Raw genomic sequence first — 142,705 nt, 5'->3', positions numbered from 1 at the left:
AAGCATTTTGTCAATTTCTCAAAAAGTTAAACATACACCTCCCACATGAACCAGTCATTCCTTTTCCAGGTAGTTATCCAAGAGAGACAACAACATAAGTCCACACAGTCCTATACACTAATATTTATAGCACCTTTATGCATAATAGTTAAAAACTGGAAACAACCCCAATGTCCATCATCAGGTGAAGGAATGGTTAAAGAAAATGGTACATCCATACAGTGGAATACTACTCAACAATAAAAAGAAAGAAATTACTGATACAGTGAACAGCATGGATGAATCTCAAAATAAGCCATATTAAAAAAAGTATATATTAGGGGTTCCTGTCGTGGTGCAGTGGTTAACAAATCCGACTAGGAACCATAAGTTTGCTGGTTCAATCCCTGGCCTTTCTCAGTGGGTTAAGGATCTGGCGTTGCCCTGAGCTGTGGTGTAGGTTGCAGATGTGGCTCGGATCTCACGTTGCTGTGGCTGTGGCGTAGGCCGGTGGTTACAGCTCCAATTCAACCCCTAGCCTGGGAACCTCCATATGATGCGGGAGCGGCCCTAGAAAAGGCAAAAAGACAAAAAAAAAAAAAGTATATATATACACCATATGTTCAATTTATATAAAATTCTAGGCAATGCAAACTATAGTGAAAGAAAGCAGATCAGTGGCCAACTGGGGTTGGGAGATTGGGCAGAGAGGCTTCAATTTCAAAGGAGCGTAAGGAGGAGTTCCCGTCATGGCGAAGTGGTTAATGAATCCAACTAGGAACCATGAGGTTGTGGGTTCAATCCCTGGCCTCGCTCAGTGGGTCAAGGATCCGGTGTTGCTGTGAGCTGTGGTGTAGGCCACAGACGCCGCTTGGATCCCGAGTTGCTGTGGCTGTGGACCTCTAGCCTGGGAACCTCCATGTGCCGTGGGTGTGGCCCTAAAAAGACAAAAGCAAAAAAAGAAAAAGAAAAAAACAACGGAGCATGAGGAAACTTTTTAGAACAATAGGTATATTCTTTATTGTACCAATGGTTTCATGGATATGTACATATGTCAGAACTTATAGAATGTATGCTTTATATGTATAGTTAATTATATGTTAACTATATTTCAATAAGTTGTTCAAAAATTGCAACCTCATTCAATTTTTTAAACTCACTCTGGCTGCTGTAAGAAGAGACTGGGGTGGGTGGTGAGAGTAGAAGCTGAGGTTTGTTGGGAGGCTGCTTCAGTCATCTGGGCGAGAGATGCTGGTGGCCACGGTGACAGTGAAATGAAGAGGTGTGGACCGAGTGGAGAAATACTTTGAGACCTAGATAAGACCTACTCGCAGCCTTATTCAGTGCGAGGGAAATGGAGAAATCTAGGCAGGCTACTACAGTTCCAGCTTGAGTGCTGAGTGGCTGGGGATACCCGGCCAGGAAGACTTGGGGATGGAGGTGAGAATGGAACCAGAGGTCTCTTTTCATCTGCCTGTGAAGATGGCTGGGCTTCATGAGAAGAGATAAAATTTGGAGAAAAGGCAAATAAAATTTGGAGAAAAGGCCTTTTAAAGCCATGGGAATGGATGAGATCTCATAGGGAGAGAGAATAGACAAAGCAGTCTGAAAACTGAACCTTGGGCATTCCAACACTTGGAGGTTCCCTGAAGGAGCCAGCAAAATGCATCAAGAAGGAACAACTAGAGAATCACCCAACTATATTAATTTACTATGGCTGCTGTAACAAATTACCACAAACTGGTGGCTTAAATCAATCAAAACTTTATCTTCTCAGTTCTGGAGGCCAGAAGTTCAAAATCAGATCCCTGGGCTGAAATTAAGGCATCGGTAGGGCCGTACTCCTTGTGGAGGCTCCAGGGGACACTCCTTTCTGTGACTTCTAATTCTGGCAGCTGTTGACATTCCTTGACTTGTACCTCATCACTCCCATCACTGTCTCTGTGGTCACATTACTTCCTCCTCTTCTGTTCTTATTAAATCTCCCTGTGCCTCGCTTTTCTAAGAACATTTGTCAGAGGACTTAGGGGCCATCGAGAAAGTCAAGGATGACCTCTTCATCTCTAGATCCTTAATTATATTCATATAGACCTCCCCCCACCCACCCCCAAATAAGATGACATTCTCAGGTTCTGGGGGTGAGCATGTGGATAAATCTTTGGATTTATACCAACTGACGGACAGACTAAAGGAGTGACTAAGTAATGCAAGATGGCAGGACTTCCTGTGCCTGGGAAGAGAGACCAAGGAGGTCAAGTATAGGGTGCAGAAGTCTAGGCTGAACATCCATGACTTAGGCTGCTGCTGGCTTGAGCATATGTGTGGGAGAGTCTCCTAGAGAAGGGAAGTACTTCAGACAAGAGTCTCCCAGCTCTTCCAGACCTGACTCAGCATCTGGCAGGGGCCATCCATACAGTAGCCAGAGTGACCTTTAGATTAGAGATGTGATATGTGGAGAGGTCTGGTTGAAGGACTATTGCTTGTGGTTTAGCTCTGTGTAAGTTTTGGTTGACAGCTCTCAGTTTCTCCTTTCCAAGAGGCCCTGCAGATCCTGGAAGCCCCAGTTCAGAAACTTAAAGGTCTGTACTCCTCATACTCACCCAAAAGGAGACTGGTGGAAACTCTCTGCTCAGGGTGGAGAACTTACAGGGCTATCAAAGTTAGCTCTGGCAGGAAGCCAACTTTGGGGGTTCTTAATCTTGGGCCCAGGCATGGTTTCAGGGGGGCAGAAACATACATTTCCTTTGTGTGTATTTTCCTGGGGAGAGGGTCTCTAGGCCCTAGTTTTTATCGAATTTTAAAAAGGCCTGTGTCCCTAAAGTGTTAAGAATTACTGATTTAGCACAATAGTCTCAATTTCTAGGTTGAGAAACTGAGAACACTTCCTTTTCTGGTAATAAGATGGGTGCAGTACCCTAAGTAAGCTTCCTTCTGAAAGCAATTCTGGATAAAAGAAAAAAAAAAAAACCAACTTTTTAAATGCACTGAGGAGCTGGCAAGACAGTGAGAAATATTCAAGCTAAACACCGCAAGAATCCAGAGAGGTAAGTTGAGCTGTTTTATTCGTTTGCTTATGTTGTGGTTATATAATATGTGGTCCATCTCTATCTATAGATATAATATATATTTCATATGTATTTAATGAGCTGTACCCTCTTAAAATTTTAGGTGTAAAGTACAGTATTGTTAACTGTAAGCACAGCGTTGTAAAGCAGATGCCTAGCACTTTTCCATCTTGCACTCCTGAAGTTTTATCATTTTTCTGTTTTAACTCAATAAATTTGAACTTTTAGGGGTGGGGTGATTTGAGAGACACCAGTGGTATGCTAGTAACTGGATCGCCAATGAAACAAAGCACCCTATTTTTAGGATTTGCTGATTTCCATGGTAAAAACACTCCCACCATGGCCAGTTTCAAGCTATCAATGGTACCAAGAACTGGCATGCAAAATGCCTATTGAGTTCTTCTGAGCTGGTAGGAGCCAGTTCTAGCTCACTTCAGAAACTTAAGGCCTCTCTAAAGTGGGACGTCTAATAAGACCTTCCCCACATAAGATTGGGACTTTAGTGAATGAATGAACCAGATAGAGGTACCACCACCTCCCAAGAGACAGAAAAGAGAAATGCCCACCTTAATTTCCCTTCTCAGGAGAAAATGAGATAGCCTTTGCCAATTCAAACCTATAAGCCATACCATGTTGTTTGAAGCCCAGATTCACACTTCTTAGGTGGTCTGAAAAATTTAGCCCAGCATTTAATTTAAAGTGGGCCCAGGAGTTCCCGTTGTGGCGCAGTGGTTAACGAATCCGACTAGGAACCATGAGGTTGCGGGTTCGGTCCCTGCCCTTGCTCAGTGGGTTAACGATCCGGCGTTGCCGTGAGCTGTGGTGTAGGTTGCAGACGCGGCTCGGATCCCGTGTTGCTGTGGCTCTGGCGTAGGCCGGTGGCTACAGCTCCGATTGGACCCCTAGCCTGGGAACCTCCATATGCCGTGGGAGCGGCCCAAGAAATAGCAACAACAGCAACAAAAGACAAAAAAAAAAAAAAAAAAAAAAAAGAGACATAAAGTGGGCCCAGGCTGGTAACACCATGAGCATCTGGCAACTCAAATGCAAACCCTCCTGAAAACCACCTTCACCCCAGACCTCAAGGACTTCTGCAGAGAAAGCTCCAAAGAAATAAATAGCTCCTAGATGAAAATCACAAAACACTCAAGGAAAAAAACAGTGGAAACAAATCTGCATAGACTTCAGATATTGGAATTATCAGACAGCTATGTTTAAAATGCCAAAAGAGTAGAAGAGAAACTTCAAAATTTGAGAGGGAATAAGATACTCTAAAGAAGGGCAAGGTAGGACTTCCCGTCATGGTGCAGTGGAAACGAATCCAACTAGGAACCATGGGGTTTCAGGTTTGATCTCTGGCCTCAGTCAGTGGGTTGGGGATCTGGCGTTGCCATGAGCTGCAGTGTAGGTCGCAGACACAGCTTGGATCCTCTGTGGCTGTGGCTGTGGCTGTGGCCAGAAGCTGTAGCTCTGATTGGACCCCTAGCCTGGGAACCTCCATATGCCACAGGTATGGCTCTAAAAAGCAAAAAAAAAAAAAAAAAAGCAATAGAATGGCCCTCTAGAAATTTAACTTATAACTAAATCTACAAATTTAATGGTTGGGTTTAATAGATGAGACACAATTGACTATATCAGACATAATAAAATGAAACCTTGAAGTCAGACCTGAATAAATTCTCTAAAATGCAACACAGAAATAAAAAGATGGACAATATGAAAGAGTAGTTAAAAGATATGAGGATAGAGTGAAATAGTCTAAAATACATTTAATTAGAAGTTCTGGAAGGAGAAGAGAGGTTATGGGCCAGTAATTTTTGAATAGTTGGTAGCTGAGATTCATCCAGAAATCTGTCAATCCATATATTCAAGAATCTTGGGGACTTCCTACTATGGTGCAGCAGGTTAAGGATCCAGCTTTGTCTCTGCAGTGTCTCAGGTCGCTGCTGAGGTGCAGGTTTGATCCCAGCTGGTGCAGAGGGTTAAAGATCTGACATTGCCAGAGCTGTGGCATAGGTCGCAGCTGCTGTTGGGGTTTGATCCCTGGCCTGGGACCTTGCATATGCTGCAGGTGTGCCCCCCCAAAATCTTGCTAATCCCTAAAAGAATAAATAAAAAGAAATCCACAAGTAAACACATCATAGTGAAAAATGCAGATTACTAAAGACAGAGAAAGTCTTAAGGACAGATTGTTTCCAAAGTAATGTTGTTAGACTGGAATAGCTGATTTCTTAATATCTGGAAGATAGTAGAATTATATTTTCACTCTGCTGAGAGAAAATGCTTGTCAACCAAGAATTCTAAAACCAGTGAAAAGATAATTTAAGAATAAGGAAAAAATAATAACACAGTGAGATGAAGGAAAACTGTATTTTGCCACTAGCAAGCAGAAAGAAAGTGATTCCAAAAGGGAGGAATGAGAAACAAGAAGGAATGCGGAACAAAGAAACTGGCACCTCTATGAGTAAAAACAAATTTTGTATAAACAGTTCTAACAGTGTCTTTGTAAGCTTAAAAAAAAGATAAAATTCAAATACATAAGAGCAGTAATATATAAGCTAAAATAAGAGTGATTAGATTTAGTTCTAAGGTCCTTGCTTTATAAAGAAAACATTAAAGATATTAACTTCAGACTTAGAAAAATATGCATATTAAAATTTCTAGTATAATTACTAAAAATAGCAAAAAGGAGTTACTTTGCAAACTAGGAAAGGAAAAAATGGAATAAGAAAAAAATAATCAGGAAAGCAAGAAAGGGAGTTCCCATTGTGGCTCAGTGAGTTACAAACCTAACTAGTATCCATGAGGTCGCGGGTTTGATCCCTGGCCTCGCTCAGTTGGTTAAGGATCCAGCATTGCTATGAGCTATGGTGTAGGTTGCAGACTTGGCTTGGATCCCACATTGCTGTGGCTGTGGTATAAGCCAGCAGCTATAGCTCTGATGCTCTGATTTGACCCCTAGCCTGGGAACTTCCATATGCCTCTGGTGCAGCCCTAAAAAGACCAAAAAAAAAAAAAAAAAAAAAAAAAAACCCAAAAAAAACCCAAAAAACAAAAACCATCCAATGCCCCTCTCAATTCTGGCTCTTGTTTCTTTCTGGCCTGAGTATTCCGTACTTCATTGCCAGCAAGTGTGCACTTTCACACAAAATTTCACTCTTGCCTGGCTTTTTCCCCTCCCCCTATTATCCTGCTTCCTTTTCTCCTTCAATGGTTTCTCTTGGGAACATTTCTTTACTAAATCACTTGCGTATGAATCTTCATCTCAGGATTTGCTTCTGGGAGAACCATACCTACTGCATGGATTCCTTTGAGAATCTGATAAAAGTCATGGACCTTGTCCCCAGAAAAATACACATACGCACATTGAAAATGTTATATACCTTTTTGCTTCCCCAAAGCCTCCGTGGACCCAAGATTAAGAACTCTGGACAAAAAAGATCTTGGGGTCCCTCCATAGCTCACTGTGTCACGTTCTCTGCTCTGGGTAGGTTTGAGGAGCTTAGCTTTGAGTTTCTGATTTTGGGCTTTCAGGCGTGTGGGATCCAACATCCCTTTAGTGAATTTCTTTTCAATAAAAATCTCAGTTAAAAGTTCCTGTTGCTCTCCTCAAAGAATCTTTTTTTTTTCTCTTTTTTTGCTATTTCTTGGGCTGCTCCCGCGGCATGTGGAGTTTCCCAGGCTAGGGGTCTAATCGGAGCTGTAGCCACCAGCCTACACCAGAGCCACAGCAACGCGGGATCCGAGCCGCGTCTGCAACCTACACCACAGCTCACGGCAGTGCCGGATCATTAACCCACTGAGCAAGGGCAGGGATCGAACCCGCAACCTCATGGTTCCTAGTCGGATTCGTTAACCACTGCGCCACGACGGGAACTCCTCAAAGAATCTTGATAGAGACACTGCCACATGCTGTATCTTCCAGCACCTCCTGACTCCTAATCGTGCCCTCCAACTAAGCTGGTTTTGCTAATGCTGTCTTCTTTGCCCAGACTGTCCTTCCTCTTCCTTTTTGTCCAGTTGCCATTCATTTTTATACTCTACTCTGATGAAACCTCCACCAGGAAGTCTTCCTTGATAGTCACCCTCAGGAGGATGCCCCAGAGGGACCACAAGAGAGGTGGCCCACACTAACCCATACAGTGATCTCACATTGTTCCATGGGGATCTGTTTATGGGTCCATCTCCCTCTCTATGCGGTAAGTTCCTCAAAGGTAGAGGCTATGCTTCATTCTTTTCTGTACCCTCAGTGCTTATCTCAGGGTCTAGTATATAGTAGAAGCTGAAAATAGTTGTAGGATGAATGACTGAATATAGGTAGTTTGCGGTGGAGACAGGGTTTAATCCAGTTTTTCTGGCCTCAAAACCTGTGCATTTTCCGCCTTAGGTACCAGGGGGTGGGGGCAGATGTGTGGGACTGAAGATTTTTCCAGCTCAGTAATCCTCTGGTCCCTCTGGCCTTGCTGAGGCTGTAGATGTTTCTCTGGAGGCCACAGCCCAGCCCAAGTATCCTAGAGCCTCCTTGTGCCCAGAGTCCTAGTTGGAAAACAAACCTGGGCAAGGCAGCACTCCCTGAGGGGGTGGTCGTGGTCTCTGTTCTTCCTGGACTCCCTTTGTTGGGGAAAAGTGACCTCGGCTCCGGTTGTCAGTGTCAGAAAGTGGGACACACAAACATGGGGAGATCTCGACAAGGCTCTTTACTTCTGCAGAAGGGCGCAAGTGCTCAAAAAGCACTCGAGAAGAAAGACCCCCCTGTTTATCCCTAACGCGGGTGGTATATCTGTCCCATTCCCATTAGTCAGGTCAGGGTGCACATTCTTCTTGGTTGGCTAATTTGAAACAAATTGTTCCTGGGAGGAGAGGGAAAGGGGGGCTTTAGGAGGAGGGTGTCTCAGACAAAGCAGGAACAAAATGGAGTCACCAGGACTTCCTCTGATAGAAAAGACACAGGTTAATTCTCACACCCTCTAGCAGCCAAGCTGTCTCCTCCTCCTTCCTGACTCTCCCACACCACGCTCCCCCTACCGCCCTCCTTCCCTCTCCTCCCCGCCCTCTGGGCAGGAGCCTGGGTCCCAGGTTGTAGCTGTGAATAAAGCCCAGAACAGAGTCTCCAGCCACCACAGCTGCCTGAGACCGAGCAGCCTCTTCTTCCCCGAGGAGGCTCCGGCCCCCCATCCTCCGCCCTGTTTGCTGCCCTGTGGAAAACCAGGGGTTGGGGAGACTGAGGGCTCTAGCCTCACCGGGAAACTGGAGTTTGGGTGAAGCCCTGGCAGGGGCTGTGCAGCCCCTGGAGAGAACCTGTTCTGCCTTTGTCCAGGGCTGGACTCATGGGGATCTGGCTGGGGAGGTGAACCCCTTCACTGTGAGAAGCTGTTGTTCTCCACTCCCCCAACCCCTACCCCCAGGCTCTTGGCTCTCCACCTGTTTTCTTCCTCGGGGCTGTGGAACCTTCTGCAGATCCTCTCTCCTCAGGATGAGGAAAGCAGATGTCATTCTCCCCACCGGGCCCCCAAACATCCTCCCCCCTCTCTCCACAGAGCATCTGGCTCTCTCGCTTCATTCTCCAGTGACTGCTGCCCTTCCCTGCAGTGAGGGTGAAGGGAGCGGGGTGACCTGGACCTGCAGCCCCACTCTCCAAGTTCAGGCCTGCATCTGGGGAGGGGAGGCTGAGTCCTTCTGAGGAGGACCTGCCCACCCAGCAGAGGGGTCACCAAAACAGGTTTGCCCGGTCCTGGCCTGTGTCTGGGACTAGCTAGGGACTCAGAGGCATCTGTCTGCAGCAGTGCCGGCTTGGAAAGTCACAGGGTGCACCTGCAGGATGCGTCACCAGCCTTTCCACCCTGACAGTGGATCTCATGCCTCCCTGGGGCATATTTTTGGGAAAATAGGGGGTCAGGGGCCCTTGCTCATCAGAACAGCAGCTGACACCTGTCAAGAGTCCTCTTAGAAAGGACCTTCCCGTCAGAGCCCAGTTCTCAGCTGTGAGTGAGAAGAACCACCTGAGAGCTTTAAAAACTATCACTGTCCCAGCGGCACCCGCTCCAGTTAAATCAGTATCACCGAGGGCAGGCACCGCTGGGCATCTTTTTTTTTTTTTTTTTTTTTTTTTTTTGTCTTTTTTGTTGTTGTTGTTGTTGTTATTGTTGCTATTTCTTGGGCCGCTCCCGCGGCATATGGAGGTTCCCAGGCTAGGGGTTGAATCGGAGCTGTAGCCACCGGCCTACGCCAGAGCCACAGCAACGCGGGATCCGAGCCGTGTCTGCAACCTACGCCACAGCTCACGGCAACGCCGGATCGTTAACCCACTGAGCAAGGGCAGGGATCGAACCCGCAACCTCATGGTTCCTAGTCGGATTCGTTAACCACTGCGCCACGACGGGAACTCCTGGGCATCTTTTAAAGCTCCTGGATGATCCAAATGTGCAGCACTCCCAAGGACCCTTAAAGACCCTTACAGTGTGGTCATCCCCACTGTACAGGTAGGGACATTGGACTCGGAGAAGCAAAGCCACCTGACTGGGTCAGAGGGGAGGTGTGAGGCGTGGGACTGGAGTTGTGGCCGCCTGCTGGTCATGGATCCAGGCTTCGAGTGGGACTTCCAGTGGGATCATGGGGCCTCAGGCTGGCCCAGGAACCCGTCCCCTCTGGCTGGGAAGACATTTCTGCACTTCTTTCCCCAACGTGCTGGGCTGGGTGCCTTCAAGCCCCAGAATGCGGTGGGTCACCTCCACTCAGCCCCGTCCCTCTCACTGGAAAGGCGTGCCCTTTGGTGAGGGGGAGGATGCATTTTTGAGGTGAAATATTGTATAACAGCCAGGAACGGAAAATATTAAAAGCCCATGGGCGCCAGCAAGGTTCGCGCCTGGGCCAGAAAGTTCAGAAAAAAGGAGGAAGTCTCCCCGCGGTGCAGGCCCTGGGGTGGGGCGGGATCAGCCGGGCCGCCCACACCCTGTGTCCCAGGCTGCCTCCATCTTCAGGGTTAGAGCAAGCCTTTGCCTGGCCCAAAGGAAAGTCCTGGGGTGGTGGCTCCATGGGCAAAGTCCTGTAGGTATATTAGGTTGGGTCTACCCTGACTGCAGAGGGGGTGGTGGGAGTAGGGGAGTGGATGGTAAAATGTCTTACGGGGAGCATGTGTGGCCAGACCAGCCCAGTCCGCACAGGCACTGAAGGTTCCAGGGGCTGGAATACTGAGGCAGTGAGACGTGGTCCCTATCCTCTAGGGTTTCACCATAGAGATGGGGCAGGCAAGAAATGAGACAGTCTCAGTAGAATGTGATAAACATTCTGCTGGAGAGGGGCACAGGGCTTGTAGAAGACAGGAGAGGGGCAGTTAGTTCAGTCCTGGGCTATGAGGAAGCATTCCTGCAGGAGATAGTAGCTGGCTGAATCTTGCCACAAAGAGATTCTAAGAAGGCCTATAAAGCTGGAGTGTGGGTATGTACCCTTAGGAGCCTAGCTGTGTGTGTGTGGAAAAGAAACACAGAGACATCAACCAAGGACTCATTCTCCCCATGGGGGCCCCTGCCATCTCCCCCTTTCCCTCTGCCCAGCTGGTACACACTAAGATACGGACACACAATTACATAAAAACACACAAACAAGGTGGTGGAGAATGTACCAGCATTCTTCTTGGTGAGAGAGCTGGAGAGCTGTTCCTCTAAGACACAGGCTTTGTTTTTGTTTTTTTGCTTTTTTTTTTTTTGGTCTTTTTAGGGCCGCACTTGAGGCACATAGAGGTTCCCAGGCTAGGGGTCTAATGGGAGCTACAGCTGCCAGCCACAGCCACAGCCACAGCAAAGCCAGATCCCGAACTGCATCTGCAACCTACACCACAGCTCACGGCAACACCAGATCCTTAACCCACTGAGCGAGGCCAGGGATTGAACTCACAACCTCATGGTTCCTAGTCGGACTCATTAACAACTGAGCCAGGATGGGAACTCCCTGAGAGACAGGCTTTAATAAGACCTGGAGGTCAAAGATGGAGATCTGTAGGGACAGGGTGTCAGAGGCTGAGAGAGCTGCTCTGATGAGGACAGGAAGAAGACTCTGGAGGGTAGTGTAAGAGTGGTAGAAAAGAAAGAGGAGGGAGCTCTGGAGCCCATCTAATCTTCTCATTTTACTGTGAAGGAAACTGAGGTCCAGAGAGGGAAAGTGAAATGGCTAAGATGACATTTGGGGAGCAGAGCTGAGTATGAGTACACACGAGTCATGACATGCCTAGTTGGGCTTGCACGTCCCCGCACAGCCACTCAAAGTGCACACTCACAGGGTACACAACCTGCGAGGCCATCATTCACACTTGAAGCTGTTCAGATCCCTAAATAAGGTGGAGGAGCTGAGTCAGCCTGTCCACGTCCCTCTCCTGTTCCAGCTCTCATGGATCATGAGCGCCATAGTGGGAAGTAGAGCATTTGGAAACCTGGGGTCAGGCTGCCCAGGGGTCTGCTCTGAGCATCCCCTGGAGGCTCCCTCAAGCAGGGCGGGACGTTTACCCCTAGAACTGACTCAGAGCTGCCCAGGTGTCAGGGGTCAGGGCTGGACCTGCATCCGCAAGGGAGGCTGTCTCAGCGTCTCAGGGCAGAGCCAGAAGCCTCCCCAGAGTCGGAATTGGGTCTGCAATCCCCCAATGTCACATCTCAGTGAGATGCCAGGGAGCCTGTTGGAGGCAGAAGCGGAGCCTAAAGGTGGAACAGGAGACTTGGGCTCCACCCTGGCTCTGCTTCTACCTTCATGGACAGCCTTGGAAGTCCTTTCCCCTCTCAGGGATCAATGAATTTATGACATTGAGCCAGGTGCTGAGGACACGGGCCTTTCCCTTTAAGACTCACAGTCAAATGAGAGAAGATAGCATCTCCAGGTGGAGCCAAGAGCTCTTTCACTCAGGGTGTGCTAAGTGGGAAATAGGCTGGGGCTGGGCCAGCTCAGAGGGTGGGGAGAGCTGTGGGCTGGAGTGCCCAGGGCGTGTTTGCCTATTTCAGGTTGAATCCCCATATTGCATTTGTAACCCTAATGGCACCACCACACCCAAGCTCTCCTAGCTGTAACTGCACCCCCCGAGACACCCTGCTTGGGGAAGCACTGTTGCCCTTGGGTTTGGCTGGGAGTGGCCACTGATCAATTCAGTCTGAGTATCTGACCTAAACCTAGCCCATCCACCCACTGGCAGGTGACTGATGAAGCGAGCTTCTTGGGAAAGGCTCTACCCAATAGAGGTGGGGCAGCAACTAGCTGAGCCAATCGGAATGGCTCCTGGTGGAATTTGAACTAAGAAAACACAGGAGATGGACCCCAGAGGAGCACGAGGCAAGAGGGACTGCCACTTAGAGCAAAGTAGATACATCACAGGAGAAACACCAGGCAGCCTGTGTGAGAGGGGCCTGCCTCAGTCCAGCTCTGACTTCAGCTATCTTTGCAACAAGCCTTCTTTTCTCTTCTTCTCAGAATGGCTTGACCGCATCATCATTCTTGTTCCCTAACGTGCATAACCAGCTAAGGAGCCCTCTCATCTCTCTGGTGTGTCAGAGAGCAACCAGCTCTCTCCTCCATCCTCGATGAGAGGCCACTGTGAGAAAACAGAAAGATCAGAGGACTGGAAACAGGAGACCCAGCCTGGGTTTGAGCTGACTCGAGGTCCCAAGCTTCTTCAAGAGTCCTATCTTGACAGAAGTCTGATACACCTTGCACAGTGTGCTGTCTCCTGCACTGGTTATGGTCAGCCTCAAGTGGAAATCCATAGCAACTCCAACAGAGGAAAGAGGCCAGAAAGGTAAAGGCAGCTGCTGCCTTCTGGTCTTTGACAGAGGCTGATGAATTGGGTGAAGATGATTCAAAACCTCTCTGTTCAAGGGGCTTCCAGGGAGACCTGAGAGTCATCGGAAAGGACGGGCAGTTCTTGGACCCAGAAATGTGCTTGACAGTCTTAGCAGTCTCCTGGGGGCAGTTCTCAGCAGACTCGAGTCTGAGTCCTGGGGAGACCAGAGGGGCTGTAAGTAAAAGCTAAAACTCTGTTCCCCTGAAAAGTCCATATTTTATTTGGGCATAAGCAATCCTGTCTTGGGATCAGGCAAGAGGGGCATTTGTTCCTGCAATGCTACTGACCTTCATGCATGGAATAAGCTCTAGGTACTACCATCAGTACTTTGAAGAGTGTTTAAAAAAAGGAGCAGATGAGGGATTGGTTAATGGAGAAAAGAGTCTTTTCAACAAACAGTGCAGAAACAATTGGACATCTCCATGCCAAAAAAAAATGAACCTTGACTCATACTTTGCACCATGTGCAAAAACTAGTTAAAAATGAATTATAGACCTAAAGGTAAAACCTAAAACTAAAAAAAAAAAAAAAAAATCAAAACCCTAGAGAAAATATAGGAGAAAATCTTTGCGACCATGGATTAGGCACAAATTTTTAGATCCAACACCAAAAGCAGAAGTACATAAAATAAAAAATCGATAAATTGGACTTCAAAATTAAGAACCTCTGCTCTTCAAGGGTCATTGTCAAGAAGATAAAAAGGACTTCCCGTCGTGGCTCAGTGGTTAACGAATCTGACTAGGAACCATGAGGTTCTGGATTCAATCCCTGGCCTTGTTCATGGCATTGCCATGAGCTATGATGTAGGTCGAAGACGCAGCTCGGATCTGACATTGCTGTGGCTGTGGCGAAGGCTGGCAGCTACAGCTCTGATCAGACCCCTAGCCTGGGAACCTCCATATGCCACGGGTGTGGCCCTAGAAAATACAAAAAAAAAAAAAAAAAAAAGATAAAAAGATGAGCTACAGACTGGGAAAAAATATTTTCAAAACTCATATCTGATAAAGGACTTTTATGTAGGAAATATAAACTAAACTCAAAGTTCAATAATGAGAAAACAACCTAATTACATACAAAATGGGCAAAATACTTGAACGGACATTTCACCGAAGAGGGTATAGAAATGGCAAATGAAAATATGAAAAGCTGCTCAACATCATTGGTTACCAGGGAGATACAAATTAAAACGACACACTACACAACCATTGGAAAGACTTAAAAACAAACATGCAACTTTAATAGTTATCAAGTGTTGATAAAAATGCTGAGCAGCTGGAATGCTCATATTGCTGGTTGGAATGTAAGTGGAACAATGACTCTGGAAAACAACTTGGCAGTTTTTTGTTGTTGTTGTTTTTACTTTTAGGGCTGCACCCATGGCATATGGAGGTTCCCAGGCAAGGGTTTGAATTGGAGCTTTAGCTGCCGGCTTACATCACAACCACAGCAACACGGGATCCGAGACTTGCCTGCGACCTACACCACTGCTCACGGCAACACCGGATCTTTAACCCACGGAGCGAGACCAGAGATCGAACCCGCAACCTCATGGTTCCTGGTCAGATTCTTTTCCACTGCTCCACGACAGGAACGCCAGCTTGGCAGTTTCTTATAAAGTTGAGCACACACTAAAGGCATAACCCAGCAATTGCACTCGTAGATCTTTACCCCAACAACATGAACAACATGTTTACACAAAAGTTTGTGCACAGATATTCATAACTAAAATGTAATTGATAAAAACTGGGGACAACCCACATGCCCTTCAACTGGTGAACAGATAGCTATGTCATAGATTTCTACTCAGCGGTGAAAAGGAACTATTGTCACATGCAACGACATGGGTGATTATACTAAGTGAACGAAGGCAGTATTATAAGACTTAAAAGCTCATACTAAAGGATTCCATTTACAGAACATTCTTGAAAAGGCAAAATGATGGGGACAACAGATTGGTATGGTCAGCTGCTGGGAATGAAGAGAGGGGCTGACGGCAAAGGGAACTTCTGAGGTGATGGAAATATTTTTTATCTTGATGGTGACAGTGCTTACACGATTGTTTGCATTTTTCAAAAAAACAGAATTGTCCACTCCAAAGGGTGAATTTTACAGAATGAAAATTCTACTTCAATTTTAAAAAATGGGAGGTGGGATTCAAGTTTCTTCTTCCTTTTGGTTGCCTTCCCTGTCACTGGCCAACATTCTGTCCTCAAAGCTCTCGTTCTCCTGGGGGGAAATGCTCTAATTCAGCCACCCTGAACACTGCTTTGCTTCTGAGAACAAAAAGCCAACCCACCAAGAATGGTATCGGCGGGCCCATGTCTGTTCTCTCCCTCTGTCCGGCTATGTGCGCTCACCATGGCTTTTCTCACCTCTGTTTCCCCTTTGCTGTCTGCTCACCCTGGCCATCTGGAGTCTCAAATCTTTATGACCCAGGTGTTATGTGGGCGAAAGATTCTGCTTGGAAAGAGGGAGGCTCCTTACACTCAACTTTCCACAGCTCTGGCCCATTAAACAGCTGCGTGTCCTGGGGACATACCGCCACGGAGAGGACAACTCCATGACATCTGCCTCACCTCACCCTGAACAAGGCCGTCCCCATCACTGCCGCAGGCTTTCTGGGTCAGAGCTGAAGCTAGACCACACCCAGAGCTACCCAGGGCCTCTCGGGAGAGTCATGAAAAGAGGCCTTGGGTCCCAGGAAGCAAGCAGCAGAGTCTGGTAAATGCTGTCAGGAAAGCCTGATGAACAGCCTGGGCGAGCACATCACACTGAGTGTGACTAGTTGAGGAGGGAAGTGGGAACACTCTTTGAGTGTGATGGCTCCATGGTAAGTGTCCACCCCCTAATCCTTTTTTTTTGGTCATTTTGCCTTTATAGGGCTGCTTCCCACGGCATATGGAGGTTACCAGGCCAAGGGTCCAATGGGAGCTGCAGCCAACGGCCTGCACCAGAGCCACAGCAACTTGGGATCCAAGCGGCGTCTGCGACCCACACCACAGCTCATGGCAACGCCAGGTCCCCAACCCACTGAGCAAGGCCAGGGATCGAACCCTCAACCTCATGGTTCCTTAGTTGGACTCGTTAACCACTTTGCCACAACGGGAAACTCCCATCCACCCCCTAATCCTATACAGAATCATGAATGTGGGTGTCCCTGAGAAACACAGGGAGTGCCCCGGGGACACTAGGCTGTCCACATAGAGAGTATGAACTTACTGTTTTGTGCCATGAACTCTACAATGTCACAAGGTGGGAGCAAACTCTAGAAGCGTGGTGAAGACACTGTGGTGACCTTGAGCACACCCTGACAGCTTGGTGAACACCATGGAGACATAGCAGGAATCCCACCGTCGGTGAAAACACAGGACTTCTGTGGGTGTGAGCACATCATGGAAACACTAGAGACACCGTGTGTGAGCTCAAGGCTGTGACCATGGTGAACACACCATAGGGACAGTGAGGTGAGCCTTTTTTTTAAGCTTGAAGAGTATTCTGTGATGCCACAGTGAGCATATTACACAAGGTGGAGGGCTCTGCTGGACATGTTTTGGGGTATCTGCCAGACCATGGCCCATTCTCAGGTAGTCTGCTCCCACCTATAACCTGTGCAGAGTAAGCACACCCTAATAAGATCAGGTGCTGACCTGCAGGTGGCAATATGTGCAGCAACCAGTGTGGCATGTATAATTCTGAAGGTTTCTATCTTCCATTCTCTGTTTTCTTTTCTTTGTTTTTTGGGCTATGTCCACGGCATCCAGAAATTCCTGGGCAAGGGATCAGACTCACACCACAGCAGCAACCCAAGCCACGGCAGAGACAACTCCTTCCATTTTCTAAGCTGGAGTTGTTATTATAGTTGTTCAGTTTTGCTCAACTCTTCTGGGATGTATTGATGTGTTTACAAGATAAGGGGGAGTCATACATGGGTGGGTTTACAACATAATAAAGGGAAGGCAAATGCAGAGGTTGACAGCTATGAAACTGGTGACTCTGGGTTAAGAATCTGACTGCAGCAGCTCAGGTTGCTGTGGAGGTGCGGGTTCAATCCTTGGCTCCCTGCGGTAAGTTAAAGGATCCAGTGTTGCTGTAGCTGTGGATAAGGTCACAGCTGCAGCTCCGAATCAGTCTCTGGCCCAGTAACTTCTATATGCCATGGATGTGGCCATTAAAAAAAAAAATGCAATTACCTTTTAAAGTGGTCTCTCTCTCTCTCTCTCTTTTTTTTTTTTTTTGTTTCTTTTTTAGCCACACCCAGGGCATATGGCAGTTCTTGGGTCAGGGATCAAACCTGAGTTGCAGATGTGACCTACGCTATAGCTGCAGCAACACCAGATCCTTAACCCTCTGTGCTGCAGCAGAGACTTCTTAAAGTGGTCTCTTGATATCAAGATTCATCTACTGCTATCAAGGTTAGTAGTTAGACATTTTGGGTTGATTCCTAGGAAAGGGGTGCTTGTGTTTGTGGTTGTATTTTTGTAGGCACATATCCTTTTTTACTTCCAAGTATCCATTCTTCCTACTTATGGTGACAGCACCACAGTTTTCCTTTGGGAAAAATAAGTCCATGTGATTCCAGTAGGATGATCTACCCCTAGCTCCAGAAGTGGGCTAATTAGAGCTTTCCATCCCTGTGGTTATAGGGACTAGGTCAGGGATGGGCCAATGAGAGCCTTTCCCAGGACTTTTGCTGGGGAAAGACCTGCTTTTTCCACTGGAGATTTGAGATGTGCTAGAAGGGAGCCTGGATCTTCCGGAAGATACTACATGGGAACAGCGTCTATTCTAGTAACCGTTGTTTTGTAACTCCCCCAAATCTTAGTGGATTAAATTATCACATTTTATCATATCCCCTGAATTCTGTAGGTCAGGATTTCATGTAGGGAAATTCTGCTTTTTATGACTTGGATTGAGCCCATGGATATGCTTTGTAAATTACAGAGTGCCTTCCACGTGGGACTGAATGTTATCATCTGAGACCTGAGGAGGACTAGTCGAGGTGGGCCTGGGTGGTCAGAGAGGGAAGGAGTGAGGAGACTGAGATGGGGCATCGAAAAATGGAGGACATTCCCACAGGGCGGGGAGGAAGGGCTGTATTTCAGGATAGGACAACAAGAAATGTAACTGTGAAGGCATTGAGTTGGAACCCTGGCTGCTGTATCTAGGACGGGGGAGGGGAGGGGGAGAACAGCAGAGTCAGAGAGTGGGCTCTCCCACCCCCTAGACTCTGGGTCCCTAAGGTCCCATACATTCTGGGTCAGAAGCCCCTGAGGGTCACTCCGAGCTGCAGTCAAGTCCTCCAGTCCCAGGGGTCTTTAGAGGCTTGTCAGGCCTGCAAAACCCCCTCAGGCCACAGGGAGGCGATGATGGGCGCATGGGAGAAGTGGTCAGAGAGTGTTAGAGCACCTTTTTCTGGAGCCACCAGCATCCTGTCAGACCCCTCCCAGTGTTCCCAAGCTCCTTTCCCCTCAGCAGGGTGGGGACCCCTGGCCATAGGCTTGGGTCACAGATGGCCTAGCGGAACTGGGCTCCAAGCCCCTCAATCCCCTGGACGGGGTAGGGAGTGATTGATGTGTTCTCAGGGTGTTCCAGGCAGGGGCTTGGAGCTGCTGCAGACTAGCCTGGCCTGCAGAAGCCCCAGATGGCCATTCATGGCTGGGGCTGACCCAGCTAGGCCAGGTCCTGGACAGTCCAGATCTGTGGCCACTTCCCAAGTCCTGAGTGAATATCCTAAGGTCCTGGCTGAGGAAAGCAGCGGCCTCTGCCTCAAAGGAGTTCTGGGAGCGGGGTTGGGGGAGGAGTGGGCTCAGATTCCACCTTCGCAGGGCTAGGAGTGCGCCAGCCCTGCCAAGCTCACAGCTCAGTCCCACCTGCGGGCCGGAAAGCATTCTTTGATGGGAGGAGGCTGGATTAGATGAGCTAGAGGGGCACAAATGGCAACCCAGGGATTCTGGCTCACAGTCCTTCAGCCCTCTGCCAGCTGTGACAATATCCTGTGGCCACTTGAGGCTGGGTAAGTGGGGGCCTCAGTGTGCGTTCTGGGCTGAGCAAGGAGACCAAGGCAGGAATTGTGGCCTAAAGGGCTCTGCTTTGCCAAGCTTTCACCCCATAGGCTTCTCTGCCTCCCATTACAGAAAGGGAGGAGAGGAGTGCAGTTAGGAGGCTGGGGAGACCTCGTCCAAGACTCTGGGTTTCCATAGAGTGGGGACCTTGGGAAACAGCTAATTACCCTCACCTTGACCTGTGGTTTACCTCCCTCCACCTTCCTCTCCTGTACCTTGCTCTCCTTAATCCATCTCAGTGGTCAGGCAGCTTCCCAGGACTCTCTCCTAACCTCCAGCAAGCCTCCTTGGACCTGTACTTCCTTCCTTTCTCTCCTCTCTCCAGTGTTTGCTGTCAGCATCTTATCAAGCCTTGCAGGAGCTGATGGGGTCCTCAGAGTTCATTCAGTCCAAACTCCTGTTGCACATGTGGGGACACTGAGGTCCAGGGTCACTTGGGTCATTACTTGTCTAAGATCACACCTCAGAATCAGGAACAGAGCCAGGACTAGGCTTTTGACTCCCAAGTTCCTATCATCCTCTCGTCCTTTGATCACACTGTTATGGCTCAGCCTCTGTCTGTCTGTCTGTCCACGGACCAGAGAGTTCTTAACGGGCTTCACTCAGTTCAGACTTTGACTTCAAACCCTATGGCTGAAGCTATTCATGGCTTGGCTCTCACAGTAACTGACCAGACTGGGTCTAGCTACATGATCTATGGGCCAAAGGCTGAGGCTCGAGAGGGAGACCAGAGTGCAGGAGAGAAAGCAAACCAGCTCTGTGTCCCAGTTCTGCTTAGGGGCTGTCACTGCTCAACGTCCTTCTTCCATCCATCCTCTCCTCCAACAGCTCCTGTACAGAGTGATGATCCCTAAACCCTTGCTTACACACACACACACTCTCACACAGAGAGAAAGTCACAGACACATAATCACCAAGAAAAGCATAGCACACACAAGCATACACGCACACACACAGAGCTCTCTGGATGAGGACCTGCGCTGCTGCACTGTGGGATCATTTCCATGCGATTGAGATGCATGGAAACATCTTCCCCTCATGGCCTCCCAGTGCCCAGCCTAGAGCCTGCCCCAAAAAGGAGCACAATGAGGGTGTGTGGAACGAGTGAGCTGACACTGGTGTGGAGGTCCACACAGGCCAGGCCAGATGAGCCCGGGACATAAGGCAGGCCTTGGCAGCCTCTGCTGTCATCCGTGGTTCACCCCCTCCTCATCTTCTGCCTCCAACTGAGACTCTGTCATTGTGTGGTCCATTAACGAGCTGCATCAAAATCACCTGGGAGCTTGTTACAAATGCAAAGTCTTGGGCCTCACCTCAGACCTACTAAGCTAGAAAATCTGGGTGTGTTTTAATAAGCCCTCCAGAGGATTCTAATGCATGCTAAAATTATAGAACCACTGCCTGTGATGACAGGCAAACTCATGTTGTGGAGGAGGTGGGTGAAGTCTGGAAACAGGCAGCTGCTTACGCCCCCTATGGGTAAGGCTGCTTGCTGTTCATTGCTGGTAGGCGCCCACATTGCAAGTCAGACACATACTCTCTCTCTCTCTCTCTCTCTCTCTCTCTCTCTCACACACACACACACACACACACACACAGACAGGCATATGAACCTTTGGTGGGATCGCAGAGCATCCAGATGCAGGGGCTCCTCTGGGGTCCAGCAGGTACAGGCAGGCACCCACATGGAAGAAGGAAAGAGTAGGGACGAACTATTCTCGTCCTGTGACCTCCTGACCCCCAATCCTCTGTCCCTTCTCCCTTCTGAGGTTCCCTAAGTGCTCCCTCAGACTCCAAAGAGGCTGTGACGTTGCCCAGCTCAGTCTAGGCACCCCCAGGCTGAGAGGCCAGTGACCTGTGTGCCTAAGAGAGTTTGGAGTATGTGCTAAGGCCAGCAAAGTTGTTTCTCCGCATGGGCAGGCCAGGGCCAGGGGAATGTGGGGGATCAGCAAGCAAAGCTTAGGCAAGAGCATACCACCCCCTGAGCCATGAAATGCTACCCAGATGTAGAATTCCCCTTGGCCCCTTTCCAAGGCCGCTCAGTGCCCACCCTGTCTCCCCACCCGTCCCCCTGCGCTGGCCTCTGGAGCCCCAGGCGCCTGCCCACCTGGCCCATCCCCAGGCCCTGCGGCATCTCCCCCTGAGGATCTGGATGTGAAATCCTGGCCTCTGGAAGCTGCAGGGGATGTGAGGGGAGGGGGAGGCTGAGCTTCCTCAGGCTCAGATCTGGTTTCGCTGCCGCTTCCCGTGGCGCACTGCCACAGGCTGAGCCACCAGCTGTGCTATATAAGGCCCAGCGGCTGGACCTGCTGCAGAGAGGAAGACTTGGACCCCCAGCTGAGGAGGCCTGCTCAGGACACGGTGAGCCCCTCTCCTATTCTCCTCAGCTCAACCCTGCATCCCGCTGCCCGGCTCAGCTCTTCTGCCTTCCTGTGACCACCCCTCATCTCCCTCAGAGAGGGCTCCCCTTTCCATTTCAGAGTTCTCTCTGTTCCCACATTGACCCAGAGTCTTCTCCCTCCCCCACCTGAGGCCAGGGGCTCTCAGATGGTCCCAGGCATGGTCTCCGTACCTCCAGGCGTTCTGCTTTTTTCCTGCGGGCCGCCACGCTCCTTTGTCCCAGAGTCCTGAAGCCCATGGGGTGGGGAGCCTCACCAGCAGAACTTATGCTGAGGAAACTTCCGTGGGCTGCCAGATGGGAAATGGATTTTCCACAAGGTGCCTCAGGCCACCTTCGCCTTCCAGACAGTCTCGGAGTGGTCCCAGACTGAGTGCTGTGCAGGTCCGCTGAGTGCTTAGCTCTCTGCTCAGAGCCCGGGAGCTTGGAGTAAGACAACGCAAGAACTGGAGATTGCGGGGAACACCTGGGCTGAAAACCAGGTGGTGGTGGAGTTAGTGGGCTTAGAGCTAGATGGTCTGCCGTGTGGGATCAGTTTGTTCTTCTTCTGGGACAGCCAAGTGCTTTTGAATCCTTTTTTTTCCAGAAAGGAAGAATCTGTCTTTCCCCACCACACCCTGGGCTTTGGAGGTTGAAGGGAACCACTTTTGAATCTCCAGGAACTGATCAGATTCTGGCTCAGTCAGAGCCCTGGGGAGAAAGATTGAGCAGGAGCCTGGGCCACTCCCCATGGGTCCTTGCCCTATTGCCAGGCCTGCTCTCCTCTCCCTGCTCCTGCAGCCCCTAACCCACACTTGGTGGTTACTGGGGGGCCCTGCCCTCTCCCAGTAGGTCCCCTCTACTCTTCCTCAGCAGGCTGCTGGCTGTGTAATGCCTAGTCAGGCCCTAAACAAATATAGGCCAGTGATGTGTTCCAGCTGCAGCCTGTGCACATCTGGGAATGTATTCATGGATGTGGTGTGTCGAAGCATCTGCACCTTCCAGCTTGCCTGCCTTGTGAGGGGCCTCTATGGTCAGGGCAGGGGCTGCACAGCCTTCATAAGTAGCTGTGTTGTGTAAGAGCATGAGCCTCTCTAAAGGGTAGGCAAAACATCCCCCCAAGCCCGGGTCTTGGAAGTGATTAATGAGTCACCCAGAGGCTGCTGAGGGTGAGCCCAGGCCCCTTCTCTCTGGCAAGAAACCTCCCCACCCCTACCCTCCTTGTACTGCATCTCAGACCTGACTTTTTTTTTTTTTTTTTTTCTTTTTAGGGCCGCACCTGCAGCATATGGAAGTTCCCAGGCTAGGGTTCGAATCTGAGCTGTAGTCACTGGCCTATTCCACAGCCACAGCAACACCATATCCGAGCTGCATCTGTGACCTACACCACAGCTCACAACAAGGCTAGATCCTTAACCCACTGAGCAAGCAAGGCCAGGGATCAAACCTGCCTCCTCGTGGGTTTGTTTCTGTTGAGCCACAATGGGAACTCCCTGGGACCTGGCTTTGAGTGCAAATATTTGGGTGGATTTGAAGGGGATGGAGAGGTTCCTCACCCACCTCAGCCAGTAGATGCAAAGAACTAGTGAAACTTCCTCAGATTCTGACTCTGCATCTCCCAAGCAGCCCAGATTTGCAACTTGGGCAAGGAGTCACAAGACTTCATTCTGTCTACCCTTCACCCTTGATATGTTAAAAAATAGTTCTGCTTAATCCCTAAGAAGTGACTCAGAAACATGGAACCTGACAAACTTTGTATCTTTACAGGTCATTGATCTGAGAAAAGTCTCAGGGGACCAAGTTCCAGGGATAATCCATCTTTGTGAAGGAACCCTCATTCATCTCCTGCCATGTTCTCCACGGGACCTGAGGGAAAGATGGTGGGGACCAAGGCCTGGGTGTTCTTCTTCCTGGTCCTGGAGGTCACATCTGTGTTGGGTACAGGCTAAGTATCTCTGTCTCTCTCATCTCCCATTTGCAATAGTGAAGTCACATCTGTTCTGAGACCCAACTCTGTGTCTGCCTTAAGCCACAGAGGTGGCACTAAGACCTGAGGCTGGTTTATCTATTTATTCATAATTTATACCCTTCTCTTTTTTCCCTAAGGGATTTGAGATAGTTTTGAATATTATAACTCACAGGGAGTTCCCTGGTGGTCTAGTGGTTATGACTTGGTGCTTTTACTGCTGCAGCTCCGGTTCAGTCCCTGGTCTGGGAACTGAGATCCCACATCAAGCCACTACATCCCCATCCCAAAACAAAACAAACTCACAGAACAGAATCTTTTAAATGAGGAGAAGGATAAGCTATCACTTGAAAGGAGAAAAAAAGATGAGAGGGTTACCACTGCCCTGAGTGCTAAATTTAGCTCTGAGCTTCCTGAAAGCCAAAGCAGAAGGGAATCACAAGGGGTTACTGAGTTCCCACAGGCAGATTGGGGATTTTCTGGTTTTAGTTTGATGAAAATTCATTTAGACCCAATATCCAAACTTCACAGAACCCCTTTTGGTTCTCTGACCCCATTCTCTGGTGACACTGAGTTCTCGAGGGAACAGGTGGAGAGAATTTGGCTGGTGAGCTCCTTGAAGCATCTAAGCATACTCTCTCCCATCTTTCCTTCCTTTCCTGATTTCTAGCCACCTACTCAGATAAAAAAAAAAAAAATAGAAAAAGAGAGAGATCCTGTTGTAAAGCTGCAAGCACTGCAGGCTGTCAGCATTTTGCCAAACCCTGTATGTGCCCACTTCCTGCCTTGCTTTTTCTTTCTTTCTTTCTTTTTTTTTTTTTTTTTGTCATCTTTTTACCTTTTCTAGGGCTGCACCTGCAGCATATGGAGGTTCCCAGGCTAGGGGTTGTATCAGAGCTGTAGCCGCCAACCTAAGCCACAGCAACGCGGGATCTGAGCTGCGTCTGCGACCTACACCACAGCTCCGCCAGATCTTTAACCCACTGAGCAAGGCCAGGGATCGAACCTGCAACCTCATGGTTCCTAGTCAGATTCGTTAACCACTGCGCCACGATTGGAACTCCCTGGCTTGCTTTCTCTACCCTGACAGCTGCTGCTGGTGAGGATGATAAACATTCAACCATCTGAGGGGAAATCAGAAGAGTTTGATTAAAAGAGCTCCTATCACCCCAATTAAGCAGCATAGAGAATTCTGATTTGACTTTCTCACTTGAGAGTTAATTGCCTTCCAAAGCTTTGCAGCCCTATGTTGTCTTTTATCCTTCCCACTTTGGAGCCCCCAACCAAGCCTCAGCTGGGACGGAGCTGGAGGCTTATCGCCTGTAGCCTGAGTGCCCTGTACCCTTCCTCAGACAGATTCTGCCAGCCTGGGGTCAGAAAATTGAGGTTGACTCCTCCAATTAGACCATATGAATTCTTTAGGGGAGAGTGGATTCCCAAAGCCAGACTTTGCCAGAAGAAGGAAAATGGACATCTCTTGTCCAGGAATTGAGTTAAAAGGAGTTACTAACACTTAGCAAGCATTGTGTGCTAGGCATTGTCTTAAGTAGATTTTACAAATGAGCTTATTTAATCCCTATAAACCTCTGGGATAGGAACTATTTATTATGCTCACTTTATGATGAGGGGTCAGACGCCTTAAGTTTCTGGCCCAAGGTCACACTGTCAGGAAGTGGCAGAGTGTCTGGTCCTCACAGTCTCAAGCTCTGTATACTTCACAGATATTGTGTGGTAACCTCATGGAATTCTCATGCCAACTGGACCACCACTCAGGCGGTGGCAACTAACATCTCTATTTCCAGATGAGGAAAGTTAGTTTTCATTCTGCCGAGAAGGACAGGCTCAGAACCTAAAGTAGGAGCCCCAGCTCACTAGCTGCTTGACAGTATCCGATGGTCCATTTCTAGGACAAGAGCAAAAAGAGAAACACCATTTGTTGAGCAGGCACTGCATGCCATGTCCCTTTACCTTCACCATCACCCTGAATATGCACCAGGACCCTGTGATGTGGCAGTTGCTGATGCAACTCTATTTTATGGGAAAACAGATTTAGAGGAATAAAGCTTTTGTGAAGTCACATAGCCAGTAAGTGGCAGAGTAAGGATTTGAACCTTGCCCAGTGCTTATGCTCTATCCCCTATATCACACTGCTTCCCTACATCTTGAGAGGCTGGTAACAAGACCCTGCTGGGCCCTTGCAACTAACAGTCTCCTCCTGGTCCTCAGGGAGGCAGATGATGCTCACCCAGTCTGTGAGAAGAGTTCAGCCTGGGAAGAGGACCTTCAGCATCTTTGCCACGCCTGCTGACCCCCTGGACAGTGAGTTGTGGCTGGAGCAGGGAGGGGCCGGGGGAGGGGTGACCTTGACTGAGCTTGCTCAGAGATTCTCTGCAGCCAGGGAACACTGTCAGGGTTCCATAGAAACTCACTTTAAAAAGCACTGGACCTACATCTCTGTCCAGGCAGAGGGACCGAGTACATAGGAGAGCTCAGAATCATGAGGCTGCCCGACATATTCCAGGAATGCTGTAGGGCTTGCTGGGGCCAGAGCACAGGCAGGGAGAGAAGGGGAAGATAAGAATGGAGCGATACTTGGGGCCAGCACACCAGCACCTGAGTGCCCCGCTAAGAGAAGTAAAGCCGAGAGTGATGGGAACCAAGCCACGTGGATAAAGCTCACCCTGACCAGAGTGTTGAAGCTGGAGGTAGAGACAGAAGGCAGGAAGATGTGACATGGTGCAGCTAGGCTGCCGAGAGCTTTAACAGAGCCTTTGGCAGTGGGTTTGCAGAAGGGTAAGAGACCACAGAGGTGCTGTAGGGCCTGAGACCACTGAGGGGTGTGTGAGGGGTTAGGAGGGTATGGCTGCGAGGGGTTGAGCTCACCAGGGGCACCAGGGCCTGGCTTCTCTCCTACCTGGCTCTATCTCTCAGGTCCTGGGGAGTGGACAACATGGTTCAACATCGACCATCCAGGTGGGCAGGGTGACTATGAGCGGCTGGATGCCATTCGCTTCTACTACGGGGACCGGGTGTGTGCTCGGCCCCTGCGGCTGCAGGCTCGGACCACCAGCTGGATACCTGCAGGCAGCAATGGCCAAGTGGTCCATGGCAGCCCCCTTGAGGGCTTCTGGTGCCTCAACAGGGAGCAGCGGCCTGGCCAGAACTGCTCCAATTACACCGTGCGCTTCCTCTGCCCTCCAGGTGAGCCTGAGCAGCCCCACTCCCTGCCTCCCCCCAGCCTCTGCTCAGGGAGAGGCCAGGGTCTGCCTCTGGCCACAGAACTCTGGATATCACACACACATGCGTGCTTGACTCCATAACTACCCTCAGTGTCATGAGAACCATAATCTTCCCGACAGTGTTGTGTGCTGGTGGGTGATTTCCTTTCTATCCACCTTACTGAGTGCATGTGACCCCGTGCGCTGGGGCTGGGCTGCTTGGTCTGAATCCCGGGCCTGCCATCTCTGCCATGTGCCTTAGGCAACTTTTCTGAAGCTCTCTGAGCCTCTGGTTTCTCACATGTAGAGCAGGGTAATATTAGTAAATCTTCATAGGGGCTTTTATGAGGATTAAATGAGATAAAGAACCTTTAGGGCTTAATGCAGGTGGCCGTTCTCTAGGTGTTAGTTTCTATTTTAGTTCTTCTGTGCTGGACACTGTTAGTTATCTGAATCACTCAAACTTTATAACTGGCCTGTGAGGACTCTCCATTTTTTTTTTTTTTTTTTGTCTTTTTGCCTTTTCTTGAGCCGCTCCTGTGGCATATGGAGGTTCCCAGGCTAGGGGTCTAATCAGAGCTGTAGCCACTGGCCTACACCATGACCACAGCAATGTGGGATCTGAGCGGCGTCTGCGACCTACACCACAGCTCACGGCAACGCTGAATCCTTAACCCACTGAGCAAGGCCAGGGATTGAACCTGCAACCTCATGGTTCCTGGTCGGATTCATTAACCACTGTGCCATGATGGTAACTCCAGGACTCTCCATTTTGAACAGCTTATTCCACGTTCAGAGAGGTTAGGTAACTTCTCGAGATGATACAGCTGCTAAGTGGAAGGCTGGGATTTGTTTTTTGTTTTTGGGTTTTTTTTTTGTGCTATTTCTTGGGCTGCTCCTGTGGCATATGGAGATTTCCCAGGCTAGGGGTCTAATCAGAGCCGTAGCCACCAGCCTACACCAGAGCCACAGCAACGCGGGATCCGAGCCGCATCTGCGACCTACACCACAGCTCACGGCAACGCCGGATTGTTAACCCACTGAGCAAGGGCAGGGACCGAACCTGCAACCTCATGGTTTCTAGTCGGATTCATTAACCACTGCGCCACAACGGGAACTCCGAAGGCTGGGATTTAAACCCATGCCTGTGTTTGCAGAGTCCAAGTGTCTGTGCTCTTTCTGTCCTCTCTCCCACACCGGATAATTCAGTCAGCTGCAGTTCTGGCTGCTTCTCAGGTGCACATGTTCCCCTTCCGCAATTCCCCCAGTGCACACAGCCCAACCCTGCAGACCCAGGCGGCAGTGGTGGTTGTCTGGAATGGCAGCTCGGGCTGGGCAAGGTCTCCTGGGTAAGGTACCAAGGCCCTTGTTCTTGGACATAGGCCTCAGACCAGAGGTGAGGAGAGTGGGTAGAAGGGGGCTTGATGTCATTGATGCCCCTGGCCCTGACTTCCCAGGGTGCCTTTCTGCAGGAGCACAGGGCTATTTCCACACTGGTGGAGGAAACGGTGCTGTCCCCACACATCCTAGGGCAGCACATCTAAGTCCCAGTGCTTGGCCAGCAAGTTCCTCTCAGAGCCACCCCAGCCCATTCGACGTCTTAGTAGAAATTAGAGACCTCACTTCCTCAAGACTCTTGACCTCCAACTGTTGGAAAAATCATTGCAGGAAATATAAATATCAATGACATCTATGATGTAAATGGAGGCCTTGTTCCCTGAAGAAAAGCAGCCTCAGGGTCAGATTTCCTGACAGTCCTCTGGGGAGGGAAATCAGACTCTCTGCCAACTCTGCTTTGCAGGATCCCTGCGCAGAGATACGGAGCGCAGCCTCTGGAGCCCATGGTCTCCCTGGAGCAAGTGTTCTGCTGCTTGTGGTCACACTGGGGTCCAGACCCGAACACGCACCTGCTTGGCGGAGACAGTGTCGTTGTGCAATGAGGCCACTGAAGAGGGTCGGCTCTGCATGGAGCAGGCCTGTTCAGGTACTCCCCGTGGTACTGGGCAGGGCAGAGGGCTGAGGTTGGAGCAGCTTAGAATATGTTACAGGGTCAGACTGAGACAGATTCATTCATGCATCAAGTGTTAACTAAGCATCTATTATGTGCACTGATCAGGGACGTGGAGGATAATATAGGTGCACAGAGCATAGTCAATGATCATACCTTGGGAGAATCAAGGAGGGCTTCCTAGAGGAAGTGTTCTGAGTCTTAAAGGATGAATAGGAATTAGTCGTATAGGCTGATGAGGGAGGGTAACAAAGCCTAAGGAGGAGAGGGAAGGATATGTGAGTCCACTGGCTGGGGCGTGGCTAAAGGAGGGCCAGAATCCATATAATCCCTCCTGATGTGGCCCCTTCTTCCAAAGCCTGTGACCTGACCTGCCCCATGGGCCAGGTGAATGCTGACTGCGACGCCTGCATGTGCCAGGACTTCGTGCTGCATGGGGCTGTCTCCCTCCCTGGGGGTGCCCCAGCCTCAGGGGCTACTGTCTACTTGCTGACCAAGACACCTAAGCTACTGACCCAGACAGACCGCAGCGGGAGGTTCCGAGTCCCTGGCTTGTGCCCTGATGGCAAAAGCATCCTGAAGATCACAAAGAGCAAGTTTGTCCCCATCAAGCTCACAATGCCTAAGACTAGACTGAAGACAGCCACCATCAAGGCGGAGTTTGTGAGGGCAGGTACTTAAGTTCTCTGGGCTAGGGCTGGGGAGGAAGGCTGGGCTTTTAAATAAAAGGACTATTTGTACTAAGAGCTAGCTTCCCAGCTTGCCCAGAGTAAAACTCAAAAACCCACAAGTCCAACCCATTCTGTCTCTTTTCTCCTCTCCCATTATCATTCCCCTCCACCCACACTGAGTCACTTTACTCCAGCCACAATGGACTCCTATTTGTTCCTCCAATGCACAGGCACAGTCCTGCCTCAGGGCCTTTGCACTTGCTATATGCTCTGCTTGAAGTGTTCTTCCCCCAGATATTGGTATGGCTTGCTCCCTCCAATGTATGAGTTCTTACATTATCTAAAATAGTTAATTACAATACAGTGTAAGGTTTGGATTTCATAGAGAGAGAGGCTGAAGGAATTCAGAAACAGTATAGAATGGCCAGAAAATTCTGCTGGAGTCAGAAGAGCAGGAATATTGCATTCTTCAAAATAGCCAGCTCTGCTGCTACTGTGTCTATGGCAGTGCTTAGGAATCTTGGCTGGTACAAGGTCCCCTTGGGTCTCCAGTGCCTCTTCCAGATGCTGCTTCAGAGGCCATGGGAGCAGGGCCCAGTTTGAGTGGATGGAGGGGTATAGACTCAACCTTATTAGGAACATTAGAGAAGGGCTGGGTGTGTATGTGTGTGAAATCGTACAATTTTAACACATATCGAGATACTTGAAGGGAGCAAGGTCTGGAGAACCTGTCGCAAGGGAAAGCCCCAAAAGCCCTTTCTCATCTTGTGTCTCAGAGATTCCATACATTGTGATGAACCCCGAGACAAAAGCACGGAGAGCTGGGCAGAGCGTGTCCCTGTGCTGTAAGGCCACAGGGAAACCCAAACCAGAGAAGTATTTCTGGTGAGTATTCTGCCAGCTACCTGGCCGATTCTCCTCTTGAAGACCAGAGCTTTCTTGCATTGGGTCTGGACTTATTGATCATAACAGTAACCAATAGAATGAAGTTACAGTTAAAGCCTGGTGCAGAGCCAGGAAACAGGCACTCAGCAGGGTTGAGGCCACCCAGACCACCAGCAAGCCCTATTGTTGTCTACTGCTGGGGTCCCCACAGTGCAACTCTGGTCTTGGGGTCCTTTTTTTTCTTTTTTGTCTTTTTAGGGCACACTCGTGGCATATGGAGGGTCCCAGACTAGGAGTCAAATTGGAGCTGTAGCCACCAGCCTGCACTACAGCCATAGCAACATAGGATCCAAGCCACATCTGTGACCTACACCACAGCTCATGGCAAGGCCAGGGATCGAACCTGCGTCCTCATGGATGCTAGTCAGATTCATTTCTGCTGAGCCATGACGGGAACTCCTTGGGGTCCTTTTTTATCCTTGGGACGTAGAACCAGATTCCCCAGCCCTAAGTTCCCAGACAAAGGCCACAAGTTCAGAGTCCTCAGTTGCTGTCCTTTACCCTTCACACACATTTTTGTATGGAGTCATCTGGGTATCACCACTCCCATTTCATAGAACAGGGAGCTGAAGCTCAGAGGTGAGATGATTTGTCCAAGGGTCTGTCGCCAGGTAGTGGTGGGGCTGAGACTCAGAATCAAGTCCTCTGACTCCCAGGCTAGTCAGTGCTCTTGGATGAGCTGAGTCAGTGATGGTGTTAGCATCTGCAGGGACCCATCCACCATCTGCCTTGCTCCTGGCACTGTCCCCAAGGATACCAGCCCTCCCACACCCCCCTCAGGCTATCCCTGTCCAACCCTTACAGGTACCACAACAACACACTGTTGGAACCCTCCCTCTACAAGCACGAGAGCAAGCTGGTGCTGAGGAACCTGCAGCAGGACCAGGCTGGGGAGTACTTCTGTAAAGCCCAGAGTGACGCCGGGGCTGTGAAGTCCCTTGTGGCCCGGCTCACTGTCATAGGTAAGTCTGTCAGGGCCCCTGGGAAGCCCTGCCATAGCACTGGGGAGCACCCCAGTGGGCATGATTGGGCAGTAAAAACTTGGGCTTTTCTGGGCTGTGAACAGTGCTGTGCTTTCTGGGACACAAAGATGGCACAGACCTAAAATCTACCCTCACAGAGCTTCCACTCCTGGAGGGGTAAAGAAATAAGAAACAAATCAATAATGATAGAAAAATGCAATTAAAACAGGAGATGGGGGGGGTTGCAGATTCCATAGATAAGGGACAGAGACCTTCCAGGTGGGAGTAACCATGGTTGTTTGCTTGAGGCTTTAATAGTGCTTTTAGGAGTTCCCGTCATGGCTCAGCAGAAACAAATATGACTAGTATCCATGAGGTCACAGGTTCAATCCCTGGCCTCACTCAGTGAGTTAAGGATCTGGTGTTGCCATGAGCTGTGGGGTAGGTTGCCGACGCGGATCGGATCTCGAGTTCCCGTGGCTGTGGTATAGGCCGGCAGCTATGGCTCTGATTCAACCCCTAATCTGGGAACTTCCATATGCCAAGGGTGCAGCCCTAAAAAGCCAAAAAAAAAAAAAAAAAAAAAAAAAAGTGCTTCTGTTTAAGCATTTGGCTGCCCATTGGGCTCACTTGTTGCGATTTTAAAAATATTGATGCCTGGGAGTTCTCACTGTGGGTCAGTGGGTTAAGAACCCCACATGGTGTCCCTGAGGATGCAGGTTCGATCCCTGGCCTTACTTAATGGGTTGGAGGATCCAGTGTTGCTGCAAGCTGCAGTGTAGGTAATGGATGCAGCTCGAATCAGGCGTTGCTGTGGCTGTGGTGTGGGCTCCAACTGCAGTTCTGATTTGACCCCTAGCCTGGGAACTTTCATGTGCTGCATGTGCGGCCCTAAAAAGAAAAAAATATATTGATCCTTGAGTCATACCTCTAGTGAGTCTGATTTCATTGGTTTGGGATGTAGCCTGGGCATGCACAGGTTAAAACTCCCCTGGGTGATTCTCATTTGCAGCCAACATTGTGAGCCCTTGGTCTTAAAGTGTGGCCAGGGGAGTTCCTGTCATGGCGCAGTGGTTAACGAATCCAACTAGGAACCATGAGGTTGAGGGTTCGATCCCTGCCCTTGCTCAGTGGGTTAACGATCCGGCTTTGCTGTGAGCTGTGGTATAGGTTGCAGACGCGGCTGGGATCCAGCGTTGCTGTGGCTCTGGCGTAGACTGGCGGCTATAGCTCCCATTCGACCCCTAGCCTGGGAACCTCTGTATGCCATGGGAGTGGCCCAAGAAATAGCAAAAAAAAGACAAAAAAAAAAAAAAAAAAAGTGTGGCCAGGGACTGTGTGTATGGAGCGGGTAGGAGTGGGGGGTGGAGCATTCCAGATTGAGGGGCCAGTGTGAGCAAAGATACGGAAGTGGAAACTGAGGGGGTTTTACAGGACAGGGTGACTTGATTATAGCTGGCTTCTAGAAGTGAGCTAGAGGAGAGCGTAGAGTCCAAAACCAATTAGGAACCTGTACTTGGAAAGAGAGGGAGAAGCAGGCTATCTTAGTAATTGGCCTAAACGAAACCAGACAAAAGGCAGAGGGAGAGAAACTTTGTTGGAAGGATTCTGTAATGTTTCGCAGACTCCAAGAAAGTTGAGCAACCCACCTCAGGACAGATAGGACACAGGGCACTGGGATCTTGGCAGAGGAGATGTAGACCCCGTCAGCAGTGGTTCCCAGCTCATGGTACCAATGTTCTCTGCTTCTCATTGTCATCCTTAAAACTTTAAATTTTTAATATTTTAAATTAAAAATATTTTTACTATTTTGAAGTTAAATGTCTAGATAATAACCACATATAATTTCCAAGTATATAAGCACATGGCCCCAATAATGCAAAAGAGAAATACAAAAAAAATTTTTTAATACAAAATAGTATGTATTTCGATGTGTGAATGCTTTGGCATGATGACATAAGAATGCCAGCCAAGAGGTCAGACACTTGCACTTGAATCCAGTCACCATGAATATGACAGCCACAAATACCAATGGATACAGAGGTATCATTTCACATTCCTTGGGCAATTGTAGGTATGTGATTTTTCTGAGACAAGAAGTATTCTTGGAATTTTTACAAACTAAACAAAATACAATCTCAGCTCTATTTATACAGTAGTTGCATTCTTGAAAAATTCAATGTATGGTAAAGTCATATAAAAACCACCAGGCTCTTATCATCTTAAACAGGTTTTCCACCCACATGAATGTCTGTAGAATATGTGAAGTCAAGCAGGATGCAGAAAAGTTTCTTATATGGAACAGTGCCAGGCACTGCAGGAAACAGAGCTGCAATGCCCCCCACCTATGATAAGCCAGTAGCATTCCCAATTTTTGTGGTAATTCAAAATACCCTCATGAATTTTTAAGACCTCTCCAATGAGGACCATTACTCGTGGTCTTAGCAACCAACTCTGTTTCCCCATGTATAAAATGGGATTAGTAATGGCTGTTCTCTCTCTCGGAAGAGTTCTGTGATAATTGGGATCAGGAATACGCAAGTACTTTGAAAACCCTAAAGCCAGGTGGTAAGGTGAGGTCGAGGTGCCTTTGTGTAGGACAGGAACTTGCATTTTAATACACACACTATTTCCCTCCATAGCCCCTGATGAGGCTCCTTGCAACCCAACGCCTGAGAGCTACCTTATCCGGCTGCCGCATGACTGCTTCCAGAATGCCACCAACTCCTTCTACTATGATGTGGGCCGGTGCCCTGTCAAGACCTGTGCAGGGCAGCAGGATAATGGCATCAGGTGCCGGGATGCCGTGGAAAACTGCTGTGGGATCTCCAAAACAGAGGAGAGGGAGATCCAGTGCAGTGGCTACACGCTGCCCACGAAGGTGGCCACGGAGTGCAGCTGCCAGCGGTGTACAGATACCCGGAGTATCGTGCGGGGCCGTGTCAGCGCCGCTGACAATGGGGAACCCATGCGCTTTGGCCACGTGTATCTGGGGAACAATCGTGTGAGCATGACTGGCTACAAAGGCACGTTCACCCTCCACGTGCCCCAGGACACGGAGAGGCTGGTGCTTACATTTGTGGACAGGCTGCAGAAGTTTGTCAACACCACCAAAGTGCTGCCCTTTAACAAGAAGGGAAGTGCAGTGTTCCATGAGATCAAGATGCTTCGGCGGAAAGAACCCATCATCTTGGAGGCCATGGAGACCAACATTATCCCCTTGGGGGATATGGATGGTGAAGACCCCATGGGGGAGCTGGAGATCCCGTCCAAGAGTTTCTACAGGCAGAATGGGGAGCCCTACACAGGAAAAGTAAAGGCCAGTGTGACCTTCCTCGATCCCCGGAATATTTCCACAGCCACTGCGGCCCAGAGTGACCTGAATTTCATCAATGATGAGGGAGACACCTTCCCCCTTCGGACATATGGCATGTTCTCTGTGGATTTCACAGATGAGGCTGCCTCAGAGTCCCTCAATGTTGGCAAGGTGAAGGTCCACCTCGACTCGACCCAGGTCAAGATGCCAGAGCACGTGCCCATGATGAAACTCTGGTCACTCAACCCAGACACAGGGCTGTGGGAGGAGGAAGGCGACTTCCGATTTGAGAGCCAAAGGCGGAAGAGAAGAGAGGACAGGACTTTCCTGGTGGGCAACATGGAGATCCGAGAGAGGAGGCTCTTTAACCTAGATGTCCCTGAAAGCAGGAGGTGCTTCATCAAGGTGAGGGCCTATCGGAGCGAGAGGTTCTTGCCCAGTGAGCAGATCCAGGGGGTCGTGGTCTCTGTGATCAACCTGGAGCCCAGGGCTGGCTTTTCCTCCAACCCCAGGGCCTGGGGCCGCTTTGACAGTGTCCTCACCGGCCCCAATGGGGCCTGTCTGCCTGCCTTCTGTGATGACCAGTCCCCGGATGCTTACTCCGCCTACGTTCTGGCCAGCCTGGCTGGGGAAGAACTGGAAGCCGTGGAGTCTTCTCCTAAATTCAACCCAAATGCAATTGGCGTCCCTCAGCCCTACCTCAACAAGCTCAAGTACCGTCGGACAGACCATGAGGACCCACGGGTCAAGAAGACGGCTTTCCAGATCAGCATGGCCAAGCCAAGGCCCAACTCAGCTGAAGAGAGCAATGGGCCCATCTATGCCTTTGAGAACCTCCAGGCCTGTGAGGAGGCACCACCCAGTGCAGCCCACTTCCGGTTCTACCAGATCGAGGGGGATCGGTATGACTACAACACGGTCCCTTTCAACGAGGATGACCCCATGAGCTGGACTGAAGACTACCTGGCATGGTGGCCCAAGCCAATGGAGTTCAGGGCATGCTACATCAAGGTGAAGATCGTGGGGCCACTGGAGGTGAATGTGCGATCCCGCAACATGGGGGGCACCCACCGGCAGACAGTGGGGAAACTGTATGGAATCCGGGATGTGAAGAGCACACGGGACAGGGATCAGCCCAATGTCTCATCTGCCTGTTTGGAGTTCAAGTGCAGTGGGATGCTGTATGACCAGGACCGTGTGGACCGTACACTGGTAAAGGTCATTCCCCAGGGCAGCTGCCATCGAGCCAGCGTAAACTCCATGCTGCACGAGTACCTGGTCAACCACCTACCACTAGCTGTCAATAACGACACCAGTGAGTACACCATGCTGGCACCCCTGGACCCCCTGGGCCATAACTATGGCATCTACACTGTAACTGACCAGGACCCTCGCACAGCCAAGGAGATTGCACTGGGCCGATGCTTTGATGGCAGCTCGGATGGCTCCTCCAGAGTCATGAAGAGCAATGTGGGAGTGGCCCTCACCTTTAACTGCGTAGAGAGGCAGGTGGGCCGTCAGAGTGCCTTCCAGTACCTCCAAAGCACCTCGGCCCGGCCCTCCCCGGCAAGCACTGTCAGGGGAAGAGCGCCCTCCAGGAGGCAGCGGGCAAGCAGTGGTAGCCAGCGCCAGCGCAGGGGGGTGGCCTCTCTGAGGTTTCCTGGGGTTGCTCAGCAGCCTCTGAGCAACTAAGGCTTACGGTACTTCTCTCCTTCCCCCACCTCCCGTGACAGCCATTGTGAGACTGACGCCCAAACTGTCACTTGGTTAATTTAAGCCCATCTGTTCTGGTGTAACTTGCTTGTTTGTTTCTTCATGCCTTAACTTACTGTCTTTGTCCCGTGATACTGATTGGCACGTAGCTCACAAAATGTCAAAATAAAGCCCCTTTGTCCTCTTTACAAGAAACACAAGAAATTGGCCATGGGCAAACTCTGGCTTGGAGTGTTCTTCATTTAGTGCCGTCCAAGGAAATGTCCTTCCTTTTCTTTTTTTGCATGGTTTTGTCCACCTCTACAATAATAATCTGATGTTGAAGATCAAATAACCAATATAAAGCGTATTTCTTGACCTTGCTCCATAGGTTGTAAGCAAAGCCTCCATCACAGTTCATACAAATAAAAGGTGGTAAAATAAAGGAATAAACTCTAATATTTCTACTTGAAATGTAAATAACATTTTCTTTGCTCAGTCTGGAGCTCTAGTGCACATTCAGTGTTACACTGCTGAATATAGGGTACTTGACCAAGTTTGGAAAAAACACCTCCTGGTATCCACAACCGGACTGGGTTGCTACTTATATTAGCCTTTTTCCTTTTATATTTGCTTTTGTTCTTGCTAGAAGCCTAGTGTGGCCCAGAACAAATGTCAATAAATGCACATTTTATACCTGATTTTGAGGCCGCTGACCTGTCTTTCAACCATTAGAATGAGCCATCTACTCAGAAAGACAGAGGGGTCTCAGGAAAGTGGTCACAAGGTGGTGTGAGGCACAGAGCCACCTAACTCCCAAGTCACAGGGCTGGGTGACTAGGCACATATTCTAGTGGTCAATTTGTTCTCATGGATCATATTTTCCATTTGCAGAGAAGAGCAGAGATTCCTGGAGTTGTGAACATGTTCTGGGCCCCTGAGCAAAGCTGAAAACTTGTTCTGATTTTTTTTCTTTCTTTTGTTCCAGTACTGGGGAGCTTATACAATGGCTTGGCCCAGGGTCCGGCAAGCTCGGTGAGCGAGCCTTCGGCAACCCCCTACAGCCTGCTGCCTTCTCCAGCTGGGCTGGCTGGCCTCGCTCTGAAGTGATGGGATTTTTCTTTTTATTCCAGGCTCTTGTAAAGATGCTCAGCTTTTCCAGACACCAGATCTCTGTTGTGTGTAACAGCCTCTGTCCCTTGAGAAAAATGACTGGTCCAAATGGACAAGGTTTTGTTTTTGGAAAAGGTATTTGGTTTAAAATAGTAAATCGGAGGCCACTGGATGGTGCCAGAGTGATCTTGCAGGCATCAACAGCCAAGGCGGTGGGGTGTGAGGTTGAGTAAGATGCAATGACAGCCTTTTCCCCAGCCTCTCCAAAATCTATTAGGAAAGAGGCCAAGGGGATTAGAGGAGGAGAGGGTATCTTTTACAATCAGGACAAAAAGCTCTCCTTGATCCCCCGCCCGGCCCAGTGCAGCTCCTTCTGCCCACTTCTGATCTGGGCTGGATATGTACTCTTGGATTAGCCTCTGCCCAGCTCCCAGGGGTTTGGTACACAATCAATTAGAAATTTCTCTGGCTAAGCACCTCATCCCCATGACCCCTGAGAAAATGAGCGTATATAGGGCTGGAGCCTAGTGGCCTTGTGATTGCTCCTTGACCTACTTCCAGACTATGCTTCCCAGGGAGTGGCTCCCACTGGCTGCTTTGGGGGGGCTTGTCTGCTCCTGCCAAGGAATGAGTGTTCAGCTAACTATAGCACAGATGCCTCGCTGCTTCAGGAGAGAGTATGTGCTGCTTTAACCTGACCATCCAGTTCCCTTCAAACTCACCAAAGGGGGCCACTGGGAAAAGTGGCCTGACTGGGCTCCCAACCCATGGCCTTTCCTTTCTGTTCTTCATTGAGGGCCTGCATAAATGGACTCCAGCAAGTGGCAACTGGTATCTGACTTTTTTCTTCACCCATCAAACACTTCTTGATTGCCTACTCTATGCAAAGCCAAGTATGCAGGTAGATAGGCCTTGTGAGTATATAAAATATACTTTACATAGTGACACCAGGTTTGGAGGGGGTAGTGATCTGAGAAGGTTTCTTAGAGGAGGTGGCATTGATTTGCGGTCTGAATGATAGCTAGGAGCTGGCTTGCTGAAGATGTGGTGTTAGAAGCAAGGAGCACAAGCACAAACAGCTGTGCCAAACCAGGGGGTGGAGGCTGGAAGGGGATGGCAGATGCCTCTTTCAGAAAAGGATACACCAGTGAAGTTGAGCTCATGACACCTACTTTCTAAACAGCTTACTTCCAATGCTAGATATGTGATTTTTGGTCATTTTCCTCACCTATAAATAAAGGGGCTGGTGGTACACCTAAAACTAATAAAATTCTTTGTGTAAATTGTATCTCAATTACAAATAAATGAGAAGAAAAATTTGAATGGAATTGGTCTAGATTAGAATCTAAACGATCTCTAAAATCCTTTCCACAATTTTCAGTGAAGTAAATAGCACTGTTCCCAAGAGGCCTTTGCTTTAACAAATAGCTGATGATTCACTGGGTGTTCCCTTCCCCAGTGGAGACTGCACACAGGATGGACAACACATTCATTTCAAAAAAAGCCCAAAGGTTTTGGTCTCAGCCTGCTGTACACTGGCCGATAACCCAGTTACTGAGAATGAACTGCTAAGAAGAGGGACACCTGGAGTTCCCGTCGTGGCACAGCAAAAACAAATCCGATTAGGAACCATGAGGTTAGGGTTCGATCCCTGGCCTCGCTCAGTGGGTTGAGGATCTGGCGTTGCCATGAGCTGTGGTGTAGGTTGCAGATGCGGCTTGGATCTGGCGTTGCTGTGACTATGGTGTAGGCTGGCAGCTGTAGCTCCGAATCGACCCCTAGTCTGGAAACCTCCATATGCCACAGGTGTGGCCCTAAAAAGACAAAAGCAAAAAAAAAAAAAGAAGAAGGACACCAGATGGCAGGAGGAAGGGCATAGGCAGGAAGATGGAGAGGGCAGAGTCAGGCTGCTGCTGCTTCCAACCAAGGAAGTTCCATGCAGAATGATCTCTGCAGTCTGGAGAGCTCTAGCAACTGGGTTGATAGAGAAAAATGTCACCGGGATGTTAGGACAAGAACAAAGGCTTGAAAGATTGAAAGGACTTAGACCAAGCCAAGTTGTAGGTAGTACGTGACAGGTGGAGTTTTAGGCAAAGGGATTGGCTACAGCCAAGGAGGAGAGGTGGGACTGCACACTGGTTATACCAGTAATGGGGCTGCCAGCAGACATCAGGGAGGACCAGAACCAGGAACTGCAAAGCCATCAGAATCCAGACCATCACTCTCTGCTTTTCTGCTCAAGTTGACTTAGAGCAGTTTGGTAAGTTATACCTTAGAATTGAAACATTTATCTTTTCTCTATACTGATCCCTCCAGAAATTGGAAATTGGGGTCATTGTGGCTCCTTTTCAAGATTAAGAAGGAAGTTTATCTCCTAAGGGGTTGTGACCTTTTATGAGGTTAAGAGGGAATGTTACCTCGTAAGGAGCTCTGATAAATGCAGATACACAGTACACACTAAAGGGAGAGGGAAGAGGCCCAAACAGGCAGAGAAAAAAAATTGTTTAAATTTTGTTTTGCCATAAAAATCGGAATTTTATTTCATCACTCTCAATAGAACTCAGTCTTGCTCTACACGTTCTACTTATCAAACTCTTTCTCTGACTACTTCTCTTTTTAAGTCCTCTTTAGTCAGTCTGTTTTTCAGTCTTTCCCTCTTACAGTGCGGTCTCCTCTCTCTGCAGGAAAACCCCTCGTTTCTTGGCAGATCAGCTTTCTCTGCTCCCCACTGTTCACAGGATGTTTATTTATTTTGTCTTTTTGCTATTTCTTGGGCCGCTCCTGCAGCATATGGAGAGTCCCAGGCTAGGGGTCTAATCAGAGCTGTAGCCACTGGCCTACACCACAGCCACAGCAACACGGGATCCGAGCCGCGTCTGCGACCTACACCACAGCTCACAGCAACGCCCAATCCTTAACCCACTGAGCAAGGGCAGGGACCGAACCCTCAACCTCATGGTTCCTAGTCGGATTCGTTAACCACTGCGCCACGATGGGAACTCCATGGATAGACGGCCATCTCTTCAAGCTAATGAAGAGCCCTGACCTAAGCCCAGATTTTTTTTCTGGGAGAATTTGATTGGCTCATTTTGAATTGGGGCTCCACCTCTAGTCCAATCAACTGTGGCCATAGTGGGGAGTGGGGTATAAAGAGCAGTCCTATTCTACAGTCATGTTTGCTAGGGATGTGGTGAAATTCTTAGGGAAGAGGAATTCTGGAGAGCTGGGGTGAGACCCTGAAAGGTGAATACTTCAGTGAGCTGATCATTGTGGGTGTTTGGTCAGGCTGTTCACGATGTCTGTTCTCATGCTATCTGCACCTCCACTGCTCAGGCTCTGCTTCATTCACATGAGAAGCCAATCCTCTTAATTACAGGGCTTAATTAGTAACTATATACATGATTGCCCCCTGCCCCTGCTGCTGGCTTCCCTGATAACTGATGAGTCAACCTGACTTAAATTCCACCTGTAAACGGTAGCCTCCTCCTCCAAATAGCAAAGATGGAAGGTCGCTGCCATGTCCTCCCTAATGTTTGCCATACACAGTAGGTGTTGCTCCAGGATCCTTTGTTTTGAATGTGTAAGATCCTCTGTCTGTTGCTGTCACTGGGCTCTTTGGCCTGGAGGCTGGGCTACTACAAAGCTTGCAGGCCTGAGGGTGGGGCCTAGCTGTGGGTTTACTGGAAGTTTAGATTTTCCTCATTTCAAAACATCAGGCAACTTTAAGTACATCATATGATACCTGTGTGGTACCCATTCTTTGAAGTTTGTTGTATACACTGGTTAATTGCTTAGTTCCATAAATAAGGAGTGTGTTGAAATCATCCACTAGATGATGTACTTATCAGTTGCTCCCTGTGATTCTTCAATTTTGGCTTTACCTTTTTTTTTTTTTTTGTCTTTTGTCTTTTTTTTAGGGCCGCACCCACAGCATATGGAGGTTCCCAGGCTAGGGGTCTAATCTGAGCTGTTGCCTACGCCAGAGCCACAGCAACGCCAGATCCAAACTGCATCTGTCACCTACACCACAGCTCACGGCAACACCAGATCCTTAACCCACTGATGGAGCAGGGATAGAACCCGCAATCTCATGGTTGCTAGTTGGATTTGCTTCCGCTGCACCACGATGGGAACTCCCGGCTTTACGATTTTGAGACTATCTTAGTAGATGCCTATTATGTAGTGAATTTTCATACCTTCTTGGGAGTTGAATGTGTTATCATTATGTAGTTATGTTCTTTGTTTCTGTAATGCTTTTTTGGTCTTAAAGCCTATTTCGTCTGATAGTATAGCTTCCAACTGTCTTTTGGTTAAAGTTTACTCAGTATGTCTCTCTCTTTTTTTTTTTTTTTTTGCTATTTCTTTGGGCCGCTTCTGCGGCATCTGGAGGTTCCCAGGCTAGGGGTCGAATCGGAGCTGTAGCCGCCGGCCTACGTCAGAGCCACAGCAACGCAGGATTCGAGCCATGTCTGCAACCTACACCACAGCTCACGGCAACGCCGGATCGTTAACCCACTGAGCAAGGGCAGGGACCAAACCCGCAACCTCATGGTTCCAAGTCGGATTCGTTAACCACTGCGCCACGACGGGAACTCCAGTATGTCTCTTTTTTTAAAGATCTTTTTACTTATGTAGCTTTTGTGTCTTTTAAAAGATGTTTCTTGTAAACAGCATTAGAGCTGGATTTTGGTTTATTATATTCAGTCTAACAATCTGTCTTTTAACTAGCAAGTCTAATAAATATATGTGGTAATTTGTAGTTATATTTGGGCTTGTTTTTACCATCTCACCTGGTGGTTTTTTTAAAAATCATTTTTATTGTCAGCTTTTGGATTGAGTTATTTTTTTTCTTTTTTGCTTTTTAGGGCTGCAAAAAAGAAAAAAATAAAACACTTTTTTAAATGGAAGTTCCTGGGCCAGGGTCGAATTGGAGCTGTAGCGGTCGGCCTACACCACAGCCACAACAACATGGAATCTGAGCTGCATCTGCAACCTACACCATAGCTCGTGGCAATGCTGGGTCCTTAACTCACTGAACAAAGCCAGGGATCGAACTGCATCTTCATGGATATTAGTTGGGTTCATTACCTGCTGAGCCACTATGGGAACTCCCTGGTGTCTCTTTTATAAGGGCACTAACGCCATTAATGAGGGCTTCACCCTTATCACCTAATTATCTTCCAATGCCCTACTTCCTCATACCATCACTTTGAGGATTAGCTCTCAACATATCAATTTTGGGGGGACACAGACATTCATTCTATAGCACCATTTTAAAAAATTGGGTCTTTTTACTGTTCAGTTGTAAAAGTTCTTTATATATTCTAAATACTTGTTCCTTATCAATACTTTTTTTTTTGTCTTCTTTTTTTGTTGTTGTTGTTGTTATTGTTGCTATTTCTTGGGCCGCTCCCGCGGCATATGGAGGTTCCCAGGCTAGGAGTCTAATCGGAGCTGTAGCCACCGGCCTACGCCAGAGCCACAGCAACGCGGGATCCGAGCCGCGTCTGCAACCTACACCACAGCTCACAGCAACGCCGGATCCTTAACCCACTGAGCAAGGGCAGGGACCGAACCCTCAACCTCATGGTTCCTAGTCGGATTTGTTAACCACTGCGCCACGACGGGAACTCCCCTTATCAATACTTGATTTGTAAATATTTTTCCCCATTCCATGGGTTGTGTTTTAACTTTCTTGATAGTGTCCTTTGAAGCACAAAAGTTTAAGATTTTTTTTTTTGGTCATGCCCATGGCATGCGGAAGTTCCCAGGCCAGGGACTGAACCCTTGCCACAGTAGTGACTCAAGCCACTGCAGTGAAGACACAGGGTGCTTAACTTGCTGTACCATGAGGGAACTCCAAAAGTTTTAAATTTTGATAAAGTACAATTTATTTGTTTTTAGTTGTTTATGTTTTGGGTGTCATAGCTAAGAAACTGTTGCCTAATACAAGGTCATAAACTTAGACCTATATTCTCTTCGAAGAGTTTCACAATTTTAGCATTTGCATTTAAGTCTTTGATTCATTTTGAGTTAATGTATGTATGTGTATATAGGTAGAGATCCACCTTCATTTGTATATGGTTATCCAGTTGACCCAGCACCATTTGGTGAAGAGTCTTCTCTCTCAGTGAATGGGCTTGGCACTTGTTGAAAATCAATTGACTATAAAAGTGAGGGCTTGTTTCTAGACTCTCAATTCTATTCTATTGCTCTGTCTGTTCTTATGACAGTACCAATCTGTCTTGATTAGTGTAGCTTTGTAGCAAGTTTTGAAACCAAGAAATGTGAGTCTCACAGCTTTTTTCTGTCAGTTTTTATTATCTAAAAATCTTTTTATTTTGTCCTATTCTTGAAGGCTGCTTTGCGGCCACACAAATACTAATTCAATTTATCTATGTAATTTTAACAATTCTATTTTTACACATTTAAAAAAATTAAAGTATAGTTGATTTACAGTGTTGTGCCAATTTCTGCTGTAAACGATTCTATTTTTAATCTCAAAGTTTTTATTTTTGTAGTTCTTTTTCAAAACTCTCTGGTCACTTTTGAGAGTTTCCAATTGCTTGCTCATTTTAGTATATGTACTGCTGAAGTGAACACTGCCTGCTCATTTTAAAAACAAGTGCTTGGAGTACCCACTATGGCACAGGGGGGGTTAAGGATCTGGTGTTGCCACAGCTGTGGTGTAGGTGGCAACTGAGCCTCGGATTCAGTCCCTGGCTGGGGAGTTTCCATACGCTGGGGGTACAGCCAAAAAAGAAAGAATAAAAACCAAAAAAACCCAACATGTCCTGAGTTTCCTTTTGATTCTTTAAAACATTTATAGGACAATTTTCATCCTATGTTGTAACATAACAGTTTGCAGACATGTTCTTAGAAATTTTCCTTACTTTTTAAAAGAGTAATAATGGAATAAAAAGTGTATTTCCTCCAAGAGGACCTAATAGTGAATCATGCAGAGTATAGTGCAGTGGTTAAATGCATGACTCTAGCATCAGACTACCTGGGGTTCAAATATTGATTCTTTTACTTATTAGCAGTGTAATCTTGAACTAGTTATCTAACCACTGTGTGCTTCAGTTTCTTCAACTATAAACTTGTGAAACAATATATATCTCATGAGGCTATTATGAGGATCAGTGGAACATAAAAATGAACACAGTATATGTATTAGTAACTGGAGATTTCTACCTCTTAATCCCCTTCATCTATTTTTCCCACTTCCAGCCCCCCTCCCTTCTGGTAACCATTCATTTGTTCTTTGTATCTATGAATCTGTCTTTTTATTGAGTTCTTACGTCCATTTTTCTATTTCCTCCTTTTTTTGTCAGGCTCTTGGAGAACCCTTTGGCTGTGGTTAGTATGCCTGCTTCTAGTACCTCTTCTTTTCTCATTTACTCACATCTGGGAAGGAGACCCATGTGACCAAATCAATATTTAAAATGAGTAAATAGACACGGAATGAGATTCTGAAGGCCCAGGTATGAGCAAAGTATGTGAATTTTTTTTTTTTTTCCCATTTTGCTTTTTAGGGCCGCACCCACAGCATATGGAGTTTCCCAGGCTAGGGGTAGAATCCCAGCTACGGCTGCTGGCCTACGTCACAGCCACAGCAACAGAGGTTCCGAGCTGTGTCTGTGACCTACACCACAGCTCATGGCAACGATGGATCCTTAACCCACTGAGTGAGGTCAGGGATTGAACCTGCATTCTTGTGGATGCTAGGCAGATTTGTTTCTGCTGAGTCACGAAGGGAACTCCAAGTACATGAACTTTAAATTTCCAACTTTGCAATGTCTATTTTGGTGGCTCAGAAGATATTCTCTTCATTTCCTCTTATTGACTAATTTAACAATGGGTACTACTTTACACACACAGCTCAGTGGGTGCTTACAAGTAATAAATGATTCGTTGTTCCTGAAGCATGAAAATCTCTTATTGTCTAATATTATGGCTAATGCAAGTTAATTGCAAATTGTAAAGGACTTATAAACCAAGGGTCTACCTTTTCTCTTTTATCTCTCTTTTTCAATTTTGCCTTTTAAATCAAGTGAGCGCCTTACAGTGGTAAGGTATAATGGAATATGGTGGCATCATCAACAAGTTGGCTAGGAAACATAACTAAAAAGGAGTTTTTAACAGGCATAAAAGGAAAGCCATAAATTATTGCACTATAGTAAAAAACAAACAAAAAACCTTTATTATCTATTAAGCACCTACTCTGTACTATGACTCACAGAATCATTTATTCACATTAACCCTAGGAGGTCAAGAGCACCCCAAGTTATTGGAAAAACAGGCCTATGAAGTAACTTGCCGGAAGTCACATGACTGGTAAGTGACCCAACTAGGGACCATACACAGTCCTTCTACCCCTGACATCTGTGCCCTTTAGAATATACTAAACAAGCATTTCCTAGCACTGTCTTCAAGATTTGGTACACCAGAAGTTCCAATGGATTAGTTTTAAGAAATCTTCCCCCCAGGAGTTCCCACTGTGGCTCAGTGGAGGCAAACTTGGCTAGTGTCCATGAGGTTACAGGTTCAATCCTTCACCTCACTCAGTGGGTTAATGATCTGGCATTGCTGTGAGCTGTGGTGTAGGTTGCAGAAGAGGCTCAGATCCTAAGTCGCTGTGGTGTAGCCTGGCACTGTAGATTCGACCCTGCCCTGGGTACTTTCTATATGCAGCAGGTTCATGAAGGGAAGCCATGGTGAATTAGTGCCATCTGCTGACCATCTCCCTGAACATCAGGATGAGGGACTGTCCTTTAATTGAGGAGGTTGGGGATGGGGGACAACCTCGTACTATCTTAGGTCATCACCAGCTCCCGAGGACAGGCCCAGGAGATGGTGAGCCTCTTCCTGTAGAATCCTTGGTCTCCCTACAATAGCAAGGCTGGGCAGTGACTCACTGATGAGAAAGTGGTGGTAATTAGAGGGAGCCTAAAAGAGAGTCCTTGAGAAAGAAAGGCGCAGGCTTCTACCATCACAATGAAAACATACCTTATTCTTTTTTTTTTTTTTTTTGTCTTTTTAGGGCTGCACCCATGGCATATGGAGGTTCTCAGGCTAGGGGTCAAATCAGTGCTGTAGTCCCCATTGTGTCCTCATGAATGCTAGTTGGGTTTGTCAACTGCTGAGCCATGGCAGGAACTCCACCTTATTCATTTTTGCAAATAAACCTTAGCATCTCCTGATTCTAATATTCTAGCAATAAAAAACAGATTCCTGAGCTCCACTCCAGACTATTTTAGCAAAACCTTTAGGGAGTTCCTGTTATGGCTCAGCGGTAACAAAGCTGATTAGCATCCAAGAGGACATGGGTTTGATCCCTGGCCCTGCTCAGGCGTTGTGGTAAGCTGCTATGTAGGTCGAAGATGAGGCTCAGATCCCGAGTTGCTGTGGCTGTGGTGTAGGTGGGTGCTCTGATTCGACCCCTAGCCTGGGAATTTCTATATGCTGCAGATGTGGCCCTAAAAAGGAAAACAAAGCAAAACAAAAACAAACGAAAACTTTAGGTAAAGCACTTAGGTATTTTAACAACTATCCCAGGTCATTGTTGGCAGAAGAAAGGGTGGTGGTAGAGGCACTGCCTTAATGAAATGGCAGTTTTTAGTCCCTGATGCAAGGTATTTCTGGGTAAGAAGAGAATCTACATACTTCTAAAATCTCATCAGCTTTTGGAGGAAGATATAGGGTTGTAATGGAAACAGCAGTGGAGGTTAGAGTGTGAATCCTGGTTCTGCTGTGACCTTTGCCCCATCGCTTAAACTCTGTGTCTTACTTTTCTCAGCTGCAAAACTGGAATGCAGATAACAGCAATACTTCCCTGGGTTGCTGTGAGAATCACATAAGGAGGAAGATGTGAAAGCACTTTGTAAAGTTCTAACCTATGTTATTAGTATTACTCTGAGTCTCCGACTACCTACAGACATGAGACTTTTTCTTTTGTCCTTATCTTTTAGAATATAAATGTTGAGTTCCTGTTATGTACCAGGTGAGATTAATGTCTGCTGATCTGAAGGACCACTGTTCAGCTATGAAAAAGAAATGTCTTTATTCAGAAGCTACAGTGATTCCCATCAGAATGATGACTCTCTGAGAGGCTGTATCAGAATCTCTGGTAAAGGAGAAGCTAAGTTTTTTTCTGTTTTTGTTTGTTTTCAAATGGAGTCTTGGGTTAAAAAAGACAAGACTGAAAAATACAGTTTTAAAATCTGGAGGCTTGAACCCTATTTTTCTCTTTGTTTCTGACTCATTGCATGACCTTTGTCAAATTCCAGACTTTTCATAGGCCTGCTTCCTCGTCTGAAAAAATCAAGTGCAAAATTGGACGATTCACTGACTCTAACCTATAAAAATATTCTTCACTTAGCAAATCACTTGATTCTGAAAGGTAGAAGCAAGTATAAAAGGAAAAAGTTTTATATAAAGTGAAGACATATGTGCCTTTAGCTATGCAGTTCACAAAAGGTAAATAACTCAAGGGAAACTATTGGAGCTGGAAAATTGCATCTCACTTTTGTTTTTTAAGCACCAGTAACCCCTCAGAAAAGAGCTGAAAGTAGGTGTGATATTGAAGTATTTTGTTCCAAAGAGCTGCTAAGACCACAAGTGTTAACCATCACTCCCCTGGTAGAGAATCCATGTTATCACAGGGAACAATCTCAAATGACTCTGTGCTTCTGATAGGAACTTGACTAGAGGTTATACATGAAGTGCCAAGTGAGAGAGAAGGGTCCTAGTGTGCAGCTAGAGCCCCACTGCTCTTTGCCCAGACATCAAGCTCTGCTCCATCTCATGGCCACCTGGCTACACTCTGCAGCAAGAACACTGTCCCAGCCTGTGAGTTTCAGGTCAGGGCATGTACACTTATAAATGGAACATGCTCCTTTGTCAAACAGTCAAGTGGTTCCTAAAGAATGACCTTTTATATTTGAACCCTTTCTAACACAGATGGTATTTTATTTAAATGTGATACTCCTCTGTGCTCAAATACCAAATGGAAGTCTTGATATTTCTCCATGGTACAAGTCCCCCAATTTGAATACTAATTTGTAAATCTTATAAAATTTACATCATCAAAGAGCCTAGCTGTCTCAATCCAGGCTCATTGGGTGCCGATCCTAATAATCCAGGTATGTGCTTTGGGGTGATGCCCTGAAACTACCAAATTTATGTTGCCTGTGTGATGACACCATTACCAGTCTGATGCCAAAGCTACATGACCTTTGTTCATATTTGAGAAAAAGTTAAACTGAGTTGTGTACAGCTCCCTTTGTTTTATATTTTCTAGGACAAAGTCTACACTCTGTTCATCAGGCTCCTGAGAATTCCTTCTGGGACACTCGATCAGTTGGAGCAACCATTGCATAAATTTGTAGAACTTGTGTCCATTAACACCTCTTTGTCAATTATAATTTGCTCTAATTTTATGTCAGATTTTCTGAAGATACCATCCTAGCTTTCTGCCACGCAGAAGTAGTTGGAAGATAAGTATTTAATTAAGTATTTACAGAATTTCTGCTATGTATTCATCCCGCATATAACGAAATACCTACCTTAAGAGAGCTCAAAGTTCAGTTGGGAATACAGGCTAAATACATAAAACATCAGCCCATAAATAAAATTACATGCTCAGTCATCCTGGGAATGATATAAGGATATATTACAGAACAGTATAATGTATTCCTATGTCATCACACCAGTGGCACATATATTTGTTTTTCTTACCTACTGCCTTATCTTCCCCACTAAAATGGAAGCTCCATGAGAGAAACTTCTTTTTAACATTTTTGGCTCATGTGGTTTCCTCAGTGCCTGGCATGTAATTGGTGCTTACTAAATTTTGTTGACTGAATGAATAAGTCAAGTTCTTAGGATATTCAGAGAAACAAAGGATTCATGGAGTGCCCCCAGAGGAGCCTTAACTATGCTTTTATTTAGCTTGCTTTATAGCAATCGGTAGATTTTAGCAAACAGTTTATTTCTACAATAAATAAGAAAATGTGTATATAACTGAAATAGAAAATGTGTATATAATTGGAATGAAAGGAATTTAAATTGGGTGTTAAGAGTCGATGAGACCCTCTAAGCTTATTGCTAGGTTTTCCTAGAATCAGTTCTTTTCAAACATTATTTTAAAACAGAACAACTATATTTTCAAACAAAATATGATAAATGAAACAGATAAAAGTAAAGCTGCTCTGGAGTTCCCACTATGGCTCAGCGGCAATGAATGTGACTATAATCTGTGAGGATGCAGGTTCGATCCCTGGCCCTGCTCCAGTGGGTTAAGGATCTGGCATTGCTCTGGCTCTGGTGTAGGCTGGCAGCTGCAGCTCAGATTCGACCCCCATCCTGGGAACTTCCATATGCCACAGGTGTGGCCCTAAAAGTTCAGAAAAAAAAAAAAAAGCAGAGCTGTTCTGAGCTCTGATTGACGTTGGGGTGGCATGGAGAAGGAGGCAGGGGAGGTCCACCCTCTTAGTTACCTCATCCCACCAAAGAGCTATCTATGGCTTCTGAGGGATTCTAAGAATACAGTTTGAAAACTGAATTGGAGGAACTTTTTTTTTCTTTTTGGCCGTCCCTTTGATGTCAAAAAGATGTTACCGGAATCGGGGTTCTTGTTCACGCAGCTGATGAGTGAACTCTGCAAACACACAGGCAGCAAGCAAGCAAAGTCTTTATTACAGGAAAGCAAATAGTTCCCAGTGCTGCCGGGAGGGGGGAGAAGAGCCCCTGTTCTCTATTGTCTTATAGGGGTTTTTAATCCCTTAAAGATGGGGGGATACCAACACGGGGTCCAGAAAGATGTTTTTTTTTTCCCATTGGCCTTGCCCAGTTACCTATATCAGTCCTTGTCCAGTAGAGGTTGTAGGGGTGTAAATTTCCTGTAAGTCTCATTGTTTCTTTGCCCTTTTTGTCCCGTAAACTGAGTCACAGTTTACCTGGGTGTGTAGGTACATTCCCTATAGTAAACAAGGCGTGTGGGGAGGTTACTCCCTGGACCTCTTAAGCCACAATGTTAATCAACAGCCATATCAAAGAAGGCATTGAGGCCCATGCTCCTACACTGACTACCTGAGTTATTATTCTGCCTTAATCTGGCCAGGGATCAGAACCATGCTGCCACCTACACCGCAGCTGAGCCAACACCAGATCCTTAACCCACTGTCTGTGCCTGGCGGGGGATTGAACCTGTGTCCCAGCGCTCTGGAGACGCTGCCGATCCCCTTGTGCCATAGCGGTAACTCCCGGAGGAACTTCAGAGTCTCTCTTCTTCAAAATTCTATTAATGATGGCAGGTAAGACCTGGGCTCTCTTTTGGTCCCTGCCCCTTTAAGGTGAGGAAGTTACCAGGAATCAGCTCCAGGAGAGACAAAAACACACATGTGTGGCCTGGAGCCAAGGCCAGTACCCCTTTTCATGGCCAGACCCAGGGAACTAGAAGCCACATTTCTCTGATCCAAGATTGATAAAGGCTAAATAACTTGACGTTGGCTTGCGTTCTCCCGGGCCCCTCCTTCCCTGCCCGCCTTGTACCCGCTCAGAACTAAAAGTCTCCAAGCTCATTCAGCAATTTCTCTGGGCTTCCGAGTTGATCAGAATTTTATATACAGAGTAAATAGTCTGTTGCCAACCGAGATGAGAAGAGAGTTTGATTCATTTGTCACCATCCTGCACCTTGTCAGCTAGCTGGTTGATCTCCTTTACAGATCCAGCGAGGAACCAGGCATGCAAACAAGGGTAACAGAAGAGAGATTAAAGAACAGTTTTTACCAGGGTGTGGTCAGGTTTAAGTGAACTGACAAAGGCGTGTAAAGCACCCAGGGACTAGAACAGCTGGAAGAGTTATCACCACTAGGCCTGAAAAAAACAAGGGAAGAGAATGGTCTTCCAACAGTTGGGAACTTGGTAAAAAACACCTCCACTTCCATGTTACAAATGAGTAATCTAAAGATAAGGAAAAGATAAGGAACATAGGATGTGGATGGGTAAGGAACTTATTGACTCTTACTGAAATGGCGGCTTTCAAAACTCCTCCTGGGGCTGGCTAAGCCACGGGTCTCACTTGGACGTACCCAGCCACCAGTCGAAAATGACCAGTTTATTGCTAGGAGTTGGGACTACTACTCCCGGCATGCATTTCTCTGCTTCTAGCGCAAACTTTTCAACGCTAGGATAAAGAGAATTGTGTGCCGGGACTTGTAGTTCCCTGCTTGGGGTGGGACGTCTCCTGGAGCGCGCTCATTGGCGCTGAGGTCACCGCCCCCTTCCCCTCGCCCTACCTCAGCGTCTCACGCACGCACACGCGTGCCCACGCCCCCTCCCTAGGCCCAGGGCGCAGGCGCGCGCACGCTCCTCGGACCCCGTAGGCGGGGCGGGGAGGGGGGCCGGGGGAGGAGGAGGGGGAAGTTGTGGGGGGGGCGAGGTGTCTATTGAGTAGAAGGCAGTGGGTTATGAAGAGCGCGAAGGCCCTGTTTTCAGGCGGGTGGACTCTGCACTGGGCCTAGAGCCGGCAGGAGGTTCCGGAGCCAAGCCAGCGAACCTTGAGAGTAGCCATCGACCGCTGAGAGCCGGAGGGCAGTAGGGGCGAAGCCCCGGCCTAAGCCGCGCGGAGATGTCGGGCTGTGGCGCTTGTACTTGCGGCGCCTCCGCCGCGCGGCTCATCACCTCGTCGCTCGCCTCCGCGCAAAGAGGTAACGAAGTAGTCCTGACCCGAGCCCTTTGCCTAGTCGCCGGCGGTGAGGATCCGGTGGAGGGCAGGAGGCTTGCCTATCCCATCCCGAGGGTGTGAGGGGGTGCGCGGCCCTTCTCCTGGCACCCCTCACTTTCCGTGTGATGGGGCTCTGCCAACCTCTGAAGCAGCTGTTTCTTACTTTTGAAGCGAGCCCCTTGTGCTCCCCCTCACGGCCGCTTTCAGGCCTTCTGACACTGGGGCCAGAATGTGCCTACTTCGCAGAAACTCTGAGCTACAGGCACAAAATACTCGGTTCGTTGAAGTGTCCCAGACCCCACTTAAAGCTCCGCCAGGTACTGCCGCTTGCCCTGGCTGCGGCTCCCCTTCCGGAGCCCGGCCGGGTGCCCCTTGGGCCTGTTGGGGACTGCGGGAAGGGCTCAGGTGAGGGGCTGCCGCGGGGGGCCGAGCCGGCGGTCTGGGACGCAGGCAGCGCGAGGCTGGCAGTGTCACAGTTGCTGTGTGGCCCCGCACACCGGGACGTAAACGGGACTCGCCGTACTTTTCAAGGCCCACAGGAAAGAGCCCGAGGAGATGGAAATTCCGCAGAAATTGTTTTTGAACTACTTAGGTGTCTCAGCAGTTGTTTGCGGATTTTCTGAACTTGACGGTGCCAAGTAGTTTTTAAGGGTGATTCTTGTTTACCTTTCTTTTCTCTTTATCGGGAGATGTGAAAGAGTGGCACTCCGGCCAAGAGATTTCCGGAAAAGAAACCATTTTTTCTCTTCCCCAAGTCTATAAATATCAGACGAGGCTAGGTCCTGCTGGGTCTTGTAACCACTAACTTGTAGACAAATTCATTTTGTTCTGGATTATCAGCTTATGATCTCTGGATTTTCAAAATGCTCCCTTTTCCTATTTTTAGCTGAATTGCGAAGTCCTTATCATTTACTAAATGTTTGTTTTTTGACCGTTTATTTCACAAAGAGGGATTAAATGATGTGTGGGCAGGAGCATTTTGTAAAATGGTACATAAATCCAAAGGAGGGAATTTAGTTCCAAGAGACTGTTAAACCTGAACAAGTGGATGCCGCTATTCTAGGAATTTGAGTTTAGTGGAAGTGACATATATTTAAATTCATTTGTTTGACAAATCTGAAGAGGGCCTACTATGGGCCAAGGCCCTCTTTTGTTGATGGATATGGAACAGTGAACAAGTCCTCACCTTCAAGTTTAAATCCAGTGAAGTAGGCAATGATATTGTTTCTGGGCCTGTATAAGGTATGTGTATGTTCTCTATGGATAGGGATGGCTTCTTTGACAAAGTCCTTTATCTCTTTCCATCACTTGTCCCAGAACACTATAAATTATAGGAAGTGTGCAGTTATATCTTTCTTTTTCTTTTCAAAACAACAGCTGCTTTAAAAAACCATGCCGTGGGAGCGGCCCAAGAAACAGCAACAACAACAACAACAACAACAACAAAAGACAAAAAAGACAAAAAGACAAAAAAAAAATTAAATCCATCATTAGGTAAATCAACAAAAGTTAATGACTTATTTAAGAATTACCTATTTGTTTTTCAGTTAATGTAAGTTTACTAGAAGTTTTCAGACATACCAAACCATAATTTTCACTGTAAAGGAGTAGATTAGACTATGAGACATTATAGAACTTAGTATTTCTGTATGACAATATCATTATAGAATTTAGTATTTTTACATGATAGTGAAACAGCAAATGGTTTCACTTGGATTGAAGATTCTCCCAAGGCTTAATTATATAAAATGTTTGCTTTCCATGGTAGAAACTCTGAAAGTATGCATGAGTCTACAACAGTATAGAGATATTTTCTTTGAGGACTTAAAAGCCTCCAGGAGGGTTATTTTTATTTTAGGATTCCTGGAAAGAGGAAGAGAGGTGAAAGAAAAATCAGAGTTGAACATTAGCTAGTTTCTTATAAACAAAGTATTTCAGCCACATAATTTAAACAAATAATTTCATCAGTATACTCTTGTAATTGGAAATTATACTTGAGTTAAGAATAAAATACTGCTATTCTGTATTTCTACTGGTTTTTCTGTCATGTTAGACTTTAAAAATTTTATAGGGTAGTTTGAAAAGTTATTTGGTATATTGTACCTTTACCCTAACCCCAACCCAGATTATTTGGTAGATTGTACTAGACACTGGCTTTATTTTCTTTTCCTGATGAGCTCTATGTATCCAATGCAATGTGTATTTCTCACATAAACTTAAAATATGAGACAGTATCCAATATTGTTGTATAATTTAGTATTTTTATGTGACAGTATAAATATTTAAAGATTGCAGAGTTCTGGTTGTGGCTTAGTGGTAAGGAACCCGACTATATCCATGGGAACAAGGGTTCGATCCCTGGCCTTGTTCAGTGGGTTAAGGATCTGGTTTTGCCTCTAACTGTGGTGTAGGTAGCAGATGCAGCTCAGATTCTGTGTTGCTGTGGCTATGGTATATGCTGGTGGCTACAGCTCCAATTCCACCCCTAGCCTGGGAATTTCTATATGTTGCCTGTGTGACCCTAAAAAGACCCCTCCCAAATTAAAATTTTTATTTTACTATAGGTATCCTGTTCTATTTGAATAAAATAAAAATTTTAAATATTTTTTCTGCTTGGATTTCTGATTTTTTCAGTATTGATGTGTATTTTTTTTTGGTCTTTTCTAGGGCTGCTCCTGCAGCATATATGGAGGTTCCCAGGCTAGGGGTCTGTTTGGAGTTGTAGCCTCTGGCCTACCTACATCAGAGCCACAGCAACGTGGGATCCGAGCCTCGTCTTTGATCTACACCATAGCTCATGGCAACGAGGGTCCTTAACCCACTGAACAAGGCCAGGGATGGAACCTGCAACCTCATGGTTCCTAGTCAGATTTCGTTAACCACTGCGCCACGACGGGAACTCCTTGATGTGTATTTTTAAAGTATCTTGCATATACAACAGTTTGCATTCTAAATACATGCAGTCAGAAATATTTGCTTCCATTTAAAAATTCTGAGTTAAAAAAAAATATTCTGAGTAACATTACTTGGTCTGAATTTGGTTGTGAGAACTGTGGGATCCCATGTAATTCCCTTAATTTCTGAATGCTTTCTGTCCTTGTCCATTGAAAGGGTGTCACCTTATGAGAGTTTAAGTGAAGATTTGAAGATGCTCAAACATGTTGGTTGGCATCTGTAATTTTCATGACAGTTAATAATGTGCCTACCTTAACAGTTCTTAGCTAGTTTTTAATTCCCTCCCTCTTTCCTCCCTTTCTCGTAGTTAAATTCAATACAAATTAAATAAAGCACATTGGGGAGTTCCCGTCGTGGCGCAGTGGTTAACGAATCCGACTAGGAACCATGAGGTTGCGGGTTCGGTCCCGGCCCTTGCTCAGTGGGTTAACGATCCGGTGTTGCGGTGAGCTGTGGTGTAGGTTGCAGACGCGGCTCGGATCCCACATTGCTGTGGCTCCGGCGTAGGCCAGTGGCTCCAGCTCCGATTCGACCCCTAGCCTGGGAACCTCCATATGCCGCGGGAGCGGCCCAAAGAAATAGCAAAAAAAAAAATAAATAAATAAAGCACATTGAATAAATGATGGTGCAGCTTTATTTCTGGAATTGCACACTGTTTCCTAATCAACATTTCACTTTTCTTGGATACATTCATCTTCAGACCAGCAGACCAGCCTTAGTGAAAACCTGCCAAACATTTCTAAACCTGAGGAAAGTTATCATAGGAGTGATGTTATTTTTCTTCATTAAAGTGTTCAGAATTTCTGAAACAATAACTTGGGCATAAAATAAAGGTTTGAGATTATCAAAAGCAATAATCATCTACTAAATTGCCGGCATTGTTTGGGAGTTTTTGTTGAATTTCGTTTCCAGTTTGTGTTAGAGGTTAGAGACCAAGTGTTTAAGAGAGATTTTAACTTGATTTGCCATTTCATCAGTTAAATTTTGTTGCTACGAATACCTTTTTTTTTTTTTTTGTCTTCTTAGGGCCAAACCTGTGGCATATGGAGGTTCCAACGCTAAGGGTCGAGTTGGACCTATAGCTGCCCGCATGTTCCACAGCCACAACAATGCAGGTTCCGAGCTGCGCCTGCGACCTACACTGCAGCTCATGGCAATGCCGGATCCTTAACCCACTGAGCGAGGCCAGGGATTGAACCTGCGTCCTCATGGATGCTAATCAGATTCGTTTCCACTGAACCACGATGGGAACTCCACACATAATTAATTTTTAATTTCATTAGTTCTTTCACTCTGTTTCTAAAATGCAAATTAAAAATCAATTTTATCTTTTTTGGGGGGCCAGTGCTTAACCTGGTGAGCCACCAGGGAACTCCCATTTTATCATTTAAGCTGAATCATTTGTATGTTTTTGGAGAATGATTAGTTCAAGTTTGAATAATAGGAAGTCAAGTATTTAGAAGTTGAATAAATTACTCTCCTACTTCTTAATAGCCCTAAAATTGTACTTTATTCTTTTTTTTTTTTTTTTTGTCTTTTGTTGTTGTTGTTGCTGTTGTTGCTATTTCTTGGGCCACTCCCGCGGCATATGGAGGTTCCCAGGCTAGGGGTCTAATCGGAGTTGTAGCCACCGGCCTACGCCAGAGCCACAGCAACGCGGGATCCGAGCCGCGTCTGCGACCTACACCACAGCTCACGGCAACGCCGGATCGTTAACCCACTGAGCAAGGGCCGGGACCGAACCCTCAACCTCATGGTTCCTAGTCGGATTTGTTAACCACTGCGCCACGATGGGAACTCCTGTACTTTATTCTAATACATATTTTTAAAACCACCTGTCCTGGGAGTTCCTGTGGTGGCTCAGCAGTTGATGAACCCAACTAGCATCCATGAAGATGCGGGTTCAATCCCTGGCCTCGATCAGTGGGTTAAGGATCCAGCATTGCCCTGAGCTGTGGTGTAGGGCGAAGATTAGGCTCGGATCCTGGGTTGCTGTGGCTGTGGCGTAGGCTAGCAGCTGTACCTCGGATTGGACCCCTAGGCTGGGAACCTCCATATGCTGTGGTTGTGGCCCTGAAAAGACAAAATAAATAAATTAATAAATTAAGTATAATTTTAAAAAAGCAAAAACACCTCAAAACAAAAAACAACTGCTTTGAAACTAAAGGTTTTATCCATATGACATAAGTTTTTGTAAGTAGTTTTACTGTCTTCTTTCATTGCTGCAAGTAGTCTTTCGAAATATACTTTACAGAAATACTTCCCTCCTTGGCTTTTAGGGTTCTTCACTTGGGTTCATAGGCTTCCAAGTGGTCCAGGGATATAATTAAGAGGTTCTTTGAACTTTAATTTCTCTGATCTCTGAAATACAGCATTTTCTTCAATTATGAATGTAGGTAAGATCTACAGCAGTATTAGCATTACCTTCGGATTTGTCACCACTCAAAATCACAGATATTTTCATATCACATTACATTGCTGATATGTCAAAATATTGTATGAACAACTTCGAAATCCTGATAGTTGTTTAAAAAGCTGTTACATTGGAGTTCCCACTGTGGTGGGCTGGTTAAGAATCCCATATTGTCTCTGCAGCAGTGGAACAAGTTGGATTAAGGATCCAAGGTTGCTACAGTTGGGGCTTGGGTTTCATCCCTGGCCCAGGAACTTCCATATACTTTGGGTGTGCCCCCCCCCAAATAAATAATTTAAAAGCTGTTAGACCTTATTTAATTTTGCTTGTCAGTTAAGAAGCATATTTTTAAAATATTTTGGTAATTACTTCCATATAACTGGTTTTCTTTGTTTTGTATTTTATTCTGTACATTTAAAAACATTATGAATAGGCTTTGCCAGACTGCTAAAAGGGTTCATGGTACAAAACGGGTTAAAAACTCCATATTGGGAGTTACCCTGTGGTTCAGCGGGTTATGAACCTGACTAGTAACCATGAGGATGGATGCCAGTTTGATCCCTAGCCTTGCTCAGTGGCTTAAGGATCTGGTGGTGCAGTGAGCTGTGGTGTAGGTCACAGACATGATTCAGATCCTGTATTTCTGAGGCTGTGGCATAGGTCTGCAGTTGCAGCTCTGATTCCACCCCTAGCCTGGGAACCTCCATATGCCACAGGTGCAACTGTAGAAAGAAAAAAGACTCCTGAGTGGTTTGTTACAGTAATGTCTGTCAAGATTTTATATGGTTGGTGAATAACTAATCATTTAAATTGTTTAGTACAGTCGTTTTAAAAATCGTGGTCCCCAGACTAACAGCATCAACATCACCTGGGAACTTGTTAGAAATGCATTCGTGGGTCCCCCTTCATACCTTCTAAATCAGAACCAGGGAAGATCCCCTGCAATCTGTGTTTTAACAAGTTCTCCAGGTGATTTTAATGCATGTGCAAGTTGAACCAGTGGTTTAACGTATCTATAGCATCTTGTTGGTACAGTCCATAGATCATAAAATGTTAAAACAGCACCACAATATCATACTATGAGAGCAAGCAAAGAAATTATTATTATTATTTTTGTCTTTCTGCCTTTTCTAGGGCTGCACCTGTAGCGTATGGAGGTTCCTAGGCTAGGGGTCTAATCTGAGCTGTAGCTGCCAGCCTACGCCAGAGCCATAGCAACGCCAGATCCAAACCGCATCTGTGACCTACACCACAGCTCAGAGCAATGCCGGATCCTTAACTCACTGAGCAAGGCCGGGGATCGAACCTGCAACCTCATGGTTTCTAGTCGGATTCGTTAACCACCAAGCCACGACGGGAACTCCAAGCAAAGAAATTCTTAAATTTAGAAGTTTAAATGATACAAGCATGTTTTTCAGATAATATTTTCTGTGGTGGCCGTATGGTTCCATTGGTTTCATATGTTTTTGATAAACTATTTTTCTCTCTATTCAAGTATATTTTAAAAGGACCATGTTCATAATTTTTATTTCTCTTAAATTCCCAAAGATAATTTCCTTTCAGCTTATTTTCTAATGATATTAGATATTGTAAATTGTTAAACACTATTTTAAAAGATATATCGTTAAGTGGGAAATAATACACTGTATATGTTACTTCAGAGTTAAGTTTTGTTCTGAATATCCATATCTGAAAAGCCTCATCTAGGTCTTGTTTTTTTTTTCTTTTTTAGGGTTGCACCTGCAGCATATGGAAGTTCCCAGGCTAGAGGATGAATCAGAGCTGCAGCTGCTGGCCATCACCACAGCCACAGCAACACGAGATCAGAGCCATGTCTGTGACCTACCCCACCCCAATGCTGGATCCTTAACCCATTGAGCCAGGTCGGGGATCAAACCTGTGTCCTTGCAAATAATAGTTCGGTTCATTACCAATGTGCCACCACAGGATCGCCTAAGGCTTGTTTTAATTGTGGTTTTCTTTGTGGATAGATTGTAATGGTTCAATTAAAAAGTTACATTTGTTTCATAGATTATGGTAAATCATTGTATTATGCTGCCTTTCATATTAACTTATAATGGATGTTTTCAGATACACAAAATAGAACAGTGAACCCCCAAATACCCATCACCCAGCTTCAGGGTACATTCAGCTTTCTTCATTCTTGATTTCATCTAGCCCTCTCCCTCATTATACTTTTTCTAGTCTTGCTTCTTAGAGTGACAGTCTTTAAATCATACCATATCCTTGGAAAAACATTAATATTTAGCCTAAAATTCACAAAGTATCTTAGATCTCATTCTAATGAGAGAGTATTGGCTAACATTTACTGCAAAAAATAGAAATATTACACTTGAGAAATTCAAAATGTCTTTTGAAAACATTACTTAGAAGGAAAACATCAAAAATAGGTTTTTTTCCTCATTAATATTCAAGCTTAATAGTGTTAAGCAAAATTTTATAGTCTTTGGATTAAGGACTGGGATGTCATAAGCCTTACTCCTTTTTTGTTGTTCTTTGTGAATTTATATAGAAATGAGAAAATTTGTTTTCTTTTATTTGTATTTTTCTTGAGTAGTTTGATGGGTTCATTTTTGTACTTTGTGGAACTGGAGATGGTTAACATTGATAAGTAACTGAAAAAACTAGTTCTAACAGTGTACAAAATTGTGTCAGAAAATAGGATTAACAAAAGTTATATAACTAAGCAAATGTTTTTGAATTACTTGAAGTACATAATTTTAAACCAGTTTTTGCATTCGGATATAATATATATATACATGTGTGCATGATCTCTTAAAAGCCCTAACAGTTATAGAAATAAAATTTTAAATCCTGAGTTGGGAATTTTGCAGGAAATAAAATAAGGGAAGCAAAATCACTTTCTTAAATTTGTTAACTTTACTCCTGCTCTGCCCTACCCCAACCCTCTTTGGTTGGTTATTACCTCCTAACAGCACTCTGGTAAACTACTAGGAGACTTCCTTCTTGGCGATTCACTAGTGTACATTTTTAGCTTATGCAAGGTTCTGAGTAGCCCTAGGGTACTGAAATCTATGGAATTTTGTTTAACCTATGACCATTCACTTTTCTTGTGTAGGGAACACTTTTATAAAGGACAGCTTCGGAAATGCTGCCTCATAGTATGGAGTATGGCACTTTTGCTGTTGACTCATTTATTTAGAGGCTTATTTTGTATTTATATGAGGAAAAATCAGGGGTCAGCAAACAGTGACCCCCATGGACAAAATCCAGCCACACCCATTTGTTTACATATTATTTATATTTGCTTTCATGTACAGAGAGTAGATGGGATTGAGACTACACCTACGTGGCCCACAAAGCTGAAAATGTTTACTGTCCTGGTTTTTAGAGAAAAAGTTTGCTAAATAAGTCAGTAATTACCTTATATCCTTTCTAAGAATTTTAACTTCAAGTATAGCAAAAAGGTTAAAATGTTTGAAAGTAGGACGGTGGTTACACAGTATTTTTTTATTTAATTATATTTCTTTTTTCTATAGGATTGAAATATTTTGTTGAAACTTGTTTTAATGAATAGCATATAACTTTTTTTAAGGAACACTTGAAATTTGTTGCCATTGTTGCAGATATTTCTCTCATGTAACCAAAGAGACAAACAGGAGTTCATGTCAGTTTTTTCTTATTGGTAGAAATAATAAAAGAAGCAGAAGAATATAGGACAAGTTGGCCTTTTTCTCCTACAGTTTTACTTACCTTTTTTTGGGGTGGGAGGCCGTGCCCACAGCATGTGGAAATTCCCCAGCCAGGGAGGGAACCTGTGCCACAGCAGTGCAGTGACCCGCATCACAGCATTGATAATGCCACTAGGCCACCAGGGAACTCTTTTTTTTTTTTTTTTTTAACATAAACATTTTTTTCTTGAGCCACTCATTGTATAACCTGAGTGGTCTTTCTTCACTTCCAAAGCACAGATCTGGCCTGTTTTGAGGATGGTGTCACTAGTGTGTACACTGCTGTGAAAACCGTAGCCTTTTCAACCTCTTTTATGCTTAAATGATTTTTATTTCCAGGGGATTTATCGAAGGCATATTAATATTTGATGTATAGACTAAATAAATTTCATTATATTTTCAGGGATTTCTTGTGGTCGCATTCACATACCAGTTTTAGGAAGGCTTGGAACCTTTGAAACTCAGCTTCTCCGAAGAGTTCCTTTTAGAACCTTTACAGAAACACCAGCATACTTTGCTTCAAAAGATGGGATAAGTAAAGATGGTTCTGGAGACGGAAATAAGGTATTTTATCTTTATTGGCATCAGTACACATATTTGAATTCCCTCATTTAAACAAATATAATAATAGTACTCTGTTTCATTGGTTTATATGTTTTCTATAGGAAATGTAAATAAAATGATCTGAAGAATTTTATGTATTTTTATTTGGTGTATGAGTCTGAACCTTTTTGTTTTTTGGGCGAAGGAGAAAAAATAGCTTTATTGCTTTGCCAGGCAAGGGAGGCCTTGGCAGGCTAATACATTAAAGACTACTCCAGTCTGAACCTTAAAATAGTTTGATAAACATTGCCCTTAGTAAGCAGTTAAAATTTCTAACACCCAAAGCAGTAAAGAAGCTTCATTAAGTAATCCATGTAGTCAGTCTGATGGTTGGATTAAGAATAGCTATCAGGAGTTCCCGTCGTGGGGCAGTGGTTAACGAATCCAACTAGGAACCACGAAGTTGCCAGTTCGATCCCTGGCCTCGCTCAGTGGGTTAAGGACCCAGCGTTGCCCTGAGCTGTCGTGTAGGTCGCAGATGCGGCTCGGATCTGGTGTTGCTGTGGCATAGGCCAGCAGCTGTAGCTCTGATTAGACCCCTAGCCTGGGAATCTCCATATGCCTCGGGTGCAGCCCTAAAAAAAATATATATATATATATATATATATAAGATTAGTTACAAACAGTATTGTTTATGTTTAAGTTACATGATGGTTGCCTGAAAGTAGTAATTGATAGATTCTTTTTTTCTTCCATAAACATTAGAAATCAGCAAGTGAGGGAAGCAGTAAGAAATCAGGCTCTGGGAATTCTGGGAAAGGCGGAAACCAGCTTCGCTGTCCTAAATGTGGCGACTTGTGCACCCATGTAGAGACCTTCGTGTGTAAGTATTACTTCTTTTTTTTTTGTCCATATCCATGGCATGTGGAAATTCCTGGACCAGGGATTGAACCCATGCCATGGCAGCAACTTGAACCACAGAACTGACAATGCTGGATCCCTAACCTGTTGCGCCTCCAGGGAATTCCTATGTTTTACTATTGTTCTTTTTCCCTGCTTTTCCTTATAAATCATTAATTGCATAGAAATACAGAAATTATATAAACCAGAGTTATTTTCTTCCTCAACCTATATGACTCTCTTGTATTCATCAGCTACTAAAAATGCCCTGAGCTAGTAATATTTTGTGCTGTGGTATAAGATAATTTAAGAAGATTCCTTGCTTTTTTATTTTGCTTACATGTGTTTATTTTAAATTTGGATTTTGTGGGTCTTCATGTATGTAACCATTAAGCTACAGAAGAAGCAAGGCTTTTTTATTCTGTATTCATTCTTCAAATACCTCTTAAGCATGTCATATAACTGGAGAGGTTAGTCATTCAAATATTAAGGTATTTTCCCTCTGAATAACTAAGCTGCAGCTGTGGCCATGCCAGATCCTTAACCCACTGTGCCGGTCCGGGGATTGAACCCACGTCCCAGTGCACCCAAGAAGCTACTGATTCTGTTGTGCCACAGTGGGAATTCCAACAGTCCTATTTTTGCTGTTAGTGTCCATAACTCTTTTTTTTTTTTTTTCCTTTTTTGCCTTTTCTAGGGCTGCTCCTGCAGCATATGGAGATTCCCAGGCTAGGGGTCTAATGGGAGCCATAGCCACCAGCCTACACCAGAGCCGTAGCAACTCGGGATCCAAGCCGCGGCTGCAACCCACACCACTGATCACGGCAACGCCAGATCCTCAACCCGCTGAGCAAGGCCAGGGATCAAACCCGCAACCTCTTGGTTCCTAGTCGGGTTCATTAACCACTGCAACTTGACGGGAACTCCTGTGTCTGTAACTCTTTTTTTTTTTTTTTTTTGAAATGCAGAGATACTTCTACCAATATTTAACAAATCTGATAAATCATTTCTTATGTGATTAGAGTTGATGATCATGACTTAAGAGTAAATTACTTTGAACTACCACATCAGCATGGTACGTGTAATTTAGTCCAGTTGTTAAAAGGTTGATGGTTGGTTTGGCGGAAGTTTCAGTTAGCTGATGATTAGCTGAAGAGGATTCTCCATATTCTAACCCAGATATTGAGTTTTTTTTTTTTTTTGTCTTCTTAGGGCTGCACCCTCGGCATATGGAGGTTCCCAGGCTAGGGGTCTAATCGGAGCTATACCTGCCAGCCTATACCACAGCCACAGCAACGCCAGATCCGAGCCATGTCTGCGACCTACACCACAGCTCAGGGTAACACTGGATCCTTAACCTACCGAGCGCGGTGAAGGATCCAACCCAAAACCTCATGGTTCCTAGTTGGATTCATTTCTGCTGCGCCACGATGGGAACTTCCAGATAGTGAGATTTTAGTTACAGTTTTACGTTTATCGTTAATATTGATTGGCCACTATGTGAAAAAGTGTTGGTAGCATGTCTTCACAGTTTTGAAAGTGGTACCATTCTATATGAGATTCTCTTTGTGGCTCTGCCTAGTGAGAGATCAGAGAGAAGAATCAGCCCTACTGTGGCGCAGCAGAATCCAGCGCTGGGAAGCAGGTTCCATCCCTGGCCGAGCACAGTGGGTTAAGGACCCAGCATTGCTACAGTTGGGGCTTGGGTCTCGACTGAGGCTCAGGTCTGATCCCTGGGCCTGGGAACTCCATATGCTTTGGGGTGGCCAAAAAAAAAATGAAGGTGGTAGCACTGGATGATGTAATTTCTAAATAACATTTGCTATTAACAGATTTGGTGTTATGTGATAACATTTTCCAATACGTCTGGGGATTGTTTAGTTAATACTGGCAATGTCTTTTTTTTTTTTTTTTTTTGGTCTTTTTTGGTCTTTTTTGCTATTTCTTTGGGCTGCTCCCGTGGCATATGGAGGTTCCCAGGCTAGGGGTCGAATCAGAGCTGTAGCCACTGGCCTATGCCAGAGCCACAGCAACTCAGGATCCGAGCCGCGTCTGTGACCTACACCACAGCTCGCAGCAACGCCGGATCCTTAACCCACTGAGCAAGAGCAGGGATGGAACCCTCAACCTCATGGTTCCTAGTCGGATTCGTTAACCACTGTGCCACGATGGGAACTCCTGGCAATGTCATTTTTACATATATTTTAATCAAGAAAATTTCCACTTTTTTCTCCCAAAGATTTCAACCTTTATAGACCTATAATTCTATTCTAATTTCCCAGAGTAGAAAAATAAACTAACATTAAATAAATTACAGTATATATAATTTTATTCTTACAATCTTTTTTTTTTTTTTTTTTTTTTTTGTCTTTTCTAGGGCTGCACTCGTGACATATGGAGGTTCCCAGGCTAGGGGTCCAATCGGAGTTGTAGCTGCAAGCCTACACCAGAGCCACAGCAACGCAGGATCCAAGCCGCGTCTGTGTCCTACACCACAGCTCAGGGCAACGCTGGATCCTTAACCCACTGAGCAAGGCCAGGTATCGAACCTGCAACCTCATGGATGCTAGTCGGATTCGTTAACCACTGAGCCATGACGGGAACTCCATCACAATCTTATTTTTGTTGGGGCATAAGATATCCTCAATTTTATGAATGAGGAAGCTGAGATTGAGTGAGTTTAAGTAACTCATCCAAGGTCACAGAGCAGTGAAAATTTTCTGTTCAGAAGTTCCCATCTCGTATCTTTCTACCAGCTGGAGTTCTTTAGGGATAAACTGGCTTCTCTTGAGATTAAGTTTTCTTTTATACAGTGTTTTCAAAACTTGCCAGGTTGTGGAGTTCCCACTGTGGTACAGTTGGTTAATGATCTGGCTTGTGTCTGTTGGATTGCTGGTTCAGTCCCCTGCCCATTGCAGTGGGGTAAGGATCTGGTGTTGCAATAGCTGTGGTGTAGGTTGAGATGTGGCTTAGATTTGATCCCTAACTGGGGAACTTCCACATGCTCTGGGGGCAGCTGAAAAAGGAAAATGCACACACATACACAAACTTGCTAGGTTGAATTAATCACTGAGGGAGACTTTTAAACATACAGATTTCCACCTTCCCTAGAGATTAAGATTCTCTAGAAACCACTATACTTTAAGTTATCTAATCACTTCAAAGCTTTTTCCTTTGGGAAATAAGAGCGGGAATTAGGGAGGAGGGTGTGGGAGTAGAGAATGTGGAAGAAAAGGGTAAGAGTATACTTATACGTTATTTAGTAAGCAAACATTTGTTGAGTCGGACACTGCTTGGCTCAGAAAATACACAGATGAGCATGTCATTCTCCTTTCCCTCTGGTCCTTACTATGCAGAAGAGGCCCCAACAGTGAGGCCCTCCTTTCTTGGTTTTGCTAGCCCATAATAAAAGTCTCTTCGGAGTGCACTGCTTTTGAATGCTGAGGATCTCCTTTGTCCACTTATTGAAAATTGGGTCATCCTAATTCTGCAGAATCATTTTTGATCTCAGATTTTTCATTTTATTTGAATCTGCATTTATTTAGTTATTAGTTCATAAACATCTTTTTATGTGCTTTTTTGTCACTTGTAATTCTTTTGCTAATGGCCTGTATAGTTAATTGTCTACTTTTTTGTCATTTAAATTATTTTTAATGACCTGAGGAATACATGTGTTTTTTATATTTGTAAAAAAAAGTGGGACGTTATAGATAATGCCAAAGATATATTTCTGTAGTATACTTTCATTGAAAATACAACTTTTAAAAAGCATAAATGGTTTCATATTGTTCATGTTTTTGCAGATTGCTTTTTTCCCCCCAACTCAGCAATGTTTTCAGAACCATGCATGTCGATACATAAACGTGCAATCCTTTTCTTTTTTCAAATTTTTAGTTTTTAATTGAACTATTATTCACCTACCCAATTCACCCTTTTAAAGTGTACATTTCAGGAGTTTTTAGTGTATTCATGAAGTCATACAATCATCACCAGTATTTAATTCCAGAGCATTTATATCACTCCATGAAGAAACCCCGTACCTTGTCGCAGCCACTTTCCATCCCTTCCCTTTTCAGCCCTGGCAACTGTTAACTTACCTGCTGTCTCTTTGGATTTGTCTATTCTGAATACTCCATATAAACAGAATTATGCATTATGTGGCATTTTATGTCTGGCTCTTTTTTTTTGGTTTTGTTTTTTGTTTTTTTGCTTTTTAGGGCTGCACCTGCATCTTATGGAGGTTTCCAGGCTAGGGGTTGAATCGGAGCCGCAGCCACCGGCTTACACCGCAGCAATAGCAATGCCAGATCTGAGCTGTATCTGAGACCTAACCACAGCTCAGGGCAACGCCAGCTCCTTAACCCAGTGAGCGAGGCCAGGGATGGAACCTCTGACCTCATGGTTCCTAGTCGGGTTCATTGACCACTGAGCCACGATGGGAACTCCATGTCTAGCTTTTTTTTTTTTTTTTTTTTTACTTAGTATGTTTTTAAGGTTGATCTGTGTTGTATTATGTATCTGTCTTCATTGCTGCATATTTTCATTGTTTATCCATTCATCAGCTGACAGATATTTGATTTTTTCTTCTTGTTGACTATTATGAATAATACTTCTGTGAACATTTTGTTTACAAGATTTGTGTATGACCATATGTTTTTAACTTCTCTTGGCTATATATGCTTAGGCATGGAATTGTTGGGTGAAATGTTAACTCTTTTGAGCTTTTTAAGGAACTGCTACAGAGGTCGTACCATTTTTCAACCAAACAATGGTAGAAATGGAACATCTTCACCATTTGTGTCTTTTTTTATTGTAGCTGTGGTTTTGATTTACATTTCCTAAATGACAAAGGTGTTAATAAGCATCTTTTCATGTGCTTATTGACATTTGTGTATCTTCTTTGGAGAAAAGACTAAATTTTTGTCCATTTTTCTTTTTTTTTTCTTTTTTTCTTTTTAAGGAAGCACCTGTGCCATATGTAAGTTCCTGGGCTAGAAGTCAAATCAGAGCTGCAGGTGCCGGTCTATGTCACAGCCACAGCCACGATGGATCTGACCTATGCCGCAGCTTGCAGCAATGCCATTATCCTTATCCCACTGAGCGAGGCCAGGAATTGAATCCCCATTCTCACAGACACTAGATTGGGTTCTTAACCTGTGAGCCACAACGGAAACCCTAAATTTTTGTCCATTTTTAAGTTATCTTTTTATCGTTGAGCTGTAGGAGTTCTTTATTATTTTTTTTTTTTTTGCTTTTTAGGGCTGAACCCTCGGCTTATAGAAGTTCCCACGCTAGAGGGAAAATCAGAGCTGCAGCTGCTGGCCATGGCCATAGCCACAGCAATGCAGAATTCAAGATGCATCTCTGGCCTACCCCACAGCTTATGGTAATGCCAGATCCTTAACCCACTGAATGAGGCCAGGGATCGAACCCGTATCCTCATGGATCCTTGTTGGGTTTGATACCACTAAGCCACGATGGGAACTCCCAAGAGTTCTTTATATTTTCTGAATATTAGACTCTTATTTAGGTATGTGATTTGCAAATTTCTTCCTCATTCTATGGGTAGTTCTTTGCTTTTAAATGCTGTGTAGGAGTTCCTGTCATGGCTCAGTGGTTAATGAATCCGACTAGGAACCATGAGGTTTCGGGTTTGATCCCTGGCCTTGCTCAGTAGGTTAAGTATTTGGTGTTGCTGAGAGCTGTGGTGTGGGTCACAGATGCGGCTTGGATCCCCCATTGCTGTGGCTCTGGTGTAGGCTGGAGGCTACAGCTCCGATTGGACCCCTAGCCTGGGAATCTCCATGTGCCGCAGGTGCAGCCATAGAAAAGACAAAAAGACAAAAAATAAATAAATAAATAAAATAAATGCTGTGTGGCAGGAGTCAGCAAAGTTCTACTTTAAAGGCCAAATAATTTGTAAATATTTTAGATTTTGTGGGCCATATCGTCTCTGTTGTGACATTCTCCTTTGCTGTTATAGTGCTCGAGTAGTTGTAGACAATGTAAATGCATGATGATGGTTGTATTCCAATAAAATTTTGTGTGGACACTGAAATTTGAATTTCATAAAACTTTCATTTTCATTTTTTTACGTGTAAAAACTATTCTTATCTCATTGATCTTTGCCATATATATTTCATCTCACAAGTATAAGTCTAGTGATTTTTATGTTTTTTTTCTTTTACGCTGCACCCATGGCATACAGAAGCTCCCAGGTCACAGCAGCTGGATCCTTAACCTGCTGTGCTACCAGGGAACTCCCCGTGTTTTCTTTTTTTCTTTGTGGGGGGGATGCCCACAGGTGTGGCATATGGAAGTTCCCAGGCTAGGGGTCAAATCCAAGCAGATCTTTAATCCACTGAGCGGGGCCAGGGATTGAACTTGCATCCTCATGGATACTAGTTAGGTTCTTAACCCACTGAACCATGATGGGAACGCCTCCCTGTGTTTTCTTTTTCTTTTTTTTTTTTTTTTTTTGTCTTTTGTCTTTTTTGTTGTTGTTGTTGTTGTTATTGTTGCTATTTCTTGGGCCACTCCCGTGGCATATGGAGGTTCCCAGGCTAGGGGTCTAATCGGAGCTGTAGTCACCGGCCTATGCCAGAGCCACAGCAACGCGGGATCCGAGCCACGTCTGCAACCTACACCACAGCTCATGGCAACGCCAGATCGTTAACCCACTGAGCAAGCGCAGGGATCGAACTCGCAACCTCATGGTTCCTAGTTAGATTTGTTAACCACTGCGCCACGACGGGAACTCCTCCCTGTGTTTTCTTATAGTGGTATTACTCTTACTTGACTGGCTTTGTTGAAATAAAATATCAATTTTATAGATACCATTTTGAATATATAGAAAATCACCAGGAATTGAAATAATAATGTCTTAAGATTTTTTATTATAAGGATATATATTATTTAATTCCTACTGCCCATTTAAAAAATAACTTGTCAACATAAATAATGTCTCTGCTTTTGTTTAAGTAGAGCCTTTAGTTAGCTTTTTTCTTTTAACTTAAGAGAAAATTGAGGTATAAATACAGAAAGGGAAAGAAAATGCGTGAATTCTAAATACAGTTTGATGGATTTACTTACATTTAACAAATACTTCTAGCATCCCAGAAGGCTCCCTAATGTTCCTTCCCATTACTAACCTCTCCTCCCCCAAGGCAACCATACCTCTACTCTAACCCTATCTCCCCCAAGGCAGTCACTACCCTGACCTCTATCACTAGAGACTGGTTTTGCCTGTTCTTGTACTTCATTTAAACAGAGTCATAGAGAATGTTCTCTTGCTTTTTGCCTTAGTTTTTATTTTTACATACGTAATACTTTTTGAAGGCTTACTGTAATCATATGTCTCATATCATAGGAATAAATTTTCTGCCATGGTTTGGAGATTTTTATGTTTGACCTTGAAACGTTTAAAATCACGAAGAACTTTGATTTAAACTTCTTTTTGCCTGGAGTTCCCATTTTTTGCTCAGTGGGTTAAGAATCTGACTAGTATCCATGAGGATGTGGGTTTGATCCCTGGCCTCACTCAGAGGGTTAAGGTCCCGGCATTGCCATGAGTTGTGGCACAGACATGGCCCGATCCCACATTGCTGTGGCTGTGGCGTAGGCTGGCAGCTGCAGCTCTGATTCAGCCTCTAGCTTGGGAATTTCCATATGCCACAAGTGCGGCCCTAAAAAGACAGAAAAAAAAAATAATAAAATAAAATAAAGTTGTGGTTGCCAAGGGAGAAGGGGGAGGGAGTGAGATGAACTGGCTGTTTGGGGTTTGTAGGTGCAAACTGTTACATTTAGAATGTGTAAACAATAAGGCCCTACTGTTCAGTACAGGGAACTATATCCAGGCTCTTGGGATTGACCATGATGGAAGAGAATATAAGAAAGGGGTTGTGTGTGTATATATATGTATGACTGGGTTACTTTGCTGTACAGCAGAAATTGCCACAACATTGTAAATCAACTATACTTAAAAAAATTTTTTTAAGTGAAAAAAAAAATGTCAGGAATATATGATGCATACCAAGTAAAGAGATTCTGTAAGCCTGGAATAGGTCCAAAATATCTGTATATTAATAAAACTCCAGATGAAATAAGGCTCTACTTGAAAACTATTGTTAAAAAAAAAAAAAAAATTAAAAAAAAAAAACCCCAAACCTATACAGCCTGAAAAAGTTTTTACTAAGGTAGTCTTTATTCTGTCATTGGTATACTATGCAAACATGTTTACTCAAATCATTATTCTGTTTATAAAGGAATATAGGATACCTGTAGTAATCATTTAAAGTAAAGAGGTTTGTTTATTCTCTGATGATTAAAAAACTTAGATTTTGCCCTTTGTTTTTATGAATAAAAAATATACATTGCAATGTTTGGTTGTTTGTTTTTCTGGAATAACATTTTGATAAATAAAATTGAGTCCTTGAACTTGGGCACATGTTGAACATGTTTCAGTGTAAAATCGCGTTGCAAATATTCAGGTGGAATTTTAGCAACCCTTTAAAGGGTAAACAAAGAGGAATGTCATTTGTCAGTGTTTCTCTTTGCCTTTGACCTAATTTCTTCAGAGAAATATTTTGTTCTTGTGTTCTCAGTCCAGGTTTTCCTGTCATACTGCCTGAACTAGATCAGAGGCTTCTCTGCCCTTTAATCCTTGCCCTGTTTACCATCAGTAGCAGTTGTAAGCTAGTGCCTCATCATAAAATAAAGCCACTGTCTTTCCCATTGATGTTAGTAAATAGTGATAATGTATTTGGGCTTGTGTTAATCAAAGGTTCTTGGGATAGCTTGATCTTTTTCTTTAGGCAAGCACTTCATAGTTGATTGATAAAGAATATGAGTTCCCCCAGATGGCGCAACAGAATTGGCAACGTCTTGGGAGTGCTGGGATGCAGTTCGATCCCTGACCTGGCATAGTAGGTTAAGGATGCAGTTTACCTCAGCTGTGGGTTAGGTTGCAACTGCAGCTTTGGTCTGATCCCTGGTTGGGAGCTCCATATGCTGCTGGGCAGCCAAAAATGGAAAAAAAAAAAAAAAAAAAAAAAAGAATGCACAGATAATCCCTCATCTTATTTAAAATTTGTGGCTAGAATTTATCCAGAAATGTGTGTTTTGTTTGGCCTTGTATTTAAGAACAGACACATAAGAATTAAATTGGTTGAATTAATAATTAAATCCGTTTTAAAATAATGGACTTGTGTATTTTTTTAAAATTTAGATTATTTTGTGAAAATTGAGGTGTGTTTGCCAGTGCATTTTTCCTTGTAATCTGTGGATAGTTATAATCCCAAGGGGCAGAGCTTCCCATAGTTTTAAAAGTTCTTTCTTTTCTTTTTGCATTTTATTTTTTGATTAAAATAAAGTTAATTTACAGTGTTTGCCAGTTTCTCCTGTAAGGCACAGTACCTCAGTTATATATATACATTCTTTTTTAAAATATTCTTTTCCATCATGGTCTAAATCAGGAGATTGGATATAGTTCCCTGTGATATATATAGTACAACCTTGTTGTTTATCTAAAAACTTTTTTGGAGTTCCCTGGTGGCCTAGTGGGTAAGGATTCCTCATTGTCACTGCTGTGTCTTGGGTTTGATCCCTGGCCCAGGAATTTCCACATGCCATGGGTGCAGACAAAAATTAAAAGTAAATAAACAATAAAAAAAGAATTTAAAAAAATGAAAAAAAATTTTTGACCTTTTAATTAATTATTTTTTTTTAGGGTTGCACTGGTGAGATAGGGAAGTTCCCAGGCTAGGGGTCAAATTGGAGCTTCAGCTGCTAGCTCACATCACAGTCACAGCAATGTGGGGTCCGAGCCGCATCTTCGACCTAACACCATAGTCATAGCGACGCTGGATCCATGACCCACTGAATGAGGCCAGGGATCGACCCTGTATCCTCATGGATTCTAATCATATTCGTTTCTGCTTCACCACAATGGGAACTCCCTTTTGGCCTTTTTAATTTGTCTAGTTAGATTACACAAAGGTAACACAAAAATATATTACCTAGTCCTACCAACAGTTAACTAATTCCTATGTATCTTTTGCTTTGTATCTGTTAATCGTTGTATGAGATTCTCCTAACCATGCTGCTCTCGGAGGTCCTTGGTTACCTTTATTAGAGTTAGGTTTGGAGAAGGTTAATGTATATGCCCATATGTCTGTATCCTAAAAGAGAGAAAAGAGAAATAACTTCTAGTTTAAACACAAGATATCTATAGTTGATGCCTTGAAATTTAGAAACCCTTTTTACTGTATCTTTTAACTGCCCTGTATTGTTTCCAAAAGCTGTTTAGTTTCTGAGTGGTTTTTAGGTCAAAGAAATAGGGATTAGTGAAGTAATGAAAGATAATAAGGAAGGTGTGAAATAATTTTATATTCTTACCAAGTCAAGATGCACACAAGTGTGAAAAGAACCTTAAAAATATACTTTTTAACATTTGTTTTAGGGATTAAAATTGATTTTTCTCTTTCAACTTTTGTCTTATTTGTAATTTTTTGTAATAAAGTGTTTGGGAAATTAATTGTTCTCTACTTTTTCCCCCACAGTTTATGCATTCAATTATTTCAGTAAAATGATTACTTAATATAATGGTAGTTTTTAAAATTAACTTTAGTGAATGGAGAAGTTGAAAGAATTTCAGTCAGTCTTTTCTCTAGATGAAGTCTATCACAAAATGAAAGAATCTAGTTAAAATGAACAAAATATGGTTTACTGAACTCATCTTTAAATATGGTTTACTGAACTCATCTTTATCATCTAAGGTGTAAAGTAGGCTCTTCTGGCTAGTGGAGTGAACTACAAAAATTTTTGTCATGTACATAGTTTTCATTTTCAGTGAGTCTTTAAGGTTAAACACTATTTGAAATATTTTTCTCTGTCATTTTACAGCATCTACCCGCTTTGTGAAGTGTGAGAAATGTCATCATTTTTTTGTTGTGCTGTCAGAAGCTGACTCAAAGAAAAGCATAATTAAAGAACCTGAATCAGCGGCAGAAGCTGTAAAATTGGCATTCCAACAGAAACCGCCTCCTCCCCCCAAGAAGGTATAGGTTTCAGCTCAGTCACTCTTTATCTTGAAAACATTTCATTGCTCCCATCTCTCCATCTTATATTGGATCTTAATACTAGTATCTAAGCAAGTCTTCTGAGTTCTTAATATGGACTATGTCTAGCTAAATCGTTATTGATATTTGATACTTGAAATTTAGGTATGGAGTCCATTGCCGTTTTCCTATGTCATGATTAGTGTATTTAGTAGCAATAAAATTAGCTGATGATTATTAAGTAGTGTTAATACTAAGTCAATCTAAAATGATATCCTTAAAATAGAGCAGCTATGGATTTATTTTTGTTAGTTCGTGCCCCTAAATAACACCTGCCTGCAATGTCCCCCCTTAAATTAATCTACTTTATGGTAAAACAGAAGGCTAACAATGGAAGCAAGTAATTTTATTATGACCACTCTGCCAGGGCTCTGCTGTGACTTTTGTGGTGTGAGCTCTTTGTAGGAGTCTCAGACAGCTTGTGATTTGGCCATGTGAGGCACAGCAGAGTGTGTACCACTAAACTCCATTGGAATACTTGGCGTGCTCTTTCTGAGACAAAGGAGCCCTGTTGCTGGGCTGTGTGCCCTCTGTTCTGGCCATGTCTCAGATGTTTGCACCCTTAAATTAGTTCTCCCTCTGCCTCAGTTTAGCTGTCTTCTACTGTTCAGATATCAGTGCATTTGTACCTCCAAATGTGCTATGGCAGATTTAATAATTCATGAATAAAATTTATGAGGAATGACAATTTTAAAAAACCATAATAACATACATATGGTCAACAACTAAACAGTTTGTTATGTAAAAATAATGTAATGGTAAGTATAACTGTTTATATATATATAATTATATAAGAGCTTTATGTATCCCACTAATTTGTGTAGACTTTAGACATCTGAGTCAAAGTTCTAGGAAATAAATAAGCATTTAATTTCAGGAGTTAGTATTAACAGTTAATTTCTGTTTATTAAAGTTGAAGTGATTTACCCTAGGTGCTACACTGTTGGCAGTATCCAAGTTTCAAATAGAGCTTTAATTTCTACTAAGAATAAAGCTTTTAGATTGCCATTTAGATAAATGCTTTAAAGGTATTATCTAAGAAAAAGCTAAATGTGAGTATTAAAATACATTGATGATCGTAGAACAGTTTTTTTTTTTTCTTTTTGTCCTTTTTGTCTTTTCTAGGGCCACACCGGTGGCATGTGGAGGTTCCCAGCCTAGGGATCTAATCGGAGCTTTAGCCTCCGGCCTATACCACAGCCACAGCAATGCCAGATCCAAGCCACATCTTCCACCTACACCGCAGCTCATGGCAATGTCGGCTCCTTAACCCACTGAGCAAGGCCAGGGATGGAACCCGAGACCTCATGGTTCCTAGTTGGATTCGTTAACCACTGCACCACGATGGGAACTCCTAGAACAGTTTTTGATTATATAATGCTTATTTTGAAAAGGTTAGTTTAATAATATATTATCTCTGTGAAGAATATTATTCACATGAATGAGAGAAGTAGAAAAAGAATTTTTTAAAAATGATTGATGGTGATAATTTTCAACCCATGGTGGCAAGTATAGGTATTCTAAGTGACTTGAATATTAACTTTGAAAAATTAAGATCCATGGTATTGTTAATAGAGTAGAAACTGGCATAGAACTGGAGAGTACAGTGATACTTTGTTAAACTAGAAAACAAATGAATTGTGGTTTTGTTCTTTTAGGGTTTGGGGCCTCTGAATCATTGCTATATAATGTATCATGCCCTTGGCATTTTGTTTTGGATGAGAGTCTTTGTCTAGATTTAAAACTGTAAGCAAATGTGCTCAGTATATAACTTTTTATTTTTGCTTTTATTTTAGGGCCACACCTGCCACATATGGAAGTTCCCAGGCTAGGGGTTAAATTGGAGCTACAGCTACTGGCCTACGCCACACCCACAGCAATGCAGGATCTAAGCTGTGTCTTTAACCTATATCACAGCTCATGGCAATCCAGATCCTTAACCCACTGATCGAGGCCAAGGATTGAACCTGCATCCTCATGGATACTAGCCAGATTCGTTTCCACTGAGCCTCTATGGGAACTCCCAGTATATAACTTTTTAATGGGTATATTTTGTGGTAGCTCATGGTAAATTGTTCATATCTAATCATTTTTTCAGATTTATAACTACCTCGACAAGTACGTTGTTGGCCAGTCATTTGCTAAGAAGGTGCTTTCAGTTGCTGTGTATAATCATTATAAGAGAATATATAATAATATCCCAGCTAATCTGAGACAGCAAGCAGAAGTTGAGAAACAGACATCATTAACACCTAGAGGTTAGTGTTTTGATAATTGACCAAAATAGCGATTACTGTACTTAGAAGTAATCCTTATTTTCAACTCTTTGCTTTTGTCTTAAAATAATTTTAGTACAGTATAGCATTTTTTGAAATACAGGCCAGTTCCTGTTAGTGGCTCATGAAATCATTTTGGTAGATCACCAGTAGCATTTAACATAGACAGATAGTTAAATGTGAATAGAAAATACCAGTGTATGTTAACAACTTGTTAATTATTATTTCTTAAAACTTTTATGTTCAGTTATATATGCATGGGTTCTGAGTCATACAGTAAAATGTACTTCTTAAAAGGGGTCTTAGTAAAAAATATTTGAAAGGCATTGATGTACAGATTGAGACATCATTTTTGAATTGTAGACTTAATCACACCAGTTCACTTTGACCAGATCATTGCAGTGCTCTGTATGAATCTTTTGGGTTCAGGATACAGAATTTCATTTGCATAAAGTCAGAGATAAATGGGGATGATAACTCTTATAGAACATGTCCAGCACTCTTTCTTTTGGGTCCCAGCTATAGAGTACAAGGTTAAGGGCACATTTGTAAGTGATTCAAAGTATAATTCCTATTAATGATAGATTTAAATGTACCAATATAATGTAAAATACCAACTTACTGTGGACAATATTGTATGTTATATTAATGGAATGATTTTATTTTGAAAAGTATGAATAGAGTAAAATAAATATTTTAAGGTGGTTTTGTTTTTGGTTTTTTTGGCCAGAGAGTGGTGATTTTTTACTTAGTGCTACAGTCTATTGTTTTACATTCTTTAAGTCATCATTTTACAATTTGAGGGACTTATGCTAAATACCTTTAGTATTAAGTTACTTTTATTTTATTATTATTATTTTTTGGCTTCTTTTTTTGGCTTTTCAGGGCCGCATCTGCCGCATAATGGAGATTTCCAGCTAGGGGTCTAATCAGCTGTAGCCGCTGGCCTACACCACAGCCACAGCAACTCAGGATCTGAGCCACATCTGCGACCTACACCATAGCTCAAGGCAACGCTGGATCCTTAACACTGAGAGAGGCCAGGGATCGAACCCGCCACCTCATTGTTCCTAGTCAGATTCGTTTCTGCTGCGCCACAACAGGAACTCCTTAAATTATTTTTAGTAGTTACTAAGTGTATAACTGATTTGCACAGTGAAGACGCTTGTTCACTGGTTGAACTTACTGCAAAATAGTTATGTAGAGTATCAGTTACTTTATTTTTAGAACTTAAATCATAATAACTAATGAAAGACTTGGAATCTTCATTTTGATAAGGTCCAAGTGGCACTGTTCAATCATGGAGTAAAATGATTTTTTCTGATTCCTTCAGTCAGCACATCAATAGCTGAGCTGTTCTAGGTGCTAGAAAAGCAAATGGTTATACGGTATTTATAGTATGAGGAGTTTAAACTCTTATTGAAGATTTAAATTATTATTACTCTTTTCTTAAAATAGATACCAACTCTGTATTTGACAGATGTGAATATTAGCAGCTAGACAGCCATCATTAACCATGTTTGTTTTTTTTAATATAGAAAGGAAATAACATATAAATTCTATCATAATGTAAAAAGCTGAAAAAATGTTAACATATTCCTTAAAATATTTGGAAGAGGGCAAGAAGTGGAATACTCCTTGTTTGTTCCCCTAAATTAAACAAATATATAATATTTTCATGTTGCCATTTTCATCCTCTTTCTTAGAGTTAGAAATAAGAAGACGGGAGGATGAGTACAGATTTACAAGTAAGTGGCCTCTCCTCAGGTCCTCCTCTGTAATCATTCTTCCTTTCAAGGTCTTCCTCAGTGAAGTATATCAGAATAGTAATGGTAGATATGTATTTGCTTATATATAACTAAGAAAGATATTCTATATCATCTAAACCTGTTTATTATACATGGTATATATAATTTTGGAACCGTTTTTCATAGCTAATTTTTGTAGTTTGTAGATGGGTTATATTAGGTGTTTGATTTTATCTTTTCTGTTGTGATATTTCTTAAAGCATAATGTAGAGAAATACCAAGTATTATATATATTTTTCCTCAATACATCTAGATCTGTATATTAACAGAAGTTATATTTTAAAAAATCTGTGGCTTGAATTTCATATATATATTTTTTTCTTTTTCTTTTTTTTCTTTTTTAGGGTCACACTCGTGGCATTTGGAGGTTCTCAGGCTAGGGGTCCATTTGGAGCTACAGCTGCCGGCCTACACCGCAGCCACAGCAACATCAGATCTGAGCTGTGTCTGCAGCTTACACCATGCTCACAGCAATGATGGACCCTTAACCCACTGAGTGAGGCCAGGGATTGAACCTGCAACCTCATGGTTCTTAGATTCGTTTCCGCTGTGCCACGACAGGAACTCCCTTCTTTTTTTCCTTTTTAGTGCCGTACCTGCAGCATGTGGGACTTCCAGGCTGAGGGTCTAACTGAAGCTGCAGCTGCTGGCCTATGCCACTGCCACAGCAATGACAGATCCAAGCTGCATCTGCAACCTATGCAGCAACGCTAGATCCTTAACCCACCAAGTGAGGGATCAAACCTGCATCTTCACAGGCTTTATGTCAGATTCTTAACCCCTCCGAGCCACAACGGGAACTTCTTTTTTTTTTGGTGGCACCCACAGCATGCAGAAGTTCCCTGGCCAGGGATCAAACCTGAGCTGTAACTGTAATCAGAGCTACAGCAGTGATAGCCCTTAATGGATCCTTAATTTGCTGAACCAGGAGTGAATTCCATTTATCCTTTGTTTTTAAAACCATACAGTTAGGGTCACTATAAGTGTCAGATTTGGCAGAAGGCAGGTTAATCTTCCATCTACTCTGCCAGAAACCACACTGTTTATTTTTTGGTTTTTATGAAAATTAGTATAGATTTGCAAATTATGAATACTCCCCCAACTCACTGTTGTGAGCCTTAGATCTCCTGTATAAGGGTCTGATGGAGGGTTTGGAAGAACCTGATACACCAAGAATAAGGGCCATTCTGATGTTTGCACCCATTTCTTTGGAGATGGCTATAGCTACTACATAGAGAGTGTAGGTTCCAAAGGTATCATAAAAAAATGCATGTTGTCACAAAAGACAAATAATAAACTAGTATGAATATTTTTCACTTAAAAGTTTGATAATTTTACATTTGCCTTTGAACCAAAGCAGTATTATATATCTGTCTGAAGTGGACTGTATTCTCATTCAGAATGAGCCATGAGAACATAACTTAGTTTACTGATTCTGGGATGAGATTTATTACCTGTAATAAAATACGCTATCAATACTATATTCATAAATCTGGCAGATGGCTAATAGAACTATTATGAATTAGTAAAGAAAAGTATATAGTGAATATTTTGAGAGAAATACACAATATATTAGTGTTTTTTTATGTATGTAGTGATGTGATATAATTTAACAATCTTTAGAAATGACCCCTAAAAGTATAGTCTTCTGATGTAATTTAAATGTTAACAAGGAACAGTATTTAAGAACTAAGGCAAAGCAGTTTGTAATTACATATATTGATTGACTTGGAAATTAATATTTTGGGAGTTTATATAGAATTTATTTTCTTATATAGTTTAGTCTTGTCCTATGTGGGATTTTAGGTACTAAAATCTGGGCATTATTGAAAGTTCCTTTGGAAATACGTTAGAGACCAGCATGTCTCTAACATAATAAGACTGATTTTTTTTCCTCTGGCTTTGGAATATAAAGTGTTTTATAGCACAAAGTGAAATAGTTGGCTTGCATATCAGGACTATGTTATACAAATATTTAAACCAGAAAAATAGTAATACTAATAGTAATTCTTCTAAAGCATTTTTAAAACTGTCTGCCAGGTATTGTTTTAAGTGTTTCACTTAAAACATACTCATTTAATCTTCCCCAAACCTGTGAGACAGAAAGTATTATTTTTACCACCATTTTACATTTAAGAAAATTGAAGCACGGGAAATTTAAGTAGTTTGCGTATGGTCGTATAGCTGATGAGCTCCACGCTACTAACTGTCCTAGCCCGACTTGCTCATAGCCCTCATTATAGAGAGCTGCTTATGCAATGAGAGGGACACAAGAACAGAGACTTAACTGAAAGAATAGGAGGGTTATCTCAGGTTTACTCTGGGACATATTTTCATAAAGTGGAATGACAGTCATCATTTATATACTCTTTAAATTATTCCTCTTTGTAAAAAAACACTCATAAAGTTAAATACATACATCCTGTGATTCCACTGTAGTTAATATGCTTCCTGCGCTTGTATTCAAATTATTCACCTAAATTGCTTTTTCCACATTGGGAAGACCTCACTTGAGTCAAGCACTTTCTTTTATTGTCACAATTCCTAACTAGATTTTGCTGAAATTTTTTAAAAAATGGGATTTTTTTGTTTGTTTGCTGAGGACAACTAGCTAACTGAACTAATACAGAAGACTGCATTTTTTTTTTTTTTTGCCTGATGTAGAATATAATGAGGCATAGCATTGTGAATTATTCACTGATCATTAACCCTCAAATATAGCACAGTTTAATATAATTCAAATGTTTATCGAATGCCCATCAACTTTTCTTTTTTTTCTTTTTAGAGCCACATCCACGGCATACGGAAGTTCCCAGGCTAGGGGTTGAATTGGAGCTGCAGCTACAGGCAACTTGGGATTAGAGCTGTGTCTGTGACCTACACCACAGCTCATGGCAGTGCCGGATCCTTAACCCATTGAATGAGGCCAGGGATCAAACTCGTATCCTCTTGGATGCTAGTTGGATTCTACCTACTGAACCACAGTGGGAACTCCCTGAATGCCTATCATTTTTTTGGCCATGCCAACACTATGCAGAAGTTCCCTGGCCAGGGATCCAGCCCAAGCCACAGTAGTTACCAGAGCCACAGCAGTGACAATGCCAAGTCCTTAACCACTAGGCCACCAGGGAACTCCACATGCCTACTAGTTTTGATGAATACCCTTATCTTAAGTGTGACCCAAAGATAGTTGAAAGTGACTGCTAGATGGAATAGAACCGTGATAATAGTTATGTTTACCGAACATCTATCTATTGGTTTGATTAAGACAATAATGCATTAGAAAATACAGATATTCTTTTATTTTGCTTTTTATGGCCACACCCATGGCATATAGAAGTTCCCAGGCTAGGGGCTGAATCCAAGCTATAACTGCCAGACTATGCCACAGCCACAGTAATGCAGAATCTGAGCCATGTGTTCAACCTACACCGTAGCTCACGGTAACGCCAGATCCGTAACCCACTGAGTGAGGCCAGGGATTGAACCTGTGTCCTCAGGAATACTAGTTGGGCTTGTTACCATTGAGCCACAATGGGAACTTCCAGAAAATATTGATATTCTTAACCCATTTATTAGAAACAACCTAAAAATAAATCCTGGAACTATAAACAAGTATGATAATGAACAGATTTTTATTTTTATTTATTTATTTTGCGTTTTAGGGCTGCACCCTTGGCGTATGGAGGATTCTAGGATAGGGGTCTAATCTGAGCTACAGCTGCCGACCTACACCACAGCCACAGCAACTCGGGATCCAAGCTGCATCTGCGACCTATACCACAGCTCACAGCGACGCCAGATCCTTAACCCACTGAGTGATGCCAGGGATCGAACCTGCAGCCTCCTGGTTCCTAGTCGGATTTGTTTTTGCTGTGCCACAACGGGAACTCCAGATTTTAATTAAAAAATTTTTTTTTGTTTTAGGGCCCCACGTTTGGCGATATGGAAGTTCCCAGGCTAGGGCTCAAATTGGAATTAAAACTGCTGGCCTATACCATCCCATAGTAACACCAGATCCAATCCACATCTGTGACTACAAATCTGGTTAATTGAAAAGAGTATTAAGATTCTTTCCTTCAGCCAAGGGAGAGTAAGAATAAGATATATTTATATCTTTTAAAAAAAGTATGTATATATACATTTTTTGAGGGGGGCATACCCGTGGCATATGAAAGTTCCCAGGCTAGGGGTCATATCAGAGCTACAGCTGCTGGCCTGTTGCCACAGCCACAGCAACATGGGATCCAAGCCATGTCTGCAACCTACACTGCAGCTCACAGCAACACAGGATCCTTAACCCACTGAGCGAGGTCAGGGATTGAACCTGCATCCTCCTGGTTACTAGTCAGGTTTGTTACTGCTGAGCCACAATGGGAACTCCAAGATACGTATTTTTAAGGGGCTCAGCTGATTTAACTTTTAGTTCATCAGCAATATGATTCCCAAATAGTTAAGATTATATCTCTAATAAAAGAATTATCAAGGTCCACTTGAGATCCTTTAAAAGCAGAAATTCAGATAGGGCCAGGGATAATGAATCTTACCTTGGTTGGCTTTTTTGGTAGACTCGCACAATCTTTTTTTAATTTTTTTATGGCCACACCCACAGTCTGGAAGTTCCCAGGCTGGGTATTGAATCTGAGCCTCAGCTGCAACCTTTACCACAGCTGTGGCAATTCCAGATTTTTTAACCCACTATACCAGGCTGGGGGTTGAACACCTGCCTCCACGGTAACCTGAGTCATTGCAATTGGATTCTTATCCCACTGTGCCACAGCTGGAACTCCTCACACAATCATTTTTAAACATGGAAGAGACTGTGGAGAGCTCCTGTAAAGATGTCTTAGCATTGTCACTTTATAGGTAAGGAAACAGGCCCAGTAAAGCTAAGAGGGTTGTCATGGTTCTAAGAACCGAGACTAGAGAACCCAGGTTCCCTATTTCTCAGCTCAATGTTTTCCCTTTTCTCTGCAGCCCTGTTTCTTTTCATTTGTACTGAAACACGCACACATACTTTTGTTTATCTTTCAGAGTGCCTCCAATTCAATTGTGTTTTGTTCTAAAACCTTCCAACTGTGTGTTTAAAATAGACAGGGCAGGTATTATCCATTCTGTATTTAGAGCACAGAAAGACAAAGTTTATATGACTTCCTCAAGATCATATAGCTATTTAGAGGCAAAGAAAATGGTACAAAGCTAAAGCTTTCTGACTCTGAGCATTGTTCTATTACACTGCCTTCTTTTGAGTGAAAGGGTATTCCTCAAATGGGTTTATATAAATAAGGAGGGTGGAGTTCCTGTCATGGCTCAGTGGTAACGAACCTGACTAGCATCCATGAGGACGCAGGTTCTATCCCTGGCCTCAGTGGGTTAAGAGTCCTGCATTGCTGTGAGCTGTGGTATAGGTCTCAGATGCAGCTTGAATCTAGCATTGCTGTGGCTGTGGTGTAGGCTGGCAGCTACAGCTCCAATTAGACCCCAGGCCCAGGAACTTCCATATGCCACGGGTGAGGCCCTAAAAGATTAAAAAAAAAGAAGTAAAAATTCATTTCCTTTGCTTGAGTTTCCCTAAATAATGTTTGTGTGTGGTACATTTGTCACTAGATAGTTTGAGGTAAGACAAAATGTCAAAATATTTAAATTTTTTCTAAATAAGTGATTGGTATTAGATGTAGGGTTTTTTTTGGTTGTTGCTTTTTTTAGGGCCACACCTGTGGCATATGGAAGTTCCCCGGCTAGCAGTTGAATCAGAGCTGCAGCTGCTGGCCTATGTCACAGCCACAGCAGCACTGGATCTGAGCCACATCTGTGACCTATGCCAAAGCTTGTGGCAATGCTGGATGCTTAACCCAATGAGCAAGGCCAGAGATCGAACCCAAGTTTTCAGGGACACTATGTCAGGTTCTTAACTTGCTGAGCCACAACGGGAACTCTTAGATGTAGGGTTTTATTGAGCATTTTTTCCAACTAAAATCAAAGCTGTAATAGTGCCTTTGGTATTTTTTTTTCAGAATTGCTTCAAATTGCTGGCATTAGTCCACATGGTAATGCTTTAGGAGCATCAATGCAGCAACAGGTGAATCAACAAATACCTCAGGAAAAACGAGGAGGTGAAGTATTGGATTCTTCCCATGATGACATAAAACTTGAAAAGAGTAATATTTTGCTGCTTGGACCAACTGGGTCAGGTAAATAACTTCCTGGAAAAATTTACTACTCATTTTAAAAACTAGAATACAAATGATTCTATAGACTGTGTTTTATGATTAGGGGATTCTCACTCTTAAGAAAATCTAAGGCCAGTCTTATAATAATTATACAGGCCTTAAAGCTGAATTGGAGGCATTGGTATTGCCCTTTAGGCCAGTCCCTAACATCTTATCAGGAATAATAAAAATAACATACCTTTAGATCTGAATAATAGAGAAAAGATAACAGCAATTTTTTAATTATATACTATTCAAGTTTAGTTTGTTTTGCATTTTTTAGAGAAGTTGTATTTTTAATAAACTTTTAGTTACTATTTCTGTTTGTAGGTAAAACTCTGCTGGCACAAACTCTAGCTAAATGCCTTGATGTCCCTTTTGCTATCTGTGACTGTACGACTTTGACTCAGGCTGGATATGTAGGTGAAGATATTGAATCTGTGATTGCCAAACTGCTCCAGGATGCCAATTATAATGTAGAAAAAGCACAACAAGGTATGTTTCAGTATAGCTTGTCTGTCCCCAGATGTAATCTGTTGGGGAAGAAGTCTAATATAATAGTAAGATCTATAATTGCATAAAAGCAGCTGTATTAAACATTTTCTATCATGTTGACCAAGGGCCACAAAATTTGCTTTGCGTTACTGTCATAAGATGGCTACTCTGGTCAAAATAGACCAAATTACCATTCCATTAGATCCTTAATACCATCATTGTTTTCCTGTTCTGGCTCTCCTCCAGACTCCTAATGCTGGGTGGCCTTGGGGAGGAGACAAGGACAAGTGCAGGAATGTGAATGAGATGTATAGAAACAAATTAGCCTGTTCACCTAGGAGGTGACATAGATGTGGCATTTCTCCTTTCTCCATCATCTGCCCTTGTTTACATGAAGAACTTGACCACTTCCTGTCCAGATTCCTTTGAGACAAGAATATAGATGGGAAGAAATACACTAGTACCAGCACTGTATCCACCTTCTGCTTTCACACTATACCTCTATCTTAGCTTCCCAGAATAAACAACTTGAAAACATTAGTAGGGTAGGTGACTATTGTCAGAGAATTGGTTATGCCCAACTGGTATTCTGTAGAATAAATTATAAAACATTTGCAAAAATGCTGTGTGAGGGAGTTCCTGTTGTGGCTTAGCAGCTTAAGAACCTAACTAGTATCCATGAGGATGCAGGTTTGATCTCATTGATCAGTGGGTTAAGGATCTGGCGTTGCTGTGAGCTGTGGTATAGGTCACCGACACTGCTCGGATCCTGTGTTGCTGTGGCTGTGGTGTAGGCCAGCAGCTGCACCTCTGATTCGACCCCTAGCCTGGGAACTTTCATATGCTGCAGGTGCAGCCCTAAAAAGCAAAAAGCAAAAACAAACAAACAAACAAAAGGTGTGGAAAAGTTAGCAGTGTATTTTTATAATATTAAGCCATTGTATATGTTGTGTTGCTCTCTAGCTGCCTAGTCTTTTAAGGCTGAAGTTAACTTGTGTATATCTTTTTCATATTGTAAATAGAATCCTCCTTAAATTATAGGAATTGTCTTTCTGGATGAAGTAGATAAGATTGGCAGTGTGCCAGGCATTCATCAGTTACGGGATGTAGGTGGAGAAGGCGTTCAGCAAGTAAGCAGTTGAATATTTTGTTCAAGCTCACTAAAAGGAAGGGATTACATCAACCTCCCAAATATTGTACGTTTGGTTTCACATTCAATTAGATTCTGTTTTGTTTATTTCTCCCACTGCAAACTTCACATACCATTTAGTTCAGATCCTAAGAAAAAGCTGTTGGCAGTTTTTAACTACCAAATTACCTTTGTTAGGAAATTTAAAATATTTTAAAGAAATAAATGAAATCTAATTTTTGTTGGTTTTATTCCACAGAGGCCCAGTTAAAAATTTCTAGAGGACTCTTAAAGTTCTGGTTCTAACTAGATATAAATGAACTTGTGCATGTATCTTTTTCTTTTCATTTGATTAGAAAATAAAATAGTGTTTTATTCCTTATAGAGTCATAATTAAAGTCGTAAGGATTAATTGGTTAGCTTGACCTTTTACGGGTAACTATTTATTACAAACTACAGGTTAAGGAAAATTGCTTTTGTTTTTTTGACCAAAGAGAAGTACAATTACAATTATTAAATAAGCTGGATAATGTTTTTTTATAATGGCCTCTCAAAATATAGGTATTCTCACAGTTTAACAGTAGGAGTAGAATAGAATTTTAATTTTCATGAAAGACAAATCTTCAAATATTTTCAAATTTTGAATATTCCTACTGTGATTGGATAACATCTTACAGAGTCATAATTCTGTCTTTATGTTAGAATTTTATCGTTACCAACAAAAACAACCTCTCAGGTTGACTGTTTCCTGAATGTACAGGAGTCCTATAACCATTCCAAATAAATTTATGAATTATTAATGTGCTAGTACATTAGATTTTCATGTTAGTTAAAGAAATGTGGGAGTTTCCTTTAGTTATGCTCATTGACCATAACCACATATTATTTTCCCCATTGAATTCCATTATCTAAAGTATGATAAAGAATATCCTCATATGACAATGCCATAAATCATTCGTTCTTTACTTAGGGCTTATTAAAACTACTAGAAGGCACAATAGTCAATGTTCCAGAAAAGAATTCCCGCAAGCTACGTGGAGAAACGGTACAAGTTGATACAACAAATATTTTGTTTGTTGCATCTGGTGCTTTCAATGGTTTGGATAGAATCATCAGCAGGAGAAAAAATGAAAAGGTAAGTTTGTCTGCGGGGTTACTGGGAGAGAGCATTTGAAGTTAGAGGATCGACCCTTAGTTTCTAATCTCATATCTATTGGCTGCCAGTTGTGGATTTTTAGGAGCTAGGTTTTTTTTAGAGTATACCAGAAAGATATTCCAGTTTTTAAAATTTCAGAGTAGTAATTTGGAAGATTTCTAAATATCATATGTAGACGGCCCTTTTTTAAGTGTAACTTGATGTTTTCAATTTTGTATTTTATCTAAGGTATTCTTTTATTATTTTTGGTAGCTGTTATATCAATAAAATTTCTACTCATTTCTTTTGCCCAATTCCCTGGAGTTGGGTAAAGAGCTTGTCTCCATTGCCTCCACCCATAAAGTCTTCATGGATCAACTGCTGACATTCACAAATGGAGGTTAAGGGAAGGGTTGTAATCCCTTTAGGGTAAAGCCCTAAAAAGCAAAAAAAAAAAAAAAGGCGAAGACCATGTTCTTATATTTATTTCTAATTCATACTTCCAAAAAGAATTTGAAGCTAGAAACATGTAGAAAAGAACAGTTAAAAGTAATGTTAGAAAAGAGATCAGAAACATGTAGAAGGAGGATTTAGATCATTTCACTTTAGCGGAAATTAGGTCACTCTGTTTAGCTTTGAACTTCATAATGAAAATAGGGAGAAGTCATGAGCTAGTTTTTATTGCCTGAAAGAGGAAGGGTATGATATCTTTATGAGAGACAAAGATTAAAAAAAGTTTGTCACATAGATTTTTACAAAGACAGAAATGTAAGAGACTTCAACAGCGATTTTATGGAGGATTAAATGCATCCATTTGGCTGTTGTTTTTTTATCAAAACTCATTGAAAGCCAGGGATACAATATTAAGTAATATATCTATATCCTAACCATATCACAGTGCTTATAGTCATAAGTTTTATTCCTGTTGTCTTTGCTCATGCCCTCCCTTACTTCCATCTGGTTGGCAAATATGTGTTCATTTTCCTAAGACTCAGTCTGTTGAATGGTTAGGTAGTTCTGAAAGGGCTTTCTGGGTCACCTCCTACCCTCCCTATCCATTACATGCCTCTTTTCCTCCTTTCCACTTCTACAGTTGCCTATATAATTGTCTGTCATTGCACCTATGATACATTAATATCCTCATGTGTTCTTCCTATATAAATCCCTTTAGGTTAAGGTAAGGGCTGTATCCCCAGTGTTTTATAATAATGCTAAATAAATATATACATTTACATATATATATATAAAACGTGTGTATATATATTTATTACTATATATGCTTGCTTATATGTATATATAATAAATGTTTAATACATTTTAAGTTATTGAATGAAAGGTATTTTGGTTTCTGATACACTGTCCACACAGCTAAGAGAATCAGGAATGGATTTTCTTTTTAATTATTATTTTTTAATTTTTTTGCTTTTTTGGCTGCCCTGTGGCGTATGGAGTTTCTGGGCCAGGGATCAGATCCGAGCTGCGTTTGCAATCTATGTTGCAGCTGCAGCAGTGGCAGATCCTTTAACCCACTATGCTGGGCCGAGGATCAAACCTGGGCATCCTTGGCACTGCAAGATGGATACCACCGATCCAGTTGCACTGTAGTGAGAACTCCAAGAATGAATTTTTAACTTAAGCTATTTTCTCACATATCATGTACTTCTCTTATATTTTTGACAAAAGCTGTGTGACATAACAAAGTTAAACTTTCTGACGGTAGCTTAGAGTATAGTTCTTTTACACTGACTGAAGCAAGATCCATACACCTTAGATATATAGCCTATTGTAGCAAAGTTATCATTTTTGTTTGATGTCATCCTTACATGTTCTTTATAAAATTGAAATTATTTTAACTCATAGGTAAATGTATGCAACCCCAAATCATGGTTTTAGTAGAATGCTTGTCAATGACTTAAGACACTTGTGGATAATTTCCTTTAAGGTGCTTGTTCTAAAGGCACATTGTTCCTATTCACAGTATAGCAACGTTGACTTTGACTTCAGTTACAAAATAATTACTATCTCTCTTTTCTCTCTCTCTTTTTTTTTTTTTTTTTTTTTTTTGTCTTTTTTTTGTGTGATTTTTTTTGGGCCGCTCCTGCTGCATATGGAGGTTCCCAGGCTAGGGGTATAATCAGAGCTGCGGCCACTGGCCTATGCCAGAGCCACAGCAACTCAGGATCCAAGCCGCATCTGCAGTCTACACCACAGCTCACGGCAACGCCGGATCCTTAACCCACTGAGCAAGGCCAGGGATTGAACCCACAACCTGTGGTTCCTAGTTGGATTCGTTAACCACTGAGCCACGATGGGAACTCCTCTTTTCACAGTTCTTAGACATTTCGGAAACCACACTAGTCTCTAGATCTCAGAAAAATCCTTCAACATCATTATCTGAGTTTTAAGGGATTTTCCTTCATAGTTACCTACCTACTTTTACTAGAATTCATTTTTTGAGATTTGATTAGGTTCTTTTTTTCTGAAGGCAGATGGACCTGAGTTTGAATCCTGGCTTTACCTCTTGCAGCAATGAGAGCTTGGGTGAGGTACTTAACCTCTCTAAGCCTTTTTTCTTCATTGTAAAATATGAATGATAGATAATATTTCCATTTTAAAGATTACATGAGATATGCATGCAAAATGCTGAGCATGATGCAGCTTCATTCTCTTGTTTATCTTTTCTTCGGCAGTATCTTGGATTTGGAACACCATCTAATCTTGGAAAAGGTAGAAGAGCTGCAGCTGCTGCCGACCTTGCCAATCGAAGTGGAGAATCAAATACTCACCAAGACATTGAAGAAAAAGATCGTTTATTACGTCATGTAGAAGCCAGAGATCTCATTGAATTTGGCATGATTCCTGAGTTTGTGGGACGGTTGCCTGTGGTAGTTCCTTTGCATAGCCTAGATGAGAAAACACTTGTACAAATACTAACTGAGCCACGTAATGCTGTTATCCCTCAGTACCAGGCCTTATTCAGCATGGATAAGGTTAGATTTTTATTTTTTTGCACTTAGTTAATTTATGGGGGTTTTGGGTATTCAAATTCTGCGTATGTTAGCCTAACAAATTAAAAAGCAGTATTTGGAGTTCCCGTTATTGCTCAGTGGTTAATGAACCCGACTAATATCCATGAGGATATGGGTTTGATCCCTGGCTTTGCTCAGTGGGTAAAGGATCTGGCATTGCTGTGAGCTGTGGTGTAGGTCTCAGGTGTAGCTCGGATCCCACATTGCTGTGGCTGTGGCATAGGCCAGCAGCTACAGCTCTGATTTGACCCCTAGCCTGGGAACCTCCATATGCCACAGGTGTGGCCGTAAAAAGACCAAAAAAAAAAAAAAAAAGCAGTTCCCGTTGTGGCTCAGTGGTTAACGAATCTGACTAGGAACCATGGGGTTGTGGGTTCAATCCCTGGCCTTGCTCAGTGGGTTGGGGATCCGGCGTTGCCGTGAGCTGTGGTGTAGGTTGCAGATCCCGCATTGTTGTGGCTCTGGTGTAGGCTGGCTGCTGCAGCTCCGATTATACCCCTAGCCTGGGAACCTCCATATGGCGCGGGAGCGGCCCAAGAAAAGGCAAAAAAGACAAAAAAAAAAAAAAAAAAAAAAAAAAAAAAGACCAAAAAAAAGAAAATACTTGTCATCTGGAATACCAGCGTATTTCTCAGTAAATTTGGATCTAGGAATCAGGGAAGGCACATTGTGTTATATTAGACACTTAGGAGTTGGCTTTATTTTTTTTTCTTAATTTAGAATTGACTTATGGCTTAAAGTCCACGAGTATATGTATATAGAAATTATGCTAACAGCTTACCCTTAGCCCCTCAAGCCAGACACACAGGGTTGTCTTTACAGCCTTGATATTCTAAATACTTTCACTGTGACATACTAGGTACACTTTTTTTTTCTAAAGTTAACTCTCAAAGTTCCTATGTGGCGCAGCAGAAACGCATCTGACTAGTATTCATGAGGATGCAGGTTTGATCCCTGGCCGTGCTCAGTGGGTTAAGGATCTGGCGTTGCTGTGAGCTGTGGTGTAGGTCGCAGATGTGGCTGGGATCCCATGTTGCTGTAGCTGTGGCGTAGGCTGGCACCTGTAGCTCCTATTTGACCTTGAGCCTGGGAACGTTCATATGCCATGGCTGCAGCCCTAAAAAGAAAAAAAAAAATATACAGTAAAGCTAACTCTTATATTCACTTCTCCATATCCAGACACCTGGGGTCACTCAAGCCCATATATCCAATGAGATAGCAAATATTTGGGCTTTATGAACTTACTCTCTTAAAATATCAGTCTTCTCTCCATTGCCACTGTCTCTACTTCAGGTCAAGCTCCTTTATCATTCTTCACCCTGACCCATGCATTTGCTTCCTAATTGGTCTCCCTATCCAAAGTCTTTCTCTGACCACCACCACCAAGAATATTATCTTCAACTTCCAGAATTGATCTTAAAACTGTTGAACAGTGCCCAACAAATAGATATTAAGTTTTTGTTTTTGTTTTTTTGTCTGTGCCTTCAGCCTGCAGAAGTTCTTAGGCCAGGGATTGAACCCATGCCACAGCAGTGACAAAGCCAGATCCTTAATGACTAGGCCTTCAGGGAACTCTGATATTAAGTTCTTTTTTTTTTTTTTTTGTCTTTTTTGTCTTGTTGTTGTTGTTGTTGTTGTTGTTGCTATTTCTTGGGCCGCTCCCGCGGCATATGGAGGTTCCCAGGCTAGGGGTTGAATCGGAGCTGTAGCCACCGGCCTACGCCAGAGCCACAGCAACGCGGGATCCGAGCCGTGTCTGCAACCTACACCACAGCTCACGGCAACGCCGGATCCTTAACCCACTGAGCAAGGGCAGGGACCGAACCCGCAACCTCATGGTTCCTAGTCGGATTCGTTAACCACTGTGCCACGACGGGAACTCCTGATATTAAGTTCTTGATAAATATTTATTGAATGAATAAACAGAGTTAATTATTTTACTCCCCTCCTTAAAATCTTTCAGTGGTCCCTTAGGCTTGTTTAGATGTCCCCACTTTGGTGCTCTCCTAACACTATGTGCAAACACTCTACTGTAAATGCTGTTTTGCTGATTTGTCACCACCCAATACACTTATGTTTCTTGAGGGCAAAAGTGGTGTCTGATTCATCATTCAGCCTCTAATAGAGAATATTAAACACATAGGGGTTCATAAATGTTGACTAAAGTCCTAGAAAATCTGGGTTAATCTAGAAAACTTCTTAAAGGATTAAGGACAAACTTGTGATTCATACTGATACCTTGTCATAGGTTAATTGATAGAAACAGTTGCCTTTTGAAGGCAAGGTTCTAAGGCACCATGAAGGATAATTACCTCACTTAAATTTTACATTGTCTGGAGGTAGGAATTAATAACCAGAATGCCGAGATCTTACGAAATCTGATGTCCCAAAATATTTTGCTTTTTTTGGTATATTCTCAGTGATTTTTGGAATATATGGTAATTATTTAAAGTTTTACCTTTGTTCTACAGGAGCATTAGTAACACTCTTTTAAAACGAGTGTTTTCCAGAAACTAAGTTATAATCTAAAAATGCTTTAGTCTGAAAGGAGATAGGGTCAGTCAAGACACAAAGATTCGGACCCTGTGTTTCTAAGTGAATTAGTGTACTTATTAATCTGCCAATTTTTTATCTGTGAAGTCATTGGTCTCTTTTTGTTTTAAAAAGATCATAATAGTTTAATAGAGCAAATGCTTGCATGGTTCTATTTGGAAGGAATCATCAAATATTATCTAAGTTCTAACTTCTTTTGAATGTATTTATAGTGTGAACTGAATGTTACTGAAGATGCTTTGAAAGCTATAGCGAGATTGGCACTAGAACGAAAAACAGGTGCACGTGGCCTTCGTTCCATAATGGTAAGTTGGTAATATTATACAAAAACTAGATTATTTCTTGGTCTAAATTATGAGAATATTAAGCCTCCATGTTTTTCCTTTGGGAATATATCCAGAAAATTGGATCCAATATTTTTTATGATTTTTTTAGAAGATTATATTTTTCTTTTTTCTAAAAAGGAATTTTTGAGGTGTTTGCATCAAGGAGCACACACGTAATATGATTCCTCTATTTCTAATATCATGGGAGTCAGGAAAGGAGATATTAGGATCATGGGAAGGAGAATTTTCAGAAAATTCTATATAGGCCTTTTGAGCAATAAGCCCCAGATCTGGCACCTTCTCAGAACCACTGAAATCCTCATTTTTGTTTATTCAAAATTAACTAGATACTGTTATTTTACCCCTAAATTCTTCACTATGGTATGAACTCACTGTTTTTATTTTGTTACATATCCTAGAGACCCAGCATACTTTAAAGCCACCACCCACTCTTTTCCTTAGAGGTCTCTCCCTTGTCCCCCCAGGTTTCTGGCTGTACAGTGGAGTACTGTTTCCCTACATGCTCCCAAAGCAAGAACATGTTCTATTCTCTAAGGATTTCACTGCTAAATATTACTTCTTTCATCTCAGTAGGACTTTTTGATTAGGACTCTACATTCATCATAGTTTATAACTATACTCTTTAATGAAGGCTTGCTGATGACAGATTTATGAACATGCCAACTTGAATAAAGTAATTGACATTTTAGAAAATTTGATGTACTCAATCAGTGTTTTCCTTAATATAGAATGTAATCCAATCCCTACCCATAGGCAAAACTAGTTTTCTTTAGTAAATAACTTGAGATCTATTGCAGCATTTGAGATAAATGCATACTTGGAGTCATATTTTGGCGGAGATAATTTAGGATTAAATTATTTTTAGGAGTTCCCGTTGTGGTGCAGTGGGTTAAGTATCCAACATTGCTACAGCTGTGGGATAGGTTGCAGCTGTGGCACAGATTCAGTTCCTAGTCCCGGGAACTTCATAAGGCCACAGGTGCAGCCAGAAAAACCCTAAAATTGTTTTCAAATTAAGGATTACCAGTTGACCTCCTTGGGTCATAAACCAAGTCAGGAATCCTTCTGAGTACTATCTGAATCACATACAAAATGAAAGAACAGGAGTTCCCATCGTGGCTCATCGGTAACGAATCCAGTTAGTATTCAAGAGGACTCAGATTCAACTCTTGGCTTCTTCAGTGGGTTAAGGATCCCACGTTGCTATGAGCTGTGGTGTAGGTTGCAGACATGGCTTGAATCCTGAGTTGCTGTGGCTGTGGTGTAGGCCAGCAGCTACAGCTCTGATACAGCTCTGATTTAGTCCCCAGCTTGGAAACTTCCATAGGCCGCAGTTGCGGCCCTCAAGTTAAAAAAATGTATATATAAAGTACAGTCTTTTCTGTGTGTGCATGGTGACTTAAGTAGGCTGAACTATAGCTAAATAGCCTTCTCCATGAATTTAGTTAGAAGCTGTTTTAATATGAAGAATATGAAAGCTTTTACACTGACTCCTTTTTCAACATTCAGTTCCTAGTGCATAAAAGGACTTCATAATATTTGTTGAGTTAATGAATTTGATTGATAACCTATAGAATACAAGTATTTTGTATGTAATCTCAGTTTTTCATGTAATTCATTACTTTTTTATCTTTTTAGGAAAAGCTGTTACTAGAACCAATGTTCGAAGTCCCTAATTCTGATATTGTATGTGTGGAGGTTGATAAAGAAGTCGTAGAAGGAAAGAAGGAACCAGGATACATCCGGTAAAGTGTATTGTCGAACTAAAAGAGATCTAAAACTTAAGATTTGCTCTTTTTTTTTTTTTTTTAAAGTGTAGTCGATTTATGATGTTGTGCCATTCCTACTATACAGCACAGTGACCCAGTCATACATATGTATACATTCCTTTTCTTATATTCTCTTCCATCATGGTCTATCCCAGGAGATTGGATATAGTTCCCTGTGCTCTACAGCAGGACCTCATTGCTTATCCATTCTAAATGTAATAGTTTGCATCTACTAACTATAGACTCCCAGTCCATCCCACTCCATCTCTCCACCTCTTTGACAACCACAAGTTTGTTCTTTATGTGAGTCTGTTTCTGTTTTGTAGAGAGGTTCATTTGTGCCATATTTTATTTTGTTTATTTATTTTGGGGGGCAAAGGAAAAAAAAGATAGCTTTATTGCTTTGCCAGGCAAAGGAGGCCCAGCAGGCTAATGTCCTAAAGACTGTGCCCTCCATTTGTACCATACTTTAGATTCCACATATAAGTGATATGATATGGTAATCATCTGACTTACTTCACTTAGTATGATAATCTCCAGTTGCATCCATGTTGCTGCAAAATGGCATTATTTCATTCTTATTTTGTGGCTAGTAGTATTTCATTGTATATATGTGGCACATTTTTTTTTTCTTTCTTGGCCACCCCAGTGCATATGGAGTTCTTGGGCCAGGAATTAGATCCTGCCCTAAGCCACAGCTGCGCCACTGCCAGATCCCCATTCTGGTGCTATTAAGCTAGGGATTGAACTTGTGTCCCAGTGCTCCCAAGATGCCTCTGATCCCATTGTGCCACAGTGGGAACTCCTGTACCACATCTTCTTAATCCATTCATCTGTCCATGGCCATTTAGGTTGTTTCCATGTCTTAGCTATTGTGAATAGTGCTACAGTGAACGTAGGGTGCCTATTATCTTTTTGAATTAGTTTTGTCTGGGTATATGCCCAGGGGTGGGATTGCTAGATCATATGCTTTTGGTTAAACTGTATTTAGTTTTCTGAGGAACTTTCATACTGTTTTCCATAGTGGTTGCACCAATTTACATTCCCACCAACAGTGTAGGAGGGTTCCCTTTTCTCCACACCCTCTCCAGCATTTTTTATTTGTAGACTTATTCTGACTGGTGTGAGGTGGTATCCCATTGTAGTTTAGATTTGTATTTCTCTAATAATTAGTGGTGTTGAGCATCTTTTCATGTGCCTACTGGCCATCTGTATGTCTTCTTTGGAGAAATGTCTATTTAAGTCTTTGCCCATTTTTCGATTGGGTTGTTGTTTTTCTGTTGAGTTGTATGAGTTGTTTGTATATTTGAGACATTAAGCTCTTGTCAGTTGTATAGTTGGCCTTTATTTTCTCCCATTCTGTAGGGTTTTTTTTTTTTTTTTTTTTTTTTTTTTTTTTTTTTTTATGGTTTCCTTTGCTGTGCAAAAGCTTGTAAATTTGATTAGGTCCCATTTGTTTATTTTTGTTTTTATTTCTGTTGCCTTGGGAGAGTGATGTAGAAAACATTTGTGCAGCTTATATGAGAGAATGTTTTACCTTTGTTCTCTTCTAGGGGTTTTATGGTATGTTTTTTTTTTGCCTTTTTTATTGGCCCTCACCTGTGGCATTTGGAAGTTCCCAGGCTGGGGGTGGAATCAGAGCTATAGCTGCCGGCCTCCACCACAGCCAAGTCTGTGACCTACACTGAAGCTTGTGCAACACTGGATCCTTAACCTACTGAGTGAGGCCAGGAATCGAACCTGCATCCTCATGGATACTAGTTGGGTTTGTTGTCAACTAGTACAACAGGAACTTTGCTATCATGTCATATGTTTAAGTCTTTAAGCCGTTTTGAGTTTATTTTTTGTGCATGGTGTGAGGGTGTGTTGTGGTTTCATTGATTTACATGCAGCTATCCAGTTTTACCAGTGCCACTTGCTGAAGAGACTATCTTTTTTTCTATTTTATATTCTTGCCTCCTTTGTTGAAGATTAATTGACTGTAGGTGTCTAGGTTTATTTCTGGGCTCTCTATTCTGTTTCATTGAAGATCACATCTTTATTGCATCATTTATTGATCTGTCATAAAATGTGTAAAAATCCTTATATTCATAAAGGAAGCAATTATCTCATTTTCTGTACAAAAAATTTCAAATTTTGGTTTATGAAATGATTTTTTGAGTCTTTTTTTCTTTTTTTTTGCTTTTTTATCACTGCACATGTGGCATTTGGAAGTTCCCAGGCTAGGGGTCGAATCAGAGCTGTAGCTGCCAGCCTACACCACAGCCACATCATGCCAGATCTGAGCTGCATCTGTGACCTGTACTACAGCTCATGGCAATACCAGATACATAACCCACTGAGTCAGGCCAGGGATCAAACCTGCATCCTCATGGATACTAGTTGGGTTTGTTACTACTTAGCCACAATGGGAACTGCAGTCTTTTTGAAAATTGATCTTCAAAATTAGCCTCCACTTTTTCTCCTAAGGAAGAAGTATCAAAAAAGATAAAGAAGTAATCTGAATGAAAAGATTTAAATGAACTTTGCTTCTAATTCTGTAATTTATGAATTGTTTCACATCTTTCATAAGACCAAAACTTTGTTGACGTAATTTTTCTCTTAGTTATCAGTTGACAGATTTGACATATCTTTCACTGCTTTATTTAACTGTTACTGGTGTTAGCAAACTATCCTGTACGGGGCTAGGTAAATACTTCAAAGCCATACAGTTTGCATTGCAGCTACTCTGTCCTCTTAGAACAATAGCGACCAGATAATTCATAAATGAATGAGTATGTCTGTGTTCAAATTAATCTGTTTACAAAAGCAAACAGGCATTATTTCACCTGCAGGCTGTAGTTCACTGACCCCAGTCTATTCAATAAGCATTTATTAAATGGTGCTTGACATTAATGTTACCTATACAAAAGTTAGGTTTTTGTAACAAGGTATGTTAGGTTTTATTATGTTTTCTTATATCTTCTTAGATGACTTATGAGGCAGTTGATTGATTTTGACCAGTGTTACTTATGCAAAGAGACAATCTCATTTTTCTCATTATTAACATATAAAGGAATTTTGGTGGTCTGATGATGATTTTGACTAATTTGAGTCATGTTGGTTTGGTCAGAAGTTTTCAACTTAACTGTTGACAAAGGCTAAAGGTCAAGCTTTTGAGTTAAAGTAATAGATTCTGCTTTTTTGCTGGAGAAATTGATTTTTTTAAGTCTTCATAATTGAAGCCTTATTGTTGATTTATTTCACTAAAAAAAATTAGGGAAAGTATTGGGAAAATTACTTGCAGATTTTGGTTCTGTGCTCTAATTGTTTCCTGTATTTTACCATTAAGAAATCTTTTTTTTTTTTTTTTTCATTTTATGGCTGCACCTGCGATATATGGAAGTTCCTGGGCTAGGGATCAAATTAGAGCTGTAGCTGTCAGCTTATGCCATTGCCATGGCAGCCCCAGATCCTTAACCCCCTGGGCAAGGCCAGGGATTGAACCCTCATCCTCATGGAAACTATGTCGGGTTCTCTGAGCTACAGTGGGAACTCCTCATTAAGTAGTCTTAATATTAGGAGTGCTTTAAATATTTTCTGTTTGTGTGCCTTTTCTTGCTAGGTGGATTTATTTTATTTGTAATATATTATTTATTTTTTTGAGTATTTGTATTTACCCCTAATTCTTATTTTAAAAACAATAACAACAACAACAAAACCCTGATGGCTTTTCCTTATAGGGCTCCTACAAAAGAATCCTCTGAAGAGGAGTATGACTCTGGAGTTGAAGAAGAAGGATGGCCTCGTCAAGCAGATGCTGCAAACAGCTAAACTGTCAGACTTCTGTATATAAAGTTTTCCTTCTTTTGCTTAGAATCTTAACTGTCTCCGCAGTCTGACATTAAAAGTATTGGATCTATCTTGGATATCATACATGGTCAGAAGCTTTTATGATAAAAATCAGATCATGTATATTATGTAACATCACATTGATTTATACAGAGGACATTATGTGGACTTTAATGACACAATGTTCAGAGATAAAATGTACATTATTTTGGTTCAGTTTTTAAAAAATATGCTTTAACACAATTCTTAGAGGTTCTTTTAAGCAATGCAGGTATTGCAATAACTGTGGATCTTACAATAATGTTACTCTACAAATGGGAAAATAAATTCTTTAAGATTAAAGATTGGGATTCCATTCTTTAGTTTAACCTTCTCTACCCATATTTGTTTCTTGAAAATATTATAACTTTAATCATCTTAAGAATTGGAACAGGTAGTTTCCAGGTAGTTAAAGATTTCATGGAAAAAGTACCCTGAAGAACCATATTTTGATGATTTGTTTAGCTCTATTCTTAGTCTTATCTGCTAATGCATGACACTAACTTCCCAATTGGTACTATGAAAAGGCTATTCTCTTGCTGAGTAGTCTAATTTATTTGCCCTCTTGGCGTCCATTTTAGTAACAAGTGAGCAGATTGAAGTCTGCCTTATATCTTCAGAAGACGACTGATTCTAAAAGTAGCATGCAGCCTCAGTCATAACAGCCATGTGCTGAACTAAATAAAATATCCCAATATTGTACACTTACCTAAAGTACTTAGTTTTTTGTTTTGTTTTTTGGTGCTAGATACTTGTCCAATTCTTTGGCTTCGTAGAACATTAAAAGAAAATCTGTGCTTTGCTATCAGCAGAAGTAAATGTGTTCATACTAAAATATAAGTTGTTAACTTTCATTATATACCAAAATTAAACAGTAGGGGAAATGCAGGGAGCTTAATGATGAAAATGATTTCATTTGATTCCACGAATATTAAAATATTTGGGTACCTTTTAAACTTTTTCTTTCCTTCTATGTTGATCCAGGTTGCTATACTATTCATTCAGTTCAGCCTCACTGGAAGTTTTCTAAAGCAGTTCCTTTAAAAACTTGTTTTCAATTTTTGGTTTATAAACTCTTGAATTTTTCTTTACCTTCCACCCCCCTCCCCTTTTCTTAGCTAATGGCAAATTCTAAGTCTTGTTGGTAGAGTTGGGCTTTCTGTGATGTAATAAGAGATGTGAAATATCTATATAGGCTGAGGTAGGACCAGAAATGCACTTTTGCAAAATGTTTAAGCCTGGTTGCTGTAGTATGGAACAGAAACTGGTATCCTTCTTGGTCGCGCTAGTAATGGTTAAAGTTCTCTTTCACATTATAACTGTTCATTATTTTTTTCTTACAGCCTCATCATTTTCCTTTTTGTAGAGTGAAAATTGGAGTAGTTACTGAATATATTAAAGACAGTCCTCCAGAAATGGACTGGGAGACATTTTAGTCACAACAACTTACATTCTGTTTTGGAAGTTGTTAAAAAGCATAAGTCATGTTTTTAAATTAAAAACAACTGAGTATAACTACAATTTGTATCTTGAAACCTGTTTTGGCATTTGAATAAAGCAAAAAGATTAAATGAAAGCCATTGTGGTGGTATGTTCATAATGCAGTGCCATTAAAAAAAAAATTACTTTTTTTTTTTTTAAATCAGTTTTTTTCATATATGTTTGTTGTGGCAGCAGCAGGGAAAGAGAAAGGGAACTTTCTTCACACTTGCACGAAGGATGTGATAGTGACCAAAGATGACAGGCAAAAATTTCTCCATGTGTTGGCATTCAAAAAAAAGTTGCCAGGTCCGTGGTCACCAGTCTGCGGTCTTCAGTCCGCAGTCTCAGGAAAGGATTCATATATCATGGGCTGCTTTATTCTAGTGACTGATTAATCCTTGACACTTTGATATGCCTCTAGAAAATTCTCCTAGTTGTAGATTCCACAGACAAAAAAGATCTGTTTATATTAATTATCCTGCATGGGTCCCACACTAGGAACACTGATCAAGCTTTCCAAGAAGCTTACTAATCTAGTACGGGAGGTAAAAACAAACATCAATGCATTATAATAATGGAAGTCAGATAGGTGCCAAGTGTGGTGGCACAGAAGGTGATAGTCTCTAAAGATCTGGAAGAACAGGTAGGAGTTTGCCAGAAAGGAATAACGAAAATTAAATCAAAATCTCAGAAATGTAAAACAACTAGGGAGTTTTAGGAGTTGAGAAATAGGCAAGTACAACTTCATGTCACTCCTCTGAGATGACCATTTAATATATTCTTTCCCCTCTCCATCCAACTGAAAATTTTGCCTTTCATTGAGAAACTGTCAAAAGATGGAACTCGTCTTCCCACCATCAAATCTGTAAATCTACCTTCTTCAGCACCCAACCTTTCTCTCCAGTTATAGCTGAAAGTTCTTTTTTATCAAAACTCAGTCATTCTACTTTATTATGAGGGGATCCCATTATCCCCTCTCGTATCTCAAGGCCTTCAGTTCTTTTATTATCTCTATTATCGGTCGTCTACTGAAACATTCCCAGCAGCATCTGAACACTGCCTAGTATTTCCTATTTCATGGAAGACCTTCCAAGCTTATTTCTTCCTTGTCTTACCAACTGTACCATAAGTCCCACTAGGGTGAAGACCATGCCTATTTTGGTAACTATAACCAGCACCTACATAGTGCTTCATGTATTTGGTGCTCCATACATTTAAAAGGAAAATTACATCTTGTATGCCAGGTTAGTTGTAATTTTATGCAGAAAGTAGGGGGAGCCATTAAAAGGGTTTTAAGCAGGAGATGGGTATCACTAGATGTGTGTTTTAGATTGTTGGGAAGGGAAAGCTCTTAGGTAAATGGAGGGAAACATAACTAGAGGTTTACTTGTGGACATTTCTTCAGCACTTGCTGTTTATCTCCTACCTCATCATTTTCTTCCCGTTTTACTGATCACTTCTCATCAGCATGCAAAACATAACCCCTTTGAGCCTACATCTTTACAATAAGTTACAAGTTCATCTTGCTGTTTCCAATTCCCTTCCAGGCTTTGATTCTGAGAAGAGAGGCTGATGGAAGGTTTCACACAGAGAAATAGCATATTCAGACTATGTTTTAAAAGACCACTCTGGTTGCAGTGTAGTGAACAGGCTATAGAAGAGCAAGGATGTAGTCAGGGACACTCAGGGCTGTTATAATAAACTGACTAGAAGATGATGAATTAGACTAAGATTATAGCAATTTAAGTGGAAGAGTGGATGGATAGGTGTTTTTGCAAACTTGATGAAAAGTGGTATTCCCTGTTCTTCAATTGGAAAACTCAATATTATAAAGATGTCTGTTATCTTTGTTAATTTATAAATTTAATATTCCAATAAAATGCCAACAGGTTTTAAAATTGAAACTAGGCAAATGGATTCTAAAGTTCATCTGGAAAAAAATGGTAAACAAGCAAAATGACAATGCAAATTCACAGGGCTTGCTCTGTGTTGCTCTGTTCATCTAATGCAACATCTCTATGAGGTAGATACTCCTATCAACTCTTCTTCAGCCCAGAATGGTTAAGTAGCTTTCCTAAGGTCATACAACTAGTAAGTAGCAGCCAGGGTTTAACCCCAGGTAGACTAATTCCAGAGCCTCTCCACTTAGCCAACACACTGAAGAATGAAGAGGACCTGCATCTTCTATTTTAAAAATATTATAAACCTTTAAATACTTAAGTGTATGCCAGTGCATGAATGAACAGACCAATGGAAAACAATGTTAAGTACAGAAATAGATCTCAAATATTCATGGATAAACATGGGAATTTAGTATTGGAAAAGGTGCTCTTTCTTTTCTTTTTTCTTTTTTTGGTTTTTAGGGCCACACCCATGGCATATGGAAGTTCCCAGGCTAGGGGCTGAATTGGAACTGCAGCTGCGGACAAATGCCACAGCAACACTAGATCTGAGCCATATGCTGCAGGTGTGGCCCTAAAATGACAAAAAATAAACATGTAACTGGCATATGAACTAGCAACTGAACTTCTGGGCATTTGTTCCTGGGAAATGGTTTGTGTTAGCACAAAAAACTGTATACACCTGTTTATAGCAGATTCATTCATGATAGCCCCCAGATGGAAACAAATCAAATATCTTTCAGCATGTGAATGATTAAAACAAAATGTAGTTTCATTTTATCCACACTTTTGCACACTTTTATTGTAATAAAAAGGAGCACTGATACAAGAACCTGGATGTATCTCTAAGGAATTACGCTGAGTGAAAACAGCAAATTCCAAAAGGTTATGTACTGTATGATTCCATTTATATAACTTTTTTTTTCTTGCCCCACCCAGGTCATGGAAGTTTCTGGGCTAGGGATCGAATCCCTGCCCCAGCAACGACCCAAGAGGCTGCAGTGACAACTCCGGATCCTTAATCCGCTGAGCCACAAAAGAACTCCCTATATAACATTCTTGAAAGGACAAGTTATAGAAATTGAGGATTAGTGGTTGCCAGAGATAAAGTAAAGGAAGTGGATGTGACTATAAAAGGGCAAGTGAGGGATCCTGGAAGCATGGAAATGTTCTGTATCTTCACCATCAATGTCAACATCCCGGTTGTGATATTGTAATATAGTTTTGCAAGCTACTACCATTGGGAGAAACTGGGTAAAGAATACACAGGATTTTGCAATACTATTTATTAAAACTGCGTATGAACTTAAAATTATCTCAAGGAGTTTAGTTTTAAAAATCTAGTCATGTGGCACAGCCTTCCCTTCTGCTTAAAATCCTCTAGTAGTTTCCCACCGTTCTTAAGATATGAAATCTCGGACGCTACGATCTTGCCCACTTCCCAGAATTACCAGGCTCCCTTCATGCTATCTGAGCTTCATCCACACTGGCATTCTTTCACCTCCCTCACCAGACCTACTCCTACACTCTACTACCACAGGGCTGTTGTAAATGCTGCTCCCATCTGTGTCTTCCTCTCTACGTCCACTTCTGCTACAGAACTCATACTTACCCTTCACACCTCAGATGAGGTCTCAAATCCTTAGGAATGCCTTCCCCCAACCTCTTTAAATCAAATTCTCCTATAAGCTCCTCTTACCCTCTTTTCCTCTTTGACAGCCGTTACATTCACCGCTGAGCTTCCGTATTTGCTTGCATGATTACTGGTGTCGCGCGAGGTACTACGTCACTTCCTCCCGGAAGACACTTTCTTGCGGAACCACTCAGATTCCTGTCACTTCTCAAGAGTCCCTCCTTGGTAGCCATGGCCCTGCCGCCCTTCTTCGCTCCGGGTCGCCCGGGCCCGCCGCCCCCGCAGCCGCCGCCTCCCGCTCCTTTCGGCTGTCCACCACCCCCGCTACCCTCCCCGGCTTTCCCGCCGCCTCTTCCCCAGCGGCCCGGTCCCTTTCCGGGGGCCTCCGCCCCCTTCCTCCAGCCCCCGCTGGCTCTGCAGCCCCGGGCCTCCGGGGAAACCTCTCGCGGCAGCAGTGGCGGCGGCGCCTTCTACCCGGTGCCGCCACCACCGCTGCCTCCGCCGCCGCCCCAGTGCCGGCCCTTCCTGGGGACCGACGCGGGTGAACGCCCGCGGCCGCCGCCTCCAGGCCCGGGGCCGCCCTGGAGCCCGCGCTGGCCTGAGGCACCGCCGCCGTCCGACGTGCTGGGGGACGCGGCTCTGCAGCGCCTGCGCGACCGGCAGTGGCTAGAGGCGGTGTTCGGGACCCCGCGGCGGGCTGGCTGTCCGGTGCCCACGCGCGCGCCCGCCGGGCCCAGTCTGGGTGAGGTGCGCGCCCGGTTGTGTGGGGCCCTGCGCCTGGTGCGGCGGCTGCGCGACCTGGGCCAGGCCTTGCGCGACGCCGAGGCCGACGGCGCGGCTTGGGCACAGCTGCATGCGCAAGCTCAGCCTCTGCGCGCCGAGCTGGCCGAGCGACTACAGCTGCTGACCCAGGCCGCCTATGTGGGCGAGGCGCGGCGCAGGCTGGAGAGGGTCCGGCGCCGCCGGCTGCGGCTTCGTGAGAGGGCCAGGGAACGCGAGGCCGAGCGGGAGGCGGAGGCCGCGCGCGCAGCGGAGCGAGAGCAGGAAATTGACCGCTGGAGGGTCAAGTGCGTGCAGGAGGTGGAGGAGAAGAAGAGGGTAAGAGCACCGATGCACACGAGGGCGGGGCTGGTGGTGTTTGGCATCTGGTGGGGCCTGAGGCTTTGCCTTGTCATTTCCCTCTTTTTTCTCATCCGTAAAATAGAAAGTTAGCTTGCCTTCCTGATCTCCTATCTAAATATTGATTGCGTGTTAATGGTGTATAGTACATGTTCTAGGTGCACTGCAAAGTCCTGTAAACACAAAGTATAGGATTATACAGTGGTTTGACAGGGATGACAGAATTTGTTTCCTGCTCCAACGCTCTGGGCACTTAGTAACAATCAAGGAACAAGCATCTGGGTCCTTGTGTCTTGTACTGCTCTAGGTGATTTTAAGAGTACAAAATAAAAAGAACGTGGGGCCTTTTTTCAAGGAACATATATCCTAATTGGTCAATGGGGCAATATTGTTGATTTCTCCAGGATTCCTTTGTTTACAAGTTTTAAACCATATATCCCCAAGTTCAGTAGTAGTGTTTCTGAGCACTTATTACATACTAGGCCCTATGCCAAGGTCCTTACCTATGCCAGATCTTGAATCCTTGTAACAGCCCTGAGAGGTAGGCAGTATTACCCCAATTTTAGAAATTAGGAAATTGAGGCACAGAGAGGGTAATTTGCCTACAATCAAACAACTGTGTGGTAGTTTTCTTCCTGATTTGAGTCCATATTGATTCCAAAGCCTATTGATCTCAAATTCTTAAGTAGAGGGCCAAGGTGAAACTGGAAATTGGTCAAATAGTTGTTTAAGTTAGTCTCATTGCTTTTGGGTACCTCTAGGGACTTCCTCCCTCCATTCTGCACAACACCTAGTACTTCCTTCTCCTTGTGCCTGCTACTGCCCTGGAGTCTAATACAACTGTTCTTTGAAGTGTATTGACACAAGCTTTGCTTCACACCTCCAGGAATATATAAGTGTTTTAAAGGAGAGTACTTGGGAGTTCCTGTCATGGTGCAGGGGAAATGAATCGACTAGGAACCATGAGGTTGCGGGTTTGATCCCTGGCCTTGCTCAGTGGGTTAAGGATCCGGCGTTGCTGTGAGCTGTGGTGTAGGTCGCAGAGACAGCTCGGATCCCGAGTGGCTATGGCTCTGGCGTAGGCTGGCAGCTACAGCTCCAATGAGACCCCTAGCCCAGGAACCTCCATATGCTGCGGGTACAGCCCTAAAAGGGCAAAAACACACACACACACACACACACACACACACACAAGGAGAGTACTTGGAGGCAGTGCCTTAATTGAAGGGAGTTTGAGCCTGGTTTAACAGACATATAATGAGAGCCCATTATGGCAGGCCCAGTGCTAGGTGCTGGAGATACAAATGAGTAGGACATAGTATTTGTCATTGAGGGGCTTAGAGCACCATGGGGAATTATGTCTGTATAGTATAGTGTATGTTAGGATTTCAATTGTAGGTGCTATGAAAACCCAGAGAAGGAATATCTAAGGGAGGCTTCCTGGATGATTTGGTGACATCTCAGCTGAGTCTTGTAGGAAATGTCAAAGCCAAGTGAAAGCAACAAATATAGTTGCAGGAGCCAAAGAGTGAAATATCTTGGTGTGTCTTTAATGGTGAAATTACAGGTGCTTATTTGACAGATGGGAAAGAGAGCTTTAGGCAAAAGGATCCTCCTTACCACCCACTATGAGGGTCCTGGAGATGGAGTCCTATGAGTAGTGACTTGAGGAACCAGGGTTATTTAGTCTACGTATGAACCAATTTAAGAGTAAGATTGAGGAGTTCCCACTGTGGCACAATGGGTTAATAATCTGACTGCAGTGGCCCCTGTTGCTGTGGAGGTGCAGGTTCAATTCCTTGTCCAGTGCAGTGGGTTAAAGGATCCAGCTTGTGGCATAAGTCACAGCTGTGGTTTGGATTCACTCCCTGGTCTAGGTACTTCCATATGCCACAGGTGGCATTAAAAAAAAAAAAAAAAAAAGAGTAAGACTAGGTCTTCATGTGTTTGAAATGCTGTCATATGAGCAGGTTCCTTGAGACTTTAGAGCAGTGGCATGCAAACTGTGCTTAGGTTGTCACTGAGAACATTGTAGAATCCTGGGCCTTTCCAACCCAATTCTTTACTTTTCCTGCTAGTCTGAATCTTTAGATCCAGGAATCTGCATTTTTAACAAGAGGGCCCCACTTAACAAGGTCAATTGGATGCAGATGTTCCTTGAATCACACTTTGAGACACTCTGAGGAAGAAACAACCCACGTGGAAGCTGCAGAGAGGATAATCCCTTGGCTGGACCATTGTAGAGAGGAGTCGTGCCTGGCCCAGAAAATTGGGGTGTAGATCCAATAGAGTCTTAACCCTGGGACTGTCTGATACTCTAAACTCTCACTGCCAGGCAGCTTTTCTCTGCCCTAAGGTTGTTCCATATTAGGTTCCATACTAGGTCTCATAGGCTGTCTTTTTCCTCTAGGAGCAGGAACTTAAAGCTGCTGCTGATGGTGTCTTATCTGAAGTGAGGAAAAAACAAGCAGACACTAAAAGAATGGTGGACATTCTTCGGGCCTTGGAGAAATTGAGAAAACTCAGGAAAGAGGCTGCAGCAAGGAAAGGTAACCATGGCTTTGCATTTCTTCCTCTGTTCCCATGTTCCTTCCCTTTTTTTACCCTAACACCCACTTCCCCATAATTTTTGAAGGGAAAATGTTTGCTGTTTTCACCCAGTAGGGTAACTAAGTTGTTTTGTCTTTTTTGCCATTTATTGGGCCGCTCCCGTGGCATATGGAGGTTCCCAGGCTAGAGGTCCAATCGGAGCTGGAGCCACTGGCCTACGCCAGAGCCACAGCAACTCGGGATCCAAGCCAAGTCTGCGACCTACACCACAGCTCATGGCAACGCCGGATCGTTAACCCACTGAGCAAGGGCAGGGATCGAACCCGCCACCTCAGGTTCCTAGTCGGATTCGTTAACCACTGAGCCACGAAGGGAACTCCGTAACTAAGTTTAACAACAATAGCTCAGAGCTTTTGGGAGGCAGCTATCCTCACCACTGTACCACTAACGCTGCACTACATCAGAACTTTTGAAGCAGGAAGCCTCAGAAGATGTTTAGCTCTGGGTAGCCAAGATTGAAAAGGATGCGGGAACCCGCTGCATGTCTTCCTCTTGACCCAGGCATTCCTGGCCACATTTTTCTGAGTGAGATTGGCGTGGCTGATCATCTTTGCCCAAATGCCAAGGTGAAAGCTATCCTGTCTTTCCTTGGTGCTTCAGAAGCTGTTACATGTACAAGCTAATCTGTGTACTTTCAAACATCCCTGGTAAATGTCATGCACCTTCAGATACACTTCAAACCTGAAACATTGGTATTTGAAGAGGTATGAATGGTTGGACAGGACAGGGAGTGCCCTGGAAACTGAATGAGTGTCCCTGGGTTACATTCATGTCACTTTTGGGCTCAATGGTCTCTTCTTGCCTCTAGAGGGGGCACTGGTTTTCTAGAGGCTCCCAGTTGTGCTTTCCATTTTCCTCTCTGAGTCTTTGCTCTTGCTAGTCTCTGTCTGGAGGGCCCTCAGTTCCATCTTTACCATTTTAAGTGCTAACCATCTTCAAAAGTAAATACAGATGCAGCATCCTCCATCCTTCCCTAATCTGGGGTGAGGCGACCTACTGCTCCTCATGTGCACCTGGCATGGACAACATGCTGCCTTATTTAGTAGGCTATAGGCCATTGACATTTACCAGGGATGTCTGAGAGTACACGCATTAGCCAGTATCATAATAGCAAATGATTTGCCCTGTGTGATTTAAAATGTAATTGAAAACTACAATTCAAATCTTTAATAAAATTCATTCAGGACATGTGCATTCAGTCAGGCTCATTCACTGGCTAAGTGATTAGCTTTTGCATGCCACCCTTCAGACAGGCTGATTCAGATTCAGGTCTTAGAATCAGATGACCCCACAGGGCATTCATGATTCATAGGGGAGATTGCAGCTACTGTGTCAACCTGTATTTTTCTTTTTTCTTTCTTTTTTGCCTTTTTTAGGGCCACACCCACAGCATATGGAGGTTCCCAGGCTAGAGGTCGAATCAGAGCTGCGGCTGCTGGCCTATGCCAGAGCCACACCAATGCAGGATCCGAGCCAGATCTACACCAGGATCTACACCATAGCTCACTGCAATGCCGGATCCCCGACCCACTGAGACCAGTGATCGCACCTGCATCCTCATGGATACTGGTCAGATTTATTTCCACTGTGTCACAATGGGAACTCCCATATTATTAATTTTTTTATTATCAAGTAATATAAAGATTAAGACCCATCCACAGGAATTAATACCCAGCAGATCATTCCAGTGGGGGTGCTGTGGGTAGAAGCTGAACTGGACTAGATCGAAGAGGAAATAGATAAGAGAAGCAAGCAGCGAGTCCAACTTTAAAAGTCTGCCATGAAGAGAAGTTCCCACTATAGCTCAGCAGGTTGGGAACCTAGTGCTGTCTATGTGAGGATGTAGGTTCAATCCCTGACCTTGCTCAGTGGGTTAAGGATCCGGCATTGCCCCAGCTGCAGCATAGGTCCCAGCTGCAGCTCTCATTCAACCCCTTGCCTGGGAACTTCCATATGCTGCAAAAAAGAAAAGAAAAAAAAAAAAAAAAAAAGTCTGCCTGTGAAGAGAAGCAGGAAGGATAGTTGATGGCTGAAGGTCCTGCAGGAGGTAGGGAGATTCACATCCCAGATGGAGGGATTAATTTAAGCAGAGAAGGACCCATCCTCCACGGAAAGGAGAATGAAAAGGACAGTGATGGGTAGTAATGCAGATAAGTGAGGTCAGGGGCAGAAAGTTAAAGGATTTCCTGCATGATGGCCTGTTTTCTCTGGGGCAAATGCTAGGTGGTTTGCTAAGAGTAAAGAAGTCAGGCTTTAGGAGAGCAGGGAAGGTTTGAAGTAATTGCTATAAAGAATGAGAGCCCGTTAGAGATGCATGGGAGTATGGCTGCAGGGAGGTGCCATTATGGGCCAAGCTGTGTGACTGTGCACTGGTACTAAGTCACATAATCAAATGAGTCTGCAGCTGACAGGTGAGCACAGCACAGTGCCATTGGAATTTGCTCTCTGGGTGACCACACGTTTTGGTGAGAATGAGTGGAAGAAGGGTGGAAACTAATAGGTTTTAGTGAAGCTTACAGCGTCTCGGATGGAAAGTTAGAAAAACAAATACTAGTGTTTAAGACTTCAGAGGTGGAAACTTTTTTCTGATCATGCCAAGGTCCAAAGACTGGGCGAGGCCCTACGGTGTGGATGGCTCAAGAGGAAAAGAGAGGAGGCATGGTATCTAGGAGCTGCAGGAGCTAGAGAGGGAGTGGTAGAGATGGTGGGAACCTAGATCAAGTCAGTGCATGGGGTCCAGAGGAGGACTGAGCGAGGAGTGCCTTTTCTGAGGAAATGTGTCGTGGTGGCAGGAGTGATCCATGAAAAGTTGAGGGAGGTAAGGGTGGGTGGTGTAGGCTCAGCAGCCTGTAAACCAGCCACACCTTCTCTTGGGCCTGGAGACCCTTTTGGGCTGATGGAGTGACTGTATATTTTTGCTGTCCTGGCAGATTTTAGAACTTGTAACAGGTCGTATGATCCCCAAGCCTAAAATATTCACTATCTGACTCTTTACAGAAGAAGTTTGCCCATCCCTGGTCTAGATAAAGAAATTAAACAAAATCATGAAATTATTATGAAGCAGCATTTGATAGCTTAAATTTCTCAGCATCAGAATTTTGTGTGTGTTTGGAAAATAATTGGCAACTTAATAGAAGATGGATTTGAGTTGTAGAGTTTTCATAGGTGGGAATGAATGGATGGAAACTTGTTCAAGCAAAAAAGTCATGAGAAAATGATCTGGAGAAATGTTTTCCTTGACGATAAAGATAGGAGAGTGAATTCTACAACCAGTGGTTGAGGGAAAAAAGAATCAGACCTCCAAATTAAACAACTTCACAGGAGACAGAACTGCTAAATTTAAGGAATTGTTATCTTACGACATTTGTCAGCCAAGATTGAAAACTTAGTGCTCAAAGCTGGCAATATTGTAGCTCACTGTGGCAGCATAAATTGCCAGAATCCTGTTGAAAAATCACTGATTTATTAAAGAAACATATATCTATTAACTGCTTTCTTTGTGTCACAGATTAAGAACTGAGTAAATGTATAACTCTTTTAGGAAACAGTTTACTCCCACATTTAGGTTAGCCTTGAGAGTATCCATAACCATTTCCACTCTTGAGAGTTTTGCTTCCTATAGAAATAATCCACAGGAAGGAAAGTAGCATGACAAGTTTTTCTTGTAGCATTATATATGATAACAGGACATTTGGAATAGCCCACGTGTCCAGGAGTAGGAAGCTTGTTAAATAAATTATGATACATGGATGAAGCAGTATAGAGCTATTAAATAATTATAAAGACTGTAAAAGAATGTAGAGAATGGAGGTGTTCCCTGGTGGCCTAGTGGGTTAAGGATCTGGTGTTGTTACTGCTGTGGTGCAGGTTGGATCCCTGTCCTGGGTACTTTTGCATGCCATAGGTGTGGCAAAGTAGAATGAAAATGGAAATGTGGAATTTATACATGTGTGTTGAACTATATGGACAGAAACAACTGGAGGATCAACATGGGGAAATAAAAATGGTTGATTATGTTAATGGGTTTAATGGGTTTAAGGTATTTTTTTTCCTTTTTTCCTTTTTTTTTTTTTTTTTTTTACCGGCCTCACCCTCACATGAGGAAATTCCTGGGCCAGAGATCAGACCTGAGCCACAGCAGTGACAATGCCAAATCTTTAACCCAGTGAGCCACTAGGCAACTCCCTGGGATTTTTTTTTTTTTTTCTACCTTCTATCTAGTACTGTTGAAATGCTTCCATAATAGGAGTTCCCACTTTGGACACAATAGGATCAGCAGTGTGTGTGTCTGCAGCACCAGGACGCAAGTTCAGTCCCCAGCCCAGCACAGTGGGTTAAGGGATTTGGCACTGCTGCAGCTGCGGCATAGGTCATAATTTTGGCTCAGATCTGATCTCTGGCCCAGGAACTCCATATGCTGTGGGGTGGCCAAAAAAGAAAAAAAAAAAAAGTTTCCATAATAAATAGGTTTTCCTTTAAAATCCTCAAGGACTGAAAGAATGGACCATATCCATATCATTCTAGAATGAATCACCTAAGAGCCAGCTTCAGCAGCTTTTATATTGCAGGGATATTATGGTAGTGAGTGTACAACTGCTGTCCACCCAAGTATTCATTAAATTAATTCTTTTCCTTATGAAATTTTATGAAAAATTTCACATGTGCACAAAAATAAAACACCTAAATTAAATACCCATCATCAACTCTGATGTCATTATCACACCTAACAAAATTAGAAGTAATTCTGTAATTCTTTTTTTTTTTTTTTTTTTTGTCTTTTTAGGGCTGCACCAGCGGCATATGGACATATGGAAGTTCCCAGGCTAGGGGTTGAATCGGAGCTGTAGTTGTTGGCCTATACCACAGCCCACAACAAAGCCAGATCCTTAACCCACCAAGCAAGGCCAGGGATCAAACCTGCATCTTTATGGATACTAGTTGGGTTCATTACTGCTAAGCCACAGTGGGAACTCCAGTAGTAATTCTTTGATATCAGGTAATAATTAGTCTGCAATCAAACTTTTCCAATTGTGGCTCTAGCTATATTGGCTATACTATTAACTGACCTCACCATTAAATCAGAGTGACCAACCATCCCAGGTGTCTCAGGACTCTGAGCTTACAGTGCTGAAACTGGGCAAATGAAACATTTGGTCACTCCTAACAGCAGACTGTGAGGTTATTTTGGTTGATTAAGTATATTTCTTCCTCACTGTCCAACTGTGCTCTCTCAGAAGTTCAGACTCAATCATGGGGAGAATACTTGGATCTAGGAGTCTGTGCTGTAGGAATTTCACAATTAAGAAGTAAGAGATAGGAAGTTCCTGTTGTGGCTTAGTGGTAATGAGCCTGATTAGTATCCATGAGGATGCAGGTTCGATCCCTGGTCTCACTCAGTCAGTTAAGGATCTGGTATTGCTTCGAGCTCTGGTGTAGGTTGCACATGAAGCTCAGATCCTGTGTTGCTGTGGTGTAGGCCAGTAGCTGTAGCTCTGATTCAACCCCTAGACAGGGAACTTCCATATGCTGTGGGTGTGGCCTTAAAAGCCAAAAAAAAAAAAAAAAAAGCATCAAAGAAGTATGTGATAATTCCTCCCTTTAGTAGAAGAACTCTCTAACTGAAGGATCAAAATCATTAGAAACAAACAAAATCAAAGGTTAAGTGGTGTGATCCAGAAAGAGGGGTTAGTGAAAGTCATGGTAGAGTTAGATTAATTGAAGACTCAAAAGATCATATTGAACCTTGAAGATTAGTTGGAACTTTAAGCTCTAACCAAGGTCATATGATAAGTAGTACTTTGGGTCTGTTCAGTAGAACATGGATTTTGGGGTAAGAAGTTGTATCTAAAATGCTATTTGGATCTCTTTGCCCAGGGGTCTGTCCTCCAGCATCAGCAGATGAGACTTTTGAGCATCACCTTCAGCGACTAAGAAAACTAATTAAAAAACGCTCTGAACTATATGAAGCTGAAGAGAGAGCCCTCAGAGTTATGTTGGAAGGAGAACAAGAGGAAGAGAGAAAAGAGAAGTAGAAAAGAAACAGAGGAAAGAAAAGAGAAAATTTTACTTCAGAAGCGTGAAATTGAGTCCAAGTTATTTGGAGATCCAGGTAAGTTCCTCTGTAACCAGTGGAAAAAGGGAAAAATACTAGATTGACAGCTCTTTTCCACATAGAGGACCTCCACCTGAGCTAAGAGGTGTTGGGCAACAAATGACACCTTTAGTTTTCGAATTCTAAACTATATCTTGGCCATCAGGGATAAAGATGAAATGCACTGGATCATATTGTATAATCATAGGCTCAGTTACTTTGCCTTGAGAATTACGCTCTACCTATGACTTCTCATGACATGGTATTGTGCCTTTTCTTTTTCAGATGAGTTCCCCCTCGCTCACCTCTTACAGCCTTTCCGGCAGTATTACCTCCAAGCTGAACACTCTCTGCCAGCGCTCATCCAGATAAGGTCAGAGGGGGTTCTCCATGTCTTTTTTCCTTAGGTAGCAAGAAGTAGTTGACAAGTGCTTATGTTGTTGAGGTCTGTTATTGTATCTGTTTGCTTTTTGTGTTTTGGTTTTTTTTTTTCTTTTTGGTTTATTTATTTATTTATTTAGTTCCTCATGAGTTTATATAATGTTTCCAAGTTTGAAGGATGCCCATACATCTTGTTTAGTCCTCATCAGTCCTTGAGAAGTAGGTGTCCCTATTTTAAAAGGTGAAGACACTGAAACTCAGGTTGTGACTTGCCCTCTGTATTATCCCATGCTATAGCTGTTATGTTGACTTAGAGCATTGGCTTCCTTTTCCTAATTCTTTTTTGCTACTATACAGACTACCGAAAAGAAACCCTTCCTGTATACTTGCCTGTGGAGACTGTTTAAGATCCACACTGACTTTTGTGTTCTTACAGGTCAAAGCCAAGAGATCTTGGAACAAGGAGTCCTATCTTAATCTGTAGTTGTTAATGAGCTGGGTAAAGTTTTCAGCTCTCTGAGTCTCACTTTCCTCACCTATAAGATGAAAATTCTGGACCAGACTGTAGCCTTCAACTGTGAGCAGTAGTGGTCTCCCAAATGTAGTCTGTTGAGAAATCAGTTTGTGTAACAGAATGAATGAATGAGTTCCACAGGCAGTTTAAATCTATTATTGCCTGGAAGCCCTTTGTTGTTTCTAGACTCTCTAAACAAAGCATCTACTTGGGGCTTCAGGGGTTTTCAAAGCCTGGTTTGAAAAACCATAGAACTAAGTGATCTTTGAGGATCCTTCCAAAGGTCCAGCAGTGTTAACAAGTGTATTTGTGGCTAATACACAAGTTTTAGCTTTAAATATAGTGCGGTCAATTCTCATTATTCACAGTAGCTGTATTCTATAAAGCTGCAAATGCTGAATTAGAGGATACTGAACTGCTGCTCTTCAAGGAAACACAGAGTTAGGTTCTTGTGAGCCTCTGGCTACAACCTTTTCATCAATGTGTAATATTATCTTTCTTTTTATTTATTTATTAAGGGCTGCATGTACAGCACATGGAAGTTCCCAGGCTAGGGGTCGAATCAGAACTGCAGCTGCCAGCCTATGCCACAGCCACAGCAGCATGGGATCCGAGCCATGTCTGCGACCCACACCACAGGTCGAGACAATGCCGGATCCTTAACCCACTGAGCGAGGCCAGGGAGCGAACCTGCAACCTCATGGTTACTAGTCGGATTCGTTTCTGCTGAGCCATGACGGGAACTCCCCATCTTTCATTTTAAAGACACCTTATTTAATATATATTGTTGATTCATTAACATTGAACTCATGGCTACTAGCGTATAGTGGCCTTCTCATGCTACCTATAGTGCTTCAGCACTATACTTGGGGGCCTTTTTAAACATCAAAGTGCCAATAAAAAGCACAAAAACCTGGAGTTCCTGCTGTGGCTCAACAGGTTGTGAACCTGACTAGTATCCATACAGATGTGGGTTCAATCCCTGGCCTCGCTCAGTGGGTTAAGTTTCTAGCATTGTTGTAAGCTGCAACATAGGCCACAGATGTGGCTTGGGATCAGGCGTTGCTGTGGCTGTGGTGTAGGCGGGCAGCTGCAGCTCCAATTTGACCCTTAGCCTGAGAACTCCCATATGCCACAGATGCGTCCCTAAAAAGGAAGAAAAAGAAAGCAAAAAAATATGAAGAATGCGGTGCTACATAGACTATAAAAGGACACTTGTTTACAGTAGAAGAGCTGAAAACAGAGAGTGTCACTTTGTTCTTTCTCAGTGGGGAACATGTCTTTTGGTGACCCAGATTTTTCATGGCTCTGTGCCTATCAGCAAGTGACCACAGAAGCACTATGAGTAATGATTTGGGATTATAAATAAACTTTAGGGAATAGGCAAATTTGCAAATACAGAATCTGCAAATAATGAGGATTGATAGTATATTCTTTATTTGGTTATCCATAAAATTACAAGTTCTTTGGAGCTTTTTACCCTTTATATGTAAATAGTTTTTTTTGCATAATTTCTAGGAATCAAGTTCTTGGGTGGACTCATATTGGTTGTTTGAAAGCTAAGTCCTGAAATAGAATATTTAGTTGCTAATGTCTTGCTTGGAATAAAACAAAAATAAACAGTTGTTCTACAATGTTCTTATTAAGGCATGATTGGGATCAGTACCTGGTGCCATCTGATCATCCCAAAGGCAACTCCGTTCCCCAAGGATGGGTCCTTCCCCCGCTCCCCAGCAACGACATCTGGGCAACCGCCATTAAGCTGCATTAGGAAAGATGCTCCAGCAGTGTGGTCCAGCCAAGGGTCTTTCCAGCTCTACGTATTGGTGATGCTGCCATCTTCTTGTGCTATAGACTAAACAGCTTCTAAACTCCATGTGGCATTGCCCTGCCCAGAAGTTACATTTTCCTTCCGTGCTCGGTCCTGGCCAGAGATGCCTCTTGAATCAGGAGATTAATATGGTTCTTCAGGAAAGGACCTCAGTGAACTGAGGTTATTACCACAGGCAGTAGCCTTGGTTCACCACATTTGCCTCTGTTTTGAGGGGCTTGGTCCAGAGTGACTTGTAAGTTTACTCTTTTGTGTGTGGCGATGGGTAAGTACACTCTACACACTCATGCACGCAACACAGGCGTGCTGGGTAGATTGAGCAGTTGTTCCCCCAGTACTGATTGTTAAGGCAAGCTCGATGCAAGACGTCGTTATCCTTCCTTCCCAAAGGGCCCTCTGACTTCCAGGAAGAAAGGCCAGGAATGCTTTATCTTTGGTTTTGTGAGTCCCACTTTTGGTGCAGCTGGAGCGGCTAAAGGCTGGGCTGCCAGAAAAGTTGGTGGCTTCATCTCATAGTCATCTGGAGAACTTGGAAAACTTGAAGAGTACATGTACCCAAACTGGATTGTGTTTTAATGGATGATGGTTCACTTTCCCCATATTAGAAGAATCCTAATGAAAGCACCTGCTTTTTAAATTCCTAATCTGGTTGTTTGGAATCCCTGAGGATAAATATTAATTTCTTTATGGGAATGGGACCTTGATTAACCTCACTTAGATTGTGGCAGCCAGTATGTGTCAAATTTTTCTTAGGAACTCAAGCTTCCAAAAATACACATGCCATTCAAGCTGTGGGGGAAAGCAGATAAAAATAATAAAATTTATTTTTTTATATTCATTAATAAATGCTGTTGTGCTTGGAGATCAGTCATGTAACATCATCAGGTATTTGGTTTGGTTTTCCTTTATGTCATTTATTGTGTTATTTTTATTTGCAAAAAGCTGAATAAATATTTTTATTTTTGTTTCTGCTTTTGAACCCCGTTTTTTGCCTTCCAAATCACTACATACTCTTTCACACTGATGAAACATATTTACACTGCAAAGTTCAAACTTACTAACTAGCAGATGTGCTGTAGGAAGGTGAATATCAAACACCAACCTTTGTATGTTAAATCCAACTGGATAAGCAGGAAAGGACACCTCAGTTTTGGAAATGATTTCGTGCATTTGGAAGCTCTTGGGTGCAAGATGCTAACACCTTTGTCCCTTTCTTGTTTCATTCACTTATTTCATATGTGTATATATATATATATATATATATATATATATATATATATATATATAATGCACTACAGAGTTAACAGTAGGGTATGAGGGCCAGCACTCCTCCAGAGTGTTTGTGTCTAAGCTTATAAACTTTAGAATCTGACATGTTTATCCTCACATAACCCCTTAGGCCTGTGTGCTCTCTTATTATAAATTTCTACCATTTGCTCTCTGATGAGATGTGGGAAGAGTAGAAATAAGATGAATTGTACAACTATAGATGAATTGTACAATGTATGTTTGGTGTTCAGACAGCCTTGCCGCTAAGATATCTGCTTTGATGGGGTCAAGGAGTGTGATGCAGGGACTCAGGAAAACTCAGGCAGCAGAACCGCAAGAGAAGAAAGTGTTTAACCTAAAGTGGAAAAAAGCATTCTCTCTCTTCTCATTCAGCTTCTGCAAAGTTTTATTAAAGTGAGCTTTTTTTAAATGGTCTTTTTTGCCTTTTCTAGGGCCGCACCTGCGGTATATGGAGGTTCCCAGGCTAGGGGTCCAATCAGAGCTGTAGCCACCGGCCTACACCACAGCCATAGCCACGGGGGATCTGAGCCGCATCTGCAACCTACACCACAGCTCACGGCAATACCAGATCCTTAACCCACTGAGCAAGGCCAGGGATCGAACCCAAAACCTCATGGTTCCTAATCAGATTTGTTAACCACTGTCCCACGACGGGAACTCCAAAGTGAGCATTATTTTATCTGTTTGGTTTTTTATAAGTTTTTCCTAGTTATTGACCTGTGTGGTGGTGGCAGCAGGCACTGGTCCTTTATGGATTCAGAAAGAAAGACTTATAGTTGTGTCTTTAACAAATTGTGCTATTGTACTTCTGTACGGACACTATCACTGCAATCTTATCCTCAGTCTTTTTTTTTTTTTTTTTTTTAATCTTTTTGTCTTTTCTGGGGCTGTACCTGTGGCATATGGAGGTTCCTAGGCTAGGGGCCTAATCAGAACTGTAGCCGCCAGCCTACGCCAGAGCCACAGCAGCACCAGATCCAAGCCATGTCGGCAACCCACACCACAGTTGATGGCAGCGCTGGATCCTTAACTCACTGAGGAAGGCCAGGGATCGAACCTGCAACCTCATGGTTCCTAGTGGGATTCATTAACCACTGAGCCGTGACAGGAACTCCGTTTTCTTTTTTTTTTTTAATTATGGAAATTTTCAAACAGTCAAAAGTAAGTAGTTTAATTTTTTTTCATCATTCGGCTTCAAGAAATTCTCAGCTCATGGTCAATCTGGTTTTGTCAGTACCTCTACCAGTCACAAGTGTTTTCAGTATGTAGCATTAAAACATTTTTTTTTTTTTTTGTCTTTTTTGTTGTTGTTGTTGTTGTTGTTGCTATTTCTTGGGCCGCTCCCGCGGCATATGGAGGTTCCCAGGCTAGGGGTTGAATCGGAGCTGTAGCCACCGGCCTACGCCAGAGCCACAGCAACGCGGGATCCGAGCCGCGTCTGCAACCTACACCACAGCTCACGGCAATGCCGGATCGTGAACCCACTGAGCAAGGGCAGGGACCGAACCCGCAACCTCATGGTTCCTAGTCGGATTCGTTAACCACTGCGCCACGACGGGAACACCTAAAACATTTTAAAAGTTTAACCACAGTGCTGTTATTGCACCTAAAGAAATGAATAACTCCATAGTGTCAAATATCCAATCAGTATTAAAATTACCTTATTTCATAAATGTGAGTTTTTCCAAATCAAGATCTGGATGCAATCTATCCATTGTCATTGGTTGATGTGTCTCTTAAGTTTCTGATATCCTGTTCTCATCTTCCTTCTATGCACTATTGTACTTTCACTCTTTCACTGTCTTGGCAATTTATCACCTGAAGAAATCAGAACATTTTTTTCCCTAAAGAGTTCCAAGTCTGGATTTTGCTAACTGTATCCCTGTGATAGCATGATCCTCTGTTCCCATATTTCCTATAATTTCATGGTCAAACAGAGCTGTACTGTCTAATGCGGGGTAGCCATGTATGGGCATTGGGCATTTGAAATTGAGTTTGAACTGAAATTGAGTTTGACCTGAGATGTACAATTACACATGTGGCTTACATGTTTCTATTGGACTGTGCTGACCTAGAGGTTTAATCACATTAAGATTGGAACTTTCTGGCAAGAGTATTTCATAGACCTGATGTGTATCATTTTGTGATCTTAGCAGCCATTGATAATCAAGACCTAGACTCATTTGGATTTACAAAAGAGTGATAGTTTAGGTATGCCATTCTTTAATTAGCAGCTGGAATAGTAAAAGGAGAAACATGCCCTCATCAACTATTTGGTTACCCTATGGTATAATTTGTATAGAAAAGGCAAAACAAACAAGCAAAAACTACATAATTTTCTTTATTTACTAATTTTCCAAATAATGATCTGGTTTTGTACCATCCTCTAAAGGTGACTAGTGAATTTTGTTTTTAAGTATTGTTATGAACTCAGATCTAAACATATTTGTTTTTCAACCCATTGTTATTGTGCTTTTAATTTTTTAAAAATTTTTATTTATTATTTTTTTTTAGGGCCACACTCTTGGCATATGGAGGTTCCCAGGCTAGGGGTCAAATTGGAGCTGTAGCCGCCGGCCTACGCCAGAGCCACAGCAACACAGGATCCGAGCCACGTCTGCAACCTACACCACAGCTCACAGCAACGCTGGATCCTTTAACCCACTGAGCAAGGCCAGGGATCGAACCTGCGTCCTCATAGATGATAGTCGGATTTGTTTCTGCTGAGTCACTTCGGGAACTCTAAATTCTTTTATTTTTTTAAATTTGTTTATTGATTGCCTCACCTTTGGCTAGTGGCAGCCTCTTTAACTCCACTCTGATTTCCTAATCAATTCAAGTATTTTTTTCTAAGTTTATCTTGCACGTTTCCTAACCTAGAACTACACCTATATTCTCTAAATATTGAACATAAATGAATGAAGAAGAGACATAAACTCCTTCAAAGACTAACCAGAAAGGCGTTGATCCATCGTGTCCTGTATGTAAGAAATGTATCTTTTTCCTAGTAGAGGAGACCCTGGATTTATGAGAAACCGTTAACAAAGGCATTTATTTTTAAGAAATTCGGTGAAATCAGGGAAGATTGGAAAATGAAAAAGATTAGTTGTATTTTAAATACTAAGAGAGTTCAGCCAGAGTGCCTGAGTTTATGACCTCAAAGAATTTGCTACAGCCCACAAACTTAATCACTCTAAAACCATTGATGTTCCTATGTCCACGTGACTTTTGTGCAAGGATGTATCAAGAAGCTTAGCTGGGATTATACCATCTGTTGTAGCCATTCACTTCTACAAGTTTTGTCCGCAGAGGAGCTATCCTGGGAATTACAAGGTAAGTTACAAAGTATGTTTTGTTCCATTCAAATAAGTATAATATATAGAAGGAATGTGAATGCTGTGAAGCATTAGCTGTGATATATTTTAGAGACTAGAGATGACATGAAGTGTTAAAAAGCATTTTTTAACTTAAAAAAATGCTTATAACAAATAAACTCTTCCCAGTAGGATTAAACTGGCTATCCATAATTTGTTTCCATTTGCCTTTGAGAATAAACTGGGTTTCTCATGGTATCTGAGGCAAAGATTGAAATTTTTGAGGCAATTGCTGTTAGAGTGGATTAACTGCAGAGCAGTAGACACTCTACAACTTCATTAACTCAGGCTTGCCAGAATCTGGTTACCAGGATTTTAACTGTTCTTGGGAAATGATTTATACTTAACATTTTCCAGGTACAGTGTTAAGTGCTGGAGGCATAAAAATGAGCAAACGAACAGGATTCCTGCCCTCCTGGAGCTAGAGTAGAGAAATTTAATGATTATACAAATTGTTAGAGTCAGTTATAATTGTTATAAGCACTATAAAGAAACAGTGCTTAGTGGAGTTCCCGCTGTGGCACAGTGGAAACGAATCTGATTAGGAACCATGAGGTTGCAGGTTCAATGCCTGGGCTCGCTCAGTTGGCTAAGGATCCAGCGTTGCTGTGAGCTGTGGTGTAGGTTGCAGATGCAGCTCAGATCTGATGTTGCTGTGACTGTGGTGTAGGCTGGCAGCTGTAACTCCAGTTTGACCCCTAGCCTGGGAACTTCCATATGCTGCAGGTACAGCCCTAAAAAGCCAAAAAAAAAAAAAAAAAAAAAAAAAGCAAGCTTAGTTACAAACATATTTTTCATTTTTCAAATAACTTTTAAGTGCCTGTTGAGGCTCAAATAATTACCTAAGTACAGGGCTGTAAAGGTGAGCAAAATTCCAAATACTCTCTAATGCAGATTTTGCGGGAAATAGATATTAATCCAACAATCATTGTCCTGAGTGCTTTAAAGGAGCAAGAGTTCTATAAGATAATTAGGACCCCCTTTGCTTCCCAAACTGAGTGTGCTGTAGTATAAAATGTATAGTAAGGGTATGAATTACCATTTAGTTTATGTATGTATATGCTAGGTCACAAAGTCAAATGTATTTCATTCTATGGGTCACAGTAGAAAAAAAAATCCTTAAAGTCACTGTACTAATTGAACCTATTCAAGTCTGAGGGTCAGGAAAACTTTGATATTTTAGCAGAGCTCTGAAGCATTAACTAGTGGGAAGAGACAAAGAGGAACACAGCAAGTATCTGGACTAGCGTATGCAAAGGCCCTCTGTTGGGCCAAGAAACCAAGGCGATTGAAGACCAGCATGGCTGGAGTAAGACAGTGAGGGAGTAGGGCCAGACACAGCAAGGCATTGGAAGCCCTTGTCAGGGGTTTGATTTTATTCTGTGAGAAGGTGGGAACTGTTGGAGGCTTTTAAACAGGGGAATGGGTTAGTTTTCAAATGATCATTTTCATCCCAGTGTGTGGACTAGAATTATAATAATAAGGCATGAGAGGATGCATGGACACCAGGTGTCCAAGTGAGAGATAGTAGGGGCTTGGAACACCATGGCAGCAGTGGAGGTAGCATGATTCAGAGATTCAGGAGGGAAAACCTGCCAGGGATTTGAGATGGGTGGTGGTGAAGGAGAAGAAGGTGTGTCAAGGATGAGTCTCAAGCTTGTGTGCACCTTAGGCATTCCTTGAGAGGAGGAATTCTGGAAGAGGAGGAGCAGTTTAGGGGAGGGGAACCTCTGAGTTCTCTTTGGGTATATTGGGTATACAGCCTTGGGACATCCTGGAGGAGAAGCCTTGTAGGCAGTTGTGTTTGTGAGTTTGACCTTCAAAGGAACCTGGAAAATCAAATGTGTGAGTCAATTATTGAAGCTATGGGCAAGGACAAAGTCATTTTGGGAGTATAGTGGAGACCTTTAAAAAATAATGCTAATGTCATTGTCTGGGCTCCAGGTAGAACAATGATTACAATCCCTACCCACCCACCCCCTTGCCCCCAGGTTCAGATGCAGCCACATAGGCACAAACTCACGAACTGCTGTTGGAAAGTTTCTGGATTATGCAGTTTGCTGAAGCATGCATAGACTGGCTTTCTTAATATCCCCACTTTCCCACCCTCACCCACCCCTTCAGACCCATTCAGGGCTTTCTCCACTGCCTCCTGAATGGAGTCAGCCCTCAGCCTATAGTTCAGTACCCTCCCCAGCTCCACCCCAAACTGCCCCTTCAATCCTATTACAGACTGATTCTCAGCACAAAGGATCTACTTAAGTGAAGCAGCTTGTCTCCCCCTCACTCTGCCCTGCCCCTGCTCCCTGGCTCAAGCTGTTCTCTCCCTGGAGTTAGCCTCTCCACCCCACATTTTCCCTGCTCACAGGCTGTTCCCCCACCTTCCAGGGTCCTGATCAACTCCCATCTTTCCCATGTTTCCCCAAGCCCCATAAAGACTAGAATACTCCCCTTCCTCCGAGGAACACCTTCACTTAGTGATCTGCACCTTTGTATTGAGCTAAGGTGACTGTCGTTTTAGAATATGTTCTAACTACATCATGTCTTTTACACTGTAGCCCTTGCTGCTATTAAGAGGTGTTTCCAGAATCCTCAAACTCTTCAGTTACCCTAGAAGCAAGTGTAGAGCTGAACAGAGAAAATCTGTTAGGATGCAGATGCCGGGTCACAGGGAAGGAAGCACAAGGGTGGCCCTATAACTTGCTCATTGGACAGGCAGTTCACCCTTGGCTCTCAACAAAACTGGTTTTCGTCCTCATTGCTAACAATTTTAATGAAAGTTGAAAATGTGAACAATAAATCTGAGAATGCCAAGACTTCCTGGCTTTCCTGTATCCCCTACAACTCCCTCTATCTCAAAGGCTCCCTTTAGGAACAGGCTGATGGGGCAGATAACTTACTGATCATTACTGGAAGCTGTCTGATCTTGTAGCATAAAGACTTACTCCCAGTATGCTGGGAGACTGTCTCCCAAGATGGGGTGGAAAAGCTTTTCGAGTCTTACATACAGTGACACTGACGAGAATAAGCAGACAGCAGAAATGAGGGAATTAAAAGGATTTGCCCCTCTGGCCTCATCTGATCTCTCTGCACTCAGATTATCAACTCTACCTCTTCACATGATGCTCTCCTGTGGGCATGGGGATGACCCCAGTGACCCCGAATAGAGGGGCTTTTCACCATCCTGATAGGGATGACATTATATTGAGCTAGAGGTAACCCCTAATGTGGGCTCCCTGGTAAGCTCCGATTATTTGCAAAATACCAGATTGTGATCAGGAGTCTAGATTTAAGTATATTATTATAGGCAGTCATGAAATTGAATTCTGTGCGAATGAATTTTGCTTTGCTTTTTAAGGCAAGAGTATTTAATGTGGTCTGAAATACATAAAAAAAATCAAGTCTCTGGCTATTGTGAATGTTATTAGGCTAAGAGACATTACACTTGATCTTAGTCAAACAGCTCAGAAGCCGTGTGTGAATTTTTAATTCTTAGAATTCAGCTTTAGTAAATATCATTGACTAATACTAAATAACTCCATCCCCAACAGTGTATGAGAGTTCCAGATACTCCACATCTTCACTAACACTTGATATTGTCAGGCTTTTTTATCTTAACTCTGTGTGTGTGTGTGTGTGTGTGTGTGTGTGTGTGTGTTTATCATTGTTTCTGCACATCCCTGATGGCTAATGAAGATAAGCAACTTATAGTGTTTATTGGCTCTTCAGATATTCTCTTTTGTGAAGTGCCTGTTAAAATCTCTTGCCTATTTGGGGGCCTTTTTCTTAACTGATTTGTAGAATTTCTTTGTATAAATTGGATATGAGTCCTTTGTTGCCTGTACTACAGATATCTTCTCCCCCTCTATGATTTGCTTTTTCACTCTTTTAAAATTATTTATTTATTTATTTATTTGGCCACTCCTGCAGCATATGGAAGTTCCTGGGTCAGGGATCGAACTTGTAGTGACCCCGGGCTGCTTCAATGACAATTCCAAATCCTTAACCGGCTGTGCCAGAAGACAACTCCTGCGTTTTCACTCTCTTAATGATATGTTTTGATGAATGAAAGTTTTTTAGTCTAATTTAAACCAATTTATCAGTATTTCCTTTATAGTTAGTCTTTTTTTGGGTATGAAACATTTGGCTTTTCTATTCAAGCTTTTTTTACATTTCACATATAGATCTACAGTCTACCTATAATTTATTTTTTATAATATGAGGTAGAGGTCAAGATTTTTTTTCTAGGTGAATATCCGATTAATCCAGAACCATTTATTAAAAAGTCTTTCATTTTCTAACTGCTTTGCAGGGCCAATTTTGTCATAAATCAAAGATCCATATATGTGTGGCTATTTCTGGACTTTCTTTTTGTTATATTTGTCTCTTGGTAAGCTCTCATGTCATTACCATACTGTCTTAATTCTTAGTACTTTAAGTCTTGAGATCTGATAGTATAAATCTTCCAACTGTGTTGCTTCTTCTTCATTATTGTCTTGGCCCTTTGCATTTCATTTAAATTTTAGAATTAGTTTGCTAATTTGCTCCAAAAAGTGTGATGGAATTTTGATATGTGGGTTCCATAAGTCAGTTCAAGGACAAATGATATATTTATAATAATGAGTCTTACAAGCCATGAACATGGTATATTTCTCCATTTAGCCTAATATTTTATAGTTTTCGGTGTAGAGGTCTTACGCATCTTGTGTTAGATTGAGTCTTAGGTGGTTAATGCTAATATAAATGCTTTCAAAAATTAGAATTTCTAGGGGTTCCTGCTGTGGTGCAGTGGGTTAAGAATCTGACTGCAGAGGCTCAGGTCACTGTGGAGGTGCAGGTTCAATCCCTGGCCTGATGCATTGGGTTAAAGGATCCAGCATTGCCACAGCCGTGTATAGGTCTCAGATGCAGCTTGGATCCAATCCCATGGCCTGGGAACTTCCATATGCTGTGGGTGCAGCCATAAAAAATAAAATAAAAATTTAATCTCTTGTGAAATTTTATTTTATTTTATTTATTTTTTTGTCTTTTTGACTTTTTCTAGGGCCGCTTCCCGCGGCATATGGAGGTTCCCAGGCTAGGGGTCCAATTGGAGCTGTAGCTGCCAGCCTATGCCAGAGCCACAGCAACGCCAGATCTGAGCCGCATCTGTGACCTATACCACAGCTCACGGCAACGCCGGATCCTTAACCCACTGAGCAAGGCCAAGGATCGAACCCGAAACCTCATGGTTCCCAGTCAGATTCATTAACCACTGCGCCATGATGGGAACTCCTCTTGTGAAATTTTAAAAGATAACATTTATATGGTTTATTTTTTGTGTATACTGATTTTTTGGTGTATATTGATTTTTGTATATTGACCTTAAATCCAATGACCTTGTTAAATTAACTTACTAATTCTAAGAGTTTTATTCATAGATTCTTTTGGATTTTGTCCATATAATTATGTCAGCTACAAATAATGGTAGTTTTGTTTCTTTCCAGTCCTTGTACTTTTATTTTTTTCCATCTCTTTTTGCACAGGCTAATACCTCTAGTACAGTATTGAACAGAAGAGATGATGAGGACATCTTTTTCTCATTTCCAATCTTAGGGGATATATTTTAGTATTTCACCATTATTTGGGATGTTTGCTGTAAAAGTTTTAGAGATATTCTTTGTTGGGTTAAGGAAACTCCCTTCTATTCTAAAGTTGCTTAAAAGGGATTGTTTATCATTTCTTTTTTACTTTTTGCATTTTATAGCAATTTTTTAAAAAATGAAAGTAGGAGTTCCCGTCGTGGCGCAGTGGTTAACGAATCCGACTAGGAACCATGAGGTTGAGGGTTCGGTCCCTGCGCTTGCTCAGTGGGTTAAGGATCCGGCGTTGCCGTGAGCTGTGGTGTAGGTTGCAGACGCGGCTCGGATCCCGCGTTGCTGTGGCTCTGGCGTAGGCCGGTGGCTACAGCTCCGATTCGACCCCTAGCCTGGGAACCTCCATATGCCGCAGGAGTGGCCCAAGAAATGGCAAAAAAGACAAAAAAAAAAAAAAAAAAAAAAAGAAAGTATAGTTGATTTACAATGTTGTGCCAGTTTCTGCTGTACATATATATACTTTCCCTTTCTTATATTATCTTCCATCAAGAGACTGGCTATAGTTCCCCCTACACAGTAGGACATCATTGTTATCCATTCTAAATGTAATCATTTGCATCTACTACCCCAAACTGCCAGTCCATCCTACTCCCTTCCCCCTCCCTCTTGGCAAATACTGTTTCTTAAAATCATGAATGGATATTGATTTTTTTCAAGTACTTTTTCTGCATCTATGAGGATAGATAATTATAATTTTTCATTTTTATTATACTGGTATTTATCTTTATCCCCACTGATTAATTTTAGAATGTTAAGCCAATCTCTCATTCCTGAAATAAACTCAACTTGGCAGTGGTGTATTTTCTACCCATAATTTTTTGATAAGATTTTTTATACTTATTCTTTTTTTTTTGTTTGTTTTTTAGGGTCACACCCACAGCATATGGAGGTTCCCAGGCTAGGGGTCTAACCAGAGCTACAGCTGCCGGCCTTCACCACAGCCACAGCAATGCCAGATCCGAGCTGCGTCTTCAACAAAGCTGGATCCTTAACCCACTGAGCGAGTTCAAGGATTGAACACGCAACCTCATGGTTCCCAGTCAGATTCGTTTCCACTGCGCCACGATAGGACCTCCAGATTTTTTTACATTTATGTTCATGAGATACCTGCCTAAGATTTTCTTGTCAGGTTTGGTATTAAGGTGATGCTGAAATCAAAACAATTTAGGAAGTATTCCTTCTTTTCTTTTTTGGAAGAGTTTGTATAATTTGATATTCCTTCCTTAACGGTTTGGGTGAAAAAAAATTTTTTTTTTTTTTTTTGGTCTTTTTGCCATTTTTAGGGCCGGTCCCGTGGCATATGGAGGTTCCCAGGCTAGGGGTCAAATTGGAGCTGTAGCCACCGGCCTACGCCAGAGCCACAGCAACACAGGATCCGAGTTACGTCTGCAACCTACACCACAGCTCACAGCAACACCGGATCGTCAACCCACTGAGCAAGGCCAGGGATCGAACCTGCAACCTCATGGTTCCTAGTCAGATTCGTTAACCACTGAGCCACGACGGGAACTCCTGGGTGAAAACTCTTGATGAAATGCTTTAGAACAAGAATTGTTAGACCATGTTTTGGGAAACAGTGGTCTGGAGAGAAAGACTTAGACATGAAATAGTCAATTCTTCTCAGTGTGAATGCTCTTGTTTTTATTCATTTCCTCCCTTATGCAGCTTGGGCCACTTCACTTTTTCCTTCTCGGCTGTGTGGGGCTCGGCTAAATCACCTCAGAGGAGAGCAGTAAGCCACCTGAGGTCTGAGCCTGGTCCTCACAGATACGTCTTCTCCCTGCCAGCAGGAGGCCTGCCCCAACCTTGCTCAGCCGTCTCCACACTCCTCTGACAGAATGAGTGCCCTGGATGGTGTCCCCTTCAAGGTGCCCAAAGGCTTTGTGATCCATACAGAGCCGCTTCCTGGGCCAGAGCTCAGTGTCCCAGCCTGTAGGGAGCTTCTTCTGGGTTCCATGGTAAGTGTATCTCTCTGTCTATCTCCTCATCCCTGGGTCTGTGGGTCAGATGCTGAGTCTCATGAAGCCATGTTCCTTGATTTTAGATGGCAGCCAGTACTGTTCTGGCATAGTCTAGGAAGTTTGGAAATAACCCAAAAGGAAAAGATATTTCATGAAGAAGGCCTGCGGATGGGGATTATTTAGTGGGTCTTATTTTAAGTTTAGAATAGCTGGAATGGGAGTTCCTATTGTGGCTCAGTGGGCTAAGAACCTGACTAGTATCCATGAGAATGTGGGTTCCATCCCTGGCCTTGCTCATTGGGTTAAAGGATATAGCATTGCTGTGAGCTGTGGCATAGGTCACAGACACAGCTCAGACCCTGTGTTGTTGTGGCTGTGGTGTAGGCAAGTGGCTACAGCTCTGATATGACCCCTAGCCTGGGAACCTCCATATGCTGTGGGTGCAGTCCTAAAAAAGATTAAAAAAAAAATAATAACTGGAATGTTGCCTATATGAAGTGACTGAGAGTAATTGCAAGGATCCTCTAATTCCTATCTTCCCTATCAGCTTGCTGCCATGTCTAAAATTCCACCATTAGAATCTCTCTTTTGGGCTAAGATAGTATCTCCAGAATCCTCCTTTAACATGCTGAGAGTTACAGGGACACATCAGACCGAATCACTATTCCACAGATGCAAAGCATGTCCACTCTAGGGGCACCCTTAAAGCCCTCCATGCCCCATGGCTCACACACCGTATGCACCCAGTATATGTGTGGTACCTCCTACCCTCAGGATAAACATGATTATTTAACTTTCAAGAGATTCAGGTTGGAGATTTAGGGGAAACTCTATTGTGTTTATATTATAACACAGATGTATCATTGGGTAGAAAGCAAAATTCACGTGAATTTTTTAGTATGAAAGAATTAGATTGCAAAGAACAGTGGAGCTGGTGTTAGGTCTCTAGGGACCGAGTCCTGGGACTCTTGTGGGCTCATTCAGCACTGTCTGCAGGGTACTTTGTAGAAAAGCTTAAGGATCTAGTTCAGGACCTCACTTACTTCACACATGAGGGACCTGAGGCTCAGAGAAGAGAAATGATTTGTTCAAAGTTAGTGACACTGGCAAGACCAAAACCCAGGTCCTGAGTCCAGATCACTTCATGAGAGCCAAGAGAAGGTCTGGAACCAGAGAGGCACTGGACAAGCAATGTTTGAGGAAAAATAAAGAGCTGTAGGAAGTGAGGTGCAGAGAGCATAGGTCCACAGGAAGGAGAGGCCTGGGGCGGGGGGCGGGTGCTGGGCGGGGTGGGGTCAGCTAGAGGAGCTTGAGTGGCCTAGGGACATAGGAGCAGGAGACTCATCTGCAGATCCTGGGGTTGCACTTCAGCTCCTTAGGACCCAGGTTTTAGGAACTGAAATAAACCTCGTAAAGCCCAGAGCCCATGCTCCGAGGGGCAGGAGCTCTTGCTCTCCCCAGGCAGCCTGTGCTGAGGGCCCTCACTCTGGCAGCAGGGTCTGTGCTGAAGGGAAGAGGAGCTTGCTTTACTGAGCTTTTCCCTCTTTGCTGAGCTCAAGCCCAGCTGGGAAGGGGCTTTTCTGAAGGTTACTTCTCCTAGAAGCAGAAATGGGCACTCTTCTGCCAGGTCTGTCTATTGTCCTAGCCCCAGTGCTGCTGCCCTTGGGTCTGCCTCCTACCCTCAGGGTGGGCATCTGTTTTCCCTTAGCCTCTTTCCCCTTCTGAGCCTCTGTTTCTTTTGCTGCTTGCCAAAGTACCAAACAGAGCAGCATGAGACTCCGAGTATGATTTACAGCCTCTCCTAGTCAGGTTTCTGAGTTCACCGGGCTGTATTCCCAGTGTTTGGAACTTGGAACACATTTTCCCATAGCAACAATGTTATAGATGGTGGTTAGATTGTCAGACAATCTATAGTAGCCTAAAGGGAAAAAACTAGCTACCATTTATCCAGCACCTGCTGGGTGCTGGGCTCAAGTGACAGCTTCTTTTGTTAAGAAGTTTTGTTGGAGAAATTTTTTTAGCTGCTGTTGTTCAATAACATACTGAATGACAAAGGGACTTGAGTTATTTCACTACATTTCATTCTATTAATCTGTTCCTTGTCCTTTATGTATTGATGTCCATAGACCCCAGTGCTAGCTAAAACCAAGAGTGAGGGTGGGCTGCAATGGATGCTTGGGGTTTAGAATCAGAAGCTATCCAGGCCCAGTGAGTCTCTGGCTGAACAGGTACCCCGGTTTACCTGGGGGAGCCTCACATTGCCTTTTCTTCAAAGCATGACTTCAGCCTGGAGAGGAGGACGCTCTTCTGGGTGGAGGCTGTGGTCCGAGGACCCTGCCCCATCCAGTGTGATGCCCCAGGGGCAGCTTCAGCCCCGCCTGCCTGGCTCTTGCTGGTCAGCCCCGAACAGGGGCTGGAGCCCCCACCTGCTGCGGCAAAAGGTCCTGAGGCGGAACCACAGGAGCGGCCTGAGGAGGAGGAGGAGGAAGAGGAGAACCAGGACGAGGAAGAAGCTTCCTCTGCCAAGGAGGAAGAACTAGATGCCTGCAGCCCCCAGCCCAGCTCCCCGGAGAGCCCCAGCCTGGGTCAACACCGCTGCTCCTTGGACATGCTGAGCGGCGTGAGGTCTGAGCTGGCGGCGGCCCAGAGGCGGCTCTCCGAGGGCAGGCTGGCCGCCCGCCCCCGCGACTTCCTGCACCGCATCGGCCACCGAGCTCTGAGTCTCTGCCCGAGCCCAGCGCCGCCTGTGAGCCCGGCGCCTTCACTGTCCAGCGCCTCCACACCTCCCACGGACCCCGCGCCTTCGCTTCCCAGCAGTCCGGCCTTGCCCCCGCGGCCCGCCACGGCCGGTGCCAGGCCCCCAGTGCGGAGCCACAAGCCCACGGTCGCGGTAAGGAACTTGTCCCCTTGGCCAAGGCCAAAGCTCAGCAGCAACCCCCCCCCCGCCCCGCCCACCTGCCCACAGTCTGGGTCCCCTCCTCTCCGGTTTCCTCCTCCTCCCTGCCTGCTCTCACCTGTTCAGGTACCCTGCTGTCCATGCATAGACTATTCCCGGCTCAGAGGCCCCATTCCCTCTGTTTCTCACTGTACTTTCTTTGCTTTTATTAGGGCGCATGTCACGGTAGTTGTAATTACCCCGTATCTGTCCATCTCTTCCAATGGAATATGAGTTCTTTTAGAGCAGAGATCGGATCTCAATTCATTTTTGTTTCCAGAGCACCTAGCAGCACACTTGGCCCATAGGGGGTGCTCAGTGAATGTTGTTGAATCTGAATGTGGCTCAAGTTTGGGCTTCCCATGAGGCAAGGCTTGCTGTAGGATGGGCAAGCTGGAGACTCAGTCAAGGAATATTCACTGTACGGCTACTTCCTGCAAGAAACTGGGTTGAAAGAGGCAAGGCCAAAAGCATAGGGCATGGAGATTTGGGCAAGGAAGTGTGAGACAAGGCAGCACTGTATAGTGAGAGGAATCAGGTATTGAGAGAGAGGTGAAGGCTGCTGCAGGCTGGGAAGGCTTTAAGGACAGAGGGTATGCCCTCAAAAGAACTGGCAGCAGGTATGAACATACGATGAAACCAATAAAGCGTAAGCCTCAGGCACCTCCCTTTGTTTCTTCCAAGGTCTTGCACCTAATTTTATATCCATAATTGTGTTTTCTTTAAGAACTCCAAATTGTGTGAGTATCAAACTCCACAAAGCCTGGATCTGGAACAGATGGGATAGGTCAGGATTAATAGCAGGAGGTGGCATTTGGGCACAGCTTTATGCCTCCCAGCAGCTCCACAGTTAGGCCAGGAAATGCAACAGAATAAGGCCAAGGTGAAATTAAGCTCAAAAGCTAGACTCAAGGTCTGGCTTTTCCCCTCACTGGTGTATGAGCTGAGGCAAGTCACTGAACTGCTCTGAGCCATCCCTTCTCTACCTGTAAAATGGGCAGCAACTCGCACACATTTCTTTAGAGCAAACAGAGAAGAGGCTCTGTGAACAGCATCACAGATGATGCTGATGCCAGGATCATCTCCTGGTCCCGGTTAAATTTAACTCTAGCAGCAACCCTGTAGGGGACTGGGGAGGGGGATGGGGCACATGAGGCAGATGTTCTGTAGAGGAGGAAACGGAGGCAGAGAGCAGCTGAGAATCTTTTTCAAGGTCACAGAAGTAGACTCAGATCCTAAGATTTGCATTGTTGTCACTCTGGGGGTAGAGGGCGGATCCTAGGGTGAGGTCATGGCAGAGAAACCCCTGAGAAGATGAGAACAGGTCACCCACACTGTGTTCCAGGAGTCAGGGTGGCAGCTAGGCTCTCCTCAGGGAGGAGGGCACAGGGCAGTGTGTTCACGATTAGCAGATGGATGCTTCTTCATGGTAGATGGTTAGGAGTGATGCCAGCCAAATCAACTGCATGCCTTCAAGCCATCCTCCTTAGTCCAGGGCCTATGTGGGTTTCCCTAGTACCACAGCTTTACCCAGTTCCTACCCTGTTCCATGCCCAGCCAAGCCCTAGCCCAGTCAAACTCAAGAAGGAGGGTCTGGCTGGGAAGATTACCCTGCTTCCCTTCCCATTAAGGCGTAGGATAAGGAATCCTGGATCCGATTCTGAGTAGGGTTCAGGTCCCCAAAATAGGTTGCTCACCAGGTCATTAATTTCTCTGAACCTTGATTTCAACATCTGTAAAATAGGATGGGCCTAGAGATTTTCTCCTGCAGGGTTGTTCTAAGCAATAAATATTATTATCTATTGGCAGTTTCTGTCTAGCAGGCCCTTTGCTAATTGCTTTTCTCACCTTGTCTTATGTAAGCCTTGTAACAACCCTGTGAGGTATTTGATATGATAGCCTTTGTTTTATACACGAGGAACCGAATAGACAGTGGAGAGCTGGGATTTTAACCCAGGTCTGCAGGATTCCATGCTCATCACAATATCAGCCCCTACACTCTATAGAGAAGGTGGTGCATAAAGATACCTTTAAAAATGTCCTGCCCAGCTGGGTGTCACCTCCAGTGGTAAGTGACACGTGCCCCTTGTCTGTTTCAGTCCCTCAATCCATACATCTGCCTGCCACCTCCTGGGCAGGTGCCCCAGCCTCTCGCTGCCCACAGATTGCACCCTGATTCTGCTGACCTGCTGTCTGCCCTGAGCCAGGAGGAGCAAGACCTCATTGGGCCAGTGGTGGCCCTTGGGTATCCCCTGCACAGGGCCATCGTGGCTCTGCAGAAGACAGGGCGGCAGAGCCTGAGCCAGGTGAGTGGGGACCCAGAGTTGGGGGGCTGTGGAGCTACAGCGGGTGAATGGCCATATTGTTATTATCTTCAACTTAAAATGCTGCTTTTTTCTCTAGGGGCAGAATTTCAGCCTGGAATTAATTATTGGGGAGGGGGGGTGAGCAAATTTCTAGACCCTAATGCTCCCATCTCCCTAAGAGTTTATCAGGAATCCCCATGGTTTCTTGGGGAGTCTTAGTATTCTACTTCTGTTCCAGTCTCTGCCCCAAATACAAAGGGCTGGAGCTTTGAGCAGCCAAGAATCTCTCCAGAGCTGCCCAGTCGTACTTTCTGTATAGGAGAGATGTTTTATACCTGCACTGTCTAATATAGTAGCGATTAGCCATATGTGTTTATTTGAAATGTGGCTAGTGTGACAGCTGAAATATAAATAGCCACATGTAGCTGCTGGCTACCATACTGGATGGCACAGCTCTAACCACTTCCCTCAATGAACCATTTATCCGTACCCATATCCACCTCTCTCTCCTTCCATCTACCCATCCATCAACCTAGTCATCAGTACTTAGTGGGCATTTCCTGGGTATTTAGATGCAGTAAGAAGATCTGAATTTGCAGAAAGGAGAAGGGACGATATTCTAGGTAGAAGGATCAGTATGAGCAAAGGGAGGCAGGAAGGGTTTGGGGGGCCTTGATCCAGTGGTCTCATTGAATGTATGATGCAGACTGGTGGGAGATAAGACAGGAAAGGGAATTGAAGGCAGATTAAGGGTCCTTTGAAGACTGGGCTGAGAAATTTTTGTTGTTCTTTTTGTCTTTTTAGGGCTGCAACCCTTGGCATATGGAGGTTCCCAGGCTAGGGGTCCAATCAGAGCTGTAGCTGCTGGCCTATGCCACAGACACAGCAACATGGGATCTGAGCCTCGTCTGGGACCTATGCCACAGCTCAGGGCAACGCTGGATCCTTAACCCACTGAGCGAGGCCAGGGATGGAACCTGCGTCCTCATGGATGCTAGTCGGGTTTGCTAACCTCTGAGCCATGACGGAAACTCGTGGGCTGAGAATTTTAGAATTTTCTCTATGACCCAATAGCAAAAGGGAGGCATGGAAGGAGTGTGAACAGCATCAGGGGGCAACATTGAATCCCATTGCCTGAGCCCCTTCCCCCACCTGAATGTCACATGCCCTTTTGCATTATTTTCTATGCTCTTTGTGGTTGGAGAGCTGGGCTGCAGGTATTGAAAGGTCTCAGGGAAGCAGGAACTTATTCTTCTGTCCTGTCTCTGCCCTGTCACCATCAGAGGTGGTGGTTTGGTCACCCTGTCCATAATCACTGATACCTGTCATATGCTGAGTCTTTGAAGGTCTGGAGCTACCTGCTCCTGAGTGAGGGGGTGACAGAAGGAGAGTGACTCAAACAGGAGCCAAAGCAGGATATGCTGCTGCAGGTTGAGGAGGTGCACTGGTCCCCTTTCCCACCCACTTGGACTTCTACTCTACTCTGGGTTTGTCAGTCCATTCCTTGTCCTAGAAGAAAACTTTCAACATGGTGCCCCCTGCATGGCTAACATGGTGGGGGGATTTGGTGGGGGTGGTGCTAGCATTTATTGAGCACCTTTGTGCCAGTCCCACAATGTGAACACATTCAGTAGGTCTCAGTTCTACAAGGTGCTTTTACTGTCCCCACTTTGCTGATGAGGAAACTGAGGCCAGAGAGGTTCGTATAACCAGTCAATGACAGCACCAGGGTTGAGCACAGGGCTTTTCTCTCATTTTCTGGTGAGACCCTTCCAGAGCAGCACCTTAGGTTGATCTGAGAGTTTTTTGTGGGGGGCTGCACCTGTGGCATGTGGAAATTCACGGACCAGGGATTGAACCTGTACCCCAGTTGTGGCCTGCACGACAAGGGAACTTCCTGATCTGAAATTTAAGAGTAGATATAAAGTTGCTTCAACCTTCAGCTACTGCTGTAAAGCTAGGACTCTGGTCAAGAAGCTGCCCAGGAGGGCTGTGAGGGGCCAGGCCCATGGCAGGAAATCTGACATGCTTCCCCAATCCCTCCAGACTCTGTGACAAGGCTGGGGTGTCAGGCCATCACTGTGGGGGCCTGAAGATTAGCTGGAGCCAGTGCAGGGCACTGGCCTTCCTGTGGGTAGACTGGAAAAATCTCACTGCATCAGGAACGTTGTGTTTCCAGACATAGACTGACCACCTGGGTGGTGGGACTTCTCCCCAATGAGCCGTCAGGAGCCAGGCGCTAAGGGGGTCTGAAGGGCCATTGCCTCCCCTTCCAAGTTAGCATTCCTCTCCGTTCTGTGAAGTCCCACTAAACTGAGTATCTCCTTTGGGATCAGATCTCCCTTTGAAAGATAAGCACTATGGGAAATCCTTTTTGGTCAGAGATGTTCTGGGGTGGGGGGGTGCGCATCAGGTAGTGGAGACAGGTCTCTTGGAGGATGAACCAGGGAGAGAGGAAGAGATCCAGAAGATGAGCTTTGTCCATCATTCCTTCCTTCCTTTTACAGGGATCAGTGTGCCCTCTGACTGCCTGCAGGACAGGTGTGAGTGACATGTGTGAGGGTCCACAGGCCAGGCCCAGTCTTTCCATGGGACTCTGGGTGCATCAGACCCCCTTTGAGCCTCACTTTCCCCATTCTCAGAATGGAGGGGGAATGTGTGTTTAAAATCAGTGACAACCTGGGGTCTGAAGGTGACATCCTCACCTACCCTAAGGCCTGAGGTAGGCCTGGCAACTGACCAAGCAGCAGATCCTTACACATGCAGATTCTCAGGACCTACTCTGCAGGGTCCCCATCAGTGGATCTAGATTGAGCCCAGGGGTCTGTCATTTTAAAAGATCTGTGGATGGTTCTGATATGCAGCCTGGTGTGGATCTGCTGGCATGGACTGAGCCAGAGATTCTCAACCTTGACTGCACCCAAGAATCACCTGGAGAGCTATAAACATCCCTGTGCCCAGGCTGCCCCCTGACCAGTCACATCAGGGCCTCTGGAGGTGAGCAGCAGCAGTTTCTGAGTGGGGATTCTGAGGCACCAGTAGTTTTGAAGCTCCCAGGGAGCTGCAGTCAGTACCAAGACTGAGAGAGAACCTTTGCTATGGACAAACCAGGAGGTGAAGGGAGCATTCCTCATCTGCCCCGCCCGGGTGTTCACCTTGGGAAACCCTGTCTACTGTCAAGCCAGCTCAGAGCCCCGCTGGCAGCTGGCTCCTCTGATTGGACAAGGCACTGGCCCAGAGGTCAGGTGATCTGGGTCCTAGTCCTGCGACCCTGGGCATCTGCCCTGCCTGGACCTCAGTTTCCTCACCTATGCAAGGAGGGCTGGGCTAGGTGGTTTTTAAAATATACACAGTACAAGGTCCCTGGGGTGGGACCTGGACTCAGGGATTCCCTCCACCTCATGCCCCCTAGTTCTCCCAGAGCAGCTTCATTTTTACCCTCTTATTGCTGAAGCCCCCTGGTGCTTGGACAGTTCAGAAGCTAAAGCAATTTGAAAACCATTAGTCCGTATGATCCTGGTTTTCTGCCCAGTTCTAAAGGTCTGCAGAAACTTGACCTGTTTCTTCTCCGCTTACACCCATAATTCTAATCGTCTGGAGCCTTCATTTGGCCCTGACTCTCTATAAATCCTGCTCTGATTTGCCTGGCACTCATGTTGTCCCGTATCTGGTTTATCTCCCTACTGAGCTCTGAGCTCCTGGAAGGTGGTTCTTAATTCATTTTCTAAACACAGTCTACGTTTACTGAGCTCCTTCTGCCTGCCATGCTGGGTGCTAGGGACACAGTGGTGAGCAAGAATGACACAGCTCTTTCCTCGCAGTACAAAAAGTCGGTAAAGGAGTTCCCATTGTGGCTCAGTGGTAACAAACCTGCCTAGTATCCATGAGGATACTGGCCTCAGTCATTGGGTTAAGGATCTGGCATTTTTGGAGTTCCTGTCGTGGCTCAGTGGTTAACGAATCCGACTAGGAACCATGAGGTTGTGGGTTCCATCCCTGGCCTTGCTCAGTGGGTTAAAGATCCAGGATTGCCATGAGCTGTGGTGTAGGTTGCAGACGCGGCTTAGATCCTCTGTTGCTGTGGCTGTGGCGTAGGCCTGCGGCTACAGCTCTGATTCAACCCCTAGCCTGGGAACCTCTATATGCCGCAGGAGCGGCCCTAGAAAAGGCAAAAAGACAAAAAAAAAAAAAAAAAAAAAAAGGATCTGGCATTGTACTGTGCGCTGTGGTCTAGGTCGCAGTCATGGCTCAGATCCCTCGGTGCTGTGGCTGTGGCATAGGCTGGCAGCTGCACCTCCAGTTTGACCCCTAGCCTGGGAACTTCCATATGCCGCGGGTGCAGCCCTAAAAATACAAAAAAAAAAAAAAGTTGATAAAGATGAGAAAGTCAGTAGAGCAGTTACAAAGCTGTCTGTGAGGGGAAGAAGCATGGGCACATGGTGCTGTAGGCGCAAAAGGGATAGCATCCAGCATCCAGCATTTGGCATGAGGCAGAGAGGTTCCCTGGGAGGAGGGCTGAGGCTGGCCTTGGGGAGGAGGGAGCCCGACATGCAGAGGTCTGGGCCGCTGAGGGAGCAGCTGGGGCTGCTGACAGAGGGCAATAGGCTTTTGAGCCCTGGTTGGGAGGCAGTACTTTATCCTGAGGGCAAAAGCAGCCCTGATGACTAAGCCGGGAGTGGCTGGATCCGGTTTTCCACCCAGTGGGTTCTCCTGTCCCATCCCCTTTCCAGCACCGATGCAGGACTATGGCAGAGTCAGGAGCATGGAGTCCTGGATGGCAAAGATGTTATGTGTCTGGGGGAGGGTGGGGGTGCACCTTCACACAGGCGGGTGCCCACGAGGGAGGGTGAGCAGGCTGGGTGGGTGGTGGGTAGACACCTATGTCAGAGGTATGGCCCATTCCCCTCTTAGGTTCTGGGAACCCCTTAGCCCACCCTGACAGGCCGCTTCCTGAATTCCAGCCCCCAGCTTGGGACAGTTGGTGAGGCTTTGCTGTCCACCTGTCCCCAGAGGAGGCCTGTGACCCTCCTCTGTGGGCTCATGTTGTGAGAGGAGGGTTGTCCAGACAGCCTGCCCCGAGCTCAGGCCCTAATCAAGCCCTTGGGTACCTCCTCCACCCCATCTGCCATCCTGCCACACCTCTCACCATCCTTCTCTCTGTGCCCCTTTCTGGCCCAGTTTCTCAGCTACCTTAGTGCCTGTGACCGGCTGCTGCGACAAGGCTACGAAGAGGGCCTGGTGGAGGAGGCCATGGAGATGTTCCAGTTCTCTGAGAGCCAGGTCAGCAGGACCACCTGCCAGGGCCCCGGGGAGGAGAGGGGAAGGGGTGCACACACCGGCCTTCTGTGCAGGGCCAGACCCATGCCAGAGCTGGCCTGGGGGGCACAGGAGACAGCCTGCTTGCTCAGCTCTGGGGAGAAGGAGACAGCCCAGGGAGGTGAGACACGGAGAGGCGAGAGGAGCTATGGGGAAGGGGGAAGGGTGGGAGGAAACAGGAGGCAGGCCTTTAGTGGTATTTAACTCAATCAGCACAATAAATATTGATTGCCTGCCTTTGTCAGACACCCAGACAGGTAGCACAAAGAGGCTTGACTTCTCTGCTCGGGGAGTTTGCCGTGTATCTGGAAACCCAGCATGCACACAGCTGTGGTCCCAGGAGGGCCTTCTGAGTGCCCTGTGAACGTGCCCTGTCCACAGTTGGCAGCTGGCCCAGGCAGCAAAGTCTTCGCAGAAGCCAAGGGAGGGAGGAATGGGTGAGAGAGATGCTGAGGAGGAAGAGGAGAAGCAGGAAAGTTTCAGGCACCGGGGGGCTGGGGGAGGAAGGTGGGCAGAGCAGAGACTGTACTGCGTGAGGCCTTGGGCTGTGCGTCCTCTGGGCACCAGTACGAAGCCTTCCTTTTCCTGCCCCAGCACAGTGTCTGAGCACAGGGAGTCAGGAGTGAGCTGGAGTGGGGAAGTAAGCCTAGGACAGAGAGAGCCAGAGGCCAGGCCGAGGCCACTTGCCTTGGTACAGGAAGGGAGGGTTGAACCCACATCACCTCATGTCACTGAGGCCCAGAAAACCTCAGGTGCCACCAGGATCAGTCTCACCCAGCCTGTGGGGCCATAGCTTTCTGGGAATATGTACAGTGGGCACCTGGGAGGGGGCTCCCCAGAACGGAGGCCCAGCCTCACAGACTCCCTAGTGTCCTCTCTGCTCTTCTTCCTCAGGCAGGGGAGTTCCTGCGCCTCTCAGAGCAGTTCAGCGACATGGGCTTCCACAAGGACCGGATCAAAGAGGTGTTGCTGGTCCATGGCAACCGCCGTGAGCAAGCTCTGGAAGAGCTGGTGGCCTGTGCCCAGTGACTCTGGGGCACCCTGCAGTGCCCTGCATTCCGGTCCCGGTTCCATGCCAGACCTGGCAATCCATCCTGGCTATGTGTGTTATGAAGACCCTACAAGAGTAACACAGCAAAGCATGCTCATTATAAAAATGCAAATAATGCCAAGAGTGGGAGTTAATACTGTAGGGGAGGCACAACTTTATCCATCTTAAGATTTCAACTAGGGCTCTTTAGCAAAAAGACAGATTAACAAGAGAAAAATGAAAGTTTATTAGCGCATGCAGCACGCATGCCACCGACACTTGAGTGAAAAGTAACTCAAAGGAGCAGTTTAGAACTCTGGCTTATACAGCATCTTCAACAAAGAACAATAAATCTGTAGAGAAATGACAGGACAAAGGAACACAGTTTTAGGCTTCCAAGGATGGTGAATTGTGGGAAGGTAAATTTTAGGGTGGGAACTAAGGGAGGAAGGCCTGTTTGCAGGTTTCCTTGGTGTATTTCTGGGCTGACAAGACTCTATCTCCAGAAAAGGAGAATTTATATCTGGCCTTTGAGCAGAAACAAGGGGAAGCATAGGGAGAAATTTTCTTGCATTTGCTGCTTCTTAATTGCCTGCAGTTCAAATAGTTGTTGCGCCAGAGAATTGTATTTGGGGTGACATTCTGTTTCCTTCAGTATCAAAAGAATCAGCTAAAGAGGTTGAAAGTGATTCCTTGCGGGGAGGGCCAGATGAGGGTGCATAGGTGAGGAACTGTATTTTTCATAAGTCTTGTAAAATGACCTGTATTTAATTATTTAAACTGTGAATGTTAGTAACTTAGAATTAAAAAAAATTAAAACAAATACATGATGTGTAGTTCTTTGGATCCTGTAAGTTTCTAGCCTTGGTGTAGAAAGAACATCTGTGGGTCAGAAGAAGACCTGATTTCTTCCTTCCTTCCTTCCTTCCTCCCTTCCTTCCTTCCTTCCTTTCTTTTCTTTCTTTCTTTCTTTCTTTCTTTCTTTCTTTCTTTCTTTCTTTCTTTCTTTCTTTCTTTCTTTCTCTCTTTCTCTCTTTCTCTCTTTCTCTCTTTCTCTCTTTCTTTCTCTCTCTCCTCCCTTCCTTCCTTCCTTTCTTTCTTTCTTTCTTTCTTTCTCTCTTTCTCTCTTTCTTTCTCTCTCTCTCTCTCCTCCCTTCCTTTCTTCCTTCCTTCCTTTCTTTCTTTCTTTCTTTCTTTCTCTCTCTCTTTCTCTCTTTCTTTCTCTCTCTCCTCCCTTCCTTTCTTTCTTCTTTCTTTCTTTCTTTCTTTCTTTCTTTCTTTCTTTCTTTCTTTCTTTCTCTCTTTCTCTCTTTCTTTCTCTCTCTCTCTCTCCTCCCTTTCTTTCTTCCTTCCTTCCTTCCTTTCTTTCTTCCTTCCTTTCTTTCTTTCTTTCTTTCTCTCTTTCTCTCTTTCTTTCTCTCTCTCCTCCCTTCCTTTCTTTCTTCTTTCTTTCTTTCTCTCTTTCTTTCTCTCTCTCTCTCTTTCTTTCTTTCTCTCTTTCTTTCTCTCTCTCTCTCCTCCCTTCCTTTCTTCCTTCCTTTCTTTCTTTCTTTCTTTCTTTCTTTCTTTCTTTCTTTCTTTCTCTCTTTCTCTCTCTCTTTCTTTCTCTCTTTCTTTCTTTCTTTCTTTCTTTTCTTTTCTTTCTTTCTTTCTTTCCTTCCTTCCTTCCTTCTTTCCTTTTCTCTGTCTCTCTCTCTCTCTTTTTCTTTTTTTTTTGCTTTTTATTTAGGGCTGAACCCGAGGCATATGGAAGTTTCCCAGGCCTATGCCACAGCCACAGCAACGCAGGATCCCCAACCCACTGAGCAAAGCCAGGGAATGAACCCACATCCTCATGGATGCTAGTTGGATTCGTTTCTGCTGCACCACAGCAGGAACTCCCAGAAGATCTAATTTCTGATTTTAGTTCTTCTGATGTCTGGCTCAAGGCCTCTTTGGGCCTATCGTTCCACAAGAAAAGTGGGATGATTAGGCCTGACTGCTATCCATAAGAATGCTCTGGGGAGTTTGTTAAGCGTCCGAGGCCCCACTCCCAGATAATCTGATTCAGAAAGTCCAGCTTGGCAGCCCACAGGAATCTGTTTTGTTTTTACAAGAAGCTCTCTGGAGATTCTTTTTCTTTTTTTTTAATTGCTCTTTTTGGATGTTATTGTTGACTCTCTCCACCCATTTTCCCCCTCTCCTGTCCCCCGCCACTCGCAAACACTAATCTGTTCTCTGTATCTGTACTTGGTGTGTTTTTAAATTAAAAATTCCACGTATGAGAGATCATACAGTATTTTTCTTTCTCTGTCAGATTTATTTTACTTCGCATAATAACCTAAAGGCCCATCCATGTTGTCATAAATGGAAAGATTTCATTCTTTTTAATGGCTGAATAATATACCATTGTACAAAATAGTATCTTAATCCATTCATCCATCAATGGGCACATATTTTGGCTGTTGTAGATAATCCGTCAATGAACTTGGGGATACAGATACCTTTCCAAGTTAGTGTTTTCATTTTCTTCAGATAATATCCAGATTGTTATTGCTGGATCATAGGGTAGTTGTATTTCTAGTTTGTTTATTTATTTATTTATTTAGGGCCCCACCCGCAGCATATGGAAGTTCCCAGGCTAGGGGTTGAATCAGAGCTGCAGCTGCCAGCCTACGCCACTGCCTCAGCAATGCCAGATCTGTGCAGCATCTGGGACCTACGCCACAGCTCATGGCAATGGCGGATCCTTAACCCACTGAGTGAGGCCAGGGATTGAACCCTCATCCTCATGGATACTAGTTGGGTTAGTTACCACTGAGCCACAATCGGAATTCCTATATGTAGTTTTTTGAGGAAACTCTACACTGTTTTCCACAGTGGCCGCACCCATTTACAATCTCACCAACAGTTCACAAGGTTTCCTTTTCTCTATATCCTCACCAACACTTGCTATTTCTTGTCATTTTGATAACAGTCATTCTGACAGGTGTGAAATGGTATCTCACTGAGGTCTTGATTTGCATTTCCCCGATGATTAATGATGCTGAAAAAAATTTTTTTTTCAGCACTTGTGGCATGCAGAAATTCCTGAGCCAGGGCTCCAACCTGAGCCACAGTAGTGACAACATCAAGTCCT

The 142,705-nt window shown here is 43.8% G+C and overlaps 4 protein-coding genes and 1 long non-coding RNA gene across 10 annotated transcripts; all 5 read left to right on the top strand.

Annotated features, from left to right (window-relative positions):
• On the top strand, window positions 2,418-36,776 carry CILP (cartilage intermediate layer protein). Of its 2 annotated transcripts, XM_021083365.1 has the most exons (13): window positions 2,418-2,558; window positions 2,830-3,023; window positions 16,111-16,322; window positions 17,107-17,270; window positions 21,185-21,281; window positions 23,065-23,235; window positions 25,490-25,582; window positions 26,195-26,464; window positions 28,283-28,465; window positions 28,848-29,162; window positions 29,937-30,045; window positions 30,910-31,067; window positions 33,710-36,776. In XM_021083365.1, the coding sequence occupies exons 6-13, from the start codon at window positions 23,148-23,150 to the stop codon at window positions 36,073-36,075; spliced, it is 3,582 nt and encodes a 1,193-aa protein (XP_020939024.1). In that variant the 5' UTR covers window positions 2,418-2,558; window positions 2,830-3,023; window positions 16,111-16,322; window positions 17,107-17,270; window positions 21,185-21,281; window positions 23,065-23,147; the 3' UTR covers window positions 36,076-36,776. The 2 variants fall into 2 exon arrangements, with proteins under 2 accessions (XP_020939024.1, NP_001335832.1); NM_001348903.1 differs by lacking the exons at window positions 2,418-2,558; window positions 2,830-3,023; window positions 16,111-16,322; window positions 17,107-17,270 and having other exon boundaries at window positions 21,204-21,281.
• LOC106506879 lies at window positions 45,453-47,338 on the top strand. The gene is made up of 2 exons (XR_001302504.2): window positions 45,453-45,525; window positions 46,988-47,338. It is a non-coding gene; the product is annotated as an uncharacterized LOC106506879 (long non-coding RNA).
• On the top strand, window positions 51,573-99,753 carry CLPX (caseinolytic mitochondrial matrix peptidase chaperone subunit). Of its 4 annotated transcripts, none has more exons than XM_021100084.1 (14): window positions 51,573-51,899; window positions 61,401-61,561; window positions 62,306-62,423; window positions 73,343-73,497; window positions 75,656-75,815; window positions 77,540-77,581; window positions 83,656-83,832; window positions 84,181-84,345; window positions 85,387-85,475; window positions 86,445-86,609; window positions 89,300-89,599; window positions 92,404-92,496; window positions 94,177-94,283; window positions 98,030-99,753. In XM_021100084.1, the coding sequence occupies exons 1-14, from the start codon at window positions 51,821-51,823 to the stop codon at window positions 98,118-98,120; spliced, it is 1,902 nt and encodes a 633-aa protein (XP_020955743.1). In that variant the 5' UTR covers window positions 51,573-51,820; the 3' UTR covers window positions 98,121-99,753. The 4 variants fall into 4 exon arrangements, with proteins under 4 accessions (XP_020955743.1, XP_020955752.1, XP_020955740.1 ...); XM_021100081.1 differs by lacking the exon at window positions 51,573-51,899 and adding an exon at window positions 51,924-52,233; XM_021100093.1 differs by lacking the exon at window positions 77,540-77,581 and having other exon boundaries at window positions 51,589-51,899; window positions 98,030-99,748.
• PDCD7 (programmed cell death 7) lies at window positions 101,112-115,759 on the top strand. The gene is given in 6 exon segments (XM_003480441.4): window positions 101,112-104,291; window positions 106,723-106,861; window positions 112,797-112,950; window positions 112,952-113,031; window positions 113,299-113,386; window positions 115,556-115,759. Coding segments are annotated over 6 exon segments (1,560 nt in total). The 5' UTR covers window positions 101,112-103,316; the 3' UTR covers window positions 115,680-115,759.
• Window positions 119,699-140,410, top strand: UBAP1L (ubiquitin associated protein 1 like). 2 transcript variants are annotated; one of them, XM_021100075.1, is made up of 6 exons: window positions 119,699-120,362; window positions 127,827-127,997; window positions 130,276-130,890; window positions 133,035-133,241; window positions 138,420-138,521; window positions 139,452-140,410. In XM_021100075.1, the coding sequence occupies exons 2-6, from the start codon at window positions 127,878-127,880 to the stop codon at window positions 139,584-139,586; spliced, it is 1,179 nt and encodes a 392-aa protein (XP_020955734.1). In that variant the 5' UTR covers window positions 119,699-120,362; window positions 127,827-127,877; the 3' UTR covers window positions 139,587-140,410. The 2 variants fall into 2 exon arrangements, with proteins under 2 accessions (XP_020955734.1, XP_020955729.1); XM_021100070.1 differs by lacking the exon at window positions 119,699-120,362 and having other exon boundaries at window positions 127,476-127,997.

This window comes from Sus scrofa, chromosome 1 (genome assembly GCF_000003025.6).
Source record: "Sus scrofa isolate TJ Tabasco breed Duroc chromosome 1, Sscrofa11.1, whole genome shotgun sequence".
In the NCBI taxonomy this organism is placed as follows: domain Eukaryota; kingdom Metazoa; phylum Chordata; class Mammalia; order Artiodactyla; family Suidae; genus Sus; species Sus scrofa.
The sequence above is the reverse complement of the archived record's forward strand: the minus strand, read 5'-3'. Positions and strand labels throughout refer to the sequence as shown.

Coding starts and splice junctions, on each gene's coding strand:
- UBAP1L (XM_021100075.1), top strand. CDS start 127,878: ATGAGTGCCCTGGATGGTGTCCCCTTCAAGGTGCCCAAAGGCTTTGTG. Junction 130,891..133,034: donor GCCACAAGCCCACGGTCGCG/GTAAGGAACTTG, acceptor TGTCTGTTTCAG/TCCCTCAATCCATACATCTG. Junction 133,242..138,419: donor GGCGGCAGAGCCTGAGCCAG/GTGAGTGGGGAC, acceptor TTTCTGGCCCAG/TTTCTCAGCTACCTTAGTGC.
- CLPX (XM_021100081.1), top strand. CDS start 52,146: ATGTGCCTACTTCGCAGAAACTCTGAGCTACAGGCACAAAATACTCGG. Junction 61,562..62,305: donor GTTCTGGAGACGGAAATAAG/GTATTTTATCTT, acceptor CATAAACATTAG/AAATCAGCAAGTGAGGGAAG. Junction 92,497..94,176: donor GTGGCCTTCGTTCCATAATG/GTAAGTTGGTAA, acceptor TTATCTTTTTAG/GAAAAGCTGTTACTAGAACC.
- CILP (XM_021083365.1), top strand. CDS start 23,148: ATGTTCTCCACGGGACCTGAGGGAAAGATGGTGGGGACCAAGGCCTGG. Junction 30,046..30,909: donor AAACCAGAGAAGTATTTCTG/GTGAGTATTCTG, acceptor CAACCCTTACAG/GTACCACAACAACACACTGT. Junction 31,068..33,709: donor GGCCCGGCTCACTGTCATAG/GTAAGTCTGTCA, acceptor TTCCCTCCATAG/CCCCTGATGAGGCTCCTTGC.